This window comes from Thermobia domestica, chromosome 8 (assembly GCF_964235325.1).
Source record: "Thermobia domestica chromosome 8, izTheDome1.hap1.1, whole genome shotgun sequence".
NCBI classification, from domain to species: domain Eukaryota; kingdom Metazoa; phylum Arthropoda; class Insecta; order Zygentoma; family Lepismatidae; genus Thermobia; species Thermobia domestica.
This window is the reverse complement of record NC_137461.1, coordinates 26,595,289-26,723,671: the sequence shown is the minus strand read 5'-3', so window position 1 is coordinate 26,723,671 and position 128,383 is coordinate 26,595,289. Positions and strand designations below refer to the sequence as shown.

The following is a 128,383-nucleotide window of genomic DNA, read 5'->3' as shown; positions in this document are numbered from 1 at the left end:
AGCTTTCAAATGACGTACTAATCAACCCCCTATTGTCATTTAAAACTTTTGAGTTGGACCTCGTCTGGAACTCTGCGGGGGACCTTGTGTTAAACTTTTTTACCCCCAGTATTGTAGGCCTACCCTTGAAAATTATGGGATACGTGTTTTCGCCGAGTTTTCCATCTACCCAAGCGTTTGAGAACAAATGACCCGCTTCAAACTATTCTGCCAACTAATTGTTTTGTAGGTTTTATATTATAAAATATGTCCTAACTCACAATATCCCGTATAACTTTGGGATGCAACTAGTTATAACTAGGGCGGATCCAGGACGGACTTCTGGAGGGCGGTGGGTTGTAATACTGGCACTTAGAGCTACTTTTAAAAGCTCCAAACTCTGGGATGGGCTTTATTTATATATTAAATAAAAGAAAAGTTTCCCCCTGGATCAGCCACTGGTTATAACATACCAAATGCAAACACAATTGTCTTGTTTGGATCATAGAGAAGCCATTTCGTCACCGTCTATTGTTAGAGCGCTAAATAGATCCCGAAGAACTGGAAGCGTTTCTTGCTATTTCTGGTAGTTTTTGCTCTAAATAAATCAGTAATGAAACCGGAAGTTGTAGCTGAATTTTATCACTTCCAGTTCTAATAGAGAGTAAAGGGAGGATATGAAATTAATTCTTGTGATAGTTAATCGATCATAATAAACTGCTTCTCGCTGTCTATCACCGTTTTTGTTCTGTACTGATCAACGTAAAAACCGAAAATGGTTGATTCCTACTTCTTCCGGTAGGTGGATCTCCTCTCTTAATGAACTCAATTCCAAGCTTACCATTTTACATCCTGGTCAAAATTGACGGCGGCCCATCGAGTACTTTTTCAAAGTTTTCTCTTGCACAGACGGATGAAAACCCGAACACAGTAAATATATAAAGGAATTTCGGTAAACAAATATCCTTTTTGATAAAAAAAAAAAAAAAATGTTACATTTGTAGATGGATTTGTACAACGACTTGTTTTCTTTAACTATTGTTACACGTTACTTTGCAAAGCTAGGATTCTTCATATACATACGCGTAGAAGAAGAAGTTATTTGGAACACCGTGGACTATGGAAGTTTGTCAGTAGCGGCAACTGATCTGCCAATGATAGTAAAATACCTATAATGATGATGATGATGATATATATATATTTTCATAAGTACCTAAATCGGTATTTACTACACACAAAATGAATTTTCAGGCAATTAAATATGTCTCCGCACAAACTACTACATAGAACAAATCAAATACTTAGTTTCTGGTAACATATGTCATGTTCTCTTTTTCCTAAGACCACTTGTGCTATGAACGGCGGAATGGCGATATAAAAACATTCATCCTTTAAGTACGATTCGATTAGTTTCGTCGTGAAGGGGATAATTAGATTCAATCCTGACATCCCCATCCCCAGACATCTGACTTATTATCGACTCCAGGTGCTTCCATTAAATCGATATACAGGGTGTTTCAAAATAACACCGACAACTTTTGTGACGTGTTCCTGATACCAAGATAGGACAAAAAGTATAAACCAACCTGGGTTTGCAAATGCTTCCTTTCGGAGTTGTAGGCTGCCGAAAACATGAAAAAAATGAACTTTAAAGGTCCATAGTTCCAAAACTATGGAACCTACCGTAGTCGGGTCAAGACTTCATTTAGGAACTAGTATGTGCCAGATCGAAATATCCAAGTTCCACAATCTTGCGGTACTTCCGCTACAATTTTTGTAGAGTTAGTTGGTGTGTACTTCAAATTATATGCCCATAGCCAAACTTCCTCTATAAAAATTATTGCGTGAGTACCTTAGGATTCTGAAACATGTAGTTTTGGATAGCGCACATATTAGTTCCTAAGTAAAGTCTTGATCCGACTACGATAGGTCCCATGGTTTTGAAACTTTAAAGTTAATTTTTTTTTCATGGTTTCGGCAGCCTATAACTCCAAAAGGAAGGATTTGTGCTCCCAGATTGGTCAATACTTTTTGTCTTATCTTGGTGTCAGGAATCACCTCCCAAATGTTGTGGGTGTTGTTTTGAAATACCCTGTATATTATCAGTAAAAGTGTATAGTTACAAATTAATTCAATTTATGTTTGGGTTACAAATAGTTTAAATCTGCAACTTTTGGAGCACAACCTCGCTACATTTTAACCTTATATCTGACAACACTGGCGCAATTCACGGTGGTAGTTCATGTGGTTTGGATTTCACGTTAAGATGTGGGTCCACGTCCCGTGCAGTTTCTATGCTGAAAGAGACTCTAAACTCCATCTTACTCAACCATTATGTAAGCAATCTAAAATATTTATAATAACTTAATTAATTTTGGAATAAAACGACAAGCTAGTGTAGAACTTATGTGAAAATATTGTATTGACATCAAGTTTAGGTATTTTCATTAATTTCAGAGCTGTCGTTGGTATAGAAGTTTGTGAAATTTAAATTGCAAAATTGACATAATAAACAGAAAAGAAGAACCTAATTAAAACTGTGGAACGGATTTTTGTTTTCTTCTCGAGTGCTCTATTCGAACACGGGACGCAGAATTGCTTAGTGACAGAGTATTCATAATTGATGTGGTAGGTCTCTGGTTCGATCCCCAGTCACGGGAGTTGTTATAGTGGATGGCATCGTAGCTATGTGTTCTCTGTGACTTTCATAACATCAAACTGCCAGATCCATCATCAAAGGCAGCACCGTAATTTTGATTTTTTCTGGGAGAGGGGGAAAATTAATATTTGTGCCCCAGAAAAAAAGTTGTTTTGGGCCCTCCCGCAAAATTCGGAAATAGGCCCCTTCTTTCCATCTTTCTCTTACTCTTCGTGAGCCCTGGAGCCTGTGGGCCCTTCCGCATGCCCTTCGGCCCATTTCGTACATGGCAAATTAATTAAGGGGCAATATTGACAAATCTCAAAGCCATACGAATAAATATTATTTCTAGTGCCTCTAATGGCAGACATTTTTTACTGAAATGGACCCACGACTCATTTTTGTTTTATTTACTTTTTGTGTGCTGTTTTGTTTAAGTATGGTGAATCTGTTTGATGCTTCATTTATAATTTCATGTTCGTATCGTACATGGAGTAATAAAATTTTGTCTTAAAGTGGGCCCCCTCGAACGGAGGGGAGCTTCCTTGGAGGGGCAGGTGCCCCCTGCTAACCTTCAAGTTACGGCCCTGAACAAAGGATTTTTTTTCATTAAAGAACATAAATATTTACTGAGCTTCATGCTACAATGAACTTGCTCTTCCAAAGACTAGGAAGTAGCGACACTACATTTTTCAGCGGCGAATTACTGAACTACTACCAGAAGTTAATCTCAAAACTATGGTTACAATGACAAAATGCAGTATTATGCAGCCTACAAATCACTGAAATGGGATGGCGTTCTTCTTATCGGATTGATATGTATTGACAAAGCATCTTTTATTTTTGTTTGAAATGCCTTGGAATTTCAATTATTTAATCTCACTGATTTCTTGTTCGATTCAAGTGTTTCGATTAGTTGGTTAGGTTGAAGATTCAGCGTTCCTTTCATCAGCGAGGTTGTGTGAGACGTGGACCTACATATTAATAGAGTATTCGAACCATCTAAACTTCTACTGGGAATCGAACCCAAGTCTCCCGTGTCTAGTGTTTCTGTACTCCTTTCATCATTTCTGTATAGACTTGTATTATAATTTATCTGAAATGAAATAAATCTTTCTTTTTATCGTCGCACGATTAGCCCTTTAGGCTAAGGAAGACGGATGATTAAGGCAAGTGAATGATGAGGGAACATATGGAGGAATGAGAATGTGGGAGAAAACGGGAGTATCCAGAGAAAACTTATGCACAGGACGTCCAAACTTACTTGGTGTGGAATCGAGCTAGAGACCCCACGCACCAGAGGTAAGTGCTCTAGCCACCATGAAACCCTATTTGTACAAAAACACATTTTTTCCCAATGTTCAGTAGTATCACCATATCAATACGTCCCTCTCGAGACAAAAGGGCGTATCTCATTTTCTTAACTTTTCCTGGAGAAACGTCTAAACATCTTCCCATGGTTTATTCTATCGTCTTCTTTTAAAATTTGGTTCGATCTCGTAAGTTATATACCTGAACGAAGGAAATCAATGTAAATTTTGAAAGAAGACGATATAATAAATCATGGGAAAAGATTTAAACTTGCCTCTTGCAAAATTTAAGAAAATGAGATACGCTCTTTTGTCTTGAGAGAGACAAATATTTTCGATTGCACACAGTTTTTCAGAAAATGCCTGACTTTTCATTTAAAAAGCTGGACTTTTCTTTAATATAATAATAATAATAATAATAATAATAATAATAATAATAATAATAATAATAATAATAATAATAATAATAATAATAATAATAATAATAATAATAATAATAAACAACTTACTTTATTATCGTGTTGAGAAATTTGTATTGGTTACAGGAACAGATTGATGTTTGACTGTAATCCTTAATGTTGACAGTATAAATCATTATATTCTTGCAACAAATACCAGTATTTGCAAAATTCTTTACAAGTCACGTGTTTGGAACTGTATTTTACTCTAATGGTCACTATAATTGATTGTCCTAATAAACAATTTCTTTCGTTTGTTTATTGTTTCTGTGGTTGCATTACTGTTTGGAACTGTGAGATAAAATTGACAAATTTTAAGAAGTTGTGAGAAAGTTTCAATGCTTTAGTTAATTCTGAAAAATATCACACCAGAGAGAAATTTTAATCCACATCACAAATGCATAGGAGACCAGGATTGTGGTATAAGTCAAGTCATAAAATCATATCGTTTGTTCGGTTAGAATATATGGCAATTGTGATTACTTTAATTTGAAGGTCATTTAAAGAAATATATGAGCTGTGACACATTCTTAATCGTCTTATAAGCTTGTATAAAATATAGGCTTTATATATGATATTGAAACAAACAAACAAACTAACAAAAGACAGCCGGAAACCGTTGAATGAGAAAATTACTAACGTAAAAATATAACTAGAGCCTAGTTGATACATAGGTAAGAATAATTTGTCTTCCCAGTCTTTTATTTTTATGTCCCACGATTATATCCTTCAGACTAAAGGAGATGAGTAATTAAGGTATGGGAACAATGATAGAGGAATTGGTGGAATGGTATTGTAGGAGGAAACGGGAGAACCCCGAGAAAACCCACGGCTACGGTATTCTCCACCACAAATTTACGTGGCCGGAGATCGAACCAGGGGCTCCAAGCACCAGAGGCAGGCGCTCTACCACTGAGGCATCGTGACGACAACTACTAAAAAATCCGCGTGATGTGCATTTCCTGAAATAAATTGTCACATGGAACAAAAAGTGGTGGTTTACCAAATCGAAATGTGCTGAAACAGAGGTTGAGCGAGGTCCAGCTTCCAGAACTGTCGTCAGACAGGGCCGTTTAGCGCATAAAGTAATGCTCTGTATATTGGAACTATGACGAAATAATCACTTCGAGTAATTTCGTAATGGTCGGTCGTTTCATTAATACCAACCTTTATTCCGAATAGTTGGACCGGATATGTACTAGACTACGCCAATAATACCCTCCATTTGTGAACATAAAGAATGCCCTTTTACAACAGGATAGCACAAAACCATACTCATCTCGAAAAACACAACAACAAATTTGGAACTTGATGGAATTGAACTTATGCTACATCCGGCATACAGTTCTGTCCTAACTCCTTCGGATTTCTAATTGTTTCGTTCCATGGGGCACTGGCTGAAATCACATTTCACATAGCTGAATACAAACGTTATGATGCTATCAGCTCAGTTCCATAAGACACTTTTGAGTTGATTTTGAATTTAGCGTTGTTTTCAGCAGCGAGGCTATATGAGACGTGAACTTAAAGTTTAAAGTGGGATCCAAGCTTCCCCCATTAAATTTAATCCGGGTCTTCCACGCCAAAGGCACGTACTCTAATCGCTTAGCCACTAGGGAGCTCTCTATAACACTCTTCCTCGGTCTCAAGTGAAACAGGATATATGAAACGGCGGATTGACTCTTTACTGAATTTATGATTTAAGAAATAATTATTTGTGATGTATATAGATATGATTAGAAATATGAATTGTAAAAGAATGGAAAATCAAACCATTTTTAAACATCTGTTTGGTGTTTTATTGAAACAGTATTACATTCAATTATCAACTAAACAATAGCTTTATCAGCAATGCCGCAAATATGTAAAATTCTGTGTTAATTGTGTAATTCCAATTTATGTATGCTTCTGATGCTGAGTAGCACATACTTCCATGTGTAAGATGATTGTAAAAGCAAAAGGAAAACAATTAATATGTTACTACCGCAAACTTTAATACATTAGTAATTACGAAAGATTCATTAATTGCTTGTGAGCATAAATGAGTGGCTTTGATTTACGTTTCACAAAATACATTTCAAAATCTAGCCATTTTTTGCGTAAAAATGCTTATTTCTGAAGGTCATTTGGCCTATTTTTTTCAGAGATTGTTGGCAACACTGCTATCAGCAAAAAAAAAAATCATTGTAATTGGAGCCGGACATTTGGGTGATGTCTCTTGTAAGCAGTAAAACCTTAGTCCCTTTTTCAAAATGCTTCATTCAATGTCTAGGCAGTTAAATCGTGAACTTAATTAAATCCATGTTTTATATATTCAAGTTTTTATTTTTCAACTTTTGAATTGCCATGCTCAAAGTTGAAGAGAATTATCATATACTTAATCCTGTGAGAAAAGCAAACTATAAATTCCCTTCCTTTCTTTTTCGCTGAAATCGGGGACATTTAAATGTCTCAAGAAATATTTTCGGGATGCCGGGACGCATATCTCGATTCCGTGACGGTCCCGGATTTTCCGGGATGAATGGCAACCCTATCTGTACAATTATTTGGACATGCACCAAGATAATAACACTCTAGAATGAATTAAGGGGTGCTGGTGTGGTTTTGGGGTACCACATTTTGGAAGATTTAGAGGCAAAATTGAATACTTTGCATGAAAAGACATGTTTATGAGGAACACATTTCTGGAGGCGACAGACAGCTGTATTTTGTGTTTACAAGTAGGGTTAGTACTATAAAATCGTTACAAGTGCTTTATGAAGGATAAAATAAGGAGGTACATATGAAAGGTGACTCTGTTAGATGCTATTTTCCACCGGCAGTGTATTTCTGCATAGTGTACAAAAGTTGTATTTTATGTTTGCAAGTGGAGGGTTACTAGTATGAAACCATGAGATATGAAACTAGTATCATTGCCAAAACCCACTTCTTTTCACTGTCCTCGCTTATGAGTATACCCACTATCGCTGACGCGCCTGAGCGCGGGCCCATCAGCTTCGCCCTGCTCTGACTTGGTTAGATAGCATTCGTGCTTTTTAGAGCTCAACTAGCACAGGCTGGCTTGTGTATTGTGCACTGTAGTTTTTACGCCATACATTGGGAAGCCGTATTCATATGTAAATCATAAAATAATTAATTTTTCAGGAATTACTTCTGGTACCCCCCTTGAATTTTATCTATGCTAAGTGAGATATTTTCATGTCGCCCATCGCAAATCTTTTAGGGAACAATAAGATGGAAATTAGTGAAAGAATTATGTTTTTCTACAATTATTTCGAATGGTGCGCCAAACCTAAACCTGCACGGATTAAGATATTAAAAAATGAAAATGAAATTAAATATCATAAAGTAGACGACAGCTCATAAAACCACGCCATGCTACTTAACTAATGATTAAGCAAAAATGATACTTTCCTCTTATTCTTGAAACTGTAAATAAATAAATACAATTTGAATATTTGGTGTTAGTTTCCTACACTTAAGGATACAACTCACAAGTTATTCTTTCACAAAAATTACGCCACAATAAATGTTTTCTGTTTTCTTAATTCATGAGCTCGTAATTTATGGGAATTAGGTTTTAGACACAAGTTAACTTTATCTAAATAACAATTCAATTCATTAATTTTTCTAAATTTTAAAATGTCTCAACTGCACCAACAATCATTGTACCCAAGGGCGCCCATCAGGGGGGCAAGGTGGGGCGCTTGCCCCCCTAAATGAAAATTTTACTTGGAAATATTGAAAACCCAATAGAATTTTTACATTAGTTACAGCAAAAATTGAAACTATATTTGAAACGTCGCTTATACTTGCCCCCCCTTCCTTGGAAACCACAACATGCGCGCCCTTGATTGTACCACTTCAAATTTTGGAATGTCAAATGTTCTATTACCACATAAAGTATATTTAAATTATATTTCGAAAATATGATTTTATCTTTGTTGTCTGATAATAAAATAATGAATAAATTATGAATAATGAATAAAGACAGTAATGAATAAAAAAAGCTGATGATAGTTCTATGGATTGTATAGAATATAGTTGCAAGGGACCCCTTCAGGGCCACTTGCTAGCTTTTATATAATTCTATTATTATACTTATTACTATTCATATAAATTTTAAGCTAAATATATATATATACATAAACATGAATATATTCTTGTATATATTTGTAATTACAATATAGCTATAAGATAAACGAGCGCTGGTTTCAAAAGGTAAAAGGTTGTGATATATATTATTATTATTATCATTACTATTTCATGTAAGATATCTTGTATCTACTATGTGTAATCCATATATTAATCTAGCATATTCCTTTTGCAGCATATATATATATATATATATATATATATATATATATATATATATATATATATATATATATATATATATATATATATATATAATCTTCCTCTTTTATAGATAAAGAAAGTTAGTTGGAAACATTGTCAGTTTCCAGGAACGTTTAGGATACAAACAGAGGGGAGCGGCGACCATTTTTCACTTTCGCTTTCTTTTATTCCGCCTATGCCATCTATATGGGTCAATAGGTAGTTTTGCCAGAAAACAGTTGGATATCTTTCCGAACCTCTCAAATAGAAAAAAGGCATTCTCTTGAGGCGGGGAACCATTTAGTGCTTCGAGTAGCGGGAGAGGCAGTTTTGTCCTTCTCTGGTTCCATTTCAGGGGATGGGAGTTCCTTGGTTATAACAGTCTAAATGATGACTGTCGTTAGAGTATCTTCGGAATAAGCCGAAAAGTTCATTTCATGAATAGTATAGCGAGTGGGCAAGTGAGTCCACGGGGTAGTTTAGAGCTTTATTTGTTTTAATGCGAAATCTATGAAAAATTTATAATTATATATTTTATTTTGGACAATGTTTAAACTCGCGATTTCTCCTTAAGCATTTTAATTAGGATATTTAGTGTTTTTAGTTTTACATTAGAGTTTGCCTGGGCTCCTAGATTGGGTCCAGTGGATAGGCTTTTGATGTTGAATTGGAGGGCTCCGGGTTCGAGTCCGGCCGACGTCTGGCTATATAACGCCAGGCCGATAGATTGATTTTTAAAAACACATTTAGTTCCGCTCTAGAATGCTAGGGGACTGGAACGGGGTGAAACTTAACCTATACCAATAGATCTGAGTGCTGATCTTGAAAGGCCTCTTATTGGGGTCTATTCCTATATTCTCACTGAACCTAATCCTAGTAAACTTCGTTAGATAGAATCCTTCTTGAGGAGGGTCTGGTTCCGGACTTTTCCTCGCTTAGGTTTAGGCCAGGTGCTGGATAAGTGGTGAAGGCACCTTTAGAACAGAAAATTGGTTCACTTCATCAGCTTGTAAGAGAACGCTTTCTGAGTGAACCCTGATGATTTAGAGTATTATTTTATGTAACCTTATATTAATGACTAAAGTAGGAATCTTAGATCCATTATAGTAGGGACTAATTCCCTATTCTTTAGGGATTAGGATAAAGATATACATAAGTCCTTCTCTGTCTCCGGGAGGGCAGATAAATATTTATCTAGAGATCGTAAACTATTTTCTCATCTTTCATTCTTTATTGAAATAAAGATATCTAAAAGAGGAAATTTGATGAGTTTTTCTTTATAATTTGAGTCTGTATGCTAGTTGTAGTAAGAACTCCCCTAGATTCTTGCAAAGAGGGTGAATAAATTGGCAAATTTAGAATTGGTCGATTGAGAAGGTTGTACGAGGGTATTTAAAAGATTAAGATATTTAACTCATCTTTTCTCTCTGTCTCCCTTGAGTAAGTTAAAAGAATTAAGGGAGAGAGTCGAATCTTATGCAGACCCGGCCGTAAACAACCTTTGGTGAAGTTAAATTATTTTGTAATTAGCGGCTCTATCAATCCTCCAGAGAAATATTCTTTTTGGAAGATTGCTGTTAACTGTGGATAATGTAATAACCTTAGATTCAGGGAGTCTGGTAATAGCAGTAGCACGCAGAGAGGTATACGTCCGTTACCGTTACAGCTGAGGGCTCGTAAGGGAAAATTACAAACAGGGGCTCGTAAGGAGCAGCTTACATAGTGTAACAGCTTCTTATTTCATAGTTGGCTTGGTGGCCGAGTGTGGTAAGTCATGTTTCTGTAACACTTGTTTTGTAAATTTAAGATATCATTTTTACGTGGTTCAAATCCCACTGTATTCTACGTTTTATTTTTTTTCTTATGATCTAATTCATTAATCGTAATAATGATAATTAATGTATCCATTTTCAATATTTATATTATGTAATTATGCCTTGTTTTAGAAGGAATATTAAAATTTTATGTATAGGCCTATATTTTGAGATCTCACTGTGACTGCGGTGAGACATTATAAAAAACATCCAAGTAATGAAACAGAATTTATTATTTGAATCTAGCAAGTCTTTTGATCTGAGTCATTCTCTTTTTTAAAACAACTCTTAATTTGGGATTCATTACAAAATAAAATAACACTGATTTAGCTAGAATACGTATTTTGTAGAAACGATTTGGCTCATTTGGCTTAACTTGGTAAACATTTGCTCTTCTATTAGCAAGTGAGTTGTTTTAACATGGTAAACATTTGTTCTTCTATTAGCAAGTGAGTTGTTTTAACATGGTAAACATTTTCTCTTCTATTAGCAAGTGAGTTGTTTTAACATGGTAAATATTTGCTCTTCTATTAGCAAGTGAGTTGTTTTAACATGGCAAACATTTGCTCTTCTATTAGCAAGTGCTAATAGATGGTGCTAGTATCAACATCTATAGACTTGACTGCCATCTGGGAAGAATTGATGTAACTATTTGATAGTAGGTTAACTGTATGCTTCTTTATCTGCAACACAATGTTGGCACATAGAGCAAATCGCGTCTTCAGACGACCATCCGAAAGGTGTATAATTATTATATTTTTTGCTTTATTTTGACCTGTAAAATAGTGCTCTGTGGTCCGTGGGCGCCACTTTTAGAACACCCGATATAGACCAAATCAAGTATTTAGTTTATGGTAGTTGCCCCGCGTAGCGTAGTCGCTAACGCTCTCGCCTTCGGTGTGAGCGGTCCCGGGTCCGATTCCTGGTGGGGGCACTCGGTCGAAAAAGTGTAAAACGCTTTTTCAGGCCAGCCACTCTGAATGAGGTTTTCCTGGGTTTTCCTCATTCACACCAGGCAAATGCCGAGGTGGTACCTAACTTACAGGTCCCAGGCCGCTTCCTTTCTTCCCCAATCCTTTCTTTCCCCTTTCCCCGAATAGTGTGCTCGCCGAGGGACGTTATCCCTCAAACGTGACGGGCTAAATGGCCTTAGATGCCGAGAGCCCAGAAATCTAAAATCCTTAGTTTATGGTAACAAATATGATGGTCTGTTTTTCCTAACATCACTTATACTGGTAAAAGGAACTGTGGAAAGGCGATACAAAACATTTACCCTTTGCTTACGATTCGATAAGTTTCGTCGTAATGGGGATAGTTAGCCTCAATGCTGACTTCATACCAATGTCCAACCCAGACATCTGACGTATTATCGACTCCAGGTGCTTCCATTAAATCAGCATGCAAATAAGCAACAAAATTTTACTAGCCCAAGTATCTAAAAAGCTACTAGTCCACATCCCACAATAGAAATCATTTACTTACCTATGATATGATATTAAATATTCGCCCGCACCGATGAACCACTCGCCCCGGGGAGTGGTTATTTGCATCCCTGCATTAAATCGTTAAGGATCTATATATATTATCAGCAGGGCCCGGATCTTGTTGACAAGTCAACTTTTTTCTGTTACGCATAGGACAAGGCAAGTTCAAATAAAAACGTTATCCATCAACTCTAGGTTCTAAAAATATAGTTTTTTAGGGTCAACTTTTGGTCACTTTTTGCCGTTCCGAAATTTCAGGTCATTTTTCTAACATTTTAAGGTGATTTTTAGGTCACTTATGGTCTTTTTATTCTCTTTCTTCTTCATAAAGAAATCTTTAAATGAAAACGGTTTACGGGTGTGGAAAAGACGAAGTTGAATAATCTCTTTTCTTGTTTCCTGACTATTGGGGTGGAAAAACTGTATTCTTAACAAGCTAATGAAAACTAAACTGTAGCTGGTTAACGAAAGGTGGGGGTTGGTAGGTGGCCTAACTTACAGTTTTCGGTTGTTGACCACAAAGGATGTGATCACGTGAATAACTAAAAATGGATTACAAGGCGTACACAGATTTTAAACAGTTTTTTTTATCTATTATTCTCATGTAGTGTACACTTGGGAACTTTTATTGTTTAAGAGTGCTTCTTAGTTTCAACTCGGGAGTGAATTGACGCTTTCAATACTTAGGACCTACAATGTCGTACAATGGACCGATCAATAGAAATAAATGATCAATGGAGTGCAACTAACTGAAACTTTTTTTTTTTTAATATGAGTAGAAATGTTAATTAAAAATCCAATGGATATTAAAAAGTGTTGTCAATATTTAATGAAATAAACGTTTAAGAAAACGCAAGTTTTAAGGTCAATTTTTGTGATTTTTAGGGTCATTTTACAGGAATTTTAGTGTCATTTTATAGGTCACTTTTTAGAAAATTTTAGGTCAACAAGATCCGGGCCCTGATTATCAGTTAAAATGTATTGTTGCAAATGTATTAATTTTTTATGTTTGGGCTACAAGTAGTTCAAATTCAGTACTTTTGGAGCACAACCCCACGCTACATTTTTACCTTCAGATCTGACAACACTGGTGCAATTCACGGTGGGAGTTCATGTGGTTCGAATTTAATGTTACGCTATAGGTCCATGTCCTGTGCAACCTCTGTGCTGAAAGATACTCTAAACTCCATCTTAATCAACAATTATGTACGCAATCTAAAATATTTGTAGTAACTTAATTATTTTTATAAGAAAACGACAATCTGCAGTAAAACTTATATGAAAATATTATATTGTCGTCAAAGTTGACGTATTTTTTTTACTAAATTTCAGAGCTGATGTTGGTACAGAAGTGCGTGAAATTTAGATTGCAAGGTTTGAATAATAAACAGAATAGAAAAATGTAATTAAAACTGTGGAAAGGATTTTTTCCCTTGAGTGCTCTACTCGAACATAGGGCGAAGAATTGCTTAGTGATGCAGTGTCGATCTTTGATGTGATACGTCTTTGGTTTGATTCCCGGCCACACGAGTTGTTGTGGTGAACGACATCGTGGGCACATGTTTTCTGTGATTTTTATGATATTAAATTGCAAGATCCGTCACCAAAGGATTTCTTTTTCTTTCTTTTTTCTTTTTCATAGTAGAACATAACGTGTTTACTGAACTTCATGCTACAATGAACTTACTCTTCCAAAGACTAGGAAGTAGCGACGCTACATTTTTCAGCGGGGAATTACTGAACTACTACCAGAAGTTAATCGAGAATATGAGTGCAATGGCATAATGCAGTATTATGCAACCTAAAAATCATTCTTTGAGACGTGATTGTGATCGTTTTATCGCATAGACATTGCATATATTGACGAAGTATCTTTTATTTTTGTTTGAAATGTCTTGGAATTTCAGTTGTTTCATCTCACTAATTTCTTGTTCAAATCAAGTGTTTTGATGAGTTGGTTAGGTTGAAATTTATAATCTCTTTCAGCAGCGAGCTTATATGAGAAGTGGACCTACAGATTTATGTGGAATTCGAATCACATTAGCCTCCACAACGAATCGAACCCAAGTGTCTCGTGTCAAGTGTTTCGATACTACTTACATCATTTCCATAAGTACTTGTATTATATCTGAAATGAAATGGCGTCTTTCAGTTTGTCGTCCCAGAGACGAATAATTAAAGCAAGTGAATGGTAATAAAAAAAATACGTGCAATGAAAATGCGGGAAGAAATTGGAGTTCCCTTAAGAAACAAAAATACAGAATATTGTTCACAATAAACTTGCTTGATCGGGGATCGAACTAGGGTCCTCGCGCACCAGAGTTAAGAGCTCTACCACTTTTTTTTTAAAGGTTGACTGATTCATCGAACGGGCTTAATTAACTTGCTTATCTACTTATTACTAGTTTCTACTTAATTTTACTTGTTTAACTCGTTTTACTAGTAACCTAGAACGACAGGGACACGAAGACATAAACAGCGAGGACAGTTAAGATTCCAAAGGCTCTCCCACCATGAATCGAACCCAGGACCCCGTATACTAAAGGCGCTCATGATAGCTACTAGACCAGCGAAGAGGGCACCATTGAGTCACCCTACATCGCTACTTGCATTATAAAAAAAGCGGATTTTTGATCCCTCCTCACTTGAATCACCATATCAATAGTTTCGATTGCGGACATTGTTTTTTTGGAAAATGCCTGAGTTTTAGTTTTAAAAAGTTGGACTTTTCTTTTTTGAAAAAGTAAATAGACAATAATAATTTTTTGCTGGTTGACAAAAAAAGAAAAAGTTAGCCGGAACAGTATGTAACAATAGGTATTGATTTTTGAATGCTCTGTACTTAAAACATATACTTACGTTAGACTGACAGGCCCCGGTTGACTACAAAAATGTCTTGCCCATATAAGGGTTATGAAGAAATATATGAGCTGAAGCAATTGCGACCACATTCTTAATCTTCTTATAATTTGAATGAAATAGGACTAATATTTGATATTTAAAAAAAAAAGTCAAAGACCGTTGACTGAGAAAGTTATTCACATAAAGTGACACATAAAGGTATGACTAGGCCTAGTTGATACATAGCTAAGAAGATTACAACATAAATGTTGTGTATTGTGATTACAAAATCCAATTACTGCATCTATAAGTAGGCATCAATTGGTGGCTAATATAATCGTAGAACGGTTAATAATGGATTTAAGAGCTGTAGTAAAATAATTTACTTAAGTTTATACAATTCAACAGGCCCATAACTAGGCTGATTTCTTAGAGGGAGGAAAAAGTATTACTGAAGGACAATGACTAGTGATGCGTCATCGAAAATTTTCCGTTCTAAATTATTTATAATATACTCGACCAAGTATTAGCTCTACAGAAATCTATAAAATAGATGGAATGCATGTATAGAATTATTAAATAACAGTACATTATAATTTTCCAATAACAACTTTTTTCTTAAATGGAAAATTTTCATATATTATTAGTACTTTCTAGTTCTAATGAAAAAGTTTACATGGTATTTTTATTCTGTGCAAATACAGAGAAAACACATAGAAAATAAAATTTTAAAATAAATAAAAAACTACATACACATTTTTATATAGAAAAAATATATTAAACAAACAGGAGGCTACCGAGCTCCCTTTTTCCCACAAAGTTTTGATTACACCTAATTGCACATGCCACAATGGAATTATCTAAATTCAAGCCGAATACAAAGTAATCTTCTCTCTCATACCACCTATCGAAAGTCGAGAAAACGTCTAATACAGGGTGATCAAAAACAATCTCCCTCATTTAAAAAGTGAATAAAGGAAAATGTATTGCAAATAGAAAGTTGCTTATTAAAAATATAAAATGGTACTGAAAGCAGTTGGTAATTATTTTGTTTCTAATTTATTCTCTTCTTACATTCTCCCTAGGAAGCCCAACAGCAGTAGCATCTTCCTTGCAGAACGCTCTGGAGACTGCAAAATAGGCTGTCTCACAGCATTGATATTCCTGCCGTGAACCTGTTGTTCAGAAAATTCTCGATCCAATGCAAGATAGTCATCCGATCAGGAACATTTTCACTACGTGGAATAGCAAATTTAAGGCCAGAAGTTCTTTGCACTGTAACAACAGTACTGGTTTTCAACAATATTTCGCATTGAGCTGCTAGTCAAACCATAATGACGACTGAAAAAGGCAAGAGAGATGAGCGGAAATGATGACCCTCTCTCCTCTTGTCCCTCCACTGAAAGCGCTACAACCAATGAAAAAGTAGGTGGGTTTATTGAGTGTTATTTAAAATAGTTGTATTGCAATTGTAACGTAACATGAGCTAACTTGGGAAAATCATTTGAAGCTGCCGTATTGTGACACATGATTTAACCCCAGTTCATTCCTAGAGGAGAGTGGTTGTGTGCCGACAACTGCTGAAAAATCCCCATAATGTGCTTTTCCTAAAACGGACTGTAACATGGGAGCAAAATCGGTGGTTTACGAAATCAGAATGTGCTAAAACAGTGATTGAGCGAGGTCCAGCTTCCAGAACCGGTCGTCAAACAGAACCACTTCGAACATAAAGTCATATTCTGTGTGTGGAGGAACCGATGGAATAATTGACTTCGAGTAATTTTGCATTGGTCATTCCATCAATACTGACCTTTATTCCGAATAGCTGGAGCGTATGCTGCACTACGCCAATAATATCCTGCATTAGTGAACCTAACGAGTGCCCTGCTGCAACGAGGTAACACGAAACCATACTCAGATCGAAAAACACAAGCAAAATTTAGAATTTGATGAAATGAAACTACTGCTTCATCTGGCATATAGTCCTATCGTAGCTCCTTCAGATTACTAACTGTTTCGTTCCATGACGCACTTCCTAAAGTCACGGTACTTCACCAATCAGCAGGAGGTCCAAACAGAAGTGATTGATTTCCTTTGCCTCTAAGGACAAAAAGTATTATCGACGTAGAATCGACCGACTGACTGGAAGGTGGCTGCAGTGAGTCCAACACAAGGGGCTGTACTTTCATTGTTAATCTGCTTTAGATTATGTTCTCTGCCAGAATGTCACAACATTTACATAGCTCAGACTTAAAATAAACTTTTAAGATGAATCAAACATTCACTTCACGTCATTGAATTTTAATATGACATCAGGCCCGTATCCAGGGGGGGTCTACGGGGAGCCGTCCCCCCTAAATTTTTGCGCCCCCCCCTAAAATTTTCACGGTAGGCTTGCAAATGAACTATAATATGGTGATGAACTATAATATTTTCGGGTTGGTCCCCCCTAACTTCAGCCGGGTCCCCCTTACATTTTTGGGCTGGCTACCGGCCTGTATGACATATGAAGCAAGATGATTGTTAATTAATATTATTGGTCAACATTTAATCAACCTGCTACATAATAAATGGATTTTATCGCAAGCTGAATACTCATATTATGATCCTGTCAACTTTGTCTCGTAAGATCCTTTTTGATTTGATTTTGAATTAAGCGTACTTTTTAGCAGCAAGGCTATATGAGAAGTGAACTTAAAGCTTAACGCAGGATCCGAGCTTCCCCCATGAGTTGAACCCGAGTCTCCCACGCCAAAAGTATGTATGCTAACTGCTTAGCACCGAGGGAGCTTTTCCAGGAGACTGGAACAGGATATGTGTGGGTTGGTCTTATAACTTCTCCAGTTTTTATTGAATTTATGATTTAAGAAACAGTTAATGTTGATGAATTTATATTTCAGTTGTAAAAAATAAATAAAGAAAACATTTTAAAAAATATTTGTTTGATTGTTTTATTCAAATAGTATTCTCCCATTAACATCTAAATTACAGTTTTAACAACAATGTTTAAAGTATGTAAAATTCTCTGCTAAGTGTGTAGCTCCAGTTCATATTATGATTCTTAGGCTAAGTACCACATGTTTCCGTGCTTAAGATGATCTGAAAAAAAAAAAAAAAAAACAACAGAGAAGCAATTAATATGTTACTACCACAAACTTTGATATTTTAGTAATTACGAAAGATTCATTGGTTGCTTGTATGCATAAATTGAGCGGCTCTGATTTACGTATTACAAAATACCATAACTTTGAAAGATGGGTTCTACCATTTACGTAAGCTCTGAAGTCGGCCGCTCGAGAGCTAGAATCGATTTAGTAGCAGAGAAAATCATGGAAGATCACCTCACATACTGGGAGTACAGATTCTTTTCCCCCACATTATCTTGCGTAACGAGTATGAATTAGTTTAATTTTCTCTGAAAATAATCTTTTAAAATACATTTTGGTGTCTCAAGTGCATCATTTGCAAAGGTTAAACAAATGAAAACTGCAAAATCCTGATTAATCAAAATAGCCCTCTGCACTCACACACTTCGCCATCGCTTAGGCAATGATAAGATTCCGTCAGGAAAGGAATTTGGAGTCAGCGATGCGCAGAAGTCCTTAATTGCAAACTATTCCATCCAATCATCAGGAAAGGTCTTCCCTCCCAAGAAGTGATCAAGATGCAGAAAGGTGGTAGTCCCTGTAATTGGACAATATGATGGGTGATGAAGGGTGACCCATACAGACAGTTCTTTGCACGACAACATGGGAGTACATTTCCCTGCAATGTGAGAGCATTATGTCTCTTGAGCATTGCTGGATAAGTTTCTGTGAAGTTGAGAATTCATACCTTTTATAGAGTCATTCGAAAAGCGCACACCGATTTTGTTACATTAAATTATGAACTTTATATTTTTTATCAAAGCACACTAACAAAATTCAGAAACATGTTCAGCACACATTCCGATTTCAGGTATGGTGAGTGACGTCAGGCATATGATCTCCTCTACTGCGCTGGCATGCAATAACTCTATGTAATTCGCTATGACTGTCTGACAAGTTTCCACTTGGATTTCGCCGAACACTACGACAACGCTCAGAATTTTTAATGTTCAATGTTGAACCCGTTTCAATGAACCCTTTCTTAAGAGTCTTCATCCCGGCGAAATTAAAATACCGATAATTTTACAATAATTATGTGATATCTTCAAATAGATAAAAGATAATTGAAATATGGAACAAGAGCGCCCTAGACAGTATTATTTTGCGTGTGGTACCGTTATCACAAGTCACCTAGTGGCTTTCCATTTTCAGCTGATTAGAAACGCGAAAATAAATGCCGATTTTCAAAATGGCTCGAAATCGAAAGCAGATAAATTAGTCGTAATAACGGTTTCTTATGTAAAATAATATTGTCTAGGGCGCTCTTGTTCCACATTTCGATTATCTTTTATCTATTTGAAGATATCACATAATTACTGTGAAATTAGCGGTATTTTAATTTCGCCGGGATGAAGACTCTTAAGTCTACGAATTGTTTATCCATTCCGTGCCTCATTTCGCCCTAGAACCATACGAAGTCGCCTGCCAGTTGCTGCATAACTTTCTTCGTTCTGATAAAAAGTTTTCACAATTGTCACACGTTGCACTATAATAAACTGCTCCATGACTAGACACAGACTGAAGAAATGCTAGAAATTCAGACTAAGGCGACAATCGGAGTGTTTGTGGGTAGAGCAACAATACAAAACAATGTCGGCAATCGAGGAACAAAAATTTGCCAGACGATACAAAATCTGAGCGCTTTTCAAATACACTCTTTACTTACAAACAAGCTAAAATTCTGGTTCTTCGTACGGTAAGAAAAATTTGAATTCTCCTTTCCCTTTGAATGAAACTGTAAAATCTCATCTTACTATGTGTACGAACTAAGTTCCAGAAGTCATTTCTAAAGGATAAAGCGTTTTCTCGGCACGGAAAATTACTGATGAGCAAATGCAGGACCAAGACCAAGACCGGCGTGGTCTTTGTCTTGATCTTGGTCTTGCTTGCAAGAGTCTTGCCAAGTTTTAAGAAATCTTTTGCTTTTTATGGGTAAATTTTATTCATGAATATAAGGGATAATATCTACAATGGGCCAATAGTAACGGAAATACAATGTATGTTTACCTTCGTGTAAGTATAATGATAGTGTACAACATAGGTGATGGCCTTTATTTTGCTTAATTGGTGCCCACGCTTCACTACTTACAAGATAAATCACAACGTTTCGTAATCTGTTTATATTTTTTAACAGATCCAACACTCCACTAGTTCCCAGACTGGAGAGGCTACCACTGAGACGCATGAAAGAAAATCAAGACGGTACAGATTATTGAAAATACCACGAATTGCAAAATTATTTTTACACTCTAAAGGCGGCAGATTTTGCTTTCCAACCACGATTAGCTAATCCTTGTGTTAAACAAACTTCCAATTAAATACTGAGATTTTTGTTTTACTGATTCCAATATGTACTATGGGACAGAAACATGGACATTACGCAAAAGCGATGAAAAAATTATAGGCTTTTGAAACGTGGGCATGAAGAAAAACCGAGAGAATTAGCTGTGTTGAACGGAAAACGAATGAGAAAGTGTTAGAAATATTAGCAGTAGGGAAGAAAGAAAAATTTTAGATATTGAAAAGAGGAGGAAGAGGAAGTGGTTGAGATATTGGCTGAGAAAGAACTGTATTATGAGGGACGTGCTAGAGAATATGGTGGAAGGAAAGAGAGGAAAGGGTCGAAGGAGACTGTAGTTGAAGGAAGGTATTAAAACAGAAAATTGCTACGTGAAGACGAAGAAGCTCACTGAGGATCACCGTAGATCGCAGCTTCTCAATTTCAGCAAGTAACCTGCCAATAATGGCAGAATAGCTATGAAGATGATGATATGTTTAGCAATATTGATCAAAAAAGAGAGACGAATAAATTAAAATAATAATGATTATAATCAAACCTCTTAATGTTTTAGAATAATTTGAGTGAAAACTGAAAACGACTCAACTGTCTATTTCTTTTGTGTAAACTCAATTTATACAAATACTTTTGACCCTATACGAAATAACCAGATCAAACTCCAAGTTATTTGAAGTATCACTTGTGAATATTTATAGATTACTAGCATCAATTACCCACTTCTTTGAGTTAATTTTTTTTCAAAAATATTATATTTCGTTAGTCAGTCACTTTTTAATATTACCGATATCGGTCATTTTCGATTATTTTTATATTTCTCTCCTCTCCTCCTCCCCAAGTTGCGGCTCTAAATTTGGATTTAAACGGTATCAGAAGTGTCATTGTTCATCTCACAGACCCCGAAAATTATGGATTCGACACTAATATCGGTCATTTTTAATAAATTTAGATATTTCCCCCTCCCCCATGTTGCGAGGCACGGCATCGGAAGTGTCACAATGACCTCGAAAACCATAAGCTCGACATTGATAATGGTCATTTTCCATAATTTTATCTATGTTCTTCCTCCCCCTCCCCCTAGTTGCAGGTGCTGAATTTGCACGGGGTCGGAAGTATCACTGTTCACCTTAGCGACGTCGAAAACTATGGATTCGACACTAATATTTGGTCATTTTTAATCATTTTTATGTATCTCCCCCTCCCCCAGTTTAAGGGGATGAATTTGGTTGTAAACGGTATCGGAAGTGTCAGTATTCAACTCAACAACCTGAAAATCTATGGATTCGGCGCTAATATTCGTCACTTTAGATCATTTTTATATATTTTCCCTCCCCTCCGCCAAGTTACTTGGCTGAATTGGGATTTAAACAGCATCGGAAGTGTCACAGTTTATCTCAGCGACCCCCAAAACTATAGATTCGACTTTAATATCGGTCATTTTCGATCATTTTTCAATATCTATCACCCCCTCCTTCCCTAAGCTGCACCGTCAAAGTGATATGACAGAAACTATCACAGGTCCGAACATCATCTATGTAGAAACTATGATCGAGATCGGTCGGGTGGTTCAAGAGTTATTGAATTTTATTTATTTTTGTAAATTTTTCCATCCTGTCCCCCCCTCCCTAAGTTCTACCGTCAAAGTGATATGATAAAAACCAACCCAAGTCCGAACCTAATCTATGTTGAAAATTTGATTGAGATCAAAAAAGACAGTCACTTATATTTTTTAAATTTTTTTTACATATATATTTCCTTCCTCCCCTCCCCTACTTTGCACCGTCAAAATAAAATGATAAAAATTGTTCCAGGCCTGAACTTCATTCACCTATGTTGAAAATTTTATCGAGATCTGTTGGCTGTTTGAAGAGTTATATATATATATATATATATATATATATATATATATATATATATATATATATATATATATATATATATATATATATATCCATCCTCTGCCCTTCCCTAGGTTCTACCATCAAGTGAAACTTTCAAAAAAACTTTCCAGTCCTGAATCTCATACATGTTAAAAATTTGATTGAAATCGGTTAGGTGGTTCAAGAGTTATTCAGTCATAAACTTACTCACTTTTATTTTTATTTATATTGATTTTTGTATATCTCCCCCTCCTCCTCTAAACCCCTACGTTGTTTTCGTCAAAGTAAACTGACAAATAACATTCCAGGTTTGAACCTAATCTATGTTAAAAATTTATATTAGTAAACAATTATTCAACGTATAAGCATGTACTGCTTAACTAAAGTGAATCTGTACACTTGTTATGTCAATATCATTTAGTATTGTATGGTGATATTCTGTCAGTATCATTTAGTATTTTATGTTGGTGTTCTAGTTTATTTCATTTACTTTCATGTTTTAACTGTTTAATTTTATTATAATTTATACCAAGGAGTTAGCTTTTTCCTTAATAATCTTGTTTGACAATTTGGGTGATTCGTGTATAACCGTTGCACCTGAATAAGAAGAGGAAGAAATATATAATATAATATAATTTGTATACTCAAAATGTTTTTAAAAAAATGAAAAGTGTAATAATTTCATGAAGTTTAAATATACGGAATAATCCGTATTTTAGTGTTTTTCGTTTTACAAAGGAAAAGGGACCAGAACTAAATACTAATCTTTAAATATTCTTCAAAGAGCTTCGTAAGTAAAGTAATATAAATCTAAGCAGCTTAACAACGATATTTTGACTTTCAGCTCATGTACTTAATTTGGTATTTCGGAAAGAGAAGAAACCAAACAATCATGTATAGCTAATTATTGGAATCTTTTTCAGGAGGTGAAACCTGAATACAAATTTCCCCTAAAATTAAATGGAAATATTCTAAATTTTATGTTCTATTATCATCAATATTTTCCAAGTTTAGGCCTATTTATTTTCAAATCACCAGTTTGGAAATTGTAGTATACGTACTTTTATATCCTACTTAAAGATTCTCCACGGCTATGATAAGTAAAGAAAAGCCATATATATCTTTATATATGTATATCTAACATCTTTTAATATCTACAAACGATATGGAGATAATAAAATTATAAATAAATTACCGAAATATATCAACATGGAGGTTACGTCATTAAGTATGTGACATGATTTGATACAAAGAAGATATAATTATTACATAACTAATTATAATGGGTCGTCGAAGCTGTTTACGCATTAATGAATGGTCCTAATGTTTGCGCTAATGAAAGAGTAAAGATGATTATATGAAATAATTTTAAATAAAACAGTTATGGTTAAATAAGATGAAGATTAAGGAAGCAGTTAAACAGAACTATAAATGTTATGCCTGCCTCCCATGCTGAAAATGTCATTTATATCTCCATCATTTCTTGTGGATTGAGTATAGCCCGCTCCCCCCAGTGATTTTTAACGAATCATAGTGATTCTAATGATTCATACTAGTTCATAATGAATCGGAATCGCATGTTATAAAGATTTAAGATGTAAATCTTGTGGTAAGGAAGTTTTAGTATAAGTAGTAGTAGTAGCGGTAGTAGTAGTAGTAGCAGTAGTAGTAGTAGTTAGTAGCAATAGTAGTAGTAGTAGTAGTAGTAGTAGTAGTAGTAGTAGTAGTAGTAGTAGTAGTAGTAGTAGTAGTAGTGGGAGTTAGTAGCAATAGTAGTAGTAGTAGGAACGGGTTAGAAGCCCCGCAGGGCTTGGTTGGGTTCTGTTCTCGATATAAGTAGTAGTAGTGACTCTTCCAGTTCCGGTGACAAAGAACTGGGGGGAGCGGGCTATACACAAGCCTTTCTTGTTTAGCACACCGAATGTATATTGGTTGTTCCTTATAAAGCTGTTTGAAATTACATCTTATAATGCACCCGTCTATGGGAACATCTTTAGTTGATACATATACGAATCATGTTTTCTTGTGAAAATAGGAATCTAAATAAAATGTTTTAACATTAGCATGACGCAGTATAACCTATTTATGTGTATTTCTGTATTTATTCGTTATTGTCTCCAAAGCAATATTTATGTTTCAAATTTATTTATGTACCATGTTTTCTGTTCACTAACACTTGTGTCAACTACCGTGTCATGTAGATTGTACTTTGTTTCTATGTCCATAGCACATGTTGAAATAATAACTTACAAAATCATATACGGTATCTGAAATGTTAAATACTTATAATTCATGACATGTACTAATAAAACTTGTATGTGAATTCTGTTCAATTTGATACGTTATATTCTATTCAATTCTGATGAGTCGTACATGTTTTCTTTATAAACTTATACTTTAGTCGTTCACTATCCGACGGACTAGAGATAAACTTCTTTCCGGAGAACAATCCGGTGGCGATCTATGGGCCGTGTTTGATGTTCCTAGTTCTAACAATTGCGGACAGAGGGCGTCGAACAGAAAAACACCATTGGGCAACAACTGCCACCTCCAGTCTGATGTAATGTAACACGTCTGTCAACGGTAAGGATGTTTTCGGGGCTGCAGACCTGGACATCGGCACCAGCGCTTGCGTGACCGGCATTATGGGTAGTGGGGTAGGACAGAGAGTGGCTACCGCAGCCAGGATGTTTAGTATCCTTAATTTGGAGCTAAGAATTTGGAAGAAGTCCGTCGAGAAGTTACGACAACATTATTACGCTCTGAAGAAAGTTCGGTAAGCAAATGCCGTTTAAATTAAAATAAATTTATGTGTAATGAAAAGAGATTTACATAAATAAAAGGGAAGATTGTATTCAGGAGAATAGCCAACTGGAGAAGATTTTTTAAGAAAAAGTGTATAATGGCGTTATGTTCGAAAAGTAAGGACAATGTGGACAGTGAATTTGTGTATACATGTTGTAATATTAGTGTGTCAGCCGAACAGATAAATGTATCAGAAAATGGAAAAGCCATTCAATGTGATGAATGCCAAGGCTGGTTTCACTTTTCATGTGTAGAAATTCCTGATGATGAATATGATCATGTTAGTGAAGAAAATGTTAGATGGTTTTGTCCGAAATGTAGAATTAGTGACACAGTGGAAGGAGATAGTTTGAAATTAGGAACAGAGAAAGAAACACGTGTAACTAGTACGGAAGTTGACAATTCTATGGAGAACCAGAATGCTGTTGTTGTTGCACACAAAATTGGAAATGAAAATGAAGAATTGGATGACAATCTAATTATAAGAGATGAGACAGGAAGTGATAATTCAAATGAAAATAATGAGAAGAAAAAGGAAAGTTTGACCTCTAATCAAGACGACATCCTTAATTTGATACTACAACAGTTTACTGAACTGAAGTCTGAAGTTAACTCAAAGTTTAACAAAGTAGTGGAAATAAGCAATGACTTGAAAAGAGAGTTGAAGCAGGATATTAGGAAATTGAGGGAAGAGATTCGAGGAGATATGGATGAGACGATACAACGATTGGATGGAGAAATCCGATATTAAGCAGAGATAAGAAGAACACACTCATCGTATTGAGAACATTGAAACGAAGCTTGAAGATATCGTAGGGTGTCAGGACGTTTCCGAGTCAAGATTGGAGAATCTAATAAAGGAAAATGAAGACAAAGAAAGTAGTTACTCAGAATTCAGATAATTTGAGGAAATTAGAGGATGAAATGAAGACAAGGTTGCAAAAGGTTGAGAAAGAATTGAAAGTAATCACAAATAATCAGGCTTCAATTGTAGTTCAACCCAGGGTCACAACCACTAGCACAATAGTTACTGCTACAATTACTAATACTGTGAGTAGGCTTAAGCCCATTGTCAGCCCAACGTTGTGGCCAAATGTAAACACCGTTCCCAGCTATCAAACGATAAATTATAGTAATGCTACTTCACCACCAATTAGTAACGAAGATACGCCAGTTGCTAATACGTCAAATTCAGAGCACGTGCCGGAAAACATGTTGATATCAAGTAATAATCAAAATAATCCCGGAATTAATACCTCATCTGCTTGCTTAACTAAGATCAAATATAAAGATTTACGTTATTTTCCACGATTTAATGGACAGAATTCCGGAGCTGCAAAATCATTTCTAGAGGAGTTAACGGAAACAATTGAATTGTTTGAGCTACATGAGAAAGAGAAGCTAGTCATAGCCCAACGATGCCTAACAAAAGGTGCAGGCGCTTGGTTCAGAAGCTTACGCCAGGAATTTAATACTTACGAGGATTTTGTTAAAGTATTTAGGCGTCAGTATTTATCACCTCGCCTAGAGCGCGCCCATAAAAGACAACTTCAACACATCCGTTATGATAAGTCAAGATATGTCTCAGTTTCTGATTTCGCATGGGATCTTGTTGAGCGATATCAGAGTATTTCGAGTACCCCTGATGATGCCGAGCTTATGGACCTAGTTTTAAACAGCATTCCACCAGCTGATGCGAAAATTTTACGAGCGACACCTAGTAAGAATTTGCATGACTTAATGCTGAGATTAACAGATACAGAAGAGGTAGATGATAATACTTTCAACTCGTTTAGTAGGTACAGTCACAACCGAGACAACAGAAGACCTCTCCTTCGATCTCCAAAGGTGAATTTTGTTAAGAGATTTCGAATTGATTCCTCGGTACAAACTGATATTGCTGGAAATGAGCTTAATGTAAAGCCGCCAAGTCCCACGTTGGCTTCAGATTATAGTCGTCAAGGAAATGATAATTGGAGATTTGGTAATAGAAGAGAACAATACCGAGGAAGCTATGGATTTAGGCCACGGAAGAGGCCATACGGAAAAACTAGCGCTACACAGACATGTAGTGTAAACGAACCAAAGACTTCCTCAGGAAATTGAAATTTGGAACAGCATTCTCCCATATCGCCTGCGTTAAACAACACTACCAGTCAGGTAAACAATTAACGCAACCAATTGTAAAGGGGAAAATCGGTTGCGTAAATGAACATATACCCCTTACTAAACAAGATACGTGTGCTATTAGCTGTAAATATGACACAGAACTATACTATCAGGTATACTTTGTAATTGATGAAGATACAAATAGAACTATGAACCATGAAGATTATTGTTTTCTGTCTCCATCTGTTAAAGGCAGTATTGTAGGTATTCCGTTAGCTTGTCTTTTCGATTCAGGACCTGAACTCAATTTATTGTCAGAAAGAATTTGGAAACAAGTAACAAATAAATTTCCATAAGCTAAACTTCAACCGTATTCTAACGCATGTTTGGGAACGTTTGCAGGTAAAGAAAACTTCCAAGTTCAAGGATTACAAATAATTAATGTTAAAATTCAAAATCATCTGTTTGAAGTTCCAGGGTTTGTAGTTAAAAATATGAAACCGGATCTATTACTTGGTAGACCTTTTCGTAAAAAGTTCAAATGTATAATTAATAATGGAAATCAGAAGATTATTCTTGAAGATAACGTAGGTCAATCCGTAACCATCGATGTTTCTCAACCAACGTTTATGCACCTGTCATTATCAAATACAAATTCCACATATGATAGTTGTTATTCTTATATAGTCTCTGAACCATCTATAAATGATGAGCATGTACGAATACCGGAACCCAATATAACAGAAGAAGAATTGAAGAACTTCGTGAACGACAGAGCGGATTTAGGAGAAGATATGAAGTCACGATTACTATGTTTGTTGTTAAAATACCGGCACATGTTCACCGAGTACCCTCGGAGGATTCGAACGGAACCTTACAAGATACAATTGACTGACGAAGAACCAGTAGTTGGGAAATTGTACAGCGTTCCTCAGGCAATGAGAAAAGAATTCGAAGAATAGTTTGGAAAATGGGTGCAGCATGGTATCGCGGAAGAGATATCCTCTCTTTACCGAAACCCCATGCACTGTGTGCGAAAATCTTCAGGAGGCGTTCGTCCAGTCCTTGATTTGCGGGGATTGAACAAGAAAGTAATTGCACCTAAAGTTCAAGTAGAGCCCATTTACGAAATATTGGCACGTCTGTCAGGTGCAAATATATTTTCATCTTTTAATTGTACATCGGGATATTACGATCTGGCGTTGCATCCATCATCGTATATGTACACTAGTTTCGTCTATTTAGGCCGTCAGTACTGTATGAAAGTACTTCGTATGGGTCTGGGTTCCTCTCCTGCTGTATTCCAACAAGCGATGAACAAATTCTTTAATATGAACACGAGGTCATTTGTTACTGTCTATCTAGACGACGTGTTATGTTTTTCTTCTAGTTTGGACGAACATTTCGCTCATTTGGAAAGAGTATTTGATATCTTCGATCTAGCTAACTTTTCCTTAAATTTCAGGAAGTGCAAGTTTGTGCTTAATGAAATAAAGTTTCTAGGACACATCGTCAGTGGTGATAAAATACAAGTTGACACAAGGTCCAATGAGGCTATTAGAAGTTTTCCAGTGCCCAAGACCCGAAAACATTTAAAATCCTTTCTGGGAATATTAGGTTGGAGACATCGCCATATTGAGAAATTTTCTGAATTGACAGCACCTTTATATGCTTTGTTGAGAAAGGATGTTCCTTTTAAATTTACACCTGAATTGTTTGAAAAGTTCGATAAACTACGACAGCTGACAAGTGAACCACCAGCATTAGGACAACCAAACTTTGACCTTGATTGGCATCTTTTTAGTGATGCATGTAATGAAAATTTAGCAGGTTATCTCGCTCAATATCAAGACAATTCTGCTGATCCTACCATAATAGCTTATGCTAGCCGACGTGTAAAAGTCCATGAACTGTCTATGCCGATATTCCAACTCGAATTGCCAGCAGTCTTGTTCCTTTGTGAACGATTTTCCAGTTTTATTCTTGGACGAAGAACGATTGTTCACTGTGACAATAATGCTGCAACATATGCTTTCTCTCTCAAGAACTTAGATGCTAGAACTACGAAGATAATATTGAAACTTCAGAGGTTCGACTTAACTTTTGAGCACATAGCGGGGAAAGAAAATTTCGTAGCGGATGCCTTAAGTCGATTCCCGCCAGAATCATCGAATTCCGTAACTCAATATTATATCAATAGAATGGACGAAATCGCAGCCTTTACCGATAATTCTGTGGAAACCCAACATCTTTATCATCCATCTAAAGATATTTTCCTATACTATGGAAATTTTATTTTTAAAGAGAACCCTATATTATTAAAATATAAAGAACTTCAGGAAGCGCAACAAAAAGACCTTTATTGTCAAACCTTGAGAAAGAAGTAGGAAAACTCTCTTAACAATACGTACATCAGATTACATCATTCTGTACTTTTTGTGCGAATGTCAAAACAGGAGGTTGGTTGCTTGTGGTACCAAAAAGTTTGACTGAAATGATAGTGACGCGAATACATAATAAAGGTCATTTTGGACAGGCTAAATGTTTAGCATTCTGTAAATCTTTATTTTCTGGAAAACTATGAAATCTGACATGGTTAGATGTATAAGAAATTGCTTGCAATGTGCGAAAACGAAATATAACAATCGAAAGGTTACTAGTAAGGTATATCACTTGACTGTTAATTATGCTCATCAGCGATTATGTCTTGACTTGGAAGGCAAGCTCCCTATCAGTCGGGGTTATCAGTACATTCTATCTGTTGTCGACATTTATTCACGCTTTGTTTGTTTCTACCCAATTAATAAGTCGCATACGCCAGAAATAATAAAAACATTGGAGAGAAATTACTTCTTTGTCTTCCCATACTTTGAGAGTATTATCATTGATTAAGGACCTCAATTTTTGTCTCGTACTTGGAAAAAGTACTGCGAAGATCACCATATCGAACATCAACAGACATCTCCATATACACCTCAAGCTAATGGTATTGTTGAAGGGCGGTATAAAGAGTTGAACAGGTTGATGAGCCTTTATTGTGCACAACACCAATCCAACTGCAGTCTAATGTTAAAGCATGTCCAGGAACTGTTGAACAACACTGTCAACATAGTAACTAAACAAATACCAGCAGAACTCTTCCTGTCGTATTCTCATGTAGAAACGTTTAAAAGGCAATATCAATGGCCAAACGAGATGTATCCGATAGATTTAAATGACCGCCTATTAGCAATTCAAAATCCAATACTCGAAAAGGACAACCAATCTTCAAACTCTAAAGAAGTAACCTTCAAAACTGGAGACTGGGTGATGCGAAGAACTCATTATCTATCATCTGCAATTAAGAAAGAAACAGCAAAATATATGCCTTGTTATGTGGGACCATATATAATAGATAAAATCCTGAGAAATTGTGCCACACTAAAAACTTTAGATCAACAAGCTGCAGGAACTCAGAATTTCAGTAACTTAAAGCTGTGTAATTTATCTGATGATATGAAAACTGTTTTATTAGAAAAATATCGAACAAAAGAAAATACATCTTAAATATTGAAAAATTGTACATAAATATAAAATTTTTCAATTTACAGAAGGGGGTAGACTGTACTGCTCCACTAAAGTCAATCTGTGCACTTGTTATGTCAATATCATTTAGTATTGTATGGTGATATTCTGTCAGTATCATTTAGTATTTTATGTTGGTGTTCTAGTTTATTTCATTTACTTTCATGTTTTAACTGTTTAATTTTATTATAATTTATACCAAGGAGTTAGCTTTTTCCTTAATAATCTTGTTTGACAATTGGGTGATTTGCGTATAACCGTTGCACCTGAATAAGAAGAGGAAGAAATATATAATATAATATAATTTGTATACTCAAAATGTTTTTAAAAAAATGAAAAAGTGTAATAATTTCATGAAGTTTAAATATACGGAATAATCCGTATTTTAGTGTTTTTCGTTTTACAAAGGAAAAGGGACCAGAACTAAATACTAATCTTTAAATATTCTTCAAAGAGCTTCGTAAGTAAAGTAATATAAATCTAAGCAGCTTAACAACGATATTTTGACTTTCAGCTCATGTACTTAATTTGGTATTTCGGAAAGAGAAGAAACCAAACAATCATGTATAGCTAATTATTGGAATCTTTTTCAGGAGGTGAAACCTGAATACAAATTTCCCCTAAAATTAAATGGAAACATTCTAAATTTTATGTTCTATTATCATCAATATTTTCCAAGTTTAGGCCTATTTATTTTCAAATCACCAGTTTGGAAATTGTAGTATACGTACTTTTATATCCTACTTAAAGATTCTCCACGGCTATGATAAGTAAAGAAAAGCCATATATATCTTTATATATGTATATTTAACATCATTTAATATCTACAAACGATATGGAGATAATAAAATTATAAATAAATTACCGAAATATATCGACATGGAGGTTACGTCATTAAGTATGTGACATGATTTGATATAAAGAAGATTTAATTATTACATAACTAATTATAATGGGTCGTCGAAGCTGTTTACGCATTAATGAATGGTCCTAATGTTTGAGCTAATGAAAGAGTAAAGATGATTATATGAAATAATTTTAAATAAAACAGTTATGGTTAAATAAGATGAAGATTAAGGAAGTAGTTAAACAGAACTACAAATGTTATGCCTGCCTCCCATGCTGAAAATGTCATTTATATCTCCATCATTTCTTGTTTAGCACACCGAATGTATATTGGTTGTTCCTTATAAAGCTGTTTGAAATTACATCTTATAATGCACCCGTCTTTGGGAACATCTTTAGTTGATACATATACGAATCATGTTTTCTTGTGAAAATAGGAATCTAAATAAAATGTTTTAACATTAGCATGACGCAGTATAACCTATTTATGTGTATTTCTGTATTTATTCGTTATTGTCTCCAAAGCAATATTTATGTTTCAAATTTATTTATGTACCATGTTTTCTGTTCACTAATTCTTGTGTCAACTACCTGTCATGTAGATTGTACTTTGTTTCTATGTCCATAGCACATGTTGAAATAATAACTTACAAAATCATATACGGTATCTGAAATGTTAAATACTTATAATTCATGACATGTACTAATAAAACTTGTATGTGAATTCTGTTCAATTTGATACGTTATATTCTATTCAATTCTGATGAGTCGTACATGTTTTCTTTATAAACTTATACTTTAGTCGTTCACTATCCGACGGACTAGAGATAAACTTCTTTCCGGAGAACAATCCGGTGGCGATCTATGGGCCGTGTTTGATGTTCCTCGTTCTAACAATTGCGGACAGAGGGCGTCGAACAGAAAAACACCATTGGGCAACAACTGCCATCTCCAGTCTGATGTAATGTCACACGTCTGTCAACGGTAAGGATGTTTTCGGGGCTGCAGACCTGGACATCGGCACCAGAGTTGCGTGACCAGCATTGTGGGTAGTGGGGTAGGACAAGCATATGCCCATGAAATCAAACTTGGGGTCACATGCACAATGTTTTTGTCAATTTCATGAAAATGTTATTTCGATATTAATTTTATGAGCACACTATAAATTTCCAACGGACGCTTGAGTCACTAAACCAAGGCCATACCCATGTAGTCGGCACCTATGATTTACGAAATTACGAAGAAGAACACCCCTAATATGCGTTGTAATGAAATGAAGTATCTAGTTTAATGTCCCACGATAACGTACCAAGGCTAAGGAGACGGTAATCATGAGAAACGACTGAAGTGGTGGAATGAAGAAAGTACGAGGAAACGCAAAATCCGCTCACACGGTGTTTGCTCGCCAAAAAAGCTCACATGGCGGAAAATGACACCTGTGTGGCTTGAAAAGGAGCAATACTTACAGAAAACCTCGAACAACCAATTTAGAAAACGACATACTGTAGCTATATGCTACAGGGGCAGATCGACTCAAACGGATTGCATAAACTAGTGAGAACAAACACATCCACTCCAGCGGAATTTTTACTGAAGCCAAGAAATTCAAGTAAAAAATGCTATGAATTTTCCCCCTTCTTTTTTACATTCTATAAAAATATTCAAGTAGTGCCGGTACTTGTGCAAGACTCTTGCGCAAGGGTCTTGGTCTTGGTCTTGCAGGTATGGTCTTGGTCTTGGTCTTGGTCTTGCGTCCCTCGGTCTTGGTCTTGGTCTTGCATGCACGAGTCTAGCAAAAACTACAAGACCAAGACCACTACGGAAAATTATGGATTCAAAACTAATTTTGGTCATTTAGGACATTTGTTTTTCGTCTCTTCTCTTTAGGACATTTTCTTTTTTAACTTGAAGTTAAACGGCATAGGGGATGTCATTGTTCATCTCAGTGGCTCCGGAAACTATTAATCTGAGATTAACATTCGTTGTTTTCCATTATTTTCATGTCACACACTTTCAACTTCAACTCTGGGGTGCTTAAGATGTGAGTACCAACTTTAATTGAAATTGCTTCAGGTATTCATAGTTTTTCTGGAATATACATTTTTATATACAGGGTGTTAATGAATTATACTGTAAGAAGTGATTCCTTACTTCAAAATAAGAGAAAATTTTCATATGGACCTATGGCAAAAAGTGCATAGTTTCAGAGCTAGGGTTGTCCAAACTCGCTCAAAAGCCCAATTTCAAGAAGTTCTATTTCGAATTCTAGAAACTGTGGATGGTGGTCCTTATCAGAGTAAAGGAAATCACGCATCACCTCTTATCGTTTGTCGGTATAGTTCATTAACATCCTGTATATAGCATCAATATTGTAAGGTTCCATATGCTCACGTATAAGCAACTAATGTGAACACATGCTACAATCACGAACTCGTGTTATACTGTTCAAAACATAATGCAAACGATGGAAGACGGATACGAAGAAGAATCGGAAGTAAACCAAAGATAGCCGACCTCCCTACAAGCGGAGGTCTATAAAAGAAGACTGCAAGAGGACGGAAGAATCAGTTAACAACTAATCAATAACATCTTTCTTCTGGGGCCACAATGGGATATCGAATTCCTTTAGACCTATCTCTGGAGGCTGAAATGAGTGAAAGAGATATCCTGTAAGCACCTTTTTCCGGGAACGTAATGAGCTATGGGGAAATCTTATAATATTCTCCTCAGACTAGAAAAGAGACTACCAGGGAAGTCATGGGTCTTCAAACACTTATGAAATCGAATTTTAGAAACCCTTAAAACAAATGTTTTGATAATTTTCTTGTTTGTTAGTTTTAAAAATCTAGAAGCTTGTAAAAGTTTTAGTTTCTATTCCATTTTAAGTACCTAAAACATTATTTTTTATTTAAAAATAATTTAATTTAATTGCAAAAGGCAAATTGTTCTTATCCCCTTTAGACTCTCTAGCAACCATAAATATTCATTTTTGACAATTTTTCTGTGGTTTAGTTGCAGTAGGCTACACACATGCCAGATTTTATAGTTGTAGTCCTACTGGAAATGCTATTAAGATATGCTATTAGTTTATTTGAGAAAGAAAACACCGAATTGACTTAGTAATCTTTTATAGTACTAGTCAATACGGTGGATGTTTCTTTCTCAAATAAACTAATCAGGTGTTGCCTTTTGGTTTCTTTGTTTCCTTCTACATTCTGCAGGACTCGTAGAAGCCGCCTTCGTGTCGTTTCGAATGACATTTCTGGAATGACAAGGACAAACAGTCATTAGCCTAAATACTAATCCCAACAATATTACCCTACTCACATACAAATATGCCTTTCAAACCAGATCGGGCAAAAACGGGCAACATTCCGTCTTTCTTTCTAACAGATAACATCCACCACTATTATATCCAGCATAGAATAGAACTGGATTCGGATGGACTAAAAATAAAACTCTACATGAAATTCAATATCAAGTATACCAATTTTGAATTTCGATCTAATTTTATTTATCCTTATATTGACTGGTAATATGAAAGCAGATTAAAGTTCTACGTACGTGACACGAACGTCGAATTTACAAGAATGTTTTACACAATCATTATTTATGTCTAACAACGAAACATTATTTTGTTTTCACATCATGAACTTTGCGTCCGCTACCGGTTTGGATACATAACCTTCTTCCACGACTTTAATCTTTCATATTGGTACTGACTGTAGGCTCAACCCTTACGAGCTTCACGAAAACCTACTGTACCTATTTCTACACACCTTAGTCTTTCCTTACTAAATCTGTAAGGTCCTTCATATTTCTGCTAATTTCGAATTTTTAGGTTTTGACCAGGTTTGGAGGGTGTCTGGACCACTGTGCACCCTTGAGGTATTGGCAGGACGATTTTTTAAAATATAGTTTTTCTCAGTAGGAATAGTCACTTGTATACAGCTAAGATAAAGTTTGACGTGATTTTTGTTTGGGCAGAGCCCTAGCATACTGGCATATCAAAGTTTGACGGGACTTTTGTTTGGACTTCTCACTTGCCCATACAACCTCAGTAAAGTTGGACATTTTTATTTTTGGTGTTTTACTTAACGTTAGATAAGGCTGTAGAAAACCTACAAGCATACCAAACTTCAATTTTATATTGCAATTTCAATTACTTTTTACACGAGTGTATACAAAAAAATCATTTAATCTTCTTCTCTTTAGATCAAATACAAAACTAAAAATTTCACTTTTGGCAATTGTTCTATGGATTAATTCCAGAAGGTTACAAATGCACCACATTTCATCCTTGTTGTAATACTGGAAGTGGCTAATACAGTAGAACTCCTCTAATCCGTCACCTTTGGGACTTGGGGTATGGTCGGAACGCAGAAAAGGTAGGATAATCAGAAAATACTACCAATTTACAGAAGAACACTGTCGTAAAACTAATGAACAGTAAGCCTAAAAACTGAACACTACATTACAGAAAACACTCACAACGAAAGAAATGGTACAAGAGGTGACGAAACACTAAAGTGGACAAGCGGTAACAGTAAGTGAACAACAATGCCGATGCGGCAGTAAACGACCATGGACCTTGTGAGTCACCGACGAGTCGGGACAAGTTCGACTCGAGCACGGTCGAATGAACCGGATTGGCGGACCAGCCGAGGGCGGACGAGAGGGTTTACATTGTAATTATGAGGTGTAGAAGGTTTTTCTACACGGGGAGGATTTTTCTGCTCGCCACCACACCCCGCTAAAGTTGGAAATCTTTATTTTTGTTGATTTACTTAGATAACGCTATCAAAGACTTACAAGCATACCGAATTTCATATTTTTGTTCCAATTTCAATTACCTAAAACGAGAAATTTAATGTCCAGAGAAAGAAAAGATAAAACTCCCATTTAGGTCCATATAACATGAGGATTTTCTTTTCACTCCGTCTCTATTTTTACCTCCTGAAAATGTAAAAAGACATACTTTTAACAAATTTCCAGTTGGATACACTCCTAAAGCTGTAAACATGCCAAATTTCAACTTTCTACGTTATTGATCTTATGCTAGTGAATCAGTTGGCATTGAATTAGTTATATATTAGAGGTAACATAGATAAAGTTGAATATTTCTGACATTGTTGTGCCACTTACTATCTGTGGTACTGCTCCCACAATTCTCTCTGGTACTTTCATCTGGAATCAAAGTTCCCATTCTCCATGTTATCCTTTGAGAGGCATGCACAAACGGACTCGGCTAGTTTGCAAGGACAATCAAAGTTACACTCACAATCTGCGTCGTGTTTTACCTGCGAAGGCAAATAGGTTTTCTTTAAACATGTTGTAATAAGAATTTTTCGAGCAATTAAAAAATTTCTTATGCTTTAAGAATAAGAATATAAAGCATATTCTTATTCTTAAATATGTATCCCCCAAGAGCAAAAACGATAATAGTGAGAAATGCTGTTCTACTAAATTAGTCTACAAAAAGTCATTAAATTGTTTCGAAATATCTAAATAAATAGAAAGAATTCTAGTTCAACAGACTTTGTAAAAATGAAATTTACTTAAGTGAGACACAAATAATTTCAATAGGAATGGAGACTCATTACGATGTTTAAAAGGGTACAAGACTAACGGACAAGAAGATTAGAGAAATGTTGAGGTATCTAACAACTACAAAGATAAGAAGTCCCAGCATTAAAAATTATTAGAAGCGAATCTCAAAAATAAGGAAAGAAAGTAGGAGAAAAACATTGCCAAGTCCACTTTTCGTCATTTTGGACATATTTAATCTTTTAAGATCTCTATCTGAAGCTCCTTTTACAGCTTAATATCTCTATATGAAGCTTCTATAATAGATGAATACTTCTATCTGAAGCTCCTTTAACAGCTTAAAATCTTTATCTGAACCTCCTTTAACGTCTCAAAATCTTCTCTGAAGCTCCTCTTACAGCTTTAGATCTCTATCTGAAGCTGCTTTGCACAGCTTTAAGATTTCTCTTTGAATGTCCTTTCACAAGTCAAGATCTCTATCTGAAGCTCCTTTGACAGCTTAAGATCTCTATCTGAAGCTCCTTTGACAGCTTAAAATCTTTATCTGAACCTCCTTTATCGTCTCAAAATCTTCTCTGAAGCTCCTCTCACAGCTTAAGATCTCTATCTGAAGCTGCTTTGCACAGTTTTAAGATTTCTCTTTGAATGTCCTTTCACAAGTCAAGATCTCTATCTGAAGCTCCTTTGACAGCTTAAGATCTCTATCTGAAGCTCCTCTGACAGCTTAAAATCTTTATCTGAACCTCCTTTAACGTCTCAAAATCTCTCTGAAGCTCCTCTTACAGCTTAAGATCTCTATCTGAAGCTACTTTGCACAGCTTTAAGATTTTTCTTTGAATGTCCTTTCACAAGTCAAGATCTCTATCTGAAGCTCCTTCGACAGCTTAAGATCTCTATCTGAAGCTTCTTTGACAGCTTAAGATCTTTATCTGAACCTCCTTTAACGTTTCAAAATCTTCTCTGAAGCTCCTCTTACAGCTTAAGATCTCTATCTGAAGCTGCTTTGCACAGCTTTAAGATTTCTCTTTGAATGTCCTTTCACAAGTCAAGATCTCTATCTGAAGCTTCTTTGACAGCTTAAGATCTCTATCTGAATCTCCTTTGACAGCTTAAGATCTTTATCTGAAGCTCCTTTAAGAGTTTAAACTTTCATGTTCATATATTTAAATGACTCTTATAGTGTAAAAAAGCAGCGTTAGTTTACCACACAACCTTTAAATCACTCGTTTTTTTTTTGTAATGGACTTGATTCCCTTGTGCTCTGAAAGAGGAATCGTCCAAATAGAGGAACAGTGTTCTGAGTGAATGTAGCACAATTTGTCATACTTATTTGATGATAGAACTGTGTTGCGTAATAAAAATACCGGAAATTACCAATGTTCTTAAATCTAGCAATGTTAAAATAGCCTACGTTCTTGAGAATTATTGAGGTCTGTTTACAAGCCAGTGCGAATACCCAACTGTTAGACTGTTTAAAAAATCAAGAAGGAAGTATCACAGGATAATAATATATTACTTGAAATTTTAAAACATTGAACTCTATTTTGGTTTCTGAGCTGGAGTGCAAAATAATAAATATACAGACAAACTTATCTGTCTTTATTTTACCTGATTATCCATAAGTAGAGTGGGGACACTTGATGAAAGTTTTGTAACCAGATTTCCGATTTTTTTGTAACTAGGTCTAGTGACTTTTGGAGTATTTTATGACCCTTTTTAATGTAAAAAAGGGTATGGGATGTGTACTTGTTCCCTTTTACGGCTACTTTTTCCCAATCCCTATGACATAGTCTATGGCACGAGACTTCCTTAATTTCTTTACACGTGTGAACGACCTAACAGCACCAGACTGGGAATTGAGTTTTATTTGCATTTAATATATGAAGGTTTACAAAATATTAATGTCAAAATTAATAAAATATTATTTCCCTTTACCAAAATGTTTTAGTCATATTACAATATTGTTCACTACTGTTTTCTTTCTGGATTATAGTAGTAAACCCATGTTTCGACCCTTTACTTTGACCCTGCAAAAATCCTTTAACCATATACTGCACCATTGCACGTGGTCATCTTTTTGCACAGGTGAAAGCACATGTGGGACCCAGCTACTGCAACTCTTTCAAAGGTCGAGATAATATTTTATTATGGACTGGGCTGCATTTGATCCTATCTTCAAGATTTACTGAATTTCCTCGTATGTGATATGGCGATTCTCCTACACAAAAATTCTTATTGCTGCATCATTTTCATCTGCAACTGCGATGCTAGGGCACCCAGAGCGATGCCTAACTGTCAGGCTTTGTAGGCCGCATTTAAATTTCGCAACCAACTAAAAACAGTTGGTTGTAAAGGAGCAGAGTTTCCAAAACACTTTTCTATACGATTATGGCACTGTTCTTGCGTTAAACCTTACTTAAAATCCTTAAAGATCATTGCATGGAAAGCACGTCACTCTAACTCCCTTGTTACCGAAAGACAGGCTCAAACTACCTACATTTCAAGGCCTCTAACTTTTGAACAAACCAATTTAAGCCTTGCAAGCATACATTTCATTACTAGAGGGTATACGTTTTTAAACTTATACGTTTCACGTTTAAATTTGTGTATCTACTTGCTTAAGGCCTGAAGAAAAATGGCTGAACTATGTTTGTACAGTCAATGTAGTCTAGCTCTTTTTTGTTACTTTGCTTAGAATTCCTTATAATTTGAAGACAGTTTTCGTCTAAAGTCAACAACAAAATTTTTCAATTTTAAAATTTTATTTAAAAGCAAAGGAGATGTGCAAGAATGTGCCAACTACAGAGAAATAAAACCTACGAGTCATGCGACGATCTGGGGAAGAGCAAGATTGAGAGAAGATTCCGAAATTACAGAGATTGAGACCGAGACCGAAGATACCAATTTGGTTTAATGTCAGGTTGGTCCACAACGGAAGCAATATTTGCACTTAGGATGCTAATGGAAAAGTACAGAGAATACCAGAAGGACCTTCATATGGTTTTCATCGACTTAGAGAAAGCGTATGATAGAATACCACGGGATTTTATTTGGTGGACACTGAATAAGAAGTGTATTACATATATCTGTTTAATTCAAGATATGTATCATTTATGTAGGACACGAGTGAAGAGGGCGTGGAAAATAACAGGAAAGCTCACAGTTAAAGTGGGACTTCATTAGGGATCTAGTATTAATCCATACCGTACCAACGATCGTCACGAGGAATAATAGTGAATTGAAGAGTAGCTTCATATTACAGTAATCGCCGAGCGTCGAGGAGGATTGCTACTAGAACTAATAGTGAATGGATGGGGAGATTCGTTGACAGTAATCACCGGGCGTCCAGGAGAATCGTCAGAAAGGATTGCAAAGTGAATTAGATAAAACTGACTGCGGTGCTCAACCAGCAACTGAACAGCCCTCTACAAAAATCACGGTCCCCATGAGTTGCATAATGTAAACATCCGCAGTTAAGTTACGATCTTCAAACAGCTGATCACCTTCAACGATTTAGCGCGAAGAAAATGGTGCCGCAACGTCCAAAGTGTAATTGTAGATGCGCAATATACTCCATCGAGTCCTTTTTCACCTTATATCTAACAACAGGTCCTGTTTGTTTGCTGAGTGTCCACAGAAGCTTAGACTCCAAACTTTCTCCTCCTTACAGGGAAACTTAGCGGCGTCTCTGTGATGCTGTAGGTAGCAATTTCCTATGATTTCGTCGGTCGAGTGATTACGCTTACATCAACATATTACTGTAACTGATCTTGTGGATATTTTAATTGACCACAGGCGTTCTATTATTCAGATGTTGTTTCGGAACAAGGACAAAATTTTCCAGGAAGATAATGATAATGTCATGTAGATGTTAAGGTGTAGTTTCCTGAACATCAGAATGTTTTATACCACCTCCCTTGGCCTGCAAAATCTCGAGACTGATATCAGTTCTAGAGCTCAGACACAGGAACAGATATCCTCGTCCATTCACGCTGCCAGAACTAAGTGATGCAATATATGAATAATTATACACTATTCTCCCTGAAACTATTAATGATTTACCGTATATGTTTCAGTCTAATTTAAAAGTGGTCTCACATCATCAATGAAGAAAGTTGCGTTTTCTTCATGGGACTTCCGTTGTTTTGATAACTACAAATATGATACAGTAGAAGTTTACTTACTCGTGACAGTAGTTCGTGCCGAGAATCTTCCATTGGCAAAGCATTTGCTGTAAAGAAAATTAAAAGTATTATTGGCTGAAAATCATTGAGCTATTTAACTGTCTTATGTTTAGGCTGATTGTAATGACAATTGTAGAAGATATTTGTAATAATAGCAAACTTTTACATATAAAAATAAGTTTTTCACATGCTATGTTAAATCTTTATCTTTTCACCACTTGGATAAGGCCTAGGCATTGCTCTTAGAAAAGCTAGAATTATTCAGAGTTAAAGAAACCAGTGAAGATTTCATGGAGAGGATCAAGTGGACTCTGAGAATTTTTTAAAGATGAACAAACTCACACATACCTGAAATTGAGTTGGAAATTCTGTTCAAATTTTAACTGTTGATAGTTAAGTTTGGCTTAAACTTGCGATCTTAGGAAAATTAAATCTAAAACGTTAAGATATAGGCATTTTACCAAACATCTCTAGTAATCCCAACGATTCGAGAAGCCTGATCTTTAGAACATCAGTAGAACTACTTTGCTTGTAATATATAAGAAAATTTCGATATAATTCATGGACCTGCTTTCTGAATGCACACTTGAGAAACGTCAAATAGCAGAAACGCATGGATAATGCTACCAAGCTATGAAGACATGGTGAGAAAGAGATAGAAGTAGAAGGCTGTTATAAAGTCCTTGCAATAAAAATACTTATAACTTTTTTAAATAATGATATTGCAGTGAAATACATTTTAAATTGTAGGATGATCTGTAAAGTTTTCGTTTACAACGCTATCACAATAATGATGTTAGCAACACTGGTGACAACAAAGATAATGTAAATGGCGACGGTACCAGAGAAAGCAGAGTGTGTGCGTGTTGGTATGGGGAACTTAAATCAGGTGGGCTGGTAGGTCCGAAATCAGGTTCAGACGTGTGACAAAAGAAAAATACCTCCTGATGTCAGGAGTACAAAGAGTTGGCACACCAAGTTTCTGACTACCGGAAGTGTTTGTGATAAGCAGAGAAGTGGTTCGCCGCCAGTGTACCCTAAACATGATGCAAAGGTTTGCTGACAGCCTGGAGAGAAGCTCAAGGAAATCGATTCCGTGGCGGTCGCTGGAGTTGGGAATCCCTCAAGCAATAACGCGGAATATAATGCGTAAACATTTGAAAAACAAACTGTGCAAGATTAAATTTGTGCATGAACTGACAGAAGAAGATCAAGACACGAGACTGGAGTTCTGTAAACTGATGCTGGAACGACTGCATGATGACAGGGAACTTCTGCAGTTACTCGTTTTCTCAGAGGAGGCAACTTTCCATGAATTAGGGAGGGTAAACAGTCACGACTGTCTTCTTTGGCGAACTAAAGACCCCCATGAATATGAAACGCACGAAAGAGAAAGCCCGAAAGTGAATGTGTGTTCTGCCGTAACAACGAACCACTTCATACGCTTGTTTCTCTTCGACTTAAACAATGTGACACGGGATACATACATTCCAATCCTTACAAATTTCCTGAAAAAAAAATGAAATGAAATCTTTGAGTTTTACGTCCCACGGTTATGCCGGTTAGGCTAAAGGAGACGGTGATGATGAGAGATGAGTGAAATGGTGGAATGAAGAAAGTGGGAGGAAGCGGGAGAACCCCGAGAAAACCCACGAGCACGGTGTTTGTCCACCACAAAGTTCACTTGGCGGGGGCTGGGATCGAACCCGGGACCCCAAGCACCAGAGGTGAACGCTCTACCACTGAGCCACCGCGTCCCCTACAAATTTCCTGATGCCCAAATTGGTTACGTTGGGAATCAAGAGTAGTATCCACTACAAGGAAGACGGAGCCCCAACACATTTTGCACAAGTCGTCATTGACTATCTTGACTCATACCCGTCAAGTGGATTACGCGCAGAGAACCCTATCGTTGGACCCCTCAGTCCCCTGATTTGTCACCCTGTGATTTATGGTTATGGGGCTACGTTAAGACACAGATGTATGTGGAGAAACCAAAGGTCTTGTGGGACTTGAAAACCAAGATAAGTGAAGTGATCCATGACATTTCTGACAGTGCCAGACGGAATAGCATTCACGGATTTCGCCGGAGGTTGAAGGAACGTATGGATGTCAACAGAGTCCACCTGGAAATGTGACGATGATCGTAGCTGTGAATCTATGAGTGATGATACAAAATGAAGATCTCAATGAAGATCTTAACATTTACTGTATATCATTGCAATATAATTCTTTATGGGGATGGGCACGAGTAGAGTCAAGTGTAATTTTCTCGAGAAGAGTTCCGAGCCGAGTCAATGTTTTTGAGGTCAAGTTTCGAGTCGAGTCGAGTTTGATAAATAATACTCCCGTTCATGTCCTTTCAACTCGTAATGAAATCATGGCCTAATTAGACTGGACAGTGAAAGTAATGAGAAATGTAAGCAGTAATGTGGAATTCCTTTTGTGTTGCTCATGAGAAGGAATACTTTTAGTGTTGCTGGCATCTCGTCTCGATAACGCGACGACAATAGATTTCTATAACGAGAGATGATCAAATGTCGTGAGCATCAATATAAGTATATACTGTAGTTCTTACCGTCAAGGCTGAGAATTGCACTGTCGAATTTTTGAGCCCAAGCAGAAACCCAATCCAGGTAGTGATGTTAAACGGTTTGGCTTGGTTCAACTGAGAGAACAGCTCGAGCAGGCTCGGTTGGGATTAGTCATCGGCTAGGTTCACTTAAGCTGATGATTGGCTTGAGTTGGCTCGGTTGGGATGAGCCATCGGGTCGGAGCAATTGAGCCGATGGATCGAGCCATCTCGGTTGGGATGAGTCACCGACTCGATTCGACTCGGATCGGCTGATCCATCGGTTCCAGCTGACTTGGTTGAAACAAGGCTATCTGCTAAGTTCGACTCGGCTGAACTGAGACGGTGGCTCAAGCTGGCTTGGCTGGGGTGAGCCATCAACTCGGTTCGATTCGGCTTAGGTGAGCCACCAGTTTAAGCCGGCTCGGCTGGGTGAGCTGTTGGCTCGGCTTACTTCTCGGTTCGGCTCGATGGTGAATGAGCTAGAGCTGAACCGCTCGAGCCGTTATTAACCCTAAATTTGGGTCGAGCAGTTTTGAACATGTTTCTGGATCGCCCTATAACTTTTAACAATTTTTGGCTCTATCCCGAATACTTAATGATCCGGAGTTCAAACCCAGAACCTTGTGAACGATATCCTTGCCTCCTGAAGACTTTTCGACAGACGTGGTCGTCAATCAACTACTTTTTAGTATTCAGATACAGGCCCCTTACATTTCATGTTTATACATGATGTAATAATAATAATAATAATAATAATAATAATAATAATAATAATAATAATAATAATAATAATAAAGTATCATTGATGATAATTTTGTCTGTGTAGGATCATTGAACAGAATACTTGAATCTTGACTTGATTTGGCTCAACTCAACTCGAAAGTCGATCTGAATTCGGGTTGAGTTGGAGGAAATTTTTCGAGTTGAGTTCTCGTTTCGAGCTCAGAGATGACTGTTTCAAGTGAAATCGAGTTTTCAAAGAAAACTCGCTCAAACTCCCATTCCTATTTTTTTTTTAAGTTATAAGCATTTGAATTATAAGAAGAACTTTATAATAGCCCTGTATAGCACTTACAGAACTATAGCATGAATCATAAAAATTATCCGAATTTAACGGTATTAACAATGACAACAAAATTTTAAACAACGACAAGAAACGGTAGCAACGAAAATGAAAAAAAAAAAACAAAAAACAAAAACGAAACTTTTCTGCCATCACACAACATTGTACCCTCAAGAGACGTTATCCGTAGAGTGCACGAGATGACGCAAAATTTCATGGATTGAGGTTCACTACTCGATCACACCCTTGCCTTTTATTGGGTGGTTAAATCAGTAGATCTATAATGAAATATTTTAGTTTAATATCCCACCATTATACCTTTACGGTTAAGGGACTCGGATGATTAGGGCAAGTAAATGATAAAGAAAGGATTGGTGAAATGAAATGCGGGAGGAAATGAGAATGCCCTGAGAAAATCAACGAAAACAATGTTTCCTACCACGAGCTTACTTGGCCGGGATTGAACCAGGGTTCTCACTCACCAGAGGTTAGCACTCTACTACTGAGCCACCGTGCCCCCTCATCTGTAGATCTAGATGAAGCTTCATGACTTCTTGCGATCACTTTATTCCATATTAACCACACTTCAGAGAAGCACGGTCATCTTCGAACTGATTCACTACCGGGTATCTAACGTAATCATCTTCGGTTGAGATCAGTTTTGGCTTGAGGCGAAGCAACAAAGTGTTCAAGTAGGATATATCAACCACGTAGACATGTACATTTTACGATTAATTCTAAATGTAGGAGAGGGAAAGACAAAAGGAATAAGCAAGTATTTTCTGGATAAAAGCCCATTTTAAAGTCATTTTTAAATCTAACTTGATCATACTCACGAACATTTGAATGAAATGCTGACGGATAAATTAACACCTCTCTGCATACTTGGAACAATAATTTTAGTTGTTTATTGAGAGTTAAAGGTCAGTTCATAGTGGTGCAACTATTAGAAACGACGCTTGTTACTTTAATCAATTATGTAAGGTAAATTAAATATTTTACCTATTACTTGGAATAAAAAATGAAATGAAATCTTTGAGTTTTACGTACCACGATTATGCCGTTTAGGCTAAAGGAGACGGTGATGATGAGTGATGAATGAAATGGTGGAATGAAGAAAGCAGGAGGAAACGGGAGAACCCCGAGAAAATCCACGCACACGGTGTTTGTCCACCACAAAGTTCAATTGGCGGGAGCTGGATCGAACCCGGGATCCCAAGCACCAGAGGTGAACGCTCTACCACTGAGTCTACTACCGCGACCCCTCTACTTGGAATAGAGAAGAGGGTCTCGTTTCGAAACGAATTTAGATTATTCAAGATTTCATTATTATAACTTGTAAACACCTGAAAAGGCTCTTGAGATAAGTCACACGTGTAGAAGTTTAAATTTTACCGCTATAAGCTAGGATAGTGGGGAGTTAGCTCAAGTTGCGATTGCAATTGTAACAAAGTTTTGGTTTACGTGTAAGAGGGTTACATGTACAGTACAAATATGTACACAATATTTGCCGCCGACAATGACACTGCACTTTACAATCATTCGCATGTTCAGTCATCGAGTTCAAAAAGTGCGTTGTTGGTAGATTTGGGCAAAATATTACGAGGATGAATATGACCACAAAGTATAAAGTGCCGGAAACAGAGTTACTTATCACAGTAGCAACAATTCATTAGTGCTTGCATTAAGCTGTCTTCCAAGTCACACTGCGTTTAAACATCAAAAATACGTTCGGGCGGTGCTTGAAACCTTTCTAGTCGGAAGTCATCATAAAGTACCGAACAAAGTCTGCGATGACTGAAGAACAAAACTAACTATGTAGAATTAGAGATGCAAAAAAGCCGGCTTTTTTGAATCGATGTTTTTTTTTCACATAAAAAGCCGGCTTTTTTTGGGAAAAAACGAGAATTTTGGAAATTTTGGCTTTTTTTATTTTCATGATTTTTCTATCTAAATAGCTTTCTTATATTATATTCTATAGTTAGATAAGAATTCCATGACCTAAATGCGATATTTCGCTCTGAAATTCACCATCAAGATGGATGGAGCACATATTTTACGAATTAAAGCTAACATGAAGAATGTAGTATTTGAGGGCAATTTTAGAGGCTATTTAACTTTATTTTAATTTTTGAGTTATCGACATCTTTTTTCTTCTCTAGATCATTTTAGTTTGTTATCTGTGCTTCCTTTCTAAGAGCTTTTAGTACTCTAGCTTCTAGCGCAAAAGTTAAACTTGCCCGTTTTTCTATTTATCCGTCAAAGCGTACTTTTTCAATATATCCGTCAAATCGTACTTCCACATTTCTGTTATACTATAACTGTGAAGTGATTTAGCAATAATTTTCCGGACACAACCTTGAATACCAATTTATACAAATAATCAGTAGCGGATTTAGAAAAGTACTTTAGGAGGGGATTTTCTGATTGTTTCGTTTTCTAAAAAAGCTCCTAATTTTATTTGGGAGATGCTTGAAGTTTATGAGTACAGACATAACTATTTCGTTTCGTTTATATGTTTAGCAATAATCTTCCGGATACAACCTTAAAAATCATTTTATACTGAGAATCAGTGGCGGATTTAGAAAAGTATTTTGGGAAAGGTGTTTCTTACTAATGTTTAGTTTTTCTAAACATTCGTAATTTTTATTTGACGGGAGCTTAAAGTTTATGAGTAAAGGCATAACTAATAGATATTTCGTTTGTTGCAGACATTCCCTAACTTTGGGGAACGGGCTTCAGTACGAAAGACCGCCCCCCTAACCTTCGCAAAACCGTCACTGCTGGTAATTAGTAATAATAAAGATTTAAAAACAATAAGAAAGGAAGTCGGCCAACTCACAGTGCACGCACTACTTCTACATTCACAGATGGAATGAAGAAAAGCTTTGTCAGAATGGTCGAATGCTGGTTGAATCCCGGACTTCCCGATAGAAACGCAAAAGCTAATCACTCAGTCTTGTTTGTCGTTCAGTTGTATTTAGCTTAACTTAAATATATTCCGTAGTCCTTTTTTTGGGGGGGAGGGAGTTCCGTAATGATATGTTGAATCCCTCTTGTTAAAAATTCAGAAAATTTGAGGATTGGGTAAACCGTGATGGTGGTTATATAAAACTTAACTGTAGAATGTCAAGAATATACAGAACCAAAAGCTCTAGATGTGCAGCCTTTAAGTGTATCATATAAATCTAAGTATTTCTCTTATGTTTTATTTTAATTTTATTTTGTTTCAAAAAGAGGGTATGGAATATTTTGAAGTAAAAATACTACAGAGTAGAGGGGGGGCAAGGATACGATTCCCTAAAATCAGGTGAATATATTCGCGTATGGCAATAATGCGCCACGTGGAGTTTGATGTTAGTGGCGTCTAGAACCCAAACAAGTTTGAGTGTGTTCTGACAAACTACAAGCTAACTAGGTAATTATTTATGTTTTTCTAATAGTTTGATATAATATTGGGACATAAGTAGTTAATGAATAACTTACACAATTTTATAACAATTTCAAGGTGCTATAAAGCGTTAGTTTCTAACATATCCATTGTTTGACAGGATGGAGTAAATTGCCTTTCTTCCAACACTTGGCTGTACAACGTCACGGGAAAGTCAGTTGTGTAGTGAGGGGGCAAGGGTACGCAGATACCTACGGGGCAAGGGTACGCGTGCGTACTCTTGCCCCTTCTGTTCTATGAAAAAGAATCCAAATTGATTTAGATCTAACAATCAAAAAAGAATGTAGATTCCGTTGTAATAGAGAGTGACGGCAAACTTTACGAATACTGGTTCCCATATGTAGCCTCTAACGTTAAGAATTCTGAAGAATCCTGATATTTTCTTATGTACGAGGGATAAATTTTTATTCTAAATACCACTCCTTACATAACAGTATCTAAGGTAGTGTTTGAGTTTTCGAAACAGACAAACGTGTGAGATAGTTAAATCTGCAGTTATTGAATAACGTTACGCTTGCTTATTTTATTCAGGTTTCAGAAATACTACGCTTTGTCCTCTTTTATCTTAAATGTCAGTAGTCTTCAGTAATAAATTTCAATGGGCCTTATGCAGAGTCGTTCTGACGCGTGATTAGTGCCATACTAAAAAGTTCGACTACCTTATGTTTCCTATAGTAGTCAGTCCTTTAGTAATCATACGTTAAAACGACTCTGCATAAGGCGGTATCAGTCCAATGATTGGTATGGGATCCTATAAAGATATATGAAGCTAACCCAACCTAACATTTGACAATATGTAGCTTCATCAAGGATAGGTCGAGAAGTTTTCAAGTTACCCTCGTAGGTAACAAGTATTCTGATGGAATAAGTTGAATTTGGAAATATATTTTTATATAAAATATTTTCAGGGTCTAAATATTATCTGATTTTTTGTATCCTATGCATTCCCATTACTGATATAAGAAGAATTAAGGATTTTTTAAAATGAGAATCTGCAACGCCTTTAGGCACAATAAAGGCAGTAGGCCTATTTACCGAAGAAATGGAGAACGAATTAGTGGAATATATCACATTACTGGATCAATTCTTCTATGACTTAACTTTAAAAAATCTAAGAAGAATGGCATACAATTTTGCTGAACGTAACTAGTTGCCCCATATCCTTTAGCCATGTGAATCAAATGGCAGGAAGAAATTGGACAGAGTCTTTCCGTCGTAGACATTTAACAATTGCTTTGCGACAGCCTTCAAAGACTGGTCTGGGGAGAGCTCGTGGTTTTAGCAAGCCACAAGTTGAACGTTTTAATTGTCTAAAAGATCTTGTAAGACAAAACGGCTCTCCTCCACGGGATATCTACATGTACGAAACTGGCATAAATATGGTTCCTCATAAAGTTCCAAAAGTCGACTAAAAATCAGTTGTGAATAAAACTGTATCTAGTAATTTTGGAGTTAACATAATAGCTGTTTCCTGGTGAGTGCATCTGGTGCCTTTATTCCCCAGATATTTTCCACAAAACAAATGAAATAAGAATTATTCGATGGCTCGCCGCCGGGTTCTGTGGGAATATCTAATTCTGGTTCATCACCTCACAACTTTTCGTAGAATATTTATATTATTTACACCAACATGTGCGATCAAATTCGGTTACGAAAAATGTATTGTTACTTGTTGACAATCAGACTTCTCACATTTCAATCGAAGGGATTGATTTCTGCAGGAAAAATGGGATAGTGATGTTGAGTTTACCACCAAATCCCAGCCATAATTTGAAACCATTAGATCGCTCCTTTTTGACCCGGTGATAAATGGATGAGGAATCATCCATCCCGCCTAATTCCAAGTTGCGAGTTTGTTTACTGAGGCTTACTACAAAGGTGCAACCATTGGTATCCAGCCTTCAAGAATCTGGAGTTGTCCTACTGAATCCAGATGTGTTCACTGAAGATTTTCTTCCTTCTATTGTGAATGTGGTAGACTTAAATGTAGAAGCCAGGTCTGAAGACGAAAGAATTTCTGAAGCAACAAATCAAGCTTCAGACCTGAATAGAGCCCAAAATCGTTCATCGGATGATTCACTGGAAGTAAAAAGGGACCCATGCGGCGCATTCAGATCAAATACTCCTTTGCCAGTTGCTCGTCCTCCTCCATCTGTTACCAAACCTTTAAACAGTAACGCTAGATCTTCACTAAAAGCAAGCAAGAGCTCATGCGGACTGTCCACTTCAAATACTCTATTGCCGGTTGCTCTTTCTCATTCATCTGTTACCAAATCTTCAACCAGTAACGCTAGATCCTCACTAGAAGCAAGCAAGAGCTCATGCGGACTGTCCACTTCAAATACTCTTCAGCCGGTTGCTCGTTCTCATTCATCTGTTACCAAATCTTCAACCAGTAACACTGGATTCTCACTAGAAGCAAGCAGGAGCTCATGCAGATTGTCCACATCAAACACTTCTCTGCGGGCTGCTCGTTCATCGGTTACCAAACTTCCAACCAGTAAAACTGGATTTTCACTGGAGGTAAGCAGGGACCCATGTGGACCGACCACATCATGCACTCCTTTGGTGGTTGTCAATCCTTCTCCGACTCAACCAAAAAATCTTATCTTCTCGATGTCAATCAGAGATTCTGATATCCTCTCCTTTCAAGCAGAACTTACTTCCGAAAAGGCGCCCTCCAAAGATCAAAGGCAAACATCATCTTGCACCAAGAAAGCTACAACCGGAGTTGTAGCTACAACTCCTCAGGTCAGTGACGAAGTAGTGTAAGAGTGTCCATTATGCAATATCATCTACAGTGATCCACCAATAGAAGACTGGATCAAGTGCGCAAGATTCCATGAATGGTGGCATGAACAATGCACATCATATAAAGGAGTAGACACCTTCATCTGTGATGATTGTTAATGCTCTTTTGGGTGCGTACTCTTGCCCCTTTGATTTCGTACTCTTGCCCCCACATATAGGGGCAAGAGTAAAAATTTGAATGTTTTCATTTTACGAATTATAGTTCCTCCAAGAGCAGAGGTATATAAAAGTTGAGTTTACATTTCGTAAAGAAGAGTTCAAGGTTTGTGTTCCATGTAAAAGTTTTCCGTTGTAACTATTTTTTACCAAAATATATAAGTTTAATTAAAAGTTGCGTACTCTTGCCCCCCTTTCCTACATACTAGTTTGCTAGTTATTTGTTTTCTTTCTTTTTTTGTAAAAAGAAGTGTTTACTTTTAGGGTTGGCTGGTTTACACCAACTTTTTTTTAAATAACTGGTTTAAACCAAAAAAATAAAAAGAATGAAACATGAAAATTGTGAACTTCATGGTGACGTTTCCAGATATCAAACCACCTGCAATAGTTTCATTTACCTTTCACCTTTTAATCAAGGTGTCCCATGTTCAATTCTCGGTTGAACCACAACCCTTCTTTCATGCGTAAACCAAGTAGCGGTTCGGATGTCAGTTTAAGCGAAAGTCTTCTCCTTGATAACCTCGGTATTTCGTAACGATGTTAAGCCTAAACACACGAAACGAAACCAAATTGTATATTTCTGCATGTCTAAATGCCAGTTGTTTTATAAAGAAGCCAAGATTGCTTAAATATATTGATAGAAATTGGCAAAATTTATCGATTGCGTACGTAGCTTCCAACATTAGCTTGGATTGGACTTTCAATGATATCTACGTACTAAATTTGTAATTTAATACCTCAGTTTTAGCGTACTGATTATGATACGTTGACCTTTAAATTTTACATGCAAAGCAATAATAGGATTTTACCGTTATTGTCTTAAATTTCAAGTAATGACGGGATTTTCCCGATGGCTAGGGCGGGAGATTCTCAATTTAAGAAATTTACTGACCGCACTTCTTTAAGCTTATGGGAGTTCTTCCGGCATAACCCCGCTGTTGCGTAATAACACCAAGACGAAACAAACTTATTTCTGTGAATATGTAATATAAATACATAAAGCAAAACATCTAAATTAAAAAAGGCTGGTTTAAACCAAACATTAGTTAATCCTGTGGAATTCATAATGTAAATTTGTTGAAGAAAAATTGTTTGAAATATCTTTTCGAAATTCATAGTTTATTTTCGAAGTTTTATATTATTATCAGCATCAACCACTAATTAAATGACTTTTTGTGTTATAGAGAAGCGAAACAAAGTCTGCATTATCAATTTAAAGCAGAGTTTTGAAAAAAACAAAAGCCCAAAATTTCCCAAGCAAAAAAGCAAAGCCGAAAAAACCGAGTTTTTTTTTCCAAAAAAGCCGGTTTTTCCGAGCCCTTGCATCTCTATGTAGAATACACATGAGTAACGAAATTGAATCTCTCAACGATGGTGTGAACTGATAGTCGAGAATGTGATCTTCAATCCACTTCAGCACCGCCTTGAATTGTCGGAAGAATAGTACATCAAGTGGTTGAATGTAAGGTGTGCACCCTGGAGAGATGATATTGACTGTATACACAATGATTTGTTGTCGGATAGCACCGAGATGAGTTGTGTCACGATATGACCCGAGCAAATTAATCAGAAGAAGAGGCTCCTCCGCCGCATATGGAAAGTAGACATCTTGAAAGAATTGCGTCAGGATTTTCTTCGTGATTATTCCTATCTTCGAAGTAACTTGAACCACATGTTGTGGTTTCAGCATGTATTGCATTACTCGCATTCCAAAGTGATCTCTAAGTTCTTGGAAAATTACCAGTATCTTTGGAAACACGTATCCACTTGCCCCCGACGTAACGAGTTGGATGGTGTAAGAACGAGTTGTCGTATGATCACTCCCCACCGAACTTCTTACTGACTTCTCTCCCTTGAAATGCAAAGCTCGCGATGAGTGAAGATCCTTCCGTATACCACTTTGATCGGTATTATTTATTTATTTATTTATTTATCGTTATTACCTATTACAGAGCTATTGCTCTCTTTACAATAGCAGGCACTTTTCTTATAAAATTACACAGTAAAACTAATAAAGACGGACATTACAAAAAGAAAAGAATAAACAAAGTGAAAAGCAAAGTAACAAACATATACAGAATAATGAAAGAAAATAGTACATACATTCAATACGTTACATAGTAAAAGAGTAAATACATTGTTTTGTTATAAATGTGTAATAAATGAATACATGAACAAAGTGCAAACCGTAGATATTCCTATATATAATTTCATATATATTTGATATTTGCTTTGTAGTTTCTAAATATACATGGTCCAAATCGCATTGCAAATCAATAGGTCCTCATTAGCTACAAAAGTACTGTTTTACTTATTAATGTATTCTTTTATTATACTAATATAATATTCAATATTCATTGCAAAGTCGACATCACAACATTTTTTTCAGTAATAGGCTATGCTTTCTAGTTATCCTTGCTATTGGCGAGTTTTGATGTACGAGTGTATTAGACTTACAACAGTGAAAAGGTAATCGAACTCGTAGACTGTGCTTCCTAATATTAAAATTTAATGAATGTAATAGTTCCTGACTATCGACCAAACCATTAACTATTTTGTACAAGAACATTTGATCAGTTAATTCCCTCCTATCATACACACACAAGCTATCATAACGAAATTCCTTTAAAAGGGTTTTATACGATATTCTTTCTTGATACGATGATCTTTTATGTTTTTTTAATAAAAGAGACATCTTAAAAATTTATTTTGTACCCGTTCAATTCTTTTTATATAATATTGATAGCAGGGAGCTCAAATTATACATCCATATTCTAATTTAGTTCTTATAAAGCTATTGTATAGACTGCAAATTGCATTTATATTTCTGAAATCAATAGTATTTCTGTTTATAAATCCCAATGTTCTATATGCATCAATAACAGATTCAATATGATTTTCATATGTAAGACGGCAACTAATTGTCACACCTAAATTTTTCACTTTATCCTCTCTTCGTAGTATTTCGTCATTCATCTTATACTCATATTTATATGTTACTAACTTTCTAGAAAATGATATAACAAGACATTTTCTTAAAACAATCTGTTTTCTATGCTCCACTTGTAACAATTATTTAAGTCAGCCTGCAAATCCAAAGCGTCATTTATTTTATTAACTACTTGATATATTTTAAGGTCATCTGCAAACAGCAAACAATGAGATGACTTAATTGTTTGCGGTAGATCATTTATAAATAACATAAAAAATAATGGTCCTAAGTTGGAAAATTGTGGGACACCTGATAGAACTTCATACTGTACTGAATTAGTCTGATAATAGGAAACGTACTGTTTTCGACTTGATACATAGGATATGACCAATTTCAACAAACTATTAGAGAAACCATACATAGCCAATTTTTGATCAAGATAGAGTGATCAAGTTTGTCAAACGCTTTAGCAAAATCTGTATAAATTACATCAACTGAGTTACCATTGTTAATTGCATTAGATATAAATTGAATAAACGTTACTAAATTTGTCACTGTAAATCTTTTAGGACAAAAGCCATACTGGAATTCAGAAATATATGATTTTACATGATTATATATTCTTTTGCACAAAATCTGTTCAAATATTTTAGAGGGTGCTGAAATTAATGATATTGGCCTATAGTTCTCAATCACATCAGGATTACCCGATTTGTGAATGGGACAATCTTTACTAAGTTTCCACTTATCAGGAAATATTTGAGTTTTCAGAATGATATTATATATATAACACAGAGGCTTCACTATTAGATCACGGCATCCTTTATATATATACTGAGGTATTTGGTCAGGTCCACTGGATTTACTTGATTTTAATTTCTTTATTGATTCCTTGCATTCGTCTTCATGTATGATATCAATATTTAAACAATTACGCACTGTCAAGTGATGTGTGCTAGGAATTTCGTATGATGGAGGTTCTGCAGCATACACAGTTTTAAAGTATTGTGCAAAACTATCTGCTATTTCCCGTGTAGACAGTAAAAGTAAACCATGATATTTCATAGCGTTGATGTTTCGATTGTTAATTTTTTTTACTTTTAATGTAATTCCAAAAATAACTAGGGTTGTTATCAAGATTATTTTCAAGATTGTGTAAATACAGATTATATTCCATTTTTATCATCTTCTTCAACTTCTTAAGCAATTCAATAAACATAGTTTCATTATACTCAGAATTTTGTTTTATTTTTCTAGAATATTCCTTTTGTTTCAAAGTTTTAATTATGTCTGTGGAAAAAAAAAAATTGGGAAATGATCTGTTCCTATATCATTTTTTTAAATGACATTTTTCTCAATAATGTTGTTAAAGACCCTATAAAAGTGATCCAATGCTTCATTCGGATCTTTCGAATTATATATTTCATCCCAACTAACTTCCCGTAAATCATGATATAAACTCAAAAAATCTGCTTTAGAATAGTTATAAACTGTAATCGAGTTGCATCTAGCATGAGATGGTATAACAATTATCGAGTCTTGAATTAACAAAACTGGGTGATATAAATCTTCAGCTACAAAAGGTTCTGATATTCTATATACATTCATATTTTCACTAAGGTTTGTTATTACTAAATCTAATGTTTTGCCAAATCGATTCTTTATGTTATTTATAAACTTAACGTTGTTCAATGACATAAAATTAGCTAGAGAAGAATATATCGTTCCACCTTGTAATAAATCAAAATTTGAGTCTGTTACCAAAGATAAGTTAAAGTCGCCAAAATGATGTGATTTAGTGATTTCTTCCACCCTTGATAAGAAATTATAATACGTTTCCGCTCTAGAATTGGGCGGAAAATAAACAGCAATTACTAGATACGAGTGATTTTCTACTATAATTTTAAGGCAAACTGCTTCAATATTTTCTATGTTGATGTCGATTCTTTATGTATGAAAGTGGTTTAATACTGCTATAAAAACACCACCTCCTTTTTTACTATTTCTGTCTTGTCTAAATATACTATATCTATCATCTAAAATTTCATTTTCATACACACTTTGCTTTAACCAAGTCTCAGTAATAACTATGATATCAAAATTAGCAGCTAGAACACTTGTGTACAATTCACTTAATTTTGTATTTTGATAGTAACATGTAAAACATTTATCTTTAATACTCATATTGCTTAGTTTAGCTTCCTAACATCTTCCAGTGTTCTAAGTGAATATACAATTGTATCTTCAGCATTCTTCTTAAGCTTAATATTTCCCGACCAATCTACCCACAGAAAAGCGAAATTTTTGTCTCTTTTTATTTTCTTAGCTTCGCTAAATATAACCCTTCTATTTGAAGATAAATTCTGATTTATATAAATAGGTCCCCCATTAGTGTATCCTAGGTTTCCACAGTTTAAATTTCGTTTTACCTTTCTTCTCTAAAGAAACCTGTCTTTATTAAACCTTCTTACAAATTTAACAATTATGCCAGGATTAATCTGATTAGGAGACTTCTTTAACCTATGACATACGTCTATCATGTCATCATTAATTGATATATCCAAAGCACGACTTACATTCTTCACAACAGAAACAACATTTTCATTAGGTAATTCTGGGATACCATACAATTCTACGGTATTCCTTCTACCATATTGATCTAGATAATCTATTTTTAAATTTAGCTTATCAATTTCCTTCTGTAACCTTAAGTTTTCATTTTTTACATCATCAGTGAGTTCGGAACATTTTTTCAGTGTTTCACCCTGACTTTTTTAGTAGCTTCGAGTTCTCATCAAGTTTCTCGTGTGCTAGATTCAAAGATCTTCCTAAATCGTCTTCTGTTTGCTTGTTTGATTTTTTCAAATTATTAATCTCCCCCCTAATTGATAATAATAATTGATACACTTCACTAAGGGTAGGACACTTACTTGTAACTTCTATGCAGGTATCACCACTCATACTTCTTCTACGCTCATTATAAAGCTGTATACGTTCCATGGTGTTCATTAAGAACATTACCTCGTTGTGAAACGCTTTACATCTTTCATGTACGTCACCATCTGTATTCCTGGCTTTAGTGGTTACACATTCTGTTATTGCCGGTGAGCCAAGATGGTGTCTCTGTTTAAACCTTGCCACGCACTCATGGATAGATCCAGTGAATCGAGTCAGTCCTAATTCTCGGACTTTTTGCAAACACTACGCACGAATATCGATGTTATGAACGTTAGCATCTAGCATCCATTTTAAAAGATATGTCAGCCCATTTCTTCCTCTTTGGTGGGCTAGATGCATAAGCAGATGACTGAGTTCCATTACTTTCTAACAACTCTTTGTCACTATCAGGTTCTGGATTATCTATAAGTTCTTCACAATCACACAAATCTTCTACTGCGCATTCATATTCTTCAATGTAGTCTATTGTATTTTTGTTATGTATGTTATTACCATTTGTTTCCACCGTTTCCTGTATCACATTGATTATAAATGCAGCTACATTTCTCTCCTTTACTGTAATTTCTATGGATCTTTTGTGTTACTAATGGCTAACAATAATGTTCATTATATTTGCAGGAGTCATTATCATACGATTGCGATAACAGTGAGAGTAACGTGACGCGATACTAAATCTGTAACACCACACACAGACGGATTAACTGCCGACGTTGATATAACTCAGACGGAGGTCACTATTATAATGGGTTCCTTGCTCTTAAGCACTCATGTTTGTCTGGTTCCCCTAGATGTTGCCTCACACGCTTCGTCAGGTGATCTTAGGTACTGCACGGCGTGTGTCCACCATAGCATACACATTTCAACATTAGTTGAAATAACACTGTATACGATGCATGCAGTTACTAACGTCACGATATAATGTTCGATATCGTCTACTGTGAGCGGAATATCGCACTTCGTAGCTTACAGCATAATAGGCGATGGCAATTAGTTTATACATGTTTGTAATCAGCACCCCAAACATATTCACACAAACCACAACTCAACTGCAATTGTGATTGCAACTTGCGCTAACTTCCTTGTGAGAATGAGTACAGAATTTGAGAAACTTCAATTTAATAGGGCTCAGTATCACAAAAATTTTAAAATTGTGCCCCAGTTGTTTATAATAGATTATACGGATTCACTTAAAGATTTTTCCCTGGGGAGGTTGCGTGCTACAGTGAAATTTAGAGCTATGTCGGTGGTATTTGATTACGAAAAGGTTTACTCCTACCAAATTGGTCTAAATGGAGTAACCAGATGAAGAGAGTTCTGGTAGAAGGTAACAATTATCCAATAGCCAAGTCGGCGGAAATCATAGTGATTGGTAGGGTAACTTGGACATTAGTCCCAGGCGTGGTCAGGGTGACTTTAATGGCTGGGATACTGCGGGGTGGAAGGCAACGGAAAACCACCACTTTATTTTTCGCTAGATTGCTCCCAGCAAAAAGAGAATATATGCACAATGTTATTTCGCAGGTCAAAATATAGTTCCGGAGGTAAAATATTGCCCCATTCGGATCTCAGGGAGGGAGATGACTTGGAAACTACTATTGCATGAGAAAGTAACATTGTGGGAAAAAATGATAGAGAAAGGAAGATTGGCAGGAGCAAAGGGTTAGAGATAGGGACATGGAACATATGTACGATGTTACAGAGAGATATATTCGAAAATCTTAAAGAAGAACTGGACCAAAATAATATAGGTTCACTAGGAGTTTTTGAAGTTAGATGTGTAGGTAGTGGGGTGTTGAACAGCGAAGGATATAGTATATTTTACTCGGGTAAGAAAAATGACGGTCATAATGGTGTAGGAATAATTCTTGGTAAGCACTTAAAAGAGAAGGTAGTGAAAGTAGAATTTATGGATGACAGAATTATGAAGTTAATACTTAAAACGAAAACCGCAGAATTTAGTGATGATACAGACATACGCACCGACATCTTCGCATACAACTGAGGCGAAAAAAAAGAAAGGGGAGAATTTCTGTAGACAGAATTCACTAGTAATTAGGAACACATAGTTCAATCAGCACAAGTGAAGAGGATATACCAGGAAATCTTCAATCCTCAATATAATCAAAATATCAATAAGAATATTTTGATTCAGTCAGGTATTAGAAGAGCTTGAAGAACGCAAAGACTCTTCCCAGGGCCGACACTTTCTCTGATTATAACCTTGAGTTTGTCGAAGTGGATATTGAACTGAAAAATGTAGTCAAAAGGAAAATAGACGATAAAACGTTGAATACTGAAAAGTTGAAAAACGGAAAATAAGAAATATTTTCGTTGAGAAATTCCAAGAAAAATACTCAAACGAGCAAAGGATAGATGCAGGTAGTTTCTGACGGTTGACACATGTTAAACTTTGCATACAGCAGACTGCAGAAGAAGTATTAGGTTACCGCGAACACACAACTCCTAAGTAACCATGGGTTACAGGACAGATGTTGCATAAAATGAGTAAAAGGAATACATGGATATATATAGAATGATCGAGAAGAGGAGAGAAAGATATAGAGAAAGTTAAACAACGAATTACGAAGGGAAACACACAAACCAAGGGAGGGGTTTTATAAATCAAAATACGAGGACATAGCAGAACTAGAAAGAGTTGGTAAATATGAGGAAATGTAGAAGGAGGTGAACACTATGGAACTTTGGAGGAAACAAGGGGGTATTACGATCGCAGTAGAAAATAAGGGAAGGTAGTCAGCGATAGAAGTGAGGTCTTAGTTAGAGGAAAAGAATTTGTTAAGGACTTATATGAAAGTAGAAATAGACCATGTCCCCATGCTGATGAAGTAGGAAATGAAGTGGGCGAGGATGAAAGAGGGTTTAGTATTCTTCGGGGTGAATTTGTAAAAGCTATTTTCGAGATTAAGAATAGAAAGCCAATCGGGAGAGATAATATACCAATTGAAATCATTAAGAATGTGGTAGACAAGGGCAAGAAAGAATTGTTCTGACTCTGCAATGAAATATATGAAACAGGAAATTGGCCAAAAGACACCCTGAAGATGATCACGATACCAATGGTGGAAAAATCGAACCCAGAGATGTGTAAGGTTTATAGAACTATTAGTCTCATATTGCATCCAGAAAAAGTTTTGCTTCGAATACTGAACAGAAGGTTGTATGGAAGAACCAATGAAAAAATTGAGAAGTAAAAGTTCGGGTTGAGAAGAGGTAAGAGCACAAGGGATGCAATTGGATTACTAAGGGTGATGGGTGAAAGTTCTATAGAAAAAAAGGAAGAGATGTATGCTGTACTTATTAATCTATAAAAGGCTTTCGACCGTGTGAATTGAGAATTATTGTTCTTAGTCCTAAAGGAGGTTAGACTGGAGTGGAAAGATGAAAGAATGAAAAGAAACTTATATATGAACTAACAAGTAAGTGTTAGAATAGGGAGAGATGGGTGCAATTGGGAGAGTTCGACAACGATGCTGTTTCTTGCAAATATTATTTAATACATATCTAGGAGAGATAGTGAAGAAAAGCCTACAAAATCAAGATTGCATTTCGGTAGGAGGTAGAATGCATATATAAGGTTTGGAGATAATATAGCATTTATGGTTGAATCTGAAAAGAAAAGCAATAATATATTAGAAAACTAGAGGAAGAGTTGTCAAGGGTTTGGGATGGAAATAAATGTTGGAAAGACAAAAGTCATTGTGTTTTTAGCGAAGTGTTCACTGTCAAATATGAGGGGTCGAAAATAAAATAGTGAGTACTTTTCGAAACCTGTGTGTATTATTAGCGGTATTATGATATTACCTGTATGAATGGTATTATGAAGTATTATGAAATTATTAGTGCTATTATGAAGTATAAACGTGAAACAAAAGCAAGAATAGGTAAGGCAAAAGAAACCTTTAGGGGGAAGAAAAATCTGTTTTGTGGGATATTGAATAAAGAGTTGAGAAAAAGACTCATAAACTGCATGGTATGGAATATTGTACTGCATGGTTCAGAAACATGAAAATTACGCAAAAATGATGAGAAACGACTGGAAACGACTGGATAATGGAGAGAATTATTTGGTCGAACAGAAAACGAACATGAATGTGTTAGAAATAAAGGGAAGAAAAACACACTTTTACATATTATTGAGAAGAAGAGGAGAAACCGGTAGAAGCCACGGGCGCCCGCAGAGGGGGGGGGGGCAATTGCCACTTCCTGGATTTTCGAAATAGGTTAGCATTTATGGGCTCCTCTGGTAATAAAAGTTTGCTTTTAAAATCAACATTCAAATAAATGATTAGGAGTAACAAAATTTAGTTGAGCCCATTCCCAAGATTTTGATCTACCTCCCCTCCCCCGTGTGATGTCCTACATTTTTCTCAGTAATGATTATATTCAGCCTCATGAAGACAATGGCAAAGTATTTTGAATTATAGTATCCGCCAGTTGAGTTGAAAAGATAACTTCGCTCTTTGTCGTGTCATTTACAGACGTGAAGTTATAGTATGTGCTTAAATATTTTATCAGTTTGACATGAAAGATTATGTGCACACGTCTCTTAAGGTGATTGTGTGAGAGGGAGTGGAATATATCTAGACCTCGGATGTATAAGGCGATAACCCACAGTTTCCTTATTTTTGGAAAAATGAAATGGAATGTTTAAGTACGCTGCATGTACTAAAACTGCGGCAGAAAGTACTCAGTTTACAGTTTTATCAAGAACGTATATCTTTTGTTCCTATTTTAATTTTTTGTCAATTTAGCATTCGAATTATAAACGAAACGAAAGGGAAATTAAAAGAGTTTGTTACTAACTATTAATGGTTATCACCATTTACGTGCATATGCATTTTAAGATATCACCTTCTACAAGAAATGTATAATTGTAGACGTTTCATTCGAATTTTTATATAACATCTGTAAGCACATGTGGTACAAACCGGGATACAGAGGACGAAAGAATCAGCCCTGATCTATTTGAAGGTCCATTCCAGCATTTACTTGGTGTGACCAACGAAAAAAATAGTATTATGAATAGTACGGATTACATTGTTTTGTACGTTTGATGTCAAAGCAATGGTTTAGTTTCCGACTGAAGAATTAGATTTACCAGATCCTAGTTAGCAATCCTTAATCTAGAAATAACGGAAAAGAGACACTTTTCATATTCTAGTCTCTATTATAATACTACCCTGAGATACAAAATCTGACAAGTTTTCACTTCAAATTAATACTATAAGCACATTTGCAATTGTGATAGTGTATTTTCAGTACGCATCTATGTTCATAACTAACGTTTGTATACGATTCAGAATAACAAAAATCTAATATTTTTATATGTGAATAACTGATACATACTACATATTCTGCATGTACAAGGAGCAACAGAGTTCGTGCATGTATAATGTGATAATCCATATTATATAAAAAAAAATCAATAAAACTTAGTGAATTCGTTTGAGATGATTCTAATAATTCCGTTTTCACCTCAGGATCGTCTGGATCAGTGCCACTCCTAATATCGCTTAAAATGTCCATCATATCGGCAATTTCTTCCGATAGAACAGTATGCTGCTTGAAGTACAACGCCATATTGCATTGCATGTTGTCACCTTATACGTGCGTAAACCTCAAAAGAGTAGCATATTATCGTGCCTTTCCCTACCATCTATATATGAAATTCAAAAATGTTTCACCTTGAACAGACGGAGAAAAAGCTTATCGCCTTGTTCATTCATAGAACTAAAATTTTCGTGATTTGTGGTTTATCACCCTTTACACCTTATATATATATATATATATATATATATATATATATATATATATATATATATATATATATATATATATATATATATATGTGTGCTGCCTCCCTTGGAAAAAATCCTGCGGGCGCCCATGGTAGAAGCATTGGCTAATAAAGAACTGCATCTTGAAGAACACACTCTATGGCATGGTAGCAGGAAACAAAGATAAGGAGCAAAGGAGCCTACAATTGATGGATGAAATCAAAACAGAAAGCTCGAACGAGAAAACGAATAGTCCAGTCAAATTACATCAAAAACGGGCCAAACCTAGATATTTAGAATAAAAAGAGGAGACCTTCTGGAATCTGTTCGTGATCTCTTCCTCATTAGCCTCCAGAAAATCCCAAAAAATTCACTTTGAATAAATAGTCTGCCATCTTGGATTTCTCGCATGCACTTAGTTCATGCCACATAACTTTTAAACCAATTAACGTAGAACGATCTTTCTTTCTTTATTATACTTCTAATATTATAGGCAATGAAAAAATTATCACTTTTCTCCGAGTAACCGTTTTTGCATCATTTTAGGATAAATTGAAAAATTATGATCTGTATTAGGGGAGATATTATTTAAATTGCCTCATACATCTTAACAAAGTAAAAATATGAAAAAAGTGCTCGAAAAAAAGTAGTTGTAAATTTCATAAGCTTTAAAACGATGTTTGAACAACCTGCTCCAGAAGATTTGTTAAAGTTTATAGCATGCAACTGCAAGACGAACTGCGAAAACAATTGTAGGTGCAAAAGAAGAGGGCTAAATTGTACATCATTTTTGCAGTGTAGTGGACACGGATGTGGTAATAGCACTACTTTAATTGAAGATGTAAATGGAGGAAGTGATGATGAAGCTGTCATCAAAACTAACTTCATTGAGAAGGAACTTAGCGAAAACTGTGGACATTCAACTGCAAAACGCCATCAAGAAAAGTAAGTCTCAAAGTACACTGGTTTATTTAGAACCTTTGTTTAAGTTCATTTAGCATCGGAAGGCTTTTTACGATGCCATATAAACTGATCAGCAGCTGAATTAGGAACAGCAGAACAGTTGAAGAAACCGCCCTGCAGAGGCTCCACCAGTGCATGTAAATGAAATGCATCGCGAGGGTACTGCTGTCTTGTACTTTCTCCCTTGGCATCCGTGTCAATGCAGTGTGTGATGGTCAAGACGAAGAACCTGAGTGCACTTGACCATGGTCAAATCGTAGGGGCCAGACGCCTGGGTGGCTCGATTTCGGAAGTGGCTGCGGCACTCGGATATTCAAAGGCAACTCGGATATCGTGAGTACCTGGCTTCCGGTAAAGCTGCACCCACACGGGCAAACTGCCCCGGTCAGGGGCGTGTCGACGACAGGGTTAGAAGTGCGTCAAATAGCGGAGAGGTTCAATGCAAGACAACCCTCCGTGTCAGCAGCCACACAATTAACAACCATCTGCTCGCCATGGGGTACAGTAGTCATCAACCCACGCGAGTATCCCTTCTAAAAGCAGAACACAGGAAGCAAGTCTAGCATGGGGAAAGGAACACTGCCTCTGGACCGTGGAAATGTGGGAAAAGATTGCCTGGACAGTTTCACATTAGTACATGCCGATGAATCGATAAGGGTGCGTCGCCAATCGCAAGAAGAAATGGATAAATCGTGACAGCAGGAAACTGTGCAAACCAGTAGTGGTGGTATATTCGACTGGGGCATGTTCACGTGAACTGAAATGGGTCCCCTAACAGTGTAACGCAGTTCCTCAAAGGTAAACGCTGCAGCGATATTCTGACGACCATGTCATGCCATTTCCTCAGGTGCTACATCCAGGTGGTGACCTCATCTTGCAACAGGACAATGCGCCGGCCCACCGCTCTAGAATGGCAGCAAGCTGGTTTAATTAGCACTCCTCTGATCTGGCAACACTTCCCTGGCAACACGATCATCGGGCCTCAATCCGATCTAATACATCTGGGACGCCATTGAACGACGCCTTCGACTATGAACACTCTTCCAACTAACCTGCAAGCTCTGTGGGACACTTTGCAGCAGATATGATTGAGATTCCACAACAACACTTCAGGCGCCTCTTGGAGTTCATGCCGCGGCGGGTAACTCCATTATCAAAGTGAAAGTTGGTGTTACACGCACTATTAGGTAGGTGTCTATAATTCAAATTGTGATCAGTGTATATTGTCTTCCTTTTAATAACTAGAATACTTTCAAGTTTAGGAGTTTAGTAGATGGCAGAAAAATCTAAGCACCATTATAAAAGCTTGTACGTACAGTGAAATAGTGAAAATAATGAAACAGGATTTGAAGATATTAACTGTAAATCAGATACAAAATTCATTTCAAATAATTTCGTTAAGTACATTTTCCTTCAATTTTAATAATTAATCTCTTGTTTAAATCACCATTTTTATTTTTTCCTAAATTTACATTTTCAAGCACTAATAGATAAAACTTAAGGTACAATCCGTGGCAAAAAACCTGCAACATGAGGATATAAGTTTATTGTGAAACTACGCCTAACAGCACAGGGAATGAACATAACGTCTAAGTGGAACGAATCACGCTAGGATAAACCTCGGCCTCCTCCCGTGCACACTCATTTTGGAGCAAAAGACTTCATCATTTCACAATAAACTTATATGCTCATGTTGCAGGTTTTTTGCCGCGGATTGTACATTGAACTTTTGGTAACGCCAACGTGGAGAAAGGATCACTTATTATATAACCTATAATATTAGAAATATAATAAAGGCAGAATGATACTTTTACGTTCATAAGCTTAGGAATCATAAGCCAGAAACTACGTGCTGAGGAAAATTTCAAGATGGCGTACTACTTATTCAAAATGCGGAAAACCAGCAACTATAGTTTTGGGACTGTTTTAGTATAACATCAATACATAGAACATATTTTAACAGGTTTAATTTTTTCTTTCAAAAAATCTTTAAGTTTGATAATTTTTTGTCGTAATTGCCTGGATTAGGGTTATTTATTCAAAAAGGCTTAAAAACCGCAACTGGATATTTTGCAGGATAACATCAGTAAAACATATTTCAATAGATTTTATCTTCTTTTTAAAACGTTTCTGAAACACTAATTTCAATGGACACATACGTCTTCATACAGAAATGTAGAGCGAAAGTCTACTTTCAGGGTTCTTGGGCACCCTGCCGATGCCACTGTTTACGAACTATTTATTAAAGTAGCCGTACTTCCAAACCTGTTGGTACTTACCGGAAATTGCAATGAAAAGCCGTCTCAAATCACTAAATATCGTTTTCTTTATGTTAAATGATTCATGACGTTTGAAGCTTCATTGCGCATCTCTGACATTGTATATAGTGACAATATATACGTCATTTTGAAGCTTATAAAATTTCCAACAACTTTTATTCGAGCACTTTTTTCATATTTCTATCCTGTTAAAGATGTAGGAGGCAATGAAAGTAATATGTCCCCTAATACAGATCACAATGTTTCAATTTATTCTAAAATTATGCAAAAACGGTTACTCGGAGAAACGTGATAATAATTTTTTCATTGCCTATAATATTAAAAGTATAATAAAGAAAGAACGATCGTACTACGTTAATTGGTTTAGAAGTTATGTGGCATAAACTAAGTGCATGCGAGAAATCCAAGATGGCAGACTATTTATTCAGAATGGCGGAAAATCCGCAACTGGATTTTTTTGTTTTTTCTGGAGGTTAATGAGGAAGAGATCACGAACATAATTCCAGAAGGTTCCATCTTGTTATGCTAAATGTATACCTCAAACCTTATTTTTACTGCACTAGAAGAGGTTATCGGAAGAACGTGAACCATGCAAGCTTCTCAGTTGCGGCAAGTTGCCTGCCAATAATGACAGAATACCTATGATGTTGCTGATTTGACGTAGTCATTTTATTAAAAGCAAGTAACAGTATCACGGATCACAATATGATGAAGTTTGATTTGTATGGCGTGATATTTTAGCAATTAATGTTGAAACAGGGAGAGGTAGTAGGATTTTACCACTTCCTGTTGTAGTGGAGATATTTGAGGGGAGACGGAATATAATCTTGCAGCGTTTAATTGATTGCAAAGAACTGCTTCCCTCTTTAGTCGTTTTTAGTCTATAATGATCAACGTTGATTTATATAGTGATCTGTAGTGATATGGCTGCTTTATAGAAATATCGTTAATATCTAGCACTTTGATAGGTAGATAAATCCCATCAACAAACTTCATGATGCACAAATTTGATGGTAACCCATCTAATAGTTTTGACTTTTTTTTTATCTCCCTGCCGGACTGACAAAGTGAATGCGTATATCAAGAATTTTTCGTAAATAAGACAACTCAGAAATTAATTGTGAGATTTATAATCGAAATCAGGAGAGGAGAGACGCTCCATGAGTGGTGTTATTTTGGACGATTCCTCTAACTATACAAGCCAGGAGATAGTAAGTTTTTATTTCCTGAAGTAGGTTCCTATAACACCAAACATAAGCGCAGTATTATTGAATATTTTGGATCAAAATGTCCAATATACATTTCAACCAAAAATTTTCTTGTAAGCCTTATATCTGGAGAACTACCTATAGTGTAGCCAAACCCAAATTAACACTTAACTCAGTATGATGTGCTTATTCCATAGAAAACAGGAACACTTGATTTAGGGGTCGTTCAAAAATTTTGTGCCCCTGATCCAAAAAAATAATTGTTGGCCAAGATTGCAATTTTTGATGCATTTTTAGACCCTCCTAAAATTCTTGTTCAAGATCAAAATCTTTCGATCCATTTCTTGGATCATTCCTAACATTCTTGTTGATATAGAACTTACTAATTATTTACGAAATCGTCTTACTACCGTTAATTACTAGACAGTGCTAGTTACTTATGTTATCTTTATTGTTTCGCGAATTGTTTATAGGTCTAGTTATAGAGAATTATATTCCTGTTTTTAAGGGGGATACCTTTCGGTTACTTTAGAGTCTATATGAGTTTAGCCCCGAGACTATATGAGACGTGCATCTACACCCGCGCCACATGAGCTCTCCCAGGAATTGAACCTGGGTCTCCAGGATAAAGGCACCTACGTTAACCATACTGTTTTTTTTTTTGAAACGAACTTGATTTTAAGTATGTGATTTTGTCTATTTTTTCTTTTTACGTGCAGCTAAATGGCACTTGGTTTTTCAAAATGACATTGAAATGAAATTAGATCTTTCAGATTAACGATCTACGATTATGTCCTTCAGGTTTTAAGGAAGATGGATGATTCAGCCAAGTGAATGATGGTGGAAGGCTTGGTGGAATGAGAATGTAAGAGGAGACGGGAGTACCTTCAGAAAATCCACGGGCATGATGTTGTCCACGACAAACATACTTGTCCGGGGGTCGAACTACGGGTCTCATGTATTAGAGTTAAGAGCCTGACATACTAAAAATAATACCATTTTTGGTTTGTTTGTTTTTCATAAGTGAAACATGATAATGAAATCTTACTTACTACAATTATAGATAATGTTATTCTACAACAGAAAATATGAACCTCAAGAGTTTTCAGTGTTGCCATGCATAAAAATTACAGTGTTGCCATCCATAAAAAATACAGTGTTGCCATAACAACATTTCTCCCAAAAATCTATGTTAAGGCAGCGAGTATAGGAACGAACTCAACTGTAGTATCCTGTGAACTACTTTTTAAGTAACATTTTTATTTACTTATTTAAGAAGTAGTTCACAGGATTCCAACTCAACATGATACATAATCAAATGCAGTTGAGTTCGTTCGTCTAGTAGTGCCTTAACTTAGATTTGAGGGGAAATGTTATTCTGGCAACACTGGAAACTCTTTAGGTTCATATTTTCTGTTGTAGAATGACATTATCTATGATTATGGTAAATTTTATGTCATTATTTCATTTCACTTTTGAAAAACAAGCAAAATAAAAATGATAAATTTTGTATTACTTTTTAGTATGACAGGCTCTTATTGGTGTGAGTCACCGTGCCCTCTTTTCCAAAATAAATATGCATAATACACATATTAATATTACTTTAATTAAATTTTACTAACACTAACTGTTAAAATTATGCATAATAAAGTTTCATTTTCACGAAGTAAGGAGGGTATTTAAATAGATTTGAGAAGATAATTACTAAATTGAAATCATTACCACCCTTTTCAAAGAAACGGAAAATTACAATATAATTCCCCATCAGTGCACTAGAAGGACAAGATAAACAGATATCAACACTTTTACGTCATGTTCCAGGATTATGTAAAATTAACGTTTCAGTTAGTGTTTTATACTATGAAGTTAGAAAATGAACTTTTACGTACCCACAAATAGCAAGACACATGAGACACACAATGTGAATGTGAGCAGTTTCATGTTTTTAAATCGAGAAAATAGTTCCCGAAACTTCAAAATCCCAAACGTATATGGCAATCTATGATTTGTTGTCGTAGTTCCGATGTTATAAGTGTTTCTCTGCAATATGTACCAAATGCGTATATATACCATTTCAATCGTATATAAAAAATTGTTTACTTTAAGTTAACCTTGATTTTATACGATAGGAATCAAATTTATAACCATAGAAAATAGTTTCCAATAATAATTACAGATATAACCTGCATTTGAAAAAAGAATTTTCCATTGAGTTCTTCAGTGAAATTTTGTCATGTATTGAAAAATGTTGGCATGTTGTTCCTTGATCTTATCTCTTGTCCTTCAAACGCCGCCAAAGTCAAGTTCTCAGTTGTTCCCTAATCTGATAATGAAACGTTGTTGTTCTGATGGCAGGAAATACAACATAACCCTGAGGTTTGTGCTGGGTTTTCAGTAACAATTAGATACAAGGGATAAGTGGGAAATGTCTTCCTCTGAATACAGCATACTACTGCTATAATCAATTAAAATTGTCGCCTACGGATGTTTACATGTATGTATAAATTGAAGTTACATTGTATATCCTGTCATTTTCTTCTCCAATATCCTTCATTACCCTGTGAATAAAAAGTAACTTATTACATACATAGGTTAGTAACAACGTTTATATAGGTATATCAGGCTTGAACGTAAATGATGACAAGGGGCATCCCCCTAAGATCATTTTCAGCCCCTGAAACGTCTAGTTATTTGTTTGTATGTGTGTATGAATATAAAGTGAGCTCAAAATCGCCCTCCCTCCCCCCAAAAAATATCTTGACCCCTTCTCCTATATTCATGTTCTAGCTAGAGACCTGTTACATTAATTCAAATTCCTTAGATTCGTATGTTGACCCACTATAAGTACCAATGCAGCTACCGTATAGCATCTCAGAAAGTGGGCCGAACAGTGGAAACTAATAAGCAAGTTGGTCAAATGCCATCGTTGGTCCTGCTTTGTAATTAAGCACTTTGCCAAGCTTTTGCCAACCAACTTAATTGTTAACGTTGTTGGTAAGAAAAAAGTAAAATTTCGATTGCTATTGTCAGGTAGAAATTATTGGATTAATGACCAGAAATGATTTCCGAGAACTGAACACTTTTTGAAAATCCGGGAGAAAGGAATAATTGCCCGTTGACACCTCTGCAGCCGACCATGGTTTTTAATAATCAATTGCCGAAGGACTAGCGGATCCAGAATGGAGATTTTCATGAGGGGCCGAGGATCGTCTCCTGGACGGTGAACGTAGACTCCAGAAATACAATACAAGTTTTGTAGGGACTTGTAGTGAATTAGTATTACTCAGAAGCACGAAATGCTACATTTTCTATCATAAAACCAACTGAGCTTCTTGGAAAGAATATACTCAGCCAGGGACGTACGGAAGGGGGGGGACACGGGGGTCCGGACCCCCCCCCCCGAAATTTCGACTTTTTAAAAATTTAGCCTAATTTTAGGGGCAATTTTAGCAATTTTAATATAAAATAACTTCATATTTAGTTTGAACCCCCCCCGAAATAAATTCCTGGGTACGCTACTGTCTCAGCATTTGTTGAGTGTTCACTTCCTTCACCCTTCGCGTAAATACGCCACGGTAGAAAAGAGAGAAAGTAACTGTCTACGAAAGAATCTTAAAGCAGAACATAACGTATTTTTTTGTCTTATGACAATAGTAATTCTCTTCAGCAGTGTTGATTCCAAGTCACTTTGTGAGGGCATATTCAACGAGTACGGTATTTGTAATCTGACATAAATTCTTCAAATGAAGGCTTCATTTTGAATAGGGCAATGTTTCCTGGAGCTTCGTACTTCTCTGGCCTCATCACAAAGAGAAGGCAATGTGTTACCATTCCGCTCTGTCTAGATAAGGGTTTCCCAACCTTTTTCATCTTGCGGCACACTACAGGTGTAACTTGAATTCTCGCGGCACATTCATACATATAGTTATTATTATTATTATTATTATTATTATTATTATTATTATTATTATTATTATTATTATTATTATTATTATTATTATTATTATTTGTATATATGAAATACCGTGATACCTTTTCTGTGATTAGGCCTACTGATCTCTCAGAGAAGAAAGAAATGGTTTTCCTTTGTGGCAAATCATTATGCTTATTGTTCGTTCTAATTTAAAAGTAGTTAACAATTGCAGTGAAATATAGGACTCGGGTTTTTTTTAAAAAATCCACTTTCTCTTTCAAAAACTGTATCTAACCTTTCACTAAAAAGGAAGATCACTAAATACGTCGTAACGAACGTATAAACAAATCTCTTGTACTTTTAAAGCACAAATGTAGGTAACGTTTACGCATGTTTGCTTTGTCAAAAGGATTGAATGATATTTTAAAATTTCGTTACGAAATGAACTGCAACAAGAATGGAGCAATAATGGTCATGACAATGATAACAAATAGAGTAGAGGGGGGCAAGAGTACGTGGGGGGTAAGGATACGATTCCCTAAAATCAGGTGAATATATTCGCGTATGGCAATAATGCGTCACGTGGAGTTTGATGTTAATGGCGTCTAGAACCTAAACAAGTTTGAGTGTGCTGCGGCAAACTACAAGCTATCTAGGTAATTATTTATGTTTTTCTAATAGTTTGATATAATATTGGGACATAAGTAGTTATTGAATAACTTACACAATTTTATAACGATTTCAAAGTACTATAACGCGTTAGTTTCTAACATATCCATTGTTTGACAGGATAGAGTAAATTGACTTTCTTCCAACAGTTGGCTGTACAACATCACGGGAAAGTCAATTGTTTAGTGAGGGGGCATGGGTACGCAGATACCTACGGGGCAAGGGTACGCATGCGTACTCTTGCCCCTTCTGTTCTATAAAAAAGGATCCAATTTGATTTAGAACTAACAATCAAAAAAGAATGTAGATTCCGTTGTAATAGAGAGTGACGGCAAACTTTACGAATACTGGTTCCCATATGTAGCCTCTAACGTTAAGAATTCTGAAGAATCCTGATATTTTCTTATGTACGAGGGATACATTTTTATTCTAAATCCTTACATAACAGTATCTAAGGTGGTGTTTGAGTTTTCGAAACAGATAAACGTGTGAGATAGTGACATCTGCAATTATTGAATAACGTTACGCTTGCTTATTTTATTCAGGTTTCAGAAATACTACGCTTTGTCCTCTTTTATCTTAAATGTCAGTAGTCTTCAGAAATAAATTTCAATGGGCCTTATGCAGAGTCGTTCTGACGCGTGATTAGTGCCATACTAAAAAGTTCGAATACCGTATGTTTCCTGTAGTAGTCAGTCCTTTAGTAATTATACGTTAAAACGACTCTGCATAAGGCGGTATCAGTCCAATGATTGGTATGGGATTCTATAAAGATATATGAAGCTAACCTAACCTAACATTTGACAATATGTAGCTTCATCAAGGATAGGTCGAGAAGTTTTCAAGTTACCCTCGTTGGTGACAAGCATTCTGTAACTGATGGAATAAGCTGGAAATATATTTTTATAAAGGGTCTAAATATTATCTGATTGTATCCTATGCATTCCCATTACTGATATAAAGAGAATTAAGGATTTTTCTTTTCTTTTTTTGAATGAGAATCTGCAACGTGTTTAGGTACAATAAAGCCAGTAGGCCTATTTACCGAAGAAATGGAGAACGAATTAGTGCAATATATCACATTACTGGATCAATTCTTCTATGAATTAACTTTAAAAGATCTACGAAGAATGGCATACAATTTTGCTGAACGTAACTAGTTGCCCCATATCCTTTAGCCATGTGAATCGAATGGCAGAAAGAGATTGGACAGAGTCTTTCCGTCGTAGACATTTAACAATTGCTTTGCAACAGTACAACGACTCACCAAAGGTAGTCGTTAACCCTGGTTCGGCTAATAATGTAAGTAAATTTTTAGTGGTAGTAATTATTCACACCTTAAAATATCTTCCGTGATTACATTTACTAGTATTCTCACCTTTTATACTGAAATTACAAAACGATGATACGTATTAAACAATTTTATTCGTTGATTCTCTTTGAACGAATATGCACATAGACTGTCTTGCAATCGTACATGTTTATTAGGTATCTATAAACAACTACATAGCAACCAACTATACAATAATGTATATTTCTTACATATATTAAAAACATTCTTCTTTTGTTATTTTTAAATTAACATTATATCTGGTATAGTACTTATGTAGAAGCACTTTCTGCCCAAAAATACAAGTAATTATCAATTTATACAAAGTATCTCGTTGTATAAAATGTCGCCCGACGATGGGACTGAATATAAAAGTTACAAGGGAGCTTGACTTTTATATTTAAGAACCACTGGTCCGTTTATAATAACAATATTCCATTAATTATGTCCTATACATTTTGATCGACCCTCGCATATATATAACATTATTTATTTTCATTCATATGAATATATTTATAATAAATCTTTCATTTCATTATCATTTATCTTTTATTACATTAATATATAAATTTTATTATTATTAAAACGTCGTCGCTTATTTATATAATTAACGAAGGGTACGAATTCAAAATAGTAAGAAGCAATTACATTTTAAGACATGAGTCACCATGATCAAGGTCGCATTATATAGTAATTACTTTAAATGATATTTTACAGTATGCATTGTATTAATTAGGCGTCAGAATATAGAAGAATCTTATTCAAGTAACATATAAGATGGTGCATGAAGACAGTTGTCGGATAATTAGCTTAATATAATGAACCTTATACTTAACATAATCTTTGACAATTAAGTTTCAACACAAATCAAATATACTATAAATAACCTTTGCTTTTAATGAATCGAACTATAATTCTTCATATTAACAAGAAAGAATTAAAATCGTTTGAAAATTATCATTTGTTGAAACAAATGTGATAAAATATTTATGAGTCCATTAACTAATCCTATCAAGTATAGTGCTTGTATATCAAAGTCATAAGAATTGTTTTCATTATTGATATTAACACATAAACTTAAAAATAAATGTTCATAAGAATCTATAGCTGGTATGGGTTTAACCCTTACTTCATTAACTAGAGTCAGTTTAAATTTGTACTAGCATATGATTCTAATAAAGTACATTGTACTGCACTATCATGATTAGGTTCCGTACTATTTTGTACATGTATTGCGTCGTGATTCTGATTTTGATACGAAGTGCCATCTCTTGAACAACGATTATGTCTATACATAGGATTTGTAGCATTTCTAGAATTTCGCCATGTATTTCGATTGTTTTTGCGTCTACTTCGGTTGAGTGATCTGACATAATTATTGTCACGATTGGTTAGGTTAGGTTGATTCCCAACATAGCTTTGCCTATTTTGCTCGTTCTGATTGCTTGAATTTACTCGGTTTAGGTTGTGTTCCGTATCGTTCACACTACGGATATTTAGATTCCGAACAGGTACAAAATGATCTGAATTATTTTTACTTTTACCTACTCCTGCTTGTTGATTCAGAGCATGGTATTGAGTTTCATAACATTGAACAAGCATTAATAAGTGATGAAAACTCATACACTGTGTAGAAAACAGGATCTGTTGTAACTTAAACGGTAGCAAATTTCGAATTGATGCTATGATTCTAGATTCCGATTGCAATGGATTTACGACTTTTAATTCGTTGTATGTATTCACAACAAACTCGACAACAGATTTGTGCAAACGAGGATTGAAATGTTGGTTTCTAATCGTGGCATCTCTATTTGCAAGCAAAAAGTCATTTTCGTAATTTGCGATTAGCGCTGCTTTGAACTTCTCATACGTACTAACGTGATCTCGTACTGCTTTAAACCATAAAGAACATGGTGGGAGTAATAAATGAGGGATTAGTTTCATATATTGTGATCTATCTATACACATTATATTGCACTCGTCCTGAAATTTTTCTAGGAAAGAAGTAGCATTCTCATTACATTTACCACTGAACTTACTCATAGCACGTATTTCACTCATCTTTACGCTTAACTTTACCTTCCTTTTATCATTCCGTGTTCTTGTTGAGTGACAATTCCTACCTACGGCGTGATGTGTAGTTCCACCATCTCTTTTCCGCCCATCTGTACTCCTCGGATGAATTTCTTCCAAAATAATGTCCTCATCGGATGTATTGCTTGCAGATGAGATAATGTGAGGTCCACGTTGATCGGCTACGGGTGGAGGCGAAGTCATCTCTTGGGAACAAGGAAACTCCACACGATCATTAACCATGTTGTTGGGGTATACGTTGTCCTTAATCTGTAGCATTCTAATTTCCTCTTGTAAGGTAGCTATCAACTGAGTATTGGCACGTATTTTGTTGGAATTATCCGTGACCTGGATCTTTTGTTGACGTACAGAAGATTCTATTCCTTCCAAATCCCTTTTTACACCACTGACTTCTTGGATTAAATGGTTGTGATTATCCTGGCAATCCTCAGATATTCTTTTTAACTTTTCATCGAACTGCGAGGTGATGTCATTCATCGCCTGGATAATAAATTGTTTCGTCTCTTCTGACTTCTGCTCCAGTCGTCTACTTAATTCCTCATATTGTTTGTTGGATTCCTCGGACTTCTGCTCCATCGTCTGCTTTAATTCCTCATATTGTCTGCTGGATTCGTTGGACATCTGAACCAAATTTTGTTCCAATCGCTTCATGGCTTCCGAATCGTCTTTTCGGCATTGTTCTTGCCGCTGTAAGGCTAGCAGGATTCTGTCTTCTAATGTCATTCCTGGCGCTGCACTTTGTTGGTCATTACCACTGTCACTGGTTTCTTTCTCCATTGCCTCGCCGTTCATTTTTCTTGTGATTATTCTACCACTTCTCAGTATAGTTGAGTTCGTAGTCATTAACTTTATTATAGAAGTAAATTCACCCTTACTTTACTTCGGGATATGAATTTACAAGGTTCCCGGGTGAGGTAAACCAAAATTTTTACAACGACTCACCAAAGGTAGTCGTTAACCCTGGTTCGGCTAATAATGTAAGTAAATTTTTAGTGGTAGTAATTATTCACACCTTAAAATATCTTCCGTGATTACATTTACTAGTATTCTCACCTTTTATACTGAAATTACAAAACGATGATACGTATTAAACAATTTTATTCGTTGATTCTCTTTGAACGAATATGCACATAGACTGTCTTGCAATCGTACATGTTTATTAGGTATCTATAAACAACTACATAGCAACCAACTATACAATAATGTACATTTCTTACATATATTAAAAACATTCTTCTTTTGTTATTTTTAAATTAACATTATATCTGGTATAGTACTTATGTAGAAGCACTTTCTGCCCAAAAATACAAGTAATTATCAATTTATACAAAGTATCTCGTTGTAACAGCCTTCAAAGACTGGTCTGGGGAGAGCTCGTGGTTTTAGCAAGCCACAAGTTGAATGTTTTTTTAATTGTCTAAAAGATCTTATAAGACAAAACGGCTTTTCTCCACGGGATATCTACAACATGTACGAAACTGGAATAAATATGGTTCCTCATAAAGTTCCAAAAGTCGATTAAAAATCAGTTGTGAATAAAACTGTATCTAGTGATTTTGGAGTTAACCTAACAGCTGTTTCATGGTGAGTGCATCTGGTTCCTTTATTCCCCAGATATTTTCCACAAAACAAATGAAACAAGAATTATTCGATGGCTCGCCGCCAGGTTCTGTGGGAATATCTAATTCTGGTTCATCAACTCACGACTCTTCGTAGAATGGTTACATTATTTACACCAACATGTGCGATCAAATTCGGTTTGTTGACAATCAGACCTCTCACATTTCAATCGAAGCGATTGATTTCTGCAGGCAAAATAGGATAGTGATGTTGAGTTTACCACCAAATCCCAGTCATAATTTGAAACCATTAGATCGCTCCTTTTTTTGACCCAATTAAATCCTGGTATTCAACTGTGTGTGATAAATGGATAAGGAATCATCCATCCCACATCATTCCAAGTTGTGAGTTTGTTTACTGAGGCTTACTACAAAAAAGACTCATAAAATGCTTCGTGTGGAGTGTTGTACTGTAAGGGGCGGAAACGTGGACATTACGTAAAGGTGATGAAAATCGACTGGAAGCCTTCGAAACGTGGGTGTGGAGAAGAATGGAAAGAATTAGTTGGGTTGAGCGGAAAACGAATGAGAGAGAGTTAGAAATGGTGGGTGAGAAAAGAACACTTTTAGATATTATTAGAAAGAGGAAGAGAAACTGGTTAGGACATTGCCTAAGAAGATATTGTATCATAAGGGACGTCCTAGAGGGTATGGTGTCGGGAAAGAGAGGGAGGGGGCGAAGGAGACTACAATTAATGGATGATATAAAAACAGAAAGATCATACGTGAAGACGAAGAAGTTAGTGGAGGACCGTGGAGCATGGAAGCTTCTCAGCTGCGGCAAGTGACCTGCCAATAAAGGCAGAATACCTATGATGATGACTACAAAGCTGCAACCATTGGTATCCAGCCTTCAAGAATCTGGAGTTGTCCTACTGAATCCAGATGTGTTCACTGAAGAAGATTTTCTTCCTTCCATTGTGGATGTGATAGACTTAAATGTAGAAGCCAGGTCTGAAGACGAAAGCATTTCTGAAGCAGCAAATCAAGCATCAGACCTGAATAGAGCCCAAAATCGTTCATCGGATGATTCACTGGAAGTAAAAAGGGACCCATGTGGTGCATCCAGATCAAACACTCCTTTGCCAGTTGCTCGTTCTTTAAACAGTAACGCTAGATCCTCACTAGAAGCAAGCAAGAGCTCATGCTGACTGTCCACTTCACTCTTCTGTCGGTTGCTCGTTGTCATTCATCTGTTACCTAACCTTCAACCAGTATTACTGGGTTCTCACTAGAAGCAAGCAGGAGCTCATGCGGATTATCCCCATCAAACACTTCTCTGCTGGCTGCTCGTTCATCGGTTACCAAACCTTCAACCAGTAACTAGATCTTTACTGGAGGTAAGCAGGGGTCCATGTGGACCATTTACATCATGCACTCCTTTGGTGGTTGTCAGTCCTCCTCCAACTGCTACCAAGCACTCAACCAGTAGATCTTGATCTTCTCTAAGTCAATCAGAGATTCTGACATCCTCTCCTTTCAAGCAGAACTTACTTTCGAAACGGTGCCCTCCAAAGAGCAAAGACAATCATCATCTTGCACCAGGAAAGCTACAACCGAAGTTGTAGCTACAACTCCTCAGGTCAGTGAGGAAGTAGTGTACGAGTGTCCATTATGCAATATCATTTACAGTGATCCACCAATAGAAGACTGGATCAAGTGCGCAAGATGTCATGAATGGTGGCATGAACAATGCACATCATATAAAGGAGTAGGCACCTTCATCTGTGATAATTGTTAATGCTCGTTTGGGTGCGTGCTCTTGCCCCTTTGATTTCGTACTCTTGCCCCACATATAGGGGCAAGAGTACGAATTTGAATGTTTTCATTTTATGAGTTCTAGTTCCTCTAAGAATAGAGGTATATAAAAGTTGAGTTCAGATTTCGTAAAGGAGAGTTCAAGTTTTGTGTTCCATGTAAAAGTTTTCCGTTGTAACTATTTTTTGCCAAAATATATAAGTTTAATTAAAATTTGCGTACTCTTGCCCCCCTTTCCTATACTTTTTTCAACATTAAAAATGTACAGAAAAGTAACACAGTATGAAACTTTTGTAGATTTATAGTAGAGGTTCATAGTAATGCGAAATACAATTATACATTTTTCCTTATGCCTTGGAATTTGATTCCTATAGAATTAACAATTTTGTTTCAATTTCCTCGCGGCACACCAGCGACCTATTCGCGGCACAGCAGTGTGCCGCGGCACACCGGTTGGGAAACGCTAGTCTGGATCTACCCTTGAGGTTTTTGCTGGGCATCCAGGCGACAGAAGCAAAGTGAATTTTTCAGTCAAATTTAGATAAGGATACAAAGCAATAATATTATTGCTCATTCAGTAGAAAATTCAAACCTACATTATCCAGTAGGCAGTAGGCTATGATATATCATTCAAGACAAAAGGAAGAAGGAAAAACTTCGCTGAATGTTCAACAGGAAAAACAAACATCGCGTAACATATTATTTATGTTAATTTTTAAAATACATTTTGAATGTAGAAGATGTTTGGAAACAAAAACAAAAGTTGGGAAATGTATCCTTACACGAAAAGATGGGGAAAATTACAAAACAACATGGTGCGCAAATGGGTAATTTCGGAGTTATAGTCTAGCGAAAATTGGTGGAAATGATAAAATAAAGGGCCATAATTCCAGAACGAAATTTGGATGAAATTCAGATTAAATTTCAATTCAGCAGCAAGGCTATATAAGGCGTGGACCTACAATTTAATGTGAGATTCGAACTAGATGAGCTTCCACCGGAAATCAATCTCGGATTTTGCACGCCACGGGCGCGTACACTATCTGCGTAGCCACGAGGAAGCTCTGGATGAAATTCGGGTAAAATAGTATAGTGCTTATTTTACATGCATAGATTCCGTTAATGCCCCAGTGGGTATGGAACAGAAAGGGACGTGGCGATAGAATTAGTTTCGAAGCATAGAGCTTTGAAGTTTTCAAGAAACGCAAAGTGATAAGTGGATAAGGAACTGGAGCTTGATGGAATGCAGGCACTAAATAACTATTTTCTTTCACCCAATCTTCATCTGACATTTTGTTTTCAAGTTGTTCTCACGTTATGTTATGATATCGTTTCAACAAATTCTCGGCGGCTCTAACTCCGAAATGAAGCATTTGTGCAATCATATTAGTCCTTTTTTTTTCAGTGTTTGCGTCTGAGCGTTGTTTGCGCTAAGTTCTTTTATGTTGTTTCCAAACATCCTTTATATCAACATGGAATATGTTCTGTCTTAATAAAAAATACTTATACTGTACCTTCATTCAATAAACTAATACAGACTATCGTTGTGGAATGTATGTTTAGACGATTACATGTCATCACATTTATTTTGTTTCTGAAATTGTAGATAAAATATATAACGGTATATAGATGTCAAGGCATACCATAAAAGCAACTTGTAAACAAATATGGATGAAGTCGAGTAAAAGAACATGTACTTTCGTACTTACATTCCAAAAACCTCCAGTTTCCTATTAACAGGTGGTCCGGAAGTGGGCGTACCCCTAATTGGTGTTTTCTGACAGTTTTAGGTTTTACCCACATTTGTTTGGTAAGATTGCTCCGCATTGTCTGGTAACATTGCTTGGCATTGTCTGGCAACATTAGGTATCCATGTTCATTTGTTTTCTCCTGTTGGAGCACCAGCGCATTTCGCGATTCACGTGCGCAATTACCTGAATCTGATGTTTCCTGGCCGCTGGATTGGAAGAGGTAGTGCATCTTCACCAGCTCCCTTTGCCTGGCCTCCAAGAAGTTCCGATCTAACGACACCAGACAATACTCTCTTGCGTTTCATAAAGCAACAAGTAAGAAATACTCGATATCATTAAACGCAGGAATTACGAGGAGCTGTGGAACACGCCTTCACCCTCGTGACTCCGGAGTATCTCCGTAAAACATCTGCGAGAACTTGGTGCAGAATTCAGCTGTGTAAAATATGGATGGTGATCATACCAATGTTTATGACTCTTAAGACTTCAAGGTAACTGTGTGCATACATTCTACCATAACTAACACTGTACTGTTGAAACTAAAAGGGAGGGGGGGGGGGGGAAGTTCGTCCACCTCCGGACCATCCTGTACGTATCATTTTGCGTTTCAATCGCCGCCTCTGTTTTACATCTGCTGGTCCATTAATGGAATCTTGGAATGAAAAATAAGATTTTGAGGACCTAATGCACGAGTTAAATATGACTACGTAGTCTTTCATATTTCAATTTTTACAAACCTATTAATGCAGATATTTTTTATGTTGGATAGAGGAGAGTTGGAGCCAAGTTAAGCTATGACTGAGATTTAGACGCTCAGATCACGATTCTGAGTCTTAAAGTCCGAATTATACCCACGTTAAGGAAGAGTAATATCTATATTTATATCTAAGAATGTCACGACATTTAGGAAAACGTCTATAATTAATTAAGTTCATCGACGGTGTCGCTGAAACGTTAGTTTTACTCTATATCCACGCCGAATTTCTATTGTGGTGTAATTTTCTTCTTTGGTGAGATATTTAACTTTGTTAGCCATAACGTAATTAGTAAATGTAATTGAAATATCTTGTTAAGAGCATTGGCTAACCAAAATGCCTGTCACAGCTAAATAAGATACACCTTTAATTATAATGGAAACAAATTTAAATGATTGTTAAAAGGGTTGCTAGTACATTTAAATGATTTATTGAAATATAATGACAAATTAAATGTAGTTACAAAATTTAATGACTAATAAAAAGTGAAAGCAAGCTAATTGAATATTTATGAATTAGATGGGAGACATTTCCTATTACATGGTAAGAGTTCTTAACATTTCCTATTGAACATTACAATTCAACATTTCTCCAAATTATGGGACAAGTAGAAGGATCGTCACTTACAGAATTATTCGGCAGAAGAGACCAGAAGTTCCAACCTTTGATGGGCAGGAGAGATCCATCTCAATGTTCTGTATGATGAAGACCTCTTTAAAACAACTACCTTGCTTCTCCACTGTACCAACTGAACCCCGAAGCAAACTTACGGCAGTCTTTTATATGAATCGTGTAACTGTGGTTAAATTCCTCTTAACCTATTTCTGTTGTGACCTACTCACCTACAGAAGTCACGTAGCATAGGACAATTTTTAGAATTTTTACTGTTAGGTGGAGACTTCTGGTCTCTTCTAATTCAATGAGCATAGAGAAATAAATTAATCTCTAGTTTTTCCACCTGTATGAATAATATTTAAAATATATCACTTTTTTTTTCGACTGTGATTTTTTTTTACCACATTACCCCTCCTAGAGTAAATTCATCAGACATTACTTTTTAATGTATGTTGTGATCACTATTTTTTTTCGATTGTGTGCTGTTTTTTTTTCTTTCTTTTTTTTTAAGCAAAAATAGCGTTACTTTCACTGATTCCTAAAGGAGTCACTTATTATACACACAGATAAGAACATTCAACACAAGTTGATGCACTGTTCGTTTAATGCACATTTTTCTGTGAGAAAAAAAAAACACTGTTTACTAACCAGTCTCTTTGACTTCACTTTGGATATTGTGTAAAGTTCGACGTATTTGATTATAAATGAGCCTTCTTCTTTAAAAAAAACACACACACACACAGCAAATTCAATTCGTGATTGTGTATCCCAGCGAGTGTTCACTTGGTAGATAAAGTTAAAGCACAAAAGGGGCGACAGTTCTAGTGGTAAGTTATCGAAGTCCACTCCATGTTATTCCGTCGTTTACTTTTGTCACTTACTTATACTTATTAGTCACACTGATATATTGATCGTATTGTAAGAACATAGTCTCAACGAGTGTTTATAAGATGGGTCAGTGTTTTTAATCTTAAGATTGAAGTGTTATTAATATAACACATTTGCATGGCTTCGTAACCGAGCTACGAAGATCTTTGTCCTACATTTTCACTGGATGAAAACCATGGACTTAGAAGCTGTGAGATGCACTGCAAAGCATTGTAGAACCCATAGTCTGTTAGCTGGCACTGTATCACGTCGTGAAGTACTTTGGGGAGCACAGTTATAAGCCTAAGATATTTCCAGTTCAAAAGGCTTTAATGCAGTTTCCTGGAGATATTGAGGACAGTTGGAGAACCAAACAGGGATTCAATATAGTATTGATATGCAGCTTCGGGTAGTAATTCCGATGATTGCAGGCAGGTCTCCATGGAACAGCTCTGGATCAGCAGGATTCTCATAAGGTCGTTCTAGGATCAGCTTCTGGAGGTCACTGGTAGAAGTCCTTCTGCTTGTGATTTGTGACGTATTGTGGGTGTCTTGGTAGTTAAGATAGGATGAAGGAGGTGTGTCATAAACGGTAAAGAGAGGGAGAAAAGGTTTTTTTTTTCATGCCAGTTATAGTTAATTCATAGGATGATGATCCGTATTACCAATAGAAAAAGCTCCCACATAATCATATTACTGAGACAATAGTCAATTAAATACGGGTAAAATAATGATAATGATGTCTCAAGAGAGATTCCCTTTTACTGAGAGAATGAGGAGAGAATGAAACTATGTCGATAGTAATAAAATAAGTTTTCCCTTAATAATTTCCCATAAATGAATATATATATATATATATATATATATATATATATATATATATATATATTAAACTTAAAACTAAGGCATATTTTATTATATACAAAGTATAAAATATTGTAACTGTAGTAGGGACACAGCTGACTTAAGAGATCACAATTATCAATATGCGGAGGTAGAAGATTGCTTGAAGAGTGGGTGGGCTACAGGTAAATACTTAGGTGAACAAGGGGGTGTGGGTTGGCGCGGAAGGTTTGTTATCTGTGAAATTGTTAAGATTTCGGAATTTGGTATAGGTGTTAAGGGAACAGGGGGTTCGCGTATAACACGTCTGTAAGTACGATAAATAATCCATCTTTTGCAGCAGAATAGGCCTAGTGTTATTAACAATAGTAGGGTGAGAGGAGTGACGACAATTAGGGAAATGTCAAAATAGGAAAAGGCATAGGCTGGCTGGGGTAAGGAGAGGAAAATAGCGAGCGTGTATAGGCTGGAAAGAGAAAAAAAAACATTAAGTGGAGTCGTGTAAAGGAATACTTTCCGGAACATTAGAAAAATGTCTCGGGGTTAGAGCTCTTATTTGCCGAAAGAGAATAATAATACAAATAGTATTACAAATTGCTAATAATGTCTGTACCGAAGTTAGGGTAGTTTGAACAGGTATTACAAAACCGTGAGGAATCCATGTTGACCAAGAAAGAGTTTCAAACGTAGTATTTATAGGTTGTATAGGGGAGATACGTTTACTGTAATTAAGAGGCAAGTTACTGAAGTTTAATTGAAAGTTAAAGGTTCGATCCGGCGGGAGTGAAAATAAGTTATCATTGATAAGCAATGCATGATGTAATACGAGGTGTCTGGGGATTACGTTAGTCCTAACACATAATGTGGTTTGCTGTATAAGAATACCATTGTTAGATAGTAGTATATATTCACAAGGAAGTAATATCTTGATCGTAAAAGCTTTATGTGTCTGGATTTCAGATCTAATACCGCTCGGCGATAGAAAGTATAGGGGCAGGGGAGGATTTGTAAGAACGTAGAATGTATTAGAAATCTGTGTGATTGTAAATGGACGGTCTTCAGTACAAGAAAATTGGCATATATGCTTATATAGTCCGGCAACTTTAGGATAACGAAGGTGGTGGAGGCAAATAGAGGTCGATTTAGATTGGGGAGTTATGGTGGGAATTTTGCAGAAAAAAGGGTTTGGGGAGTATGAGCACTGGATTAAATCATAGTCTGAAAGCGGGATTGTATGGGTTGAATTAAACAAAGCAAAAGTTGATTTAATATTTAAGGTACAAGTTTCGTTGCCAGTAGAAATAGGAAAGAAATGAATACGTTGCAATGAATAATAGGTATTTAAGGGTAACACCGGTACTTGTATTGTTATGTAAGCCATAGTAGGAGTAAGTTTACAAGAAGCAATGTTCATGGAATAGGCCAACTGAGGAGTAAAAAGGGGATTAATATGAACGTTTTTGTTTAATAATCGCTTATTGAGTTTAAGAAAGTCATTCTTCAAAGTATTATAAGGAATTAAAGTACTTGAAATTCGATTTTGATTACACGCCGAATAGATATCATTAAAAATATTCATTTCCAAAATTTGATGTAGTTTATTCAAGAGCATATGATCGAGGTTAAAAAATAGCTGTATGAAAGATACTAAGAGCTTATGATCAGTCAAGAGAGAAGTTTGAATATTTTGTTCATCCTGTATTATACGAGAAAATGCTTGTTGAACGTCTTTGAAACTGTCCCTTGTTTCTGAAGCAAGACGAGAAACAGAGATAGAAATGTTGCGTATCTCTGAGTGAACAGATAACTGTTTATGTTCTAAATCAATGATATGATTTTTTAATTCGTTTTCGTTTGTTGTAAATTGGGCTAATTGAGAATCAGTTGTAGTACCACCTATGAAATGCAATATATCTCCGATAAATGGGAGAAGCGCGCGTGTTGAGCGCGTATTCTGGGGAACAAAGCCGAATTTTGAATTATATGTGGCCCGAAGAAGATCCGAAGAAAAGTTATTTGAGGCAAGTAATATTTTCAAAAGTGGTAGGCAAAATCTCGTGTTATTGGTAGGAGAACAGTCAAGATCAAGTTTATTAGTTTCGATGGTTGGCAATTGGAAAGAATAAACCAGCGGCGAGAGGAAGGAGAATGGGATTGCGGAAGGAATTTTGGAGAATTCTGCTCCCACTGAAATAAGAACAGCGGATGGGTCAAGTTGTAGGGATGGGTAAGGAGATATGAAGCCCAATTAAGCGCATCTGAAAATAAACACATTTGTAAAAAAAACGTACATCAACACGTTTTTTATGCATCACATAAGTCTGTAGTACAACGAAATTTTCACTGAAAGGTATACGAAAATTAGTTACATTCTACAGTTGTTAAGAATAAAGTTAGTTGATGGAAACAATGATATTTGAACTGCATCAATATATTCAAGTGGCAAAGATTTAGTATTGAAATCTATCTTGAACGAAATAACTTTCACTTTTCAGTTTTTCAGTGTATTCAACAAACAACTAAGGAATCCAGGTGTTTGGGCTTGGGGGAGGAAGGAATTCCCAGACCAGATGTTTTGACAACACGCTCATTAAAAATGAAAAGAAAAATACTCGCTCGTGATTGGTTGGCAAAAATGAAAGTTTTTTCGGGGTCTAAGCGCAGTGAGATACTTATAATCAGTAATGCAGGAGCGTTTACTGTAAACATTTAAGAGATGGATTGGTTAAAAATAAAAGATGTTTCCCCCTTATTAGTGTGCGTGTGAGATATGTATCCTGTGCAATGAAAGTCGTGAACCTGTTAAAGGCAGTGGATGATTAATTGTGATATGTCGGAAGTTCATTTTTTTTCTTTTTTTAAATCATGGAACGTGAGACAAGGTCGTTAGTTCTATGAGTTAAAGTTTTTGGTGTATTAACGAGTGTTGTGCTTCCAGAAGTTCCTATATTTCGTTTCAAATTGTACGTCAGGAGCTACGTCAGGAAAATAGTGCTTTAATCTAGTCTTAGATATTGGTTGTATCTTTCCATCCATTTCTACATTGTAGGAGTTGTTGTCAATCTTCGAAATTAGACGGAATGGACCTAAATAATCCTGTCTGAAAGCAGCTGGTTCATTTGGTTTGCGATATATATTTTTTACTAATACCATTTGGTTAGGTTGATACGTGGTTGGAACTTTCTTTGATTCGATTTTAGCCTTTAGATCGGTGAAAGCTTTATGTCTCTGGTAGTTGACTAATGATCGTAGCTCGTCTAGATGTAACAGGCGATCATGATTATCTGTATGTTGAATGGGAACTCTTAATAAATTATCAATAATCAGTCGAGGTTGGACGCCATACACGAGCTCAAACGGACTAGAACAGAATTTAGTATTGGGAGTTTGATTCGCGGAGGCAGTGGCTTGGGGTAAAAATAGGTGCCACTCTTCCTTGTTGTTTCTTGAAAGGAATTTTAGCGCATTCTGAACTTGTTGTATTTTCTGTTCCACTGCACCTTGCGAAAAGTGGCCTAATGGTAAGGAATATTTCACTGAAATGTTCATGGACTGCAGAAATTCTTTCGTCTTCGCACTTGTGTGATTACTTGATTTGTCAAGTAAAATTACCGAAGGTACCCCATATGGTATTATTATTTGTTCCATTAGGAAAGATATGAACGTGTCTGACGTCATATCTTTCACCGGGTGGGTTATGCAAAAGGATGATGCCATATCAACAGCAACATATATGTATTGATAGTCTCCGGAAGTTGTTTTTGGAAATTTTCCACACGAATCAAGTACAAAGGTGTGAAAAAGGCTTGTGGGTTGGTGCGTTTGGACGTGAAGATTATTCTGTTGGTAGTTTCTTTTGTTTTTGGCGCAATCTGGGCAGCTTCGTATCTTTTCATACAACCAATTTTTCATGTTACGTATGAAGTATTTAGATCTTAATATATAGTATGTCTTTAGGTACCCTGGATGTGTTAATTGATTAGCATGTACCTCTTGAAAAACAGTGTTTCTTAACACTTGTGGTACACATACTAACAATCTAGGGGACGTGGTTGAATGCATTTTTCTGTATAAAATGCCATCCATAAAAGTGAATTGCTTGCGCCAAAGATTGAACTGTGGGTGGCTTTGATCTTGTGCATGCAAAGTGTTTATGACCTTTGAAAAATAAGAATCTTGTCTTTGCAAACTAGCAATGTCTGTTTTGCTGTCCAATGCTAACAGACTTAAGGGGTGGACGTCAGGTTCAATGATTTCAAGATCTTCATCTTTAAAGGGTAGGGGGTTACGAGATAGCAGGTCACTGATACTATTTTGAGAACTTTTTACATGTGCTATAGAGAAGTTGAAAGAATTATTATACTCGAGCCAACGTATGTGCTTTGCTGAGAGGTTCTTTGTATTCTGTAGTGCCGATAACGATTTATTATCGGTTACTATAGTGAATTTAGCACCTAACAAGTATTTTCTTAATTTCACTAGCGAATAATATATGGCAAATAACTCTTGACTGTAAATAGGAAGAGGTTTGACACGGGTAGGGTGACGCGCGCTAATGTAATGAACGGCATGCCAATCACTTTCATTTTCTCGTTTTTGCAGCAGAACGCTTCCGATTCCAATACTAGAACTGTCACACATGAGTAAATGTTGTGTGTTTTCTGTAGAAAATATTGTTAAAACTGGTTCTATTGTTAATAGTTCGCGTGCAGTTTCGAATGCATCTTGCATATGCTTGTCCCACTTAAGAGTTCGGGGGGAACCTTTAAGAGCGTCATATAATGGTGCTAAGATGTTTGAAATGTTTACCAAGTAAGAGCGATAAAAATTAATTGTAGCAAGCCATGATTTTAATTGTTTAACAGTAGTAGGCCTAGGGATTTCCAATATGGCCTCTAGTTTAGCAGGATCCGGTCTGATCTGACCATTCGAGACCACATGTCCCAAAAATTTGGTAGAGGTAACACCGAATTCTGATTTTTCCAAATTAAAAAGAACAGAGTGAGCTTCAGCTTTTTCCAATACTTGCTTTAAGGTATCAAGAAGCTCTTCAAAGGAATCAGAGTGAAGAAGAAAATCATCTACGTAGATTAAAAGACGATTTCGCGGGATGTCTTTGAAAATTTCTTTTAAAATTCGTTGCAAACTTATGGACGCATTTACATGGCCCTGGGGATAGCGTTTTAAACGAAACTGAGCATGTGGCAAATCAATATCACGAAGTGAAAATGCTGTTGCATCTCTGTCTTTTTCGTCTAACTCGATTTGGAAAAAAGATGAAGACATATCAATTGAACACATGAACCTAGAGTTCGAAAGATGGTCTAAAACATCATTCATAGGAGTGATCGGTTCTGCTATACATACACAGTGTTGTGACAATTTTCTCAAATCCAGGACTAGCCGTATATCATCCTTAGAATTCGGTTTTAACACAGCAATCGCGTTATTTCTGTAAGGGCTATTGGCAGGTTCTAATATTCCTTGGTCGAGAAGCTCCAAGACCTTCTGTTTGACTTTCGGTCTAAGGCGGTGAGGCACCGTAAAAGGTACAACCTGAAATGGGGTACGGTTTACTAAATCCAGTGAAGCAGAATAATTCGTGATTTTTGTAAAGTCTTCTTTACTCCATTTGAAAGCACATACATGACTGAGTAAGATATCTAGTATTTGTTTTTGTTGATCGTCACTAAGTTTAGTATTTATTTTAAATTTGGTGGGGTCTACAAGGTGTTTGATTTTTTCGTGCCTTTCTTTTTTCTGTGACTCTATTTGATCTGGAGTAAGATCATACAATTTAGTGACAATATTAACCTGTTGAGTTTGATATTCGCTATTGAAAGGAATGCCAGAGACAATAACAGTACCCTTCTTAAAATGCTGAGCATGGTCAGTGGGGTTGACAAGGGGGATAGCGGGGAAAGCAGCGTTGACTACTGTGTGAACAGTGTAACACGATTTCATATTTTTGTGAATGGGAGAATTGAGGTAAAACTCTCTGACGTCACCTTTCATAGGTAGACTTAGTTCAAGAATAGAAACGCTGTGAGGAGGAACCGTTACTGGCCTAGCAACTTCGAAAAGGTAGTTGCGGGTGGCTGGAATGTTAGCGGAAACGAATTTAGAAACCGTAACCTGAATATTGTCATAGTGTTGCGAGGGTGGTTTTTTCCCAAAACGTTTCAAGATTAGCTCATTTTTAGTATAATCTAACTTTGCAGAATGTTGGTTTAAGAACGGGTTCCCTATTATTATAGGCATTTGTGCTGATGGAGAAACACGAGAAGTACGCTGAATTGTTTATTTCCTATAAAGATAGGAAGTGTAATAGCTTTGAGTAACCGAACTGGCGTATTAGAAATTCCATGTAGAGTTGTGGATAAATTAAAACAATGGGAGTTTGGTGGCAAAGCTGATAAAGGTATTATATTACATTCTGCTCCCGTATCCAAGAGAAAATGATGTTGTTTCTCACCTATTATGCCTTTAATAAACGTTGACTGACGCTTCTTAAACAAGGGGGTACGCACCTGACTACAATTTGGCTGGGATGGTCGTGGGATCGAGTCCCGGTGAATATCGTTCGCTTTTACGTTATCTAAATCATTAACCCCGTTGCTACTCTTTGTTTGGGGAGTCACAGTTGACGAAGTCACTGCGTTAAAGGACGAATTTCTGTTAGTGGTTATATACTTATTGTATTGGGGTTTAAGGTTCGAACTAGGTGCGCTGCCAACATTATCTATACAAACGTTATGTGAGGCGGGCACCGCGTCACATTGTTGTAGACGCTGGTTTGAATCACGCACAGTGTTAACAGTGTTACTAGGCAGCCTACTACTGCTAGATATTGGCCATTCTACCCCGTGCGGAGGTTCTGGCTGGGAAACCTCCGTTTGCTTTATTAGTTTTTTTGATTGTCTGGGGGGAAGGTAGCAAAGGGTGATGGGGTGGATTGATTAGCTACAAACGGACTAGCATACGGATTGAGTGCTGAGGGAGAGAAATTTGGAAATTGGTAGGGAAAAAATGCTGGATACATCATCGGAGGTACGTTAGAAAACATTGAAGAATATTGACTTCGGTTATTGTGCTTCCTAGAACCTTTTGAACGAGAATTCCTGAATTGTTGTTTCCCGTTATGGGAATTTTGTTTCTGGGTACCATTCTTAGGATTGGAAGTGTCTGTGTTATTAGACTGATGGCACGAACAATCCTTCGATTTAGAGCGGGACCGTGAATGGTCATAACAACCATTTTGTGTACTGCTATGGGAATGAGTACATTCCCGACATTCGGAGAAAGAATTTTTTCTTTCCCTGCGTTCTTTACTAAACTGTCTATCCCGACTAGGAGACCGTGAAAAATTTCCTTTAGAACAATTGTGATCATAAAAATGTTCTGATTTGCTATTATACGACAGATCTCTGCCTTTTTGTGGAGGAACCGAAGAAAAGTGAGGGTGGGCGTCTGCAAACGCCACTGTGTGCGGGGTGCTTTGACTGTTACAATATGTGTTCATCTGAACCTGTAGATTTTCTAATTTAGAGATTATGTTATTCAACGCATCGTCTTGTGACGTATTAGGTGTGGTGATGGAAGACTGTGGAGGGTTAGTTAATGAAGAGAGACGTCTTTGAGCTAAGCAATCTGCCCTTTGGCGAATTTCAGCTGCGGTAACCAATTGATCGAAATTATTAATGGTTTGTTGGTAAAAGTCAAGGATATAAGTAGGTAACATATTGGTAATTGTGTCCTGTAAAAAATCTGAAAATGCAGGTTGGGGATCAAGCTGCTGACTGAGATATTTTTTCCTGTATATGTAATGTAAAAGAGATTCGCCGTTCTGTTGATAACAGCTTCTGTAATTCTCAATGTCAGATAATGGTGCGGTATTTGGTCCAAATTGTTTCAAAAAAGCGGATTTTAAATCATTCCAAGTTAATGTTGCATGAGACGGCTTTGAATGATACCAGAACTTTGGCACGTCACTTAAACATAACGGAAAAATAGTGCGACGTTTAGTATCGTCCCAATTAGAGATTGCTGCAATTCTTTCAAAATTCGCCAGAAAGCGATCGGCGCGTTCAGTTTGTTGACCCGAGAATATAGCAAGGGAAGAGGGAGGGGGGATTGACCCACTTGATGAAGCGGAATTTTCTTGAGACATGTTCCTCGTATTCGCTCTAGTGCGGCGAGGTCTAGACATAACAAAACGCGCACAATAATGTGAAAACTAAGTCTATTGGTACACAAACCATAAATAACATAACACAGTTAAACTGGCATGAGAATAATGTACAAAAAATGGAAAAATGCATTTGCAATTGATCAAAGGAAATGTAAGAGATTCTTAGCATGTCATATATCGCCTAGAGAGCCATGTGGTGTAATTTTCTTCTTTGGTGAGATATTTAACTTTGTTAGCCATAACGTAATTAGTAAATGTAATTGAAATATCTTGTTAAGAGCATTGGCTAACCAAAATGCCTGTCACAGCTAAATAAGATACACCTTTAATTATAATGGAAACAAATTTAAATGATTGTTAAAAGGGTTGCTAGTACATTTAAATGATTTATTGAAATATAATGACAAATTAAATGTAGTTACAAAATTTAATGACTAACAAAAAGTGAAAGCAAGCTAATTGAATATTTATGAATTAGATGGGAGACATTTCCTATTACATGGTAAGAGTTCTTAACATTTCCTATTGAACATTACAATTCAACATTTCTCCAAATTATGGGACAAGTAGAAGGATCGTCACTTACAGAATTATTCGGCAGAAGAGACCAGAAGTTCCAACCTTTGATGGGCAGGAGAGATCCATCTCAATGTTCTGTACGATGAAGACCTCTTTAAAACAACTACCTTGCTTCTCCACTGTACCAACTGAACCCCGAAGCAAACTTACGGCAGTCTTTTATATGAATCGTGTAACTGTGGTTAAATTCCTCTTAACCTATTTCTGTTGTGACCTACTCACCTACAGAAGTCACGTAGCATAGGACAATTTTTAGAATTTTTACTGTTAGGTGGAGACTTCTGGTCTCTTCTAATTCAATGAGCATAGAGAAATAAATTAATCTCTAGTTTTTCCACCTGTATGAATAATATTTAAAATATATCACTTTTTTTTTCGACTGTGATTTTTTTTACCACACTATTTTAGCCATCTGGGCACGGATTAATGCAGGACGTGTACCAGAGAGAGAGAGGACAACAATATACCGAAGCAGTCATCGTTGGAAAATCGCCGAAAACATGAGGCAAGTACTGAGTAGGTTATTCCCATCCCAAATATGCCCTTATTTTGTTTCACACTTTTTTTTCATCTCTTGATATCATAATCTGTTTCCAAAACGATGTGTTCTGTTACATACACAAAGCAACCCAGGTCTCGCTGGTTCTGCTTGTGAGTTCTAAATCCCCTAGATCTTAATTTTACTTTTGTTATTTTGAGCTACAAGAAATGACAAGGCCGACCAGGAGCTTCTGATATGTTGTCAAACCAGTTTCGAAAGAGTACTTTTGAGCGCCATTTCTTGCTTCTCAAAAATACCGATGATGAAGGTAAGTCACATAATGCCGTGCTGCAACATCCTAATGAACTCATGGGAAGCGATGGCTCAATGATAAAAGTATTCATCTTTGATTCGAGGCGTCCCTAGTACTCCCCGCAGATCATATACGTTTATGGTGGACCAAGGGATTCCTCGAGGTTCTCCCGTTTCCTTCCACATTATCAGTCCACCAAATATTTCTTAATAATATACTTTCATTAATCAGCCATTTTCTTTAGCCTGAAGATCATAAGTGTGGGATATAAAAATGGAAATGTCATTTCATTTAGAAAGAACTACTCTGAACGGGCTAAAAAGAATATTTCTTGGTTGATGTATAATCAACCTATCAGTTTATTTTGCGCATTTCACATAGAATTTTTACCTACTCTAGATTTAAGTATATTTCCGAATACATTAAGATGTTAAGTACACAGCGCAAAATCTGCAGTTCTTCTGGAATCGAACCCAGAATTACAAGCTAATATTGGTATACGTACTAGCTGCATGCATCACATAAAAGGAAAGTCAAAACCGAACATATTTGGAGCAATTAATCTTATAAATTTATTCCCATTTTTTTTAAATAGAACTCGGGATAAGCATTCCGAAAGAAGCGAAGCAATTACAGGAAATATGTTGCTGAAACAGACTATCTCTAAAGTTTTTGTTTATGACTTATTATTGTTTATATCTCTGCAAAGAAAAGTAGTATTAATATTAGTGTTTATTATGTAATGTTCTTAATTTGTCATTGAGTAATTATCTTTTGTTGAGGACATTTTAACCCGAGACGTATTTTGCAGTATTTTCAGATTTAGCTAATTAAGAAAAAGGAAAAGAAAATTTTAATTTCTTGCAATTATACGTTTATGTTCTTTTTAATAATATAAGCTCTTGTAAAATTATTTGTGATATAACATGGTAAACTTAGGAGTTGTACAGTGTGAGCACAAAAATAGTCCCTGATTTGAAAAGGGTATAACTTTATATACCGAAAGTATTATTCTTCTGAAACTTTTGTAGTAGTTACACATAATCAAAAAAATTTTCGTGCCGTTAATTTGAACTACAAACATACGATGAGGGCGCCATATATTATAGAAAACCATCGAGACGATCCAACTCCACCAAAATGTGAAGGGAAACCGATGTAACGGAGTTTATAGTTGCACTGATAGATTCCTGAAGATCATTCAGAGTTCCGGGTAGTGTAGGTACACTCATGTCCAAAATGATTGTCGCATATTTATACCTGTCTTCTTGTAAGAATACAATTTGATAATGAGGGTACTTTTAATGCTGATACTATGTGTATAATTGGGAAATGTATATTTGCGGTAAATTTCATAGAAAAAGAATCATAAATACGAAAATTAGAATGAGTAAAACAAAATGTTGCTAAATGGACAAGAAAGTTTTATTTTCATTTTAGTGTTCTTATTTGCTGCTCTTTTAACATGAAATTTTCCACATACATGTCTTTGCCGATTATATACATACTAACATTATAAGAAATATCGGGCGAATTCGTTATTAAATGATATTCCTAAAACAACATATTTATAGACCTGCGACAATAATTTTGGACATGAGCGTACATAGATCAGGCCTACCAGATCTTCAGGTTACGCTTCACATTTGGCTGGAGCTGGATTATCGTTTCGATACTTACCCGTAACAGATGTTTGGGGACTCGTAACAGATCGTTCATCCCGTGTTTGTAATTCCAATAAACATCATCAAAACCTTTGTGAGTTTATATATTCATTGCGAAAGTTTGAGGAGAATAGTACTTTTGGTATTAAAGTTACACCGCCTTCAAGTCAGGGGCTGTTTTATGCTCACCTTGTACATTCTGTACAAATACTATTGTATGCTCAATATATAAAGTTACCCGGGTAACTCAGTCGTTAATATTGTTTTCACTTGACTCTCTCTTATTTTGAGAACTTTTACTCCTTCATTGCACATTATTGACGTTTATTCCAATGGACTCTAATAATCTCTATGAGAAACATTTTTCTCTGTAATCTTAGCTATATTTTTTAAAAATAAATTTTTATTTACATTTTTTATCTCTTAAAGTTAATTCACAGTGTTTCTACCATTCCGTAGTCCACGAAATTTCTTTTCAGACTTTAGCATTGACATTTCATTGAGTTGTGTTTTCTAATTCCACGTGATGTGCCGTACCGAAGAGAAACCACCCAAGTCGATGCTTCGGCTTCCCTCGGAGTATTATAGGGAGCTGGCTTTAATGCGAGGCTGAGGAATTCAGAGTTCATTGACAGGTTCCCCACCCCGTCACCAAGAAACGGTCACTCGACGGTCCTGGGCAGGGTTGCCAGTGCGTTGTCAGCTAATACTCACTTAATTCAAAGAGTTTATGCAATTATGCAATCCCTATCGAAGATCCATGTATACGTTGACACACACAAATTAGGCTGTGATAACAAATGCTTCAGTTTTCTCTCCCTCGCTTCCTCGTCGCACTGTACTATGGCCTTCCTTATTACTTCTCTAGCTTGGAGTATAGTTTGCCCTCTCTTACGCTGTGAAGCCATTGTCAAATGAATAATGAGCAACAAAACCCCAACCACAACAGCACACAACAAATAACCAAATCACACTCTCTTCAGAATGACATTCATGTGTGAGCTCATCCGTGGCTAAGCGGTTAGCATACGCGCCTTTGGCGAGGGGACCCGGGTTCGGATTCCACGTTAATCAGTAGGTCCACGTCTCATATAGCCTCGCTGCTGAACGGGACGTAAAACTCAAAATCAGTCAGTCAGTCAGACATACATGTGACAGTTTTTAAACCCTGGCAACGCTGACATATAGAAGGAGGGTAAGGGAGTATTGCAAGAGTCAGGCACAAAAATTGATGAAATTTTTTCCCCTTTACCTCAGCCCCTGCTGGTAAACAAGCTAGCTCCCTATAATACTCGAAGTGGCATGAAGTTGACTCTCCTCTTAATCCATCTTAGGAAATGATGTAGAAAGCAGCAGCAGGCACGGCATAGTGTGAGTGAATCAGCTTTTATGGTTTTACTAGGACGACCACACGTCCCGTTTCGACCGGGAGAGTCCCGTTTTAAGGGCATGTTTAATGTAACAAATTTCAACTCAATTCTTGTCTCTTTGTTATTATTAATTGTTAACACATTTACAAGGAATATTACTTCTTAGGCAAGGAATAGTACTTGGGACAAATACTACGTCTTTTTTAGTTTGACACAAAACTTGATGGCGTAGCGTTGGTCAATCTTTGACTCCATTTTCGGCGCTCAAAAAACGTGACCGACGACCAAAACGACGTTCGCGCGGACAGCTATGTTTTCTCAACCGCTGCTCGTAGCGCACTGGTCCAAGTTACGCTTGAAAGAGGAAGGCCCCGCGCACATTTTCCACCACCCCTCACATTTTTCGAACGCCAGGGAGCCGCGCGGCGGGAAAAGTTCCGGTACATTTCAATCACACCCTGTACGATTTTGTTTCGGGGTGATTTTGCCAACTTTAGTCCTGGAAATTGAATATTCTGCAAGATATTCATTTACTTGAAGCATATTCATTTTAATGAAGTATTTCATTTACTTCAATTTCGTTGGGGCTTAACCCCGAAATGCCTCCTTAAATACGCCACTGGTGACAGTCCTAATGACATGTAAGCGCATGTATAGCAAAGAAGTGCATGTCAGTTGGATCGAGAATTGATGAGCAATGCTTCGTCGTTATATATAGTACCATGACAGTGGATTTGCCTTTAAAAAAAAAAAAAAAAAAAAAAAAAAAAAAAAAAAAAAAAAACCTGGGCTAGAAGACTCCCAATTGAGGAAACTGTAACGAAAGTAGTTTTCATTGATTACAACGTCACACATCACTAAGAGAGAAAAATGTTTGGAATAAAATCTTATTTTTCTCGTAGAATGTGTATCTAAAAAAAAAAAAATGCCTTTTGAGCTATCAAAGTAATCCCCAGTCCACTACCAGGGAAGGGAGAGTGTACTAATTTTATCACACTTTAATTTCTCACTCTAAAGATATTAGCTTTTTATATTTAATAGGTTTCTTCCATCCCATCTTTATTTTTCCAGATTTTTGCAGTCTCACTCTATTTCTGTTCAGACAGAATTCAGTCTATACCTTTGAAACTATTGATTTTACGGAAAAAATCTTAGAAAATTTCCGCTATGGAATTTTATGACTACAATTTTCCTTATAACTATTTCATTCGAAAAGTTGATAATTTTCGAGATAATAGCAATATATATATATATATATATATATATATATATATATATATATATATATATATATATATATATCAGTTCTTTTCCTAAAAATCCAAATTCTCGGCTCATATCAGAGAGGTATTCATCTTCGCAAGGGTGATCCTTTCGAGGATATCCTCAACCTCAAACTCCTTCACCCACAATAACGCGAGAGCAAGGACAAGCTTTGACAGCGAGACGGAATGTGCGCAAGGGCGAGGACAGATTCCCAACACGAGGACGAGGATGAGCGAGGGTGACAGACGGCTCCCTTCGCGAGGGAAAGGGTAATGAGGACGAGAGTCAAATGCCACTGTGAGGGCAAGGGTGCACGAGAGCGATGGACAACTCCCTTCGCGAGGGAGAGGACAATTTTTCAGCACGAGGGCGAGGGCGAGCGAGAGCGATGGACCACTAAATTCGCGAGGGCGACAGTAAACGAGGGCAAGGGACGACTGCCACTGCGAGGACGAGGGTAAGTGAGGTCGGAGTAAATTAATACCTATGATCAAGGATACTTTTCAGGATATACTAAGGACATCAAAATCAAGATCTCCACGAAAATCCAGCTTCTTCGTCTTTTTCGAAGTTCTCTCTCTCTCTCTCTCTTTTTTTTCTTTTACCTGATTTTACTGGATTATAACATAACAGAGTGAATCCTATCTTCTACTTTTGAGACAAATTTAGTACAAATTGAACATTTCGGCAGTAGATGGAAGAAATCATTCTCCAGCAGCTGGCATCTTTAGGACGAAATTGAAACTTCTAGTGTGTGTCTGATCCTTTTTAGAGTTTACGAGAGTTTATATATTTGATACAGGGGGCGCTGTGGCTCAATGGTAGTACGTTCACCTCTGGTTCGATCCCAGCTCGCGCCGTTTGGACATTTTGATGAACAAACACCGCGCTAGTGGGTTTCCTCGGGGTTCCTGCGTTTCCTCCCACTTTCTTCGTACTACCATTTTTATTAATATCTCATCATCACCGTCCCCTTTAGCCTTACTGGCATAACCATGGGACGTAAAACTGAAAGATTTCATTTCGTTGTTCATATTTGGTACTGGCCGCTTCGTTCCAATCATTATTGTTTTCTTGTCCCTTTAACATTTATATGCTTGACCACTTGTTTACTAATATAATATTAATTGTTACTCATATTCTGCAACAAGGACAATATCATTTGAAAACTGTACGTTATCTATACCAGGCACGGCTCTACCATATTATCACTAGTTCACATGCCTTACAAAATACTAATAAGGTTACAATTACTTAAAACATAAAAATAATTATGGATATTTACTTTTTGTACTATTGCAGAATGAATTAACATAAATTTTAGTTATTTTAATACGAAGTCTGCAACTTTTTATTGCTGTTCATGAGAGATTTAGCAATAGCGTAAAATGGCAATCCTTTATGTATTTTTACTTCCAAGTGTTCTGAATTTCCTCGCCCTCCTTTAACAAATTGTAAATGGTTGGATAAGGAGAGGTGGTTTAATGGACTGACTATTCGTTTATTATAGTCACACTCCGCAAAGAGATTTTGACTTGTCTGTTTTGTTGTGATACAGTGAAAATGATACGTTGCCAACACAATACTAAAAGACTTAAAACAACCTTTGCATATGAAACAAAGAAAAATAGAGATACTATAGACAATTAACATATTAACCCTTATCCGGGCAAGACATTTTAGTAACGTAAACGGGCAACCGGGGCCTGTGAGGCCCAGTATATATTTTAAGTGCAGAATACACAAAATCAATGCCTATTGTCACTTACTGTTTAGACTAGTCTAGAATGTACCGGTATATACTTTTGTCAAGTAGCGAAACTTCGTGTCACGCTTTTGTAAGCCGCCAAGCAGAATAGCAAATCCGGTCCAGACATTTTTTTAACGTAAACGGGCAACCGGGGCCTGTCAGGCCCAGTATATATTTTAAGTGCAGAACATTCAAAATTCAATGTCTGTTGCCGCATACTGTTCCGACTAAAGGTTACAATATTCACGTGTTCAATATATAATTATGTGACAATTTGATCTAATATTTGACAGGAATTTCACTAAAGTTATACGGGGCCTCCTAGGCCCCGGTTGCCCGGTTACGTCAGGAAAAGATTTTCAAATTAAAAAAAAAAACAAAAAAACATTAGCTTTACCAACTCGATATGTTCATGATTTTAACTTCGACGAAAGATAGAAGAATTCAGTATTTTATGTCTTCGAAATATGTATGGTTATTGAGAAATTTTAGAAAAATGAAGCTACCGGGCCTGGGAGGCCCCGGTAGCCCGGATAAGGGTTAAGTGAGTTTTTCCTCATCTGCATGAAAGGATAAAAGTTTTAGATTGTGACATCCCTCTGTAAAACTCAGGAGCCGCCACTGATCTACATCTATTCCCTATATGGATATTCTAGAGAAATATTGTTTTCTGTTTGTAAAAAAAGGTAAAAATGTTTTCTCTGAGAACAAAATTCTTGATAAGGATGACAACTCACATAACACACTAAAGAGAAAATAATAATAGGTTTTCACGACATTGTAAATAATTGAGAATAGCAATTTGAAGTTTTTGATTCCGAAATTTTAATTACCACTTAATAAATCTACAAATTGATAAAAGAAATAATACTTACCCTAGAACCAGAAAATCTTTCTTTATTTGAACCGGATGGTGTTGCATCATACATTACAACGAAACATACTATTAAATTATTATGTTCATTTTGCTGGTTATACTTATGTGTTATGTAAGCTAATTAATCCATCGCATAAGTCCAATTAGATTTACTAATTCAAACATGTCAATTATCTTTGAAAATACAGGAGACGCTAATGAATTTAATTTTTGGTTGAACATGACCAAACATGTCATGAGAAAAAATCTTTTTGCATTATTATCTGGATATTTATATAAAACCTTAGAATATAGGATATCCTTCCTCATTCATTCGTACATTCTACTATATTCAGCGAGTGTTTGGAACTATATAAGAAGAAGTGATATCATAATTGAAATGAAGCTAAGTTACACAATAATATTAGGTTTGATCTGTGCATTATCTGTGGAGGTAAGTTATGAAAAGACAATTTATTATTAATAATATCGGTAAATATCTTCTATGTATCAGGTACAAATTAAAGATTTTTTTACTTCGGATTTATAAATAATTATATATTAACATTTCATAATGCTTGACATGATTACATGGAAAGCAAATTAAATATACTCCTTTCTTATTCGCATATGTCCAAATAATTTTTTTCTTTAAAAAAAGATATTTTAGATTTTGTCTAGACATAATACCTTTCAAAGAGTGCTCTCTATGAAGTTTTTCAACATATTTTTTAAGACGTTCCACACTCAAAGGTTTCGGCGTTTATTTATATCCATAAGCTGAAAGATTAACTAATTAAATTTTGTAGAACCTTTACTAACATACAACTGCAGAAATTTAGCGAAACTAAAAGCACTTTTCCTTAGTAAATCTTTTTATGGGACCAAGCTATAAGTAACTAGTAACCAGGCATTCATTTTCAAAACTTATCGCAGTTTACATGCTGAATTATCTTAGTTTTTTTTTGTACATTTTTAAATAATGTTTTGTAAAATGTCGATACTATTCACTTTAAATTTTGCACCAATACACCCTATATTTATGTGTTTATATGATCAAGGAAGCTTGAATAGTATAAAGAAAAAGAAAATTAAAAAAAAGAAGGCCCTTGTAAGAACCAAAAATGAAGGAACGTCATTAATTGGAAAGTGAACACGAAGACTTATAGGATTGACTGAAGGCCTCAGTAAATAAAAAGTACAACAATGACTATATATATGTCTGTTAAAAGAATTTAAACTTTTTTTTTATAACAATGACTATATATATGACGGTTAAAGAATTTAAACTTTGTTATAACAACATTTATATATATGTCTGTATTTTCATTAATTTCGATAGTATCTGAAGAAGGATATGCTAGATATCCGAAACAGTTACAAATTATAATTTAAAATAAAGTTGGTTTTAAGCTTTGGTCAGTGTCTCTTTTGTTAAAACAATCAATCCAAAGACATGAATAGTTTTACTAACTTATAAACAGTTACAAAATTGAATTATAATTAATATATTCATTTCTGAGGGATATATTTACGGGGAAAATAAGTAGAAGTCAATTAATATTAGTTACAATAGAAGGATTATGTCGTAATTATAAGGGAAGATAATTTACCAATCAATTGTATGCATTTCTTAGAAAACTTAAATTTTTTATTCATCTCTTGCTGTTGACTTTAAGAAACAGCTCTCCTATTTTAGTTGACTCGGCTCAATAGCTGTTTCATAGGAAAGGAAAGAAAGAAAGGCGGGTAATTAATAGCCTTTGTATTCTCACAATGTAAGCTTATTGTGGCTAAACGAGAATACCCTCTGCTTTGAATTAGTTAGTCGCATGTGATTAACTTTGTCGACCACTACATGCTAATCAGAAATTCTGAATACACTTCTGATAACTTTGCGTTAGTCAAAACCTTAGAATGGCGCTAATCATTTCAATACAATTCTGCATAGGTCCACCGAATCTAAGTTCTAAAACAGTAGTAACGTAAGTAAAACGATGGAGCAATATACATGTAAAGTACCTTAATGTGGAATACCATTATCATGGTTTGCTATTTCGAATAATTAGGAAGAAAATTAAAGGGAGATTCAAAACTTGAGTTTTGCAAAGGGCTTTAATTCAGAAAAGTTCTTAGATAAGTATCACATTCAGTCACACAGTGGGAAACCAATACACGTAAAGATTATAAAAACCCTTTACAAGATTTGGTATCTCAAACTATTTCGGAGATATGAAAATCATGGGCAAAGATTGCTATATTGCTTAAAATGGCGTATTTATGAAAACTTTTAAATGTGGTTTTGCTTCTCATTTGCTTCTATAATATTGCTGCAATATTTTCTTAAGATATGCCATGCGTACTTCTTACCTAGACTATAAATACACGTTCTATCTTATTTCAAGTACTTTACCTTTATTCATATAACTATCTTATTTAATCATGATACATAGACTATATATATCATCTATAAGCCATCTCAATCTCAATCTTAATACCCGTATATTCTGTCCTTAACGACATGTATTAAATATTTCTTGTTTATCGTGCTTATTTCTTAACTACCACATCCTTTTGTGGAATGTATATAATATTTAAACATCTTCTATCCAACTTTTTCAAATTAATATGGAATTCGGACCTAATCTAACTAAAGTTGAAGCTGATAATACCTACTTAGGCCAAGGTATTAATCAACTCATGTTTCCAGTAGACGAATTATACTCGAGGAAAAATCCATACGACTGTCGAGTTGAACCCATACGACTGGACAGTAATTGTTAGAATAGGAATGGTCAGAGTGAAGAAAAGAAGAAATTGGAAGAAAATGCGATTAATGTTAACAGAAGTGTTAGGATAATGAAGCTAGACTCTATAGAAGAAAGTTAAGATCAGATGTGTCAGTAGTTGGTACTAATCCTAGCTTGATGTTTCGGAGGAGCAAGTTGTAGAATGCGAGCTGTTAAGGATTGCTTGTAGTATCAAAATTCCGAACCAATCGAAGAAGAGCATGAGAGGTTTAAGTACTTGTTTTAACAGTCATCTGAGAAAGTATCATTCTAGAGATTGAGGTAGCAGAAAGGAAAGAAAGAAAATAATTTGTTTAAAAAGAAAAAAACAAACTTAAAGAATGTATTTTTAAAAATATTGTTACGATTTTTTTAAAAAGATGTACAAGAAGAGGAAGAATGTTGATAGGAAAACTCACTAAATAATGCATTTGCCGCTACAGGATGTGTTATTAAGATATAATATATCGAATAGTATAATAAACAAGAAAAAATTAAGCTATCGTATAGACATCGTAAGAATATAGTAAGAATTAAAATGTAAAGAAAAAATATTTATAGATAAAGATACTAATATAAAGGTTCGAAAGAGAATACATGTATACGATAGATTAGTGAACAGATGTTTTGATTACGTTAGTGAAACTATTTAGGATAGTATAAGATTGAAAGATGTACTACAACCGATAAACCATTATTATTAGTTAATAACCTCCGGCAATTGTCCTATCCAATTTTATACTAACTAATACCTTATCTTTGATTCTGTGTTTGTAGAAGACGACGTAATATTATTCTATACTTTTATAATCTTAGTAATACTTATCTAAACAGTGTTATAAAACAAAGTCTTTTCCAACAATTAAAATTTTGAACCGACTCTACCAATAACTGGTAACTAAGTATGATATCAATAATGACTAGTTTCTGTATTATCCGCATTATATTATGTTCTTTTTCTTATGTAACTAAATGAACATTGTTTCAAGTAATGTAATGAAAATTCCACCCAAAGTATAGTTCATTTGAAAATGTGACGTTCTCAATACCGGGAGATATTTGCAAAATCCACCTGCCATTTGCTTAACACTGGATAAAGTACAAAATTTCGAAATGTGACTCTTCGTTGATAATTTGGTAATATTCTTCAGCTATCTTCCTAATGGAAGGGTCCATTCCTTAAAGAGATTATACATGAAAAGAACTTTGTTTTGAATTGAACTTCAGGGGGCACGGGGCTCTGAGGTAGAACGTTTACCTCTGGTCGGTGGGGTCCCCGGTTCGACCCCCTGCCAAATAAGTTTATGGTGGACAACATCGTGTTCGTGGGTTTTCTCGAAGTATTACCGTTTCCTCCCACATTTTAATTCTACTAATTTTTCCATCATCATTAACTTGGCTTAATCATCGTTTCAATTAGCCTAAAGGGTATAACCATGGAACGTTAAACCGAAAGATTTGAAGAATTGGTGAACTTTACCAATACAAATTGTATCCATCTTCAAATGGAACATTTGTGGCCCCGCGTAGCGTAATCACTCACGCTTTCGCCTTTGATGCAAGAGGTCTCGGGTTCGATTTCCGGTGGGGGCACTCGGTCGAAAAATTGTAACAGCTTTTTCAGGCCAGCCCCCTTGAATGAGGTTTTCCTGGGTTTTCCTCATTCACACCAGGCAAATGCCGGGATGGTACCTAACTTATAGATCCCAGGCCGCTACCTTCCTTCCCTAATCCTTTCTTGCTTCCCTTTCCCCGGATTGTGTGCTCGCCGAGGGACGTCATCCCTCAAACGTGACGGACTAAATGGCCATGAGATGCCGAGAGCCCAGAAATCTAAATCCTAAATCCTAAATGGAATATTTAAAAAAAAAATGTTTACAATGAAGTTCATATAGGCCTATCTGTCTATTCACTATTTGGTACTCATGTTTTAAAACAGCACTAAACAACCAGAAACAAATGAAATTTACATAAACTACATAAACTCAGGAGCAAAAATGTGTTATTGGTGTAAAATAGATATAATTATTTTCGTTGCTTCATATGTTGTAATTTATTTATTACTGAAAAGATTTTTTCTCAACTTAATATTTTAATTTAATAATTTCAGGATCTGGAAGCAAGAACATTGCTGGATGGTAAGTCCATTTTGTAAGTCACACTTTCTCTCTGTATTTAAACATAAAATATCAGAACATTAAAACATCGTTTGCTGTTTTGGTTAAGTATGTGAGAGTTTAATGCAAATGTATTATCATAGTATGCATTGGAATGATAAATATAACAATAAAAGCTTTTATACGTCTGATAGAAGGTTTGTTTGGACCTAGATTTCCTAATAGTTGGATTCTTTAAATTTTTAACCCTTTAGGGACAGCTTTTTTTTTTAAAATTCAGTCTTCCATGAGAGACAAAAAAAGCCATTTATTGAACTGAAGTTTTATTATATTCCAATACATATAATGATTTACCTGAGAAATTAACCAAAAATGTTACTTATAAACTGTACCGTTCTCTCCATTCACTTTTCTATATATATATATATATATATATATATATATATATATATATATATATATATATATATATATATATATATGTATGTATATGTATATATATATATCCCCCCCAGAAAGCAGAAAGATGCTAAGCACCAAAATGCAAATTTCTCAGGAGATGAATAAAATTGAATGAAGCACTAATTAATTCCGATTCTTTCTTTCTTCTAGAATTCAGTTTTCACTGCAGACGTTTCATATTGTCTCCTGCCACTTGTATCCTTTCTATACAACATTAAACATGAAATTGGTAGTCAGGATATACACTTAGTTGGAAATTACGGGAAATGGCGTTTAGCACCTTTCTGCTTTCGGGAACGATATATATCACATTATTTCTGAAAGGAACAATGGGCTCTTTTATTATATGCTACAACCTCTTTAGAAGGTTTAGGGACAGCTATCAGTCTTCTTCAGACATGTAAAAAAAAAAAAAAAAAAAAAAAAAAAAAAAAAAAAAAAAAAGCACCCAGTAAAAGACATTCAAGCCTATGGTTGGGTGCTGAATAATTTTGTCATGTTTTGATGCCCTGTGATCCACCCACGCTATGTCAATCCTAGTTGATTCCACCTTCGAAACGTATGGTTCAAATTTAGTCGGAAGGACGCCAGTTTTGACTCGCGCAATTATGTGATGTGTAAAAGAGTGTCGCCACCAAAGATTTTACGGAAATGTTCTTTCAATGCTATTAGTCTACAGCGTTCTTTTCGTGCTATTAGTTCACATTTGAGCTTAAATGTTATAGCAATTGTCACAAACCATTAAGGGGACGCCGAGAGCTATGGATTTGACACTAGTCTCGGGCATTTTATTTTTCATCCCTTCTCCTCTCATGACGATGGAGGTTGAACTTGGACTTAAAGGATATCAGAAGTGTCACTATTCATCTCATTGACCCTGAAAAGCATGGATTCAACATTAATATCGATTATTTTTACTTATCATCCATTTCCCATTCCATTTCTATTAGTAAACTTGAGGCGTCTTACTCCTACAATTTTCTTTTTCAGATTGTAAGTCATTTATGTACCAAGATTAGTTGAAAATGCTTCAGGTGTTCCAAAATTAAGGTGTAACACACATATCCACAAACATTTCATATACCTATATAGGCATACCTAGGTATACTCCATCCTCTTTCAGTGGAAAATTGTATTTTCTTTCGTAGTATTTCTCCATTATTCTTACTTGCTATCGTATCATTTTACTTATGAAGGATATTTGAGTCAAAATCTTTTTCTTTTGCAAAAGTTGCTTGCAATATTTTGTGTATTTTATATTGTAAAACAAAGAAAATGCGTGTAAGTGAAGAACGTTGTGTTGTAGAGCCCTAACTACGATGCAAGAAAGAAATAATAAATAAATAATATATGTAAGAATAATTACCCCTTAATTATTAACAAAGGGGATTGAACAGACGCCCAGCTTATACATTTTTAGATATTTCTTTATGAAAAAGGCTGGTAACAATTAAGACATTCCTCATTTTGAGATTAAAAAAAACTAAAACTATATAGTAAACAGATCACCTCCAAGTATCAAAAACAATATAAAAAAAATGAAATCATTTTAAAATAAAAGTAACAACATGTTTTGTTTGTAAACGCGGAAGGTTTTAGGAAAGTGAAATCAAAAATCATTTCATAAACAATCCTAGTTTCAACTTTCAGTTCCGCAAATAGTAAAAATGAAAGTGCAAGAAAACTACTATATAAACCTTAAACAATTTAGTTAAATCGTTCAAATATCTATCATCCATACGCCTCTTAGTGACTACTCGTGCTTACTCGAAACGGAGATCAGTGATTTCAGAAAGTGCTGTGCAGATTGTGTTTGCAATGAACACCATCATATTGTAAGTACGCTCACAAGAACTCTGATGGTAACCATAATAAAATTCACACAAGAAAGTCTTAACATAAAAGCAAGTATGCAAACCTCATTAAAATCATGACACTGTTATTCATTTCATAGGCACTTGGTGATGATTAAAATTTATATTCACTTTGTTATACATAATTCCAATAAATTAGTTTTCATTATATCATGTCTTTAATATCTAGTTACTAGCTCTATACTACCTGCCCTATGGCAATCAGTCAATATCAATCAACCATATTTTTTTAAAATTATTTCTTACAATGCATGCCTATCTTCTGCATTTTTCGTTCTTTTTTCTTTCCATCATAAAAGTTTCTTTGCTGATTTTCACGTAGTATATTTTGTGGCAGTTATTTAGGGACGCGAGTGTGCTCATTTCCTCACGTTAATACATTTGTTACAAAATTGAGCCATTGCATTGTGTTATTAGAGTTTATCGTCCCTTTCAACACCGGGGTTATACGTGGGTCTACAGCTTAACTTGGAATCCGAACTATACTAGCTCTCGCCGGATATCGAATCCGGATCTCCCGCTCGGAAGATGAAAAATTGAACCACTAAATGTACGTGAAGTTATTATATTATTTTTCCATTCCAAGTACTGTGCTGTATATATCTTATTAGTTGAGTTCTTGAGGTTTAAATTCAAGTAAATAGTTAGATGACGATGTTTTATATGAAGAAAGTAGTGCTAATTTGGGTAATTACTCACCTGGGTCTGAACCAGATTATTGTGTAGCAGGAACATGATTAGATACATCTGCTAAGAGAAGATGCATCATCTGTTCTAACTTACAAATAAATATGTTGAAGTTTGATCTAGTATCATCACCTAGGAAAATATATGTATTTGAAACATTTGCGACAGTACGTGAGCAGTGTCTGAATAGACAAGAATCATCAAAGAAAGACTTCTGTATGTTTTGAATATTGTCAATGGAAAATTCAATATTGTTTTCGGGAATGTTAATTTTGTGATTTCATGTTTATTCTTCCTACAGACGAAGCTCCTTTATGGCTAAGCGGTTAGCATAGACGTTTCTGGTGTGGGAGACCTGAGTTCGATTCCCGGCGGGAGTTCATGTGGTTCGGATTCCACGTTAATCGGTAGATCTACTTCTCATATAGCATCGCTGCTAAACGGGACGTTACACTAAAAATCAACTCAACTCTTTCTAGAGACGAGTAGTTATACCATATATATGTGTATGTTTTACTGTCATTGGTTCTGCTTTGTAGTTTCCGAACATGTGTGCATGTGGTCATTATAACATCATTGGTCTTCTTAAGTTACAACTCAAATTCCTGAATAGGGATGCGCACGAGACAAGATTTGAGGCTGTCTCGTCTCGAAAATGAGGTGTAAAAGTGATGTCTCGACTCGAAAAATGTATGCTTTTCAATTGGAAGAGCTGTGCCTCGACTTGAATTTTGTCAGGAAAATTCTGTCTCGACTCGTCTCGTGCGCATCCCTATTCCTGAGAAATATCAAAATTCTAAGAATTTTAATGTTTATGTTTCTTGTACATAACGTTGTTCAAATGTATTTGAACGTTAATTTCTGTATCTGTACGTTTCTTTATCGAATAAATATGTGTTAGGGCATTTTAAGTGTTCACAAAACTGAGCATTTGTGTTTATTTGTGTAAATATAACCTCGTCAAGAAAGAAAGTTTAATCAATATTATGCTAATATATATTTTTATTTATTTTTTTTTTATTTTCAGATGTGAAGGACGTAGAGGACTCTGAACATGAGCGGGTAAGATGTAACATTAATTTGAATTTAACAACAAAATAATATATTTGTACTATTATGTTTATTCTCAAAGTACTTCAGTCTTAATATCATTCCAATGCTCATAATTAAAACAGAAAACCTCACCATTGATACCACTTTATCGAAGGAACTCAAGGTGCTACGCGAGGAGGGTTGAGAGATCCAACGAACTTGAGGAGTATGTCGCTGTAGTGTAGTTATTAGAAGGATTAACTAAGCAGAAAAAGGCGTCAGCGGTGCAGATGGAGACCAAGTATTCAGTGGCGGATCCAGAAAATGTTTTTTTTTGGGGGGGGCTAGAACAACATAATTTTGAAAAACAATGGAGCTCATTTTTGCTGCTCAAATTTGATAGCAATGTATAATACACATGCATATAGTTAAAAATATGCTAGTTCATGAAAAAAAAAATAAGTGGCATTACCTGATATTCTACCACATCTATTTAAAAAAATTATTTTATTAATATTATTACATTGTTCAATGTGTCTCATTGTCATGTTTTTTTCTGTATTCTTAATGAGCTAGGATTAAAAACAAATCTTCGAGAGATACATAAAATACTTTGTAACAAAGAATACATATCACAAACTCCACGTCAAAACAGAACTAAAAAATACAAAATTTATATATATTTGCTTCAGTCATACAGAAATTGCAAACTTCTGAGCGAAGAGATCCACTACTTCAGACACATCAATTGTAATATCTTCTCTCAATATTCATTAGGGCTAACCTTACTAAGTCTGTCTTGACCCATCGTTGTTCTCAGAGAAGATTGTTACCAATTTTGAAGTAGAAAAACTTCTTTCTGCAGAACATGTTGTTAGTAGTAAATCAGACAGAAGATGTAGCAGTTGTTTTATGTTTAAGAAAAAATCGCAAGATGGATCTTGATAAACTCCAGTGATCCCGTCACAAAGTCACTTCATTTTTTTGTTCAATTTCATTTCCACATAGATCCTCACGGTAAATTTGTGATGATTTTACCACGCTTTCTTCATGCAATTGTGCCATAAATGCTGGAATCAAACTAAACAAAGCCATCACTTTTGAGTTCGCTAAAGCAAATCTTGAGGTCAGTTCACTTATGACGTGATTCGAAAAAGGAATGTACACATTTATATTGAAATATTCATGTGGGGTATGTGCTTCTACATTTGAGCTGTGAGTTTGGCGTTTTATAGTCAAAGGAAACGTGATATCGACATCATAGGAAATAGCAACCTCTTCGACCATATTAAAGATCTTACTGTAATATGGTCATTCCTAGTACAGAACGAAAATTCACAGAATCACCCAATGTACTTTGAGATATTAGTGCAAAACTTCTTCAGTTAGCATCACCAAACAAAAGTTCTCCACTGCTCCTCTATGGGTGTCTGTTTACAACTTGGTTAACGATTTGGCTGTCAAGGCCATCGTCATTCGTAATTGAAAAGACCAACAGTTAATATCTAAAGACAAACAGAAGAGTAGAGACAAACAGAACAATTTTCCTCGATCATCAATTTTCCTAATTCAGATGAAAACTTATTTATCACTTCAGCAAAATGTTCAGCACTTTTACTGTGAATGACCTTAAATTCTTCTTGTTCTGATATTTTTTTGGGGGAGGGGGGCTTCAGCCCCAAATCCCCGCCCTTTAAATCTGCTACTGCAAGTATATACTAATGGTTGGAAGTTGACAGCTCTATCATTAATTATCTGAGGTTGAAGACAAGTTTATTAACATAAATGGACAGAATAATGCTATTAAATATGTAATACACTCCATACAAGTAACTTTTCATTCTTAGCAAATCTGCTTTGAGATTTCCAAACTATGCTTAAGCTTCTTATCCTTATGTGGTTTGCGCATATTCCTTTGATGTGGGTGACTTGGTTTCGATTTTCGGTGGGAGCTTATGTAGTGGCTCTGATTTCACGTTTATGTCTCATATAGCCTCTCTGCCAAATCAATCTAATCCAAACCGTGCTATTCATTAGGGTTAGGATTAACCCTTTTTAGGATTTCCAATTTTTACATTTGCGATTTGTAAAAAAAAAAAAAAAAAAAAAAAAAAAAAAATCCTAAAATCTGCTTTGTATGCCCACTAACTGGCACGTAGCCAAGGAGGTCCCCCTTCGAGACCAGAAATGAAAAAAATTAAGGAAGGATTAAACAAAATAAAATGAAAAAAGAAGGATCAACGTTAAAAATAAAAAAAAAACTACAGGAAGTTTTGGTTACTCTTTCTTATGAGGAGATTTGTATTATTTGCAATACATGGTGGCGAAGTAAGTGAGATATCCTGGAAGAGTCAGGGAATTTGAAATTTCAAGAAAAGTTACTGAATTCTCAGAATTTCTGCTACTAGTCAGGAAGATTTCAAGCTTTCGAAAGCATAGTGCCGTTGTGTAACAGCGTGGACATTTTTTATCATAATTTTTCGTCATTGCATCCTTCCAATATCAAATATGTTATTTCAAAAACAATTTTCTACTGCTCCTTTAACCTGTCATTTGAAACAGATAGTAGTTGACGGAATATTAAAAACAAAAATTTGTGTGGAAAGTTCTGTTAGCATTTGATTCAACAGAGAAAGGAACGCAGATATTGTAAACTTGAGTATGTAGTTTTTACAATAGTGAATATGTACTTTTTATAATAGTTGAGGTCATAATGAAAGGAAAATTGTTATATTTGAATAAACTGAGGAAGGACGTAAATATTTTAAAATCTTCAATACGTTCTTTTATTATTATTATTTTACTCGAGATTTCTTCATAGTTTGTTATTAAAATACTTGCCAACATATCCTCATTTTATTGTCCTAACAAACCAACATATGTTGATAGTAAACTAGTTTAGATTGATCAATCTCCTGGGTCTTCAGAATTTCATGTCACGCCCCCCCAATCCCGTTACGAAATCCTGGCTAAACGAACCAATATATGTTTCAGTAAAATAGTTTAAAATGATCGAGCCCCTGGTATGATGATCACAGTATTTCATGTCACGGACCCCTTCCCCCCCTTCACGAAATCCTAGCTACGTGCCTGCCACTAATGATTAATAGTGTAACCTTTGGAAAGTTTCTTAGGATTTACTAAAAGAGCAAAACTTAAGCTTTTATTTAACACCCGGATGAGCCCAATAACTTGAAAAATAAGGAAGTTATGATCATTTTAGTTCATTGATTCTGTGTACCGGAAAGTGAATTTGGCGCAAAATCCACATTTTTCAAAAATTCCTCTTCGACCCATTTCTCATCCAAAAAATCGGGAAAAAAATAATTAAGCATAATTTCATTGATATTTATGTATGGAAACATTTTGAAGAGAATCTTAGACATTGAAGTAGACGGTTCTTTAATTAATTGAGCCATTGAAATACATCAATTTATCTTTTATATACTTAGTTTAATAAATATAAAATGAGAAGTGTACAATTTACCTCTACACACTTTTCTTCAAGGTGTCTACCTAGTCAACTGAATAAATCTATTTATTCTTACGTTGTCATGACGACGACAAAACCTTTTAATTTCTTTATATATTAACATTATTATTTCTTTTTCTTTTTCTTCTTCTAATAAACAGAATCAGCCTAGTACATATTTAAAATGCATTATGGCCCAAAATTACAAGTAAATAATGATTTACAAGTAAAATATACAACATACTGTTGTAGAAGCACGTTGCTCTAGGTGAGTTGACATGGGATGACCCATATGTACCCTATCCAAAATTCATGTTTCAGAACAGTAAAGTACTCACGCAAGAACTTTTATAGAGTTTGACTACTAGCATAGTCAATTTGAAGTATTCACCAACTATCTCTATAAAAACTGTTGCGGTAGTACCACAGGACTCTGAAACAGATACTTTTATAGGGCATATAGACTCGACTACGGTAGGTCACACAGTTTTGGAGCTATGGACCTTTAAAGTTAATTTTTTCATGTATTCGGCAGCCTATAACTCCGAAAGGAAGCATTTGTGCACCTAGTATGGTCTATAAAGGCTGTTGTATGAAATAAATAAATAAATAAATAGAAATATACTTTTTGTCTTATCTTGGTGTCAGGAATCACCTGCCATACGTTGGTGTTGTTTTTAAACACTCTGTATAGAACTAATAATTCGTGATTTCGCATATAAAAATTAAAAAAAAAAAGTAGCACATTCTTAAGAGTTACAGCTTGCAGATAATTAAAAGTAGCCCAAAAAGTAGCCAGTCGTGTAATTTGAAATTTTGGCGAGAACACTAAAAAAAATCGCCCAATCTGCTACTTGTAGCCAGTGATGGCAATTTAGCCTATTTTTAGCTAAACCTAGCCTATTTAGCCATACAAATTTACGAAATGCTTATAGTCTTAAATACAGTTTATTTGATGAAACTCTTTTGTTATTTTTGTTTTTTTCTTATTAGCCTTTTATATTTTTTATAACATTAAGATACACATTTATTTCAATGTTTCAAATATATTACACACCAAGGCTGTTATGAATAGAGGCTCTGCCCATATGTATCTTCATCCTATTAAATCAATGAAGCCAAAAAACAACCGAGCATCAGCACGTCTGATTGGCTACTCTCGTTTCTGCCATTGCCTGATTGGCTACTTTCATTTCCGCCATGATTGTTGGCTCAAAACATTGCGATCCTATTGAGCGGAGTGGGCAGAGTAGGGGTGGCGAAACTGTGACGTATGGCTTCAGGATTTTGTTGTAAGAGCAGATCCTCTATTTTGTAAGATCCTTGCTACACACAATCAGAAATAAAGCTATTTTTGCCTAATCATTTTACATTTAAAATTTAAAATGAAATATATATATATATATATATATATATATATATATATATATATATATATATATAGATAGATAGATAGATAGATAGATAGATAGATAAATATAGATATAGATATATGGATATACAGTATATAGATATAGATATATTGTTTTTTAATTAAGCTGAAAAACATGTAGAAGATTTAATTAATTCTAAAATACATTTTTCTTTTAAAATAAAGTGTAATTGTTGAAACTAATAGTCTGTTTTTCTGTATGTATTATCGTAGTAATTGATTTCTCTAGACAAAGGGTCTTATATTACGCAACAAACACTTATTTTTTGTTCTTCTTCTTTTCTCTGGCCACGCTCAGATTTACAACTACTTAACAATACTTATCGACTCAGAACTAATTTTTAATGTCGCTCCCATAACGGCCCCGTTTGCAACTATTTAATTATTTTAATTTTCGCATTTCATTGCAAGAATGAAAATTTTCTATTTTTTTTTTTAAATAGTAAACTGTTCGGTTCTTCAAGCCACAGAGATTGTTTCTGTTTATTAAAGGAAACAATTAGGATATCTTATTAGCTTGAAAACTCTCAATGCAATCATGATGATTCAAGTGGTTGCACGGAGATAAAAGAAGTGTTTGTAAGCACTATGATCTGCCACAAAAGGTACTACTGAAAATTGGAATAGTGGCAGTCTATTAACACAACCAATCCACAACGATGGTGAAACAGATTCCAGCGCCTCGGCTAGCTGCGACGTCATTGACAGTGTTGAATTCAGACATTTTCACCCGGGGGGAATGTCAACTCCTCGGGGGGGGGGGAGGGTTGTTTTTCTGTATTTTTGCAAGAAAGCAGCAGCATATTTAACAATTCCATTCACATACACATCTTACCTAATATTGAGACTAATTGCTGATAAATATTCAATGTGAAATTATAATTAAAAAAAACAAAAAACAATCGTTTGATTTCATCTAAAGCATTAAATAAAGACTGGCAAAAATATTTTAGACTAAACTTTAACTGCTATTTACAGTAGCTATTTTTGTTATTATTTCCTATATTCAGTAGTTATTGTTTGTTACTAATGTAGAAGTTTTTAAAAAGATTTAAATTAACTCAAATATTTTTTGTCCTAAAACAAACAGAAATATCTTAACAAAAAGTTATCATTCTTTCTCACACTTCTGATTCTAAATCAAGCATATTAGCCTTGGTTTCTTCACTGCATACACATCAATAGTTTAGTTTACGAAATCTTCAGTAGGATTAGTGCCGTGTCGTGGAAAATCAGCGCTTGGCGCGAGAGTATACGACGGCACCCCCGTATATATGAGTGAGGTCGACAGACCAGCCGCAAAGGTGAGAAAATTTTAAAAAGTAAACCATGCTTTTCCTTGATTTTGAGCACTTTTCATTACTTTTTTTCTTTTATTTTATATAATATGTACACATGTGTTTTATTCCTCTGTCTTTCTTTCCCTCTTTTCTTTTCTTTTTCCCTCCCGAATTTTGCATCCCTTACTTCGGCGCCCGGGCCCGTCGCCCCGCTTGCCCCTCCCCCATGGCACGGCTCTGAGCAGGATCTTCAACACCTTCAATAGCGATCTTTCACTTATATACTACTATCATATTGATAAATTCTATATAAATCTCTAATCCAGGAGGGATAACTGTTCCTCCCTGATCCCTCTAAATGACGTCCTCTGAATCTCTCCCTTTAACTTAATTATTTTTAATTAAAGAAAGGTGTGTTTACTTTAACAATCGTAAAACACATTTACGTCTGTTACTTCCGATGCGAGAAATGGGATTTAGGTGCCCTATTTCAAAAAATGCAAGAACTGCACATTTTCAAGAACTGAAATCTGTTGACATCAGAGATCATATGGAATGATCGAAAGATCTTCCTATCTTTCCTTTCCTATCTCAACCTGTGCTAGTGCTACCTACAAATATACAATATAGGGCGAGAGTATAGTACCTACTAAGATACAAACCTTTCTTCAACAGTTGACAATTTCATGTTCTGCCAAACTCGGTCATAGAGTTAAGAAATACAAGTTTTATTGGCTATTTGGTATTCTATCTTAGATGTTACATATTTAATATTTATATAGAATGGGTCTGCGTCATTTATGTGTATATTGAGAGATTGGATTTCGTCTGCACGTGCACGGAAAGAAAGCAAATAATTATGTGAAGTAATTTCTACATTTTGTGACTGAAATTCTTTGAGTTTCACCGGGGGGAATGAATTTTCTTCGGGGGGGGGGAGATTCCCCCCGGGCTACCCCCTGAATTCAACCCTGCGTCATTGATGTTGACTTATTTCAATTCAACTGATAATATGGCTGATGATTTTTACGCAAATCAGATGAGTTGTTGATGGATTTTATTGTAATTTAAAGTTATTGATGCCCTTCTTTATCGCCACCAACGACCCTCCAAACCTCGCCGAGTGACAGACCCAATCTCCTTCAACATCAAGGTTATCGAGAACAAACTTTCCGATAGCGATGTCCATGGAGCAGTCAGACTCCTCATCTCTGATGACACTTTGGCGCCTCCAGAAGCTACAGTGCTAGATGCATTACGCAACAAACACCCTACACACAGTCATACTTTCACACCCCCTGCACTCATTGACAACGCTCCAGCCGTCCCTAGAGTTTCTGTCAAAGAAGTACAGAAAGCTCTTCGATCCTTCTCTTCCGGCTCTGCAGGAGGTATGGATAGTTTACGCCCTTCCATTCTCAAGGATCTTTTGCTGTGCCAGGATATCGATTCTAGAGACCGTCTGTTAAGCACTATCAGTGATTTTCTTCACATAATTCTCACTGGAAACGTACCTACAGAAATTAGACCACTATTTTTCGGAGCGTCGCTTATAGCGTTAAGGAAGAAAGGTGGTGATATACGCCCCATCGCTGTCGGTAACGTTTGAAGACGGCTTTCAGCCAAGATAGTATGCCAAAGAATTAGGGAACCGTTAACTACTTTCTTGTCACCACATCAGCTGGGAGTGTGCGTTCCTCATGGCTCAGAAGTTACAGCCCATGTCGCCCGACTGTATTATTCTCATCCCCACAAACAAGAGAAAATTTTCTTGAAACTAGATTTCCGGAATGCGTTCAACGAGATCAACAGAGACTCTATGCTTACAGCCGTAAAAACGCACTTCCCTTATATATACACTTTCATACATCAGTGTTACTCACAGCCGAGTCATCTATTTTTTGGTGAAGATATCATACTCTCCCAGCGAGGTGTTCAACAAGGCGACCCCCTAGGACCTGCTTTATTTGCGTTAACACTTCAATCTATTGTCAGAAATATCAATACCGAGTTAAACATTTGGTACCTCGACGATGGGACTATAGCTGGAGACAAGGAAGATGTCCTCGAAGCTTTGTCCAAGATTCGTACTCAATCTCGTGACATTGGATTACAACTCAATTTCTGCAAATGTGAAGTCGGTTTCCTGGAAGTCTCATACGAACAGGCCAACATCCTTTACTCCCTTTTCAACGAAGTTGCACCTGGAATTCAACTTATATCATCCGACAGAGCCTCCCTTTTAGGTGCAGCGCTACACACTGATACTAGACGCATTTTGTTATTGGACAAGATATCTAAATTAGATCTCTTCTTCACTCGCCTATCAAAGTTATCTACCCACTCAGCTTTTTATCTCCTACGGGTCCCATTAGCCATTCCAAGACTGCTATATTTCCTTCGTAGTTCTCCATCCTGGCATGAGACAGATCTTTTGGAACAATATGATGAATCCATCCGACTTGGCCTAGAATCTCTTCTCAACTGCTCTCTCACAGATAACTCATGGCTACAAGCATCTCTCCCTGTGGATCACGGAGGTCTAGGAATTCGTCGAGCCCTTGACTTGGCTACTCCATCTTTCCTTTCATCCATGTATAGCTCTATGCCTTTGATCACTTCTCTTCTTCGCAAGGATATTCATCAGGATTCAGAAGCTGAGATAAATGATTGTATCTCCCAGTGGATATCGTGCGGTGGACTCGATCTACCTGATTTTGATAAGAGAAGTTGCTCCTCTTATAGACTCCAGCTTATCTTCTATTCTTCAGTCCTCCACCAATCCTGAAGATAAGGCACGTCTTCTTGCCACTTCTTCCCCTGAAGCAGATGCCTGGTTACAAGCTATCCCATCTTCTTCCCTAGGACTGCATCTTCCCGACGAAAGTTTTCGAATCGCTTGTGCGTTACGTTTGGGAGCAGATGTCTGTGAACAACACCAGTGCCCTGCTTGCGGAAGTTTAGTGGGTAAGAAAGGTATACATGGCCTATCATGTGTTCACAGTGCTGGCAGATACTCTCGACACTCCACTGTTAACGATCTCATTATGAGAGCCCTCATATCCTCTGGAACGCCTTCCGTGAGAGAGCCAATGGGGTGTAGTCGCTCTGATGGCAAGAGACCTGATGGAATGTCTTTGGTGCCTTGGAAACGAGGGAAGGCTTTAATATGGGATTTCACTTGTACCGATACCCTGGCCCCCTCTAATCTTCCTTCATCTTCGACAAAAGCTGGGACGGTTGCAACTCGCAGAGAATATGAAAAGAGACGAAAGTATAGCAACCTGTTGGGCAAATACCACTTCGTCACCATAGCCATTGAAATTTGTGGGTCCTGGGGTCAGGAAGGTCTAAACTTCATTAATGAAGTTGGACACCGTATAGCTATTAACACAGGAGACACCCGAGCTTCATCCTACCTTATACAAAGGATAAGTATGGCTGTTCAAAGAGGGAACGTAGCAGCGATGCTAGGAACTCTCCCTCCGGGAAAAGCTTTGGACGAAATTTTCCTTTTGTAATCACACTCCTCTAACCAAACTCTCGAAAAAAAAATATATTATTGTGTATTTAATGACTTTAGATTTGTGGAAAGAATGTGTGCAGAATAAAGTAATTTAAAGTAATTTATATTGCTTGTTAGTCTTCAGCTGATAAAATTCAACAATTTCAAATTTTACTATAACTTACACAAAACTATAACTTACTATAACTTACTATACTATACTATACTATAACTTACTATAACACACACAACCTTTATGATCCTTTATGATCCAGCACACACAAAAAAGGGTTTTAAATCTACAATGTGGGTTAAAGGTTAGCAGTTCAAAATCTAACCAAAATCTAGCCATAAAAATGCTTATTTGTGAAGGATATCTACCGTATTTTATTCAGAGGTTGTTGGCAACACTGCTTGTAGCCCGATCTGGCAACACTTGTTTGGAAGTCTACTATAGGTTCGCAATATGAGACGAATCCACTTGGTTTTCTTCTGTCTTTCTGTTAATAATTCACCAATGATCCAAATACTTGTTCCTTTGTATTCTTTTTGTATGTTCAAGACGTTACCTTGAATTTCGAGTCATAAAACAAGAAATCCAATTTTCTCAAAAGTGAATATCTTTGCTGTTTCTTTCTTTTTCAGGTGCGTCGCCAAAGCTTGTATAATCCTGAGGACCCGCATGTTGTGTATTGGAAACACAAGATGTCCGAGAGAGACAGAGAAAGAAAGGAGGAAATGAAGGAGAGATTTGAGGAAATTAAGGATGGACTTATGGAGAAGTTTATGGGATTTTTGCCTTAAATGCTTCTTCAAACACAATGCTACTGTAACTCATAATACATTGATAAAACTATACATTGTATTGATTTGTGGTTTTGTTTTTCTTTGTTCAAGAAGTACCCATATATTGCAAACTGTGTCAAACATAAAGTATTCTTTAAAATATTTGTTCCACAGTTATGCCCTAAATGTAATTCAATATGCAATAAATCTCTTCGAAAAATGTTGTATTTTCTTTCTTTTAATTGCGTTTAGCAAATCAGTCATACAACAGTCAATATAATTTAAGGTAGGTTTCCATGCTGCAAAAATGTCGTAGCTGTCACTCAAAAATCTTGCAGCCGCATCTTCCTATTTACTGTTTACACATTACAATTTTCTGAAAGCAAGAAATATACCTCCATCCACTGACGTAAATCCCGGAGCGATGAGGGGAACATGTTCCCTCCAATCTTGGAACTGGGGGACTGTATCTCCAATAATCGGATTTGAAATATGTTTTTGGGGAGAAATGTTATGATTTGTGTTCGATTGCTGCGGGAAAAGGTGAGATGAAATTGATGTCCCCCTTGAATAAGCCTTAAATCTGCCAGCCGTTCACTGTTGAAGATAATTCTGCTCCCCTGATCCTCCACAGCATTGTTCTTCAACTTCATAAATATATACAACATAATATTTAAGCAACGTTGAAAATATTTGTGAGGTTGAGGAGCAGTGCTGTGGAGGATAGGGATGCGCACGAGTCGAGTCGAGTCGAGATTTAATCCTGTCTCGACTCGTCTCGAGAAAATGTTGTCTCAACTCGAAAATATGTTGCTGTCTCGACTCGTGTCTCGACTCGACTCGAATTCGAGTCGAGACGTCTCGAAATTCGAGTCGAGACAAAATATACGAGTTAAAATATACACACACGTCAGCCAGGCCATTATGAATACCTACCTAATTGTTAGTATGTCCACCTTTTGGCACGAATAACAACGGCAACTCGTCTTGGCATGGTCGCAATGTGGGTCGCTGGAGAGAAATGAAATGAAATGAAATCTTTAAGTTTTACGTCCCACGATTATGCCGGTTAGGCTAAAGAAGACGGTAATGATGAGAGATGAGTGAAACGGTGGAATGAAGAAAGTGGGAGGAAACGGGAAACGCAAGAAAACCCACTAGCACGGTGATTGTCCACCACAAAGTCCACACGGCGCGAGATGGGATCGAACCAGGGACCCCAAGCACCGGAGGTAAACGCTCTACTACTGAGACACCGCGCCCCCACTCGCTGGAGAGAGTTGGCACCACATATGCACACACAGGGCATCTAATTCCCTTAAATTCCGGGGAGGGGGTGATGCGCCCTTACATCACGTTCAATCACATCCCTGATCCGTTGGGTTCAGATACGGAGAATTTGGGGGCCAGCACATCACTTGGAATTCGCTTCTGTGTTCCTCGAACCACTCCATCACACTCCTGGCCTTGTGACATGGTGCATTATCTTGTCGAAAAATACCATTGCCGATGGGAAACATGGCCGTCATGAAGGAGTGTACGTAGTCCGCAAGCAGCGTGCGACGCCCCGGCCGTTATGGTGCCTTACTCGAGCTCCACCAGACACATGGATGCTCACTTGAATGTTCCCCAGATAATAATTAAGCCGCAGCCAATTTGTCTCCGTCCCGCAGTACAGATGTCAAGGAGCTGTTTCCTTGGAACACGACGGATTCGCACCCTCACATCGTCATGATGAAGAAGGTATCGGGATTCTTCAGGTAATGCAACGCTCTACCATTTTGCCAAGGTCTAGTGGCGATGGTCACGTGTTCATTTCAGTTGTAGTTGACGATGTCGTGGTGTTAACATTCGCCATCGTTAGGAGTGTTCGGTGCACTGTGTGTTCAGACTAGTGTTGTGAAGCCCTGCGAAAAAAACGGAAATTTTGGGTAAAGAAATAGTTTTTTTACGGTTTTCCCGAGCTGGGGAAAAACCGGAAAATTTGGGTATTATCAGAATCATCATTTTAGTTAATCACAGAATCATTTTAGTTAATATGTTAAATCAAACATATATTTCGTAGAGATATCTTCATTGTTCTATGTAAAATTCCGGAAATTTTGAAACCATTAGAAAAAATAATTTGTTCGGAAATATTGGCAAAAACAAGAAAATATAGTTTAAAAACTATTTATTGGCCTGATGCTAGTAATCTTACTTGCTGTAATATGTCTGCAACATACACAGTGGGAAGTCGAAAATCCGAACTAATTGGGAACACAGGTAGTTCGGATTTTCAAATTGTTCGGATTTTCGAAAATGATCAAGAAAATGTCATTTACGCTTACATATACTGTACGGTATGTTCTTCTATCGATACAGTGTTTGTTCAGAACATACAGTAATTACAATACAGGTACGCAAGGCTACTTACATTTAATGTTTCTGAAGAACCTGCTTGTACTCAAAATAACACTGTTGTTGTAAGTCACAAATGACAAACCATTATGAACTTTTGTAAAAACACTGACTTCACATAACGTCGTCGGACATGCTATTGTTTGTTTACCGCTAGCGTTAAGACAAAATGTAAAAAGCTTCTAGGGATTCGCGTTCGGATTTTTGACGTTAAGATTATCGACACTTAAAGCAACAGGTTTTAATTCTACTTTACACACATATACCGCACAAGTGAGTAAATATGAGCAGCGAGAAATACATTAAGTGAAACTTCCGTTAGTTATTATTACAGACTAGCAGAATACCCATTCTTCGCAGGGGGAGAATACGTTTCATTTTGGACACAAAGGGCACCAAAACTGTCACCAATGAACTTGTGGAGCCCCAAAACTATGAATTTGACATTAATATTGATAATTTTCAATTATCTTTACATGTCATCATCCCCCTTAGAGTACTAATGAGGTTGAATTTGTGGATTTAAACGGTATCTTCTGTTCATATTAGCGAGTATGGATTCGAGGTCATTTTCGATCATATATATATATATATATATATACAGAGGCGGATCCAAGGAGGCTATAGGCCCCCTTCACACTCAAGTATACACGGCATAAAATGGGCTTCAATCCTGCTTTACACTGGATAAAACTACAAACTATGGTTTAGCCTCTCCCTTGATCCGCCACTATATATATATATAATATATATAATGCTCAAAAAATTAGGGGTTCAGCTGAAATATCACACAAGATCTTAAGATAAAGTATGAATAAGCTTGTGTTTGACTCATATATATCATATAAGAAGGAATGCTTTAAGATACACTAGAAAAATGGGGCATATTCTGATGTTGGGGCACGGAAAACCTTGTTCACATGACTCATGATACAAGACGGTCATGTGTGCACCTCTCGAACTGCTCACAAACAGGCAAGGCAACCACACTGATTGTTCCTTAATGATCACTTCGAATACCAACAGAGCCTCGCACCTGCGTGGCATAGATTCAATCAGATTATCGATGAGTTCTTGGAGGATGTTGTGCCACTCATCCAGAAGAGCGACTTCCAGCTTTGGAATGGTTGATGGACTGGCCTAGCGGCAATTCGTCTGCCAAGCATATCCCAGACATGCTCAATTGGAATGAGATCCGGAGAGCATGCTGGCCACTTCATCCGAGCGATGAGCTCCTCCGTGGCTAAGCGGTTAGCGTACGCGCCTTTGGCGTGGGAGACCCGGGTTCGATTCCCGGCGGGAGCTCATGTGGTTCGGATTCCACGTTAATCAGTAGGTCCACGTCTCATATAGCCTTGCTGCTGAAAAGGGACGTTAAACTCAAAATCAACTCAACTCATCCGAGCGATACCCTCAGCATCCAGCATCTCATCCACTAACCGAGCTCTGTGAAGACGAGTATTGTCATTCATGAAAAGGAACGAATCACCAATGGCACCAGCATAAGGAAGAACAAGAGTTTTCAGGATCTCATCCCTATATCTGAGAGCCGTCAAAGAGCCACTTCAGATGATGTGGAGATCAGTACGCCCACCAATGCTGATTCCTGCCCACACCATCAGTCCACCACCATGATACTGGGATCTTTCTCGCACAAACATGGGATTGTGTCGTGTTCCACACTCTCTCCAGATGAAAACACGTCGATTGTCAGGCTCCACACTGAATCGAGACTCGTCAGAGAAGAAAACATTGCCCCATTCATTGCGTCCCCACCCACGATGTTCCTCCGCCTACGATCTTTGATCAACACGGTGTCGTGGAGTTAATGGGACACACACCATAGGCCTACGTGCGTACAAACCACCTTCTCGAAGGCGATTGCGGATCGTTTGAGTGGATATTGTGCGTCCTGTTGTTGTTCGGAAGGCTTGCGGGAGGAGAGTTATATTCTGGTGCCGGTTTCGACGGGCTGTTAACAAGAGATAACGATCGTCTTTGGTTGCTAGTGGGCGGCCCTGTCCATGTCTTCTTCGAACACTTCCAGTTCTTTGAAATAGATTCCACAATCGGGAAATCACACTTTGTGCCACTCCTGTGGCATGTGCCACCTCCCGGTGTGACTGACCAGCTTCCAACATGCTGACAGCTCGCCATGCTGACAGCTCGCCATGCCAACGATTCTGGCAAATGACGTTGTTGCGCAATTTTATTACGTGGATTTGTGCCGCACTAAACACAATGAGAACAAAGGTATCCTGGAGCTGGAATGTGTTGGCAACGCCACACTACAAAGTGATATCTGGTAGCGCCGCCTCACTGATCACGTGCACAGATGTTCCAAACGGTTCGTTTTCACGTTGGGCCTTCATGATTTTAATCTGAACTGGACAAGATACAGTGTTCTCACATTATTCGTAAGGAGTTTTATATGAGTTTTCATCTGATTTCCTAATTTTTTTGATCAGTATATATATTAGTTAAATATACCCATTCTTCGCATGGAAGTATTACCCTCATTTCGGCGACCGCGAAAACTATGGATCTGAGACTAATATCGATTATTTTTTATTTACTTTTACATGTCTCGGTACCCCCTCCCCCGCTGACTCCCGGCCCGCATGCAATGGTTGCTGAGTTTGCAAGTGATCGCTAATGAAAGTGTCACCATTCATCTCAGCGACCGCGAAAATCATGGATTTGAAACTAATATTGGTCATTTTGGATTACTTTTAGATCTCTCGGTATCCTCCCCCCCGCTGATTTTCGGCTCGCATACAATGGTAACTGAATTTGCAAGTGATTACTAATGAAAGTGTCACCATTGATCTCAGCGACCGCGAAAACTATGGATTTGACACTAATTTCGGTCATTTTGGATTACTTTTACATCTCTCGGTATCCACCCCCTACCCCCCGCTGAATTTGCCCGGCCCACATGCAATTGTAGCTGAATTTGCAAATTATCGCTAATGGATATGTCACTATTGATCTCAGCGATCAGCGATGGATTTGACACTAATATCGGTCGTTGTGGATTACTTTTATATGTCTCGATATCTCAATCCCCCCGGCCCTGTGCCGCATAAAATGAATTTGGAAGTTAATGTGATCGGAGTGTCACCATTGATTTCAGCGACCGCGAAAACTATGAATTCAACACTAATATCGGTTATTTTCTACTACTTTTACATGTCCCGGTAAACGACCCCCTGGTTCGAATTTTGACAAAATTGTTTAACTCTGGTCTGGAGCCTGGACCAAGGTATTCGTGACTAAAATTTTGTAACTCTCGGTGCATTCGCCTGGTCCCCAGGCCGCATACAGACAGACAAACACACACAGACCCCCTGCCCAAATAGGGTGAATTTGGAAGTTAATGTGATCAGAGTTTCACCATTGATTTCAGCGACCGCGAAAACCATTAATTCGACAGCAATATCGGCCATTTTCTACCACTTTTACATGTCCCTGTAAGCGCCCCCTGGTTTGAATTTTTTAAAAAAGAGATTTGTCTTGATTTGGGGCCTGGGCCAAGGTATCCCTAACCAAAATTTGTTAACTCTTGGTCCACTCGTCTGGTCCCCAGGCCGCATACAGACAGACAAACACACAAACACACTATTTATCTTATTTACATTAGACTAGATGGATTCTTGCAAGTTATGCCAGATTTTCATATTATCTTTACGAACTAATTTTAAAGACCCGCTCCTACTTATCTTTATATATATACAGTATATCTATATTTATATCTATCTATATCTGTATATGTATATAACGAACGCAGGAATTACCCCCTAAATAACGCTCCTGGAGGACCCCTTTCTCAAAAAAATTGCTGGGGAAACACTTGTAGAAACTTCAATTTTCGTGCCGAACGATTACCGAGACCTGGTAAAAAAAAACTCCTCTAGCGATCGAATTAAAAAAATAGTTCTCCTCAGGTTAGTATTCACTGAGAATATTTTTTATAAAATTTAAATTTGATGGGTAAATCAGTGGACTTTGAATACATCCACATCGTATCCACTGAGTTGCGAAATTGTGTACCTCCAGACATGGGCGGCCGAAGAAAATTTTCTAGGGGGGCATCTTCAATATTTGCTATATTAGTCTGGCATTTAATATGCATGGTTTGTTATATTACGTATATATTTTCGTGAGTCAAGGAGGTTCATTCTTATCAAACACAGAGATTTTGAAGGAGCAGATGTACTGTACAAAATATAATAAAAACATCTCTTTCGGATTTCAATCATCCCGCAGGCCAACCCCGAGACGGAAACATAAGAGATAGGCTTTTTGTTTTTAAACAAGATAACGTGCCTAGGGAAGGCTTTACATTGTGAAGATTATATTATTGAAAATTAAACGAATATAATTTTACAACTTAATATACATATTACTAAATGTTGAGCTCCCCGTTGCTATGTAGTTAGCGTATGCGCCTCTCTCGAACGAGGTTTGATTCATGGTAGGAGCTCATGTGTTTCAAATCCGACGTTAAACTGTAGGTTCACGTCTTGTAGAACTTTGCTCCTGAAAACGACGCTAAACTATAATCTAATTTAATATTACTAAATATTAAAAAATGATGACTTACCAAGGTGACGTCAATTTTGCAGTCATCAAATCCATTTTATACTTTCACTTGATCCAGTGGATATTAATATAACAATTACAAGACACACGCGCATATAAATACTCAGAAACAAGCACATACACACGTACTCATACACAAATATGATCACTTCAAATCTATTTACATGTGGTGGACTGCGCTGCATCAAGCACTGTTATCTTCGTCATCATCTTCTCATATATCTGTATTATTTGATTCATCCACAGATTTGTTATTTGTACGCATCATTCATTTGATCATTTTCGGGAGGGTTCAGGGTTCTTTCTTCATTTAAAGAGTCGGTTCTCTGTATTGGAAAGAGAATCAGTGGAGGAAGGGGGAATTTATACTTTATGAATGGATAACATTTTAAGAAATATATACAAAACATGCCGCTTCCGACGCAGCACTGAAGCATTTATTTTAGGGGTGTATTACTAGTGGTCCCCTTGACGATCATACCCCCTCCGCTCTCAAGTTGTAAAGTGAGAAGGGACCGAAACATCCCAGATAACCTCACACTCAGGGTTCAGTTGACAATAATAAAACTATGGGTAAGTAAACATCTTGTGCAAAGTCACGTTTTGCTTATTTTTGAACATTTCTGTGAATTCAACAATACAACAGCGGAAATACTAACTGGTTTTATTACTCCAACCACTTCAACTACGTTCAGTGAACCATCTAAATTTTCGTTCTTTTTCTGTTCTCCAGAGGGAAGAATGAGATTTTGCTAAGATGCTAAAGTCAAGATGCCAGATGCTAAATGGGAGTGAATTATGCTAGATCTAGATACTCGTAGTCGGCTTGTATAGATAATTGAATTCAAATTTTCAAGTATCCATTTACTGAATGCCCATATCATGTATGCATGCATTTGCATGCATTATTTAATAACTAAATAAATTACACACAATTAATCATGTCAGTGATAAACGGTGTTTATTGGGCAAAAAAAAAAAAAAAACTCCCTAAACAATGAAGATTAATCTTAGACTGGAGAAATGGTTATCCTTCGTTTTCTTGGCCATGAAACAAACGCCTGACAGATATACAACCCCTATATACAACTATGTGATGTTGTAATATATAACTCGTAGGGTATGATGCTTTACTTTTCAAAAATTTCAGTACTTCTAGTGAAATGAGATCTTTAGTTTTACGTCCCACAGTTATGCCGGTTGGGCTAAAGGAGACGTTGATGATGAGAAATGAATGAAATGGTGTAATGAAGAAAGTGGGAGGAAACGGGAGAACGCCGAGAAAACCCACAAAGTCCACACGGTGCGATCTGGGATCGACCGAGGAACCCCAAGCACCGGTGAACGCTTTACCACTGAGCCACCGCGCCCCCACAGTACTTCTAGTGTACCCCTAAAAATGTAATAAAGAACTAATGGCCATGTTTTTTTTAAAAAAAATATTCAATTAGAACTGGACAATTTACACAAAATTTGGAATCGACAAATGAAAACGGCACGTTTTTAGCACTTGTGGGTTCGAGATTTCATTGTTGAAACGATTGAAGACAAACATATAAACTTTTCTGTGAGGAGAAACATATACGCGTAAATCTAGTATTTTAATATATAGATAATAATTGAAATAATTTTATTTTCGATTGCTATTTTTTTAATATTCCCAATATTGAAATTTTTGAACTTACATTTTTCACGTGTTTGACAATATATATATATATCATTATTAGTGAAATTAATCTAATACAAACATTTTTATTTTTTTCAATTTTTCAGGAAAATCGAAAAAATGTTTTTTTAAAAGCAGGATCAAAATTTCCGGTAATTT

General features: G+C 36.2%; 2 long non-coding RNA genes across 2 annotated transcripts; one reads left to right on the top strand and one right to left on the bottom strand.

Moving 5' to 3' along the window:
• Positions 1-17,808: 17,808 nt before the first annotated feature.
• Positions 17,809-69,451, bottom strand: LOC145691594 (uncharacterized). Its single transcript, XR_014132422.1, has 4 exons — positions 69,323-69,451; positions 41,240-41,286; positions 36,654-36,808; positions 17,809-17,961 (listed from the first exon to the last, which is right to left on the bottom strand). It is a non-coding gene; the product is annotated as an uncharacterized LOC145691594 (long non-coding RNA).
• A 37,767-nt stretch (positions 69,452-107,218) lies between these two features.
• On the top strand, positions 107,219-119,762 carry LOC145691593 (uncharacterized). Its single transcript, XR_014132421.1, has 3 exons — positions 107,219-107,320; positions 109,074-109,108; positions 119,413-119,762. It is a non-coding gene; the product is annotated as an uncharacterized LOC145691593 (long non-coding RNA).
• The last annotated feature ends 8,621 nt before the right edge of the window (positions 119,763-128,383 follow it).